This window comes from Solea solea, chromosome 1 (genome assembly GCF_958295425.1).
Source record: "Solea solea chromosome 1, fSolSol10.1, whole genome shotgun sequence".
NCBI lineage: Eukaryota > Metazoa > Chordata > Actinopteri > Pleuronectiformes > Soleidae > Solea > Solea solea.
The window spans coordinates 42,501,166-42,635,487 of record NC_081134.1 but is presented as its reverse complement, the minus strand read 5'-3'; the positions used below and the strand labels follow the sequence as shown (position 1 = coordinate 42,635,487).

Here is a 134,322-nt window from a genome sequence, read left to right as displayed (position 1 = left end):
TTTTCCAACAGGAAGACTTTGTCCATTTTTTTTATACAAGTATGACACAGAAATACCTGAAAAAGCTTTATATACACATAATCCTGGGCTGTTGTATCTGCAAAGCTCAGGTCTCATCTGCATTCAGCTTGTTTAAAGTGGCGCTTGCTTATACCACCTTCTCATAGCATGCCACCTTTACTGAAAAAACAGTTCCTCAAGACGATCTGGGTCACTGACACAACAAAACAGGCCATCAGTCCACAATACATGCTGTGTGTTGTGTCAGTTTATATATATATATATATATATATATATATAAAAAACTTGCTGAAGCATCAGATGTTCCTGGTTCTCTGTCAAACTGCACTGAAAGCAGCGTCAGTGAAATCTTTAAGGTGGGTTAGCTCAGCTGCTGAAAAAAAGGCAGGTTTCAGCAAACGCTGTAAATCTCCTCACAGCATTTGTCCAGTCTGCTCCCTGAAAGTGCAGCAGTGTGTCATATTGTCACCTACACATAATAATAGCAACTAAAAACATGTCTTTGTTGCACAAATAACAACATGAGCAGGTAACACTGGAGTTAACAATTAGAAGACGGGATTTGACTGAAGATTCTCCAGGAAGTCGCTCTGACTTTTGTCTTGCTTACACGTAAAACACAAATCACAGGTGCAATATTTGCTATATTCATGTTCATTCCAAAGTGAGACAAAACTAAACAGAACAAACAATGAATAAAATGACAGAGGTCACAAGCCACCAGGTTGGAGCAAAATCCTGCTACTCAAATATCTCACTGAGTTTCAAAACATGTGGAAGATATTGGAATCCAATAGTCCAATACAATACACCTAGACTATATATAAGGAATCTAAATAAAAGTTTGCTGTAAAATGTATGTACCTACATGTTTAATGTATACACAAACAGAGCAGGAATAAACTAATGGAACAGAAACAAAACTTTTTCAAAAAGCGAAAAAGAGTGCAGCTCCCAGCATGTCACCCTCTCTATGGCACCATCAGTATATACTGTATAATTTTTTTAATTTTTTCCACCAATGCTGTGGAATTAATGTCCTTTTAGAAATAAAGAGAGAGAGTGGAATACATTTTAACACACACACAAACACACAAAAACATTAAATAAACTACAACACAAACAGAGAAGGAGACATACTTGCTTGGTTGGTGGGATATGGATACATGGGAGCAGTTAAACTATAAACGTTAACACACACAAACTCACACATACAAGGCAGTTGGTGATGACATTATGGCAAAAATGAATCATGACCCTCCTGAGGAAAGAGTAATAGTGTCATGTGCTATAAGCCTTTGGCAAAAGGTCATGAGAAGCGCAGTGCTTGTGCAAACCACAGGGTCAACTGAGGCCGCTAAAGAAGCACCACAGGGGCATTTGCACTTCATAGTGGTTTCATGTAAGATTTACACTTGAATCGTCCAGGTGCCTACTGACTGTGACTTGACACGGTATTCCTGTAGAGTACGTGCAACACATGAAAAACAGACGTTTATGTAGAAGCACTTCTGCTTCAGATGGAACTCATGTAAGACTCATCCTACACCTGACACACACATTACTCTCTCCCCTCACCACATATAGGAAAGAAAAGCAGGTGAATTGATGAACAGGTGAAAGTGTTGTCCCTAACCTTGACCCTTAGTGCTCACACAGCACAGATCAGTGCCGCAGATGCACCCTTGGTAAATTGCAGCGGGAATAATACACAGCATGTGTGTTTACAGGTCATATCTTCATGCTTTGCAAAATGCATTTTTTCGTCTTCCCATGTGTTTTTGAGTCAAAGTTAAACGAGAGTAGCGCTAATTGTTCATATTTTTGTTCATAGATTTGTCTATAGGTTGTGCTGGAAAAAAAGGATATAAGACAATCTAGATTGCACATTCTTATATTTTCTGTGTATATGTTTTAACATAGTAATGGAAAAAAGCAGCCTGTTCTAAGAGTTAACCATAACCAGGTAATGCCTAACATTAACTCTAATCTAACCACAAGTAAGAAATACTAGTAATGGCTCTAAGATAACAAATTGAAAACTACATTGGGGTATGAGATACTATATACAGTATATATTCAACAGCTGTTATCAATAATTTCCCTTCAGTCTGATACATTTTATGGTGAAACTTTATATTAACTGTATATTGCATAAGATACTGCATAATATTGATGTTGTGTTCAATGCCTGGTAAAAATAAAAATAAAAGCTCAGCTTTGCTTGTTGGAGAAATTATCTTTAGTTCACATACATTACAGTTTCTTAGAAACCTCATTTCCTCTTCTGTGGCTGCTGCTGCCACTGAAGACAGACCTACAATAGGTTGCCACGCATTATCTTCAAGAAATAGATATGCACGCATTTCATGTTTGTCCTGTCTGAACCTGGCATTGCATTACGCAGTATTCGGCTTTAATTAAAATTGTCGCCGCTCACTCCACTCCTCTCTTCTATTTAGCATTTTGTTCTTGAATTGCATTACTGCCCTTTTGCTCAAGTCATTTTCAAAAACCGTATGTACTGCTGCGGTTCTGTCCTCTGTCTGTCGTTTCCTTTGCTGCGTTATTCCTTTTTCATTCTCACCCTTGCTCTTTTCTGGCATTGGTTGCTCAGCAACATCGAGTGTTATTTTGTGGTAAAGGGAAAAACAGTGTGGAAGAAACAGAACATTCAGTTTGAGGGGGTCCTTTGTCACTTTGCCGAGCTCCTGTGTGTGAAAAACACATAAGTCTGTGAGACAACCTGTGTTTACACAGGTCTGCTGTTCATTATTCTGAACACGCATGTCACATTTTAAATGGTGCTTGGCAGTGGTCCTCTGTGGAGCTTGTGGTCACATGTATTGCTGCTGAGATTTATTATTTTTAATATTGAATTTATTTTGGTTGTCTCATGCACATCATGACACTCCATTATAGAGGAGTAGTACACATTTCTGGGGACTGCTGTCAGGAATAGGTATCCACAGCTGGTGGCAGCAATCTCTTATAAAAGGTTTTAAAGCATCATTAAAGTGAAGAGGACGAAGATTATTGGGCTGGTGCCTTCAAAAAGTCACTTGAAAACATTCAAGGATGGTTGAGTGATGTAGTCATTATGTGTGTGAGGCCAGAAAGAACAAACACAAATTCAGACATTGTTCTTTCTGGCTCACAGGAGATGTTTTTTCAACATTAAAGGTTAACTAATGAGACAAAATTCAAGTGGCACAGTGCAGCTTTATGATGCTCAGGTGTGGAAGAGACAACTTGTGCATCTTCCAGCTGTGAGTCTTCCTATTCAACCGCTTCTCCGTCAACACTGGGGATTCCAGCTGACTTTAAACATGAAAAAGAAAATAACACAACAGCAAAAAGCAAACATGAGCTTTTCTTCGAAAGATAGTAGCGATATCTGTCTTTGTTGACATTAGAAACTGTAGATTTGTGAAATGAATGACGCATTGTCATGATTCTGAGAGATGTAAGTGTATGGTTTCCATTTATTACCACGTAAATCTGCAAACTAGTCTTTTATACAGTGTTACTGCTTCAAATGAAGCTCTAGAGCTTCCAACAGCATTGGTCCCAGTGTCCACAGCTAATTACAATGTACAGTGCACCAATTAGCTCTTATTTAATTGCCTCTTGAATGCTGGAAGTTGAGTGGCCCCAGGGAGCAACCTTTCCTTTGTCTGAACCAAATATAGATTGCTTTATCATCGCCCACAAAAATATGCACTAAAGTGCTAAATAGTCACTTTGATATCTAAGAAAGTGATTGGAGAGGGGAGTTGAATGCAGCCTGCCTTTATATCCAACACTTACAAATTATGCTAATTTAGCAAAAAGGTTAGAACAATTATTTAATAAAACAAACAAGCCTTCACTATTTTTTTTTTTTACTTTAAGCCACTACAATGCATTTCTCTGTGTCTGAGAGCAAATGGGAGTTGTTCCCTCAGGATTTCCCACAGATAATAAATCTGTACCATATTTCAATGCCCGTAAGTGAATGGATATATTCACTTCAACTCATTTCATTTTTATCTTTTTTTTGAATAGCGACGAATCATAACATACATTATCTCAAGGCACTGCACATAGACAACATTATTGAGAGCAGAGAAACTCAACGATTGACACAATGAGCAAGCACTAGGCTTCAGTGGAGAGGAAAAAACTCCCTTTTAACGGGAAAATCTCTGACAGAACCAGACTCACAGATGTGCGGCCATCTGCCTCGACTGGTTGGGGTGAAAGGAACAATGGGGGACAGAGGAGAGGTGGGGGAGAGATGGGGGGGGGGAGATAAAGGACAAGAGAGAGACCAGGAGCAGATGCACAACAATTGTATCAAGTTCTAAGTTTAGACAAGACAGTTCAGTGATGACATGTTTATAGATGTAATTTATATAAGCAGCAGCAGAGATTCTTGCTAATAATTTTACTGATATACTTTAATTATAGCATAATAATAATAATAATAATAATAATGGTGATGATGTGATATAAATGATAATAATAATATCTAGATATAAGATATATTGCACATTGTGCACATCATTGAGATAATGTTTAATTTAATTTAATAACTGTGGTTATTATTACTAAACAGTAACTAATTCTTCTATTCATAATGTTACAGGACAGATGGATACCAGCAAACAATAATTATGGCTAAAGTTGAACTGAAGTTTCTGGAAGTCTTCCAAGAACTTAAGTAATAACAATAATATACCTTTGCCCAAACTACACCATATATATTTCCAGCCTTGTTTGCCCTCCTGATTGAACAGATGAATTTTAAGGATGATACAGTACCTGTGAAGGATAAAGGAGAAGAGGGAGAGAGGAGCCAGTGAGGAAAGGAGAAAGCTAGCCGAGAGAAAGGGTGGAAACAAAATGATGACACCCCTCCAGAGGTTTGTGCACAAGCTCATATGGCCACACATAACAATATTTATTTCATATTTACTCTTGGTGTCTTGTGGCCTCATTTATTCTGACATTGTTTTGGTAGAAATTGTGCCTTTTTCTCACTCGTGTAACCAACAGAGAGTTGAGTTGCACTCAAAGAAACAGCAGAGCTCTGTAGCATCAGCAAACCAGGATCTCTTTCTACTACTTGATTAACCTGCCAGTATAATTCAACCTCATGCTACAGCTTCAAACGGAACAGAGCTGAATCAACACCCATGTGTCACCTGCTACATCTGTCACAAAGCTCAGCTCTGCTGATGGGTTCGGAGCAGTGGAGACACTTAAGGGAAAAGACACCTTTCCAACCAACACTTGTGTTGCTGCTGCTCTCCAGTCTGAACCAGGACTCATAAATCTAACATCATGAACACCCCGTACACTGATGATGATGATGATGATGAGAGTGAATTATTCTCACTAATTAATCCATCAGTGCAGCTGCCTGATTTATAATAGTGCTTGCAGCAAATAAAAGTCGACGTAAGTCTGTGCTTCCTACCTCAGGTCCATTTTCTCCCCATCCTCACAGTCTTTCTAATGTTTTTATATGAAATCCTGTGTTCTGCAGCTGAGGTGTGTGGACAAGCCCAACACTTGTGGAAAATGTTAAGATGCCAATGCTGAACTATACTCATAGTCAGCGTGAGGCTTGTTGTCTCGGACTCCTCCCCCTTTTGTAAATGTCGGAGCTGTCTCTTGGTTGTCTTTCTCTCTCCACCGCTTGATGCGTGGTGTGAGTTCGCACAGCTGCAACTCTGTGTCCTATTTCACTCCGGGGCAATGCCCCCCTACACTGGTCCCCACTCTCCCTCACTCAACTCTCAGCCCACTTCTTGGCATGTTTCTAAATCAGGCGAGTTAGCTTCAGAAGAGGGGACTTAGTTCCCTTTTAAGTACATGTTACTGGTGTGAGAGCATGTTGGACTGAATGTAAAGATGTACTGTATTTTGGGACGCACAAAATAACATTTATAAAACCTTTATTCTACAGAGTTAGGTCGTCAGTTGAGTTTCCCTTAAGTTTCCCCTGAACTGCTGACCAGCAGGCTGAAAATCTGGATGCCAACTTCAGTGATGTTACAAACTCCATTGCTAATTAACTTAAATATCTTGTTTATTTTACGCGGTTTTATCGCCATGTGTAAGCGTCCTCTGGAGCGATGTGTAAGCGTCCATCTTCAACAGAGAGTTGAAGATGTTGTAATGCTGTAGGTCTGAAATAATGTCTTTTCTGGCTGTTTCCATACTCGTAAAAGCACCCGAGGGTATCATGAGGATCAGATATATTCAGTCTGTCAGGTTCTGTGATATATTATTCGATCTCTGTGAATTTACAGTAAGAGTCACATGACGTCTGGGGCTCTAAAAAAGCCATTTTTTAGTCTATCACTCACCGACAGCGATTAATAGTTCAATCCTGGTGTCTTATAAAAGATGGTCACCTCCCATCTCATCTTGATCCTTTCAAGGCAGTAAGAAACAAAACCAGTTGTTGAAAACAGCAGCAGGACTCTTGTGCTCTCCACCTGCACTTTTAGTCAAAACCAGTAGAGACACGACTTCAGCTGTTGATCATCAAATTGTTATAAACAGTTACTCCGCATGTTGATCAAAACTTTCATTCAGTTGAATTATATGCTCTAATAATTATCGACTCGCCTGCGTGCACAAACTGTGGGGGAGTGATCAATGGTAATAACAATATCTAAAACTGTGTTTTCAATCATTTCTTAAACTCTTGGATGGTAAAAAAAAAAGAAATCCTACACACTGGTCCTTTAACTTAATATATAAACATATACTTACCTTAATTCTGTTGATGATGCCAAGTATTTTAGCACCATGACATATAGTCATCTGGTGCGAACATTTGTTGTACAGTATGAGGCGGCTGCATTAAAATAGAAGGCAGTTATTTCAGTTGACTCATGAACCCTAATGCAAACGACCACATCAAACTACAGCTTATAAAGGTATAAAGGAAAGAAATGAGAACCCTGTGTCCGTTTGATATCGGTAACATATTGATTGAGTCGTGAATCCGGCACAGGTGTTACATCAGGTTGTACATGTTGGATGGAGAGAGAAAGAAAGGCAAATAACAAACTAAATTTCTGATACTGTGGGGATAATATATATAAATATATATATATATATATATATATATATATATATATATATATATATATATATATAATCCCCACAGTATATGTATATGTGTTAAAGAAAGGAAAGAAAATCTTAATTTGTTTTGCTCCGTCTTCACACAACATGAGCTCAGCTCTGGAGGCAAGAGAGTGCAATATACATGTCATTTTTTCATTATTTTAACCCTGTGGGCACAACAAACATTTTTTTCAAAATCCAGTCCTGGCACTTTTCCACTACACAGTCCCGGCACGGCTCGACTCTACACGGTTTGGTATGGTTTTCCATTACTATAGTACCTCCCCAACGTGGGCAGGGTCATCAGCACGGCTGCATGAAACTGCCGCAACACACACAAACTAGTGACTAGTGACTTGTAGAGCAGTTATTTCCCATGCACTGAATCATTAGACTCAGATAATTAAAAAGTTTTGTTCACAGAATCGTTGAACACTTGCTGTATGACCGGAGTACAGACTCTGAACTGAAATACACCAGACTCCTGTGTTCAGTGGTCAATATTCTTGCTAAATGTTGGAGATTAAAGTATGTTTTCAAGATTGTTAACTCTTTTTAATTGAACTACAGTACAGCATTGTTGGCTTTCATTCTTGTTTCGGATGTCGGACTCGGCTCGCTTGGAACCTCGCAAGAGCAGGTGCTAAGAAAAAGTACCAGGCACTATCCCTGATGGAAAAGGACAAAAAAAACATGCCGAGTCGAGCCGTGCCGGGACTGTGTAGTGGAAAAGCGTGTGTATGTGTGACTGAGGTAAAAGCCCCATGGGGTGAGACGTGCTGTGACCCTTTTTGACCAGGCCACACATTAGTAAAATTCTCCCTGAAATGTGTCATTAAAATGTCAGCTTTGCTGGAGACTGTGAGTCAAACAGCTAAAAGCTTTCAGTTCAACATTCCACTTCATCCTTGATTGTTTTAATTTCCAGTCTCAAACAAAAAGAACTTCCACTCAGATCAAAATGCCGACATAACACCTTTATTTACTTGAATGTTTTATCCTATTGTTCCATTAAATCCAGAGACAGAGAGTGCTGCTGCCTCTTTCTAATCAACACGGGCTGAAGTGCTGAAATGTGATGAAATAAAACACAATGTGTGAAGAGGCTTAAATTTTGAACTTTGGATGGTTCTAAAATGCGAAGTGGTTTTCCCGACACTTCTCTCCTCATCACATCACACGAGGATAAATTACATACTGAGACATTTAGTGACGCTGAATGAAATTAGATGATATTCCATTGTCTCTGTGGCAGTGTACCAACCAACGCAGTAACATGGGACAAAAGCAGGGGTCTAAACTTACGCATATGCAGTTAAGCTCAAGTTATGCACAGCTAATGCAGAATGTTGATTATAACCAATTTCTGGCTAGATGTTCAACAGAGAACAGGAAGGGATCCACACATGTTAGAGGTGACATTAAAAAAGGATTATTTTTGTTTGTTGTTCTTCTCCTTATGAAAGATGCCATGTACAAAATCACTTCAATCCTACAATTTTTGTTTTCTTGTTAATGGAAAATCTTCATTTACTAACACAGCAACATTTTCACTCTCTTAATTGTGATGATTTGTGGTTGGAAGACTTGATGTGTTTTAAATTCGTACACAAAGTAAAACATGTCAGTTTTTTACTAAGAATGTGCTAAAATCACATCAAATCAAAAGAAAAGCAAACAATACCAAACAAACTAGTAGTCATAATAAAACTAAAAAGTGGGAACGGTGCTGGTTGCGGAAGTCCAATATAAAGACAGGCAGTGTGGATTCCTTCAGGTCGTCTGTATATTGTCAAATAATGTCCATTTCTCTCATTTGCTGACACAGATGTTTTCCTTTAGTCTGAGAGTGTACATCATTTGTATTCATTATTCTATTGTAGATATTTAACCATAGTGCTATTGAAGGAGGATCAAACTGATACATTTTTCTTGTTCCTGCTTTTTTTTTTTTTTTTAATATAATAATATTATATCTTGGTCAAATATAAATCATTATGTTACGTATCAGTTTAGGACCCAAGAGCAGGCAGGTGAGGAGATGTGGCGGTTTTAACTGTTCATTCAAAAAGGTTTAACAAATGCGAGTGAAGTAGTTGAAGTGCTGGTAGTGGAGGCGGCAATCGGTTCCAAACAGTGAGGCTGAGCGTCAAAAAGCAGCATGCACACACTGAGTAGTCTGCTACGATGCGGCGATGAGTGACTGCAGGAGCAGGAAATATGTAGGCTGAGTTGATGAGTGAATTGGGAGCAGGTGTGCTCCCGCTGCAGGTGAGCTGATTGCATGCTGGAGGTGAAAGCAGGAGAGAAAGGAGGAGACGAAGGAAGGAGGCAAGGAGGGCCATGACACATTAGTCAAAACACATTTATTTATGCTTCCAAGATACTCGTTTTAAAGTAGAATAACTCAAAATGTTAGTTTTGAGTTATTCAAAAAAAAGCTGCAGTTGCAGCTTTTTTGGCACTCCCAAAACACATCCTTGTACATCCTTATCGCTCCTAGTTCCTTAAAACGCTTCTTAAATGGACTGAACTTGTATTGTTCTCTGTTTCTTGACAACATGGCTGAACGTTTTGGGACGTCCAACACTGACCTAGAATTCTTTATTCTCAAGAATTGGAAACATCCTTGTTTTTTTTTTTCTTGTCAAGGGTGTCTGGCCCATGGACTGAAAATGTGACATTCCCTTCACCATGTAGGCTCGACTACCTGCAGGGTTATGGGTAAATGCTTCTCCTTGCTTTGGCCACAACCCTGGGCCCAAGAAACTCAATTTTCATTGAATGCAAACACAGTGCCATTTTGCCCATGTGAGCTTTTGTTACCTTCAAGGAGTGCAGTCCTTCTGGGTTGGTGTCATTTGTACTCACTATCCTTGCTGTTTGTGTCTGTTTTGCTCAGTTTCATCAAGATGGCTTTGGTGCTGATTCTTATTAATACTGTTTTATATTGTTTTACCTTTCCCCGTCTTACTTTTCATTTTCTTCCTCTTCTTGTTCTTCTTTTTTCCCCAGACATGACATTTGAAGTAAATGTTATGTCTCTCAGACTCATACAGACACACATCGCAGTGTTTTGTCAATTTTATATTCCAGTGTCAGCCAGGTGAAACATATTGACCAAGCAGCAATTTTCCATAAGTCTAAATTTGGCCTTGGTATGAATAATTCTTGGCTTAATGCTACATGAGGACATAATGTACAATAAGGCAGAGTTGGAAACAAACCACACTGTGGTGCCTCAGAGGGCTTTTTCAACAGGATTAGACCGCTGATGTGAAACATCATCAGTTTTCAGCTTAAATAATGGATTTAGCTCAAATTCATTGCCTGGTCAAAAAGAGGTGCACGACGACTGGCTCTAACCTCTCCTCTGACTCGTTTGTCAGAATTTATGGAATATAAAAAGATTTTTTTCTCATTTAAGTTCCATAAATGGGAGCTGGATTTAAACCTGCAGTGTACAAATGTGGTATTGATTTATCCTATGTTACTATCTTAGACTGGGACGCTAAGGTCACATCATGCAGATCCACACAATTTAAATAAATAAATTAAAAAAAAGATTCATGGGAAATGTAAATGCTAATCATTTTCAGTAGTGGAGAAAAAGAAACACTGTCTGGACCTAAAGGCGAGCACTTCAGAAATGATGACAGCACTTTGCTGGCGTATAGTTTGTTTCCAAATGAAAGTGCCAATCTTTCAGGTGGAATATTTCCATGTCTAAATGTGACAGCACTTCAAATGACTGTGATGTGAACAAGGCTGCAGAGGAGATGGCTAAATATCAAATCCATCAGGGGGAGGTCGATGGTTGTGACCTTGTACAGAACATTCTTCTGAATTTGTCTCGCAGGTGACACATTTCTCAAAAGTGTGACAGGGAAAGCTTTTTTTTCTTTTTGGTGTAAACAAGAATATATCAATCCCTACGGCCAAAGTAATTGTGTATTGTGTCTGTATAATGCGAGACGTTCAATCGGAAAAACAGATGAAACAGATGTGACAGTGACGTACAGTGACATGGTCGTGGATAGATGGTTCAATGTTAAACTAAATCAAATTGAATTAAGCTTGTGAATAGATTACAAAAAATGGAACAAATGGAAATGGCACACACACACACACACACACACACAGTGATAGCAGTAATTGCTTCACCAAGCAGCCGCAGCATTTTTGAAATAACGCACGATTCACACAATCAATTGTGAACACAGAGTCATGCAGAGGCCATAACAAGCTTCACTCGATATGTTTTCACTTTAAATACTCCCACACTACTCAGGTGCCACTTTATCCAAGGCACTCACCCCACATCATAATTATCACCATACCTTTTTTTTTGCAGCTATTTGCCACAGATTTGTATATTCATCTTAATTCCAACAGGATTCATTTAGCACAGATACAGATACAGATTCTCCTCCTCTGCCTCCATCTTGCCCAGGATCTGCTCTCACCCTTTCAAGTAAAGAAAAGGCTTTTGAAGAGTATACCTGTTAAATGTTTTAAGAGGGAGCTGCCAAGATCTCTTCTGAGCTGTCTGACCGTCCTGTGAGATTTGCCTCCGTCGTCCTTGGCTGGTAAACACAATCTCCACGCTTGTCCCTTACCTGCTATTTAAGAGCACGCCGGCTCACTACCTCCTGGTATAGCTGCACTTGAATTTATTGGTAGGGAGGTCAGGGAGCCTGCTGGCCTGCTCAGGATTCATTGCCGTGCGCAGCCACAATACCTCATGCACAGGAAGGCAGAGTGCAGAGCAGGGCTCATCTGAACTTATTCAAATGAGAGCAGGTCTTTGAAGCATTGCATGGGGCGGGCTTTGTTAAGGGTCCCAGCGGATTGTGCTGTTGACAGTCTCAGGTTTTCTAATGAGAGCAGCCGTGACATGTGCCTTAGGGCTTGTTCACAATCACTTGGTCTGCCTCTCTGATCACTCCCTCATGCGTTTTTTTTTTTTTTTTTTTGTATCTACCCATGTTAACGTGGCCTTGAAGTCCCCCTGAGAATTTTCAACAAGCAAACACAGAACATGGCTGTATACACGAGACTGTCCTGCTTTCACGACTTACACAGGAGCGACATTTCGTCCACTGAATCATTCATAGGACACTGAGATTCTTTCTCCAAGGATGATCTGAGATTGAATACCTGCGGCAGATTCACAAATGTCTTACATGCCTCACTGCTAACAGTCACGATGGGTCACATGATGACCCAGGGCTGAACAATTTCAGACAACACAGTTAGCAAATTGCAAATGCGTATGTTTAATTGATCTATTTTTGACTGCTAGGGCTGCAACAATTAATCAATTATTAATGAAATGCTAAATAATTTGCCATCTATTTTGATGCTGTGGTTTTCTTTTTTTTTAATAGAAAATCAAAATCACTCTTGGTTACAGTTTCCTAAATCTGATTTTGCTCTAGTCTCTTTGCTCCTGCACTGACAGTATTTTCTGCCGTTTAAGGGCAAAACCACTAATCGATAAACAGTCGAGTGGTTAAGTAGTTATCAGTCAATAAATGCAAAGAACATCTGTGTTAATCGCACAACTCCAATGGTAGGAAATGCAAGAGATATGGGTAGAAATGCGACAGGTACTGCACTATAGGAGGATATAGGAGGACGATATGCTGCACAGATGGCGTTATCAGCCATAGCAATCATGCGATTCCACTTGTTTTAATTCATAATTGTATAATAATTAAACCTGGGGAAAAAGTTTGGGATATGTTCTCTGTTTTATCAAAAGCTCCAACGGAAGATCAATATCGTTATTTTATATAAATATGAGCTGCAACCTGGAGGTATTAGCTTAGCTTAGCACAAAGCCTAAAAGAACGGCGGAAGCAATTATAGCCTGAGTCTGCCGGAGAGTCTCAATATCCACCTGCCAGCCTCTCTAAAGATCACTAATGAACACCTTGTGTCCATTCATTTAATCCGCTCAAAAGCCGACTAGAAATGAAAAGCTGTGGTTTTATGGAAGGTCACGTTCGAGAAGTCACTGTTCCCAAGAAGCAAAAAAATTGCCTGTCACATATAAAGCTGACAGCAGCTGGTCAGTTTAGCTCAGACTGCACAGATTGGAATATAGGAGATATTTATGTTGATTAGTGAAAAAAAATCTCCACGCTGTAGCTTTTAAATTGGTATTATTGTGAGATTGACACAGATTGAGTTTGCGCTTAAATGTTCTGCCTCCAGGAGACAGCCACAGGCGTCTCTTTAAACTCATGACATGACAAAACTCTCACCTTTTCTTGTCGACGCAGCATTTATTTGTCACCAAACGAACTGTCAGATATAGAGAAGGAAATATTACAACCTTAAATGGTGTCACAGAAGTTCAGCTTTAATCAGTGCAGGTGGGGAGTGCAGCTGCATGTCCTCACTGCTGAGAAACTCCAATAAACCTGTAAATACTGGGATGTTGGGGGGAGTTTTTTCACTTGATTTCAATCGATCATGTTAGAATGTCCTATGAAAGGTGTAAAACAACCAGTACTGTATATTCTGCTACATTTAGAGGTCTGCACACAGTATTATATGTGTAACTTGCAACTTAGTATCAAGTGCAGACACGACAAGACATCATCGCTGCTGTCTACAATTGTAATTTACACACTTGTCGGTTAACAATGACCTCTCTGTAAACTCATAAACACAAGCAAATCTAATCTTCTCTTCATATCTTTAATCATTCTGCATCATTTTGCTGCACTACTCCCTTTGAGTTCTATTCTGAGGAAATATGGCATTTCATTGCAATGCAGAACTGAGGTATCCCTTAAGTGAAATGATTCACACTCTGTCAACATTAAGGTATGGATAATGTAAAACTTCTTGAGATCAATGATACAAAGAACTAAATGGAGTAAAATCGGTAGTAGGTAGGATTGCTTGTTAAATAAATGATTGAATCTCATCCTCAGGTCATTAGATAAAACATTATGGGATGGTGGCTCTTGGTCCTAAGCCCCTCCCATCAAATGAATAGATGCAAGTGCATCATACCCAAGGCAATCTCTGTATCTCAGTATTTTATCGCAGTTATTATCAGATTCTCTTTATGCCTCGTTTTCCTTTTTTAGGTTGCGTTGCAGCAAAGTTAGTTGCTGCTATAATAGTGACCTTTGCATTGTAGGGACATGAACAGGGACAGGGTGAGAACCCATGGGTCACTGAAAGGTTCACTGAATAAATGTGTGGATTTATTAAATAAGTCATGTCTGAAAATAAGTTTTAAATGAAATTTCAAACATAATTTAGAAATATTTGAAGTTTTGGTGGCATAGAAATGGCAGTAAAATAATAAAATATCTTTATGGATTTTAAATTTGCTCTTGACATATTGTGAATTGGTGAAAAAATTGGGTCCCTAAATGAAAAGTTTGTGAAACACCACTCTGGATGATTTGATTTACATTATGCTGAAAAACGATATCTCTATCACGACCAATAAAAATGTGTCCTAACCCAGCTTTAAGATCAATTTAAAACGAAACCTCACCATGATTCATATCAGATTGCTGATTTTACCTCAAAGGGAAATACAGGAAAACCATTATATCTGCTTAAATCCTTTTCCAGCTAATGTCCCCAGAATGTAAAGAGAATATTTAGGTGGCAAAAGCAGTGTTTTTGACACACACTGTGTCTCAGATGTTTGTCCTCCCTCAGCAGGACTTTTTTTTTTAACTTGCTTGGAACATTTTCAATCATGTATGGAAAAGGAAATAACTGCAATGTCTGCTTTTCAGTCGCTTAATCACAGCCCAGCTTGACTCAGAACAAAGGATGGTGAATGACAGATACAGCAGTCCCACAGTAGAGACATGTCAGTGACACACATGGAATAGTGAGTTGTTATGGAAGTCATTTCAGCTCTCTGGCTCCCTACAGTAGCCGATCAGCCCCTTTATCTCCTCCACAGAGAATACAGCAACATCAGGCTGCAGGGGTTGCTAATTAACTCAACCTCAGAAATAGCTTACTGCATTATTACATTCACGGTTTTCACTAAGTATGGATGTGAATGGTGACAGAGTTGAGCTCCAGAAGCAAGACTCCCCTTTGTTTCCAAGCCAGAAAGTACAGTGAGCAGATTTCCCAGGCTCCCTTTCCGAGAACTGCATGGAGCTGAGCTGTATCCTGCTTTAAAAATGATTGCCGCTTGGTCCTGATTTGTGCCGACCAAGCTCTTTGCCTGCATGTTTAATGTACTGCTTTTACAGGAATAGTAAAAATGACAGATGGTGATAAGCCATCTGTCATGTGAGAGATGCTTCCTGCTGTTTATGTACAGCTAAGGTTCATCTAAAAAGTATATGCCCAGTACAGGGAGATGGATACTGTACATCAGTGCATATGTGCAGAGGTTTATTTTGCTTTTTTGTGGAGATTGCAGAGTCAAACTGGATGGGGTTGCATAATACAGTAGGAGTTCAAACTCTCCTGTGTTCTGCTGTTATAGAAATACACAGATTTTTCTCTTTTCAGGCTCCAGTCAGAAGCATCACAATCCAGCACAAGAGAATTTGGATTAGATTAAAGCGGCAGAGCTGCCTTTCAGGTGCTACACAAGCTGCTGTAGCCATCAGCTGATCAGAGCCCACTGTTGTGACTATACTGTATATTTTCAATATAAACCATTTAACTACATCACATGGAGACACAATATCATTATTATCATTACTCTACTTTATATAATTGAGCATCACAAAACATTAAATTCATTTTCCATTGTTCAGTGAGACATCATGCTCCTGGCATGTGCACCGTATTTGCTTCTGACATTTTTTGTCTTTTTATGTCTTTTCTTCTCTTTATCACTGATTGCAGGAAGTCTCGAAGCTTCTCTCTCGCGCGAAGTTGACTTTAGAATAATAAAATAATAAAAAGTGGTGATAACATGATAGACAATACAGTTTGATTCACGCTGGAGCTGCAGGTGGCAGTTGGTATCAGATCGCTTTGTCAACACTGCCCGTGCAATCAGTGACAGTGGCTAAAAAAACCAAAAAATAGACCAAAAAGGGAAAAAAAAACCTACAAAAGCCAAGAAAAACCTCCTGCTGCAGACTGTGAATAATTAACTTGTTTTATTTCACTAACAAAAGCACCAACACTTACCCAGCAAAAACCTTTGAAAGTGCACTGACGATAAGAAAGCAAGATGCTGACAGTTAGAAAGCGTTCATGAATACAAAATCATGAACAAAACCCTGACCTGAAACTTACTGTGATGCAGGATTTTCTGTTCTATACAGAAAAGAATAGTACAATATATGAATAAGTAAACCAATACACCCAAGTCACTTTATATTTAACTCCATGTCACAGTGACAGACAGTTTTGACCAATATGTTCCATCAGCTTTGACCTGAGAAACTTGTGGAAAATCTTGTTTAACCCACAACAGGTCGAGGTGATTTCAGGTGAGTTTAAATGTTCTTTGGTGGCTCCCAATGGAAGATTGCTTCTCTCTTGTCTCAGATGAGTATCTTTGCGTCTTTAAAAGGCCAATGTGTGGCTCTGATGCCACTGTGTGATCCCTGGGCTGCTGTGTAATCTTTTCACATCCTCTGATCCAGAGGAATCAAAGAGCAATTTGGACCTTTCTTTCTTTTATTGTCAGGCAACGGGGAGTGTTTCAGTAGCCTTAATGCTCCCCGGTCGTAATTATGTACATACTGTACACAGAAAACAGCAGGAACAGAGCTTTACAAGGCTAGTGCAAATTGGAGAAGTGCATAAAGTGTGTTTTGTTTTGTATCTGTGACCTGAATGGTGGCCTCAAAGCGACATTGAGGTAATCTCACATGGTATCTTCACATGGGATTTCCTTTTGAGATCTCAGCATGTTTTTTTTATGCTACATGACGTTCCTCTTTGTTGCTAACAGGCTGTTGCATTTCCACATCACTCTTCTCTGCAGTCATCTGTTACAAAAGACAGTCTGACAACATGTTTCCATCGATCTCCTCGGACTAAAGAATGACTTTCTGTTGATAGTAGCATCAGTTTCTTCCTCTCCTACCAGACAGTGATTACAACAGCTAACATACATACTGTAGATAACACTGACATAAATTAAGTGAGTGAAATGCCACAAATAAAAGGTTTTAAAATATATGTAACATGCATAGCATTTATGTTTTAAAGTAAAAATGCTGTAAAAATTCAATGCTTTTTTTTAACCACACTGGTACATTTCCTTTTTTTCTGATTCCAAAATAAAAGCCTGTGTTAATTGCTCTTAAAGTGAAGGTGCAAAACTGAAATGTTTGGTCAGTTTCTCACCATATCTTTTTGAACCGACCTATGTGAAAAACTATTTACATAATAACAACAGCAATAATAATAATACTAATAATAATAAACTGTATTTGTATAGCAACAACAAAAGATGCAAATACAACAGTAAAATACAACACAGGGTGGATTAAAATAGGAAAAAAGAGGTTAAAAACCTGTTTTAACTTTAAAATAAACAAAAAAAATGGATGGAATAAAAAGGAGCTAGTTGAAGGCTAGAGTAAAAAAGATAAGATTTAGAGGCAGGTTTTCTCTTTCTGAGGCTATTTTTCATCTTGGCTCCAATTCTGTCATCACAACTGCTGATATCACAATGTTGATCTGTCACTTAAGCTGAGCAAGAGTCATTGCCGGCCAGATAAAACTGATTTTTAGGGCCATATGCGGCCCCAGCCCCCGGCTGTATGTTGTCCATGTATGTTGTAGATGCTCCTAAAGGTGAAGACAGTTTAAAACAATTTTGCATTCATATGCATCAAGGTGAATAGTGAAGCCCACTGTGTAGAATGGAATTAGAAAAAAAAAATGTATTTGACTTCTCTCTTGAATTATAACGTCAGTAAACAAATTCTGAGGAGTTAAATGTGAAGAAAATTGATAATAAAGCACGCCAGTGTGATTGACAGCTGCTTGGTCGCATTTGTCTGTGAACATCTGGACACAAAATCTTTGACAACGCTCTAGTCAAAATGTGAATGTTGAGGCTTCAAAACAGCACTTTGTTTTCCACAAAAAACTATGTCCATGTATGTATCCTTTGTCACTTAGTGACCAGGACCAACCAAAGGGTCCTTGTTATATGATAATGTAGATTTGCTCATGTACATTTGATTGCTTCATTTAAAAGTGTCTGTAATATGTAAAAAAAGAAAAAGAAGGACCCATTCATAAAGAGAGTTATCTTCTAAGACAAAGACAGTGTTTGCCAAAGGTCTCAGAAGCCTGTTAAAAATGAGACGAGTGTGGAGGAGCGGAGTTCTTCTCTGAAGCCGTGGGGAGCATTTCTTGATGTTTTCCCCATGTGTGGTTCCACATGTCTATTCTCTTTGGTTGCTTCTCCACAAAGACCTCCTCCCCAAAGAAAGCGAGATAAAAAAAGAAAATGCATTTGCTCCTCTGCAAAGGCATGTCAGTAGTTATTATGAGGACTTCTTTTGTGCTCCACTGGGAGAAAATAAAAGGTTGCGCGATGGTCAGTCCTTTGAAGTGACAGGCCATTGCTAACATTGTTTCAAGGAGACACAGAAGGACAAAATACTGAATACATTTGACTGTTCTTGTTCAATTGCAGAAGATTATATGGCTGCAAAATTCGAAACGGAAGTAAAAACAGCATACATTAGATTAAAAAAGAAAGACATTTTTTTGTATGGTTTTCCATTACTATGGTTTAGGGCTCATTTTTGTTCAGGGGCCACATACAGGGCAATTTGATCTCAAGTGGGCCGGACCAGTAAGATAATAGCATAATAACCTATAAACAACAAGGACTCCATTACATTGCTTCGCATTGAATGAAGTAACTTTTTTACAAACAACAACCAGGAATTTCAAGAAAAATTCAAGAAAAATAAGTATTTATGAATAATATTATGTCTGAATTTACCATTTACACAAATGCATTACAACTTACAGATCCCAGTGGATCTACAAAGGCTGGAACTGGAACTGAACAATATAGTGATTAGATTGAAATCATAATGTGACATTTTCACAAATTCATCTTGCAGGCCGGATTGGACCCTCTGGTGAGCCGTATGTTTGACACCCCTGCTATAGTACCTCCTCAATGTGGGCGGAGTCATCATAGCACGGCTGCATGAAACTGCCGTAACGTAGTCGGATATTAACCCATGTTTTGAGGATTTTTAAGTCTCTTCAACTGATCTACAGGACGTCGCACAGCAGGTACTAAAAAAAAGGTACCAGGTACTTTAAAGCCAAGGAAAAGTGCAGAGTCGAGCCGTGCCGTGCCGGAACTGTGTCGTGGAAAAGGGGCCATTAGTTTAAGAAAACATCTGATGCCATTAAGCAAACTTTAATAACAATGTGGTCTTTGACACAACACCTTTTGAAACAGGAGGAAGTTTGTCTACCTGTTTGGGCCAAGAACATTATTCCCCTGTTAAAAGGAAAACAAAAACTTTGCACAATTTAGTTGAATAAAGAGGATATACTGTAATTAGTTATCTAACCAGATTTTCTGGTAAAGACTATAAAGATTTTCTTTACAGTCCCTGGACAATGTTGTAACGTAACAATGGCAACAGTCTAATCAACTTCTGTACAATCTTGCAATTTTATCTTATCACAAAACAAATGATTTAGTGGTGAAATGTTTTAGTGTCACGGGCCTTTTTGTTCACACAAAGAAACACATTGGAAACACATGAACAAGTGGAAATGATCAAGTTTGATTGAATATATGTAGAAATCACACACTGATAGACATGCTGTCTGTGTGTGTGTGAGTGTGTGTGTGTGAAAATGAAACTATGCTTTTTTTTTTATCTGTTTAAATTTTAAGGAAGATGATTTCTGATTAATATTCAGTCCCACTAAGCTCATGTATGTTGTGCTGTTTTGTTTGCGTTTATTCATGATTAACTCTCTCCAGAAGCCTTGTTGAGTTCTCACTCAAATAGTAAAGACTTTTTTTGCCCTTTTCCCTTCAGTTCCCACCATTTGAATTTAATAGTATTGTGCATGACATGAGCACTGCCTTGACTTGTCACCAGCCACTTGCAAACCTTAATCCTGAAACCAGTTTTGTACAGATTTTACGAGTAATGTGCAAATTAGTGACTTTTCAAAGGTGCCCGGTAGGTGGATTTCTTCTTTGGTCTCGAAACAGAAGCCCTGTTTCCAGACTTTATGCTACGCTACGCTAATTGGGCACCAGTTTCAGCTCCATCTGTGCAGATATGAGAGTATCACATGTGCATGAAATGCCTTCAACATGGATAACTGCACTCGTCCTGCTGTTTTTTTTTTGTTTTTTTTTAAATGTGAGAGCCCAGTCAAACAAAACATGCATTTTAAATTTCACAGCGCTCCCACTCTCACATTAAATGAGGTGCTTTGTACTTTGTGCTCTACAGAGTCCCATTAAGTTTTACATTCACTACTGCAATTCAGACTTAAGAAAAAAAGACTTTTTTGTCATTGAAAATGATTCACCGTCATCATTACATGAGGCTCTGTCACATACGAGCAGAGATTACTTTGCTCTAGTGAAGCCTTTACACGCCTTTTCCCTTTCTATGAATTCAAAAAGGACACTTATGTGGTTTATATGTGAATGTGAAATATAGTAGACCCTATTGTTTTTTCAGATTCACATGGAATTTTACGCGGCAAATGATGAAGCAAAGTGGTTTTTGTTTTCCTGTCTATTACAAACAAAGAGAGTGATTTCCCCTCACGTTTCCAGTCATATAGTCAGAATGAAAGGAAAGTATTGTAAGATGGTTCTTTATTGGTTTCAAGAGAGATGGAATAGCACCAGCCAGGTGAAATTAACATATCCTCGATTTAAATATTAAAGCTATAGTCCAAAGTCATCTTTCACAAACCATTGAGACTTTAAGTTCACTGAATCCAGTTTTTAATATTTAAATGAACTATAAAAAGCACATTAAAACATTTTCTCTTTTTAGTTACAAAAATGGGTCACCTACAGGGCTTCTCATTGCATTCACAGAAGGATTTGAACAGTGGATGTTTAACAGTTAATGTATTTCTCTCTTTTAAAAAAATCCCCACCCAAAATATATAAACTTAATTGCTTAACCAAGGTATATACAGGGCATAACATCCTTGCATCTTAAAGGTTATCAAGAAAGTTTGAGGTATACAACCAAAATAAAAAGCCTGTCAGAAAACAAAACAGAAAAAAAACAACAAATAGAATTAAATAAAGGAAAAATGAATGCCATGGTTGCTTCCTACGAGCACAGGATCACAGCATTAGTGGGAGATGTTGCCATACACGTGCTGGTGTGATACTTCTGGTTGTTTCACCTACGGTTACAAGGTTGAAACAGCAAATATCCTCAAGCTTTGGACTGTCAATATATACAAAGGGCATACAGTCTAATTTAGCAGTGGGGGATTGTTTGAACGCTCACTTTATTTCCTTTGAGACAAATAAACACAGTATGTTTTGAACAAAAAAAAAATCCCAGAATTAGAAATTTATTGAATTGAATGACGTCAACTTACACTGTATATGTTGGAATTTAAGAGCCAGAAGCAAAATCTGATACACATGCAAGTTTTGAAAGTGGATTCAGAAATAACAGTTATTGTACAAAATAATAATTACAGTTTTTATAATTATCAAAATACACCTTCTTTCTTAGCACCTCTTTATACTTTTTGTGTGTTTAGAACAAGCACCATTGTAGTCGTTTTCATACAGCACCGGGAGAATCCAGAGAGGCGGTCTGTGTCCCCTTATGTCTCCTGACCCCCTCTCTTAGTTATCTCTGTTTCACCCTCCTCTGCCACGTGTTTCTATGTCCTTCACCTTTGCTCTGTAACTCGGTTAAGTCATGTGGTTCAAGCCCTACAAGGGCAACAAGTATTTTCCTGGATTACATGTACAGACATGGAAAGACATGTTTGCTACACCATCTCTTATTCAAAACTTGCATGTGGCATAGAAAAGGGTGTGGGTGGGGGGGGGGGGCTAGAAATGGGTGGTATCCAAAACGTCTCAACTCGACTTGCTTTGCTGGCCCCATCAAGTCCTTTTTTTTTTCTTTTCTTTTTTCGTTTTTATTTCTTTTAGCCAAGGAAGCAGACGGGCCCAACTTCAAACCCAAACTTCTGGTTAGGGTCCCCAAAGTCAGTCAACATGATATCAATGATCGGAACCTGATCGATTTTGGGAGTATTAATCTCCATCACAGTCTTTCCGTAGCCCTTCCTCGTCTGCAACAAGAAAGAGAGAGAGATTGAAACAGAGGAACCAATCAGACAAGTAAATCCAGCAAAAATACATCTCACGTCACATTTCAAAACATCTGTGGTCACACAGCTATAGTCGTTGGTCAGTTGCTGTGATTACAGGAGCTGTGCTGTGATCCATCTGTAGTAATTGGAAGACATATTTACGACTGTTCTTTTATTTGACGCACCACAGGAGACAACTGTGTCTCGGCACGCTGCTACAATATGCCTAGGGCGTGCTATAGTTAGCATATTTATTTATAAACAAAGAAATATGTAAAGGTTAATAACAAACCACCCAAACCACTTACTGGCTGTATACTTGCTGCACCACATGTGTGTGTGAGCTGGGTGGTGACTGGTGTGTGTCCTTGTGCACATAATGCTGTGATGGATCAATGGCTCTGCCTCAAATCTTCTCTCTGAGGAGACTATCATTATAAATATGTTACTAAAAGGCCTTTTATTTATTGACAGACTGTGTCTGCCCAGTGGTTGGAACTACACTGATGTTGTCAGCCTACAGGTATTCCTGCGCTATAAATATAACGCCAGGATTTTTATGATAGACACTTTGTTTTACAAGTGTGTGTGTCCGTGTGTGTGTGTGTGTAAAGAATTGACAGCCAGGCTTAGATTAAATGAGATGCACTTTTAATTTAATTTCAAGGACATTTAATTTCTGATAATGGTTGTTATGATAGCCATTGTGAAACATTACTACCAATGTCTGATTATGCATAATGGCATCAATGCACTGCAGAAGCGTTCAAGGGAAGGATGTTTTTCTTATTGCTCTGTGGAGACTTGTATTCAGCTATTCTCTGGCAAATTTGATTCAAAACTGCATTTGCTATGTACAATATCTGCTTTTATTAGAAAATGTTACATATATATGTATATATATATATATATATATATATATATATATATATATATATATATATATATATATATATGTACATATATATATATATATATATATATATATATATATATATATATATATATATATATATATATATATATATATATATACATATATATATTTAACTCTAAAGTCAGCACAATTTCCTATTTTCTTAGCATCATTACATACTGGTCAAGCTGTAGCAACTGTCAAGAAAAATCCTGACTCCTGTAAGGAATGTGTCACAAATTGTACTTTGGTTGATTTTTGCTGGACTAAGTAATCTCAAATCTATTTATTTATTTTTTCACAGCTCCAACTAGCAATGGTAACAAATATCAAAACAGTAAAATCCCTTTTGAATGATGCCAGTGGCAGACTCAGCAACTCAGCTGCTCTGCTCACTCTGACAAAAAGGATCTATAGACAGGACTCACCGCGCATTCATCTGAGAGGGCCTTGATGTAAGGGTTATTGTCGTAGGACATCTCCTCATCGTTGGCGCCCAGGAAGCGCAGTGCCCTGTCGTAGCTGTCGGTGGAGGCGTCGTGCCACGCCACAGACTGGTGGCAGCTGTAGGTGAAGTTTTGCCTGGCTGAGGCCGTCAGTAGTCTGAGGAAGGTCATCTGTACCATGTTTATTGAGTTTCCATCGGTGTCAGTGTAGGATAGCTGTGGGGGACACACAGTGTAATGAACTCATTCAGTTGTTTGGGTAAAATACAAATTTGACAAACATGAAAACACACACAAAAAAAACACAACCTAACATTTGTCCTGGAACATAATACAAACGTATTTAATATGTTTGACTGACATCTGTGTGTGTGTGTGTCCTTTTATTTGTTGCCTCCTTAGGACCTTTTTTGGCATAAACACTGACCTTGTCAGGACCAGTAGTCCTCATGTAGACCAAAACCTGATCCTAATGAGGTAGAACCTCATTGCTAAAGAACAGGTTAAGTTTAGGGCTAAAATTTGGAATGTAGTTAGTTGAGCTGAAACAATTACTTGATTAGTCGACTACCGTCAACTATTTTGATAATCGATTAATCAGTTTGAAGCTTTGGTCATCATTAAAACAAGATTTCTGATTGTTTCAGCTTTTTAAATGTGAATATTTTCTTTGTTTCTTTGCTCCATATAAGAAAGAAATCATTAAAACTGAATCATTTTGGTTTGTGGACAAAACAAGACATTGGAGAACATTATCAGTTCAGCATATCAACGTTTTCTGACATTTTATGGACCAAACGATTACTCGATTAATTGTGAGAATAATCGACAGATGAATCCATTGTAATCGTTAGTTGCAGCTCTAGTGGTTAGACTCAGGTTAGGGTAAGTTATTAACTGGTTGTCCGAATGTGTGTGTGCGTGTGTGTGTGTTTCAGTGAGTACGTGAAATATAACTTGTACTTCACCGTATTTATGTAAAAAAAAAACTAAATTTGAGTTTTATCAATTTCATCTTTTGCCCGTTTCATTCTCTTACAAATATTCAATCTGCATGAACTGGGTGTGAACCTCGTGCGAACATGTGCACTGAGTGCACTCTCAGTTCAAGTGCAAGGACAAGTACTGTACTGTTAATCCCACAAAGCTGTATGATGTCCTCTCTGTTCTCTGTAAACACACATCAGCGTGACACCAGGCTGATCGAGCAGGACAGGCATGTGTCTTTCATCTCCAACAACAAGAAACAACAGAGGATCTTTGCTTAGAAGCTGTTCGGGGGCAGAGGGAGGACGTGCTGGAAAACCAACACCTCTGAATTATTCTGCTCCAATCCTCTGCAATGTTTTATTTAATGCTTTAGTTAGTACAGCCTAACAATTGCAATCATCCCAATGGCAGAAAATGGCGAATTAGTTTAAAAAGATCATTTTAACCTCCATTCCAGATATTATCACGGTGCTGCAATTTGCATGTATAGTATTTGCTTGTCATTGTGCACAGGTCCATAGCAGAAAGTAGTAGCAGTTTGACTGGTAGTAGGTGAAGGAGTTTCTGCATTTTACAGTAAGTTTGAGTCTAAGTGGATGAAACAGGAAATGAAAAAGAAAAAGACTTACTATTTTTCCACGTTTGAATTCACTGAACCATGTCCCAGGGGCTTCTTTGGGCCATGAGGATATTCTGACCTTTGGAGAACAAGAGTGGAAAGAGTATATAAGTGGCAGACAGAATCTATTCATTTTTTTGTAATGAATCTTGTAGTAAACATGAGGAAAACTAGCTGTATAAAGCACAGCCTCATGGGCGCCATCAATATTTGCCTTCAACAAAGTGAATATCTAATCTGTACAAGCTCAGCCCTGGAGCAAAGCAAACAGTTTCTTTTGACAACCTCAACTGAGAGCTGTGCTGGCTCATGATGTGCTGTTTTATTTAACGGCTTAATATTTGGTGAGAAATCATAATTAAAAATTCGAAGGGTACAAATCCAGTCACTTACTCCATTCGACTTCTTATCTGGATAGATGCAGGTTTCGCCCCCAGCAGTGAAATTACAGTAGACTTTGAAGGAATCCCCTGAGCAGCCTTGGTTTGGATCAATCCAGTATTCACCTGAGAAGAACCAAGCACACGCTCACATCTGTTCAACCGATGTCACAGTAAAGTGGATTACAGCTCCATGTCGAGGTTTAACATACCCCGTTACTTGATCCTGTGTGAATATTCTGTTTAAAAGTAATTCACCATTTATTTTCATGACTGACACTGACACTGAAAAAAAACTGTTGCCATTAAACCTCTCCATAGGTGAATTACCCCAAAAAGAGAGTGCTTTTATACAAACACTTCTTTCAAAGTAAGTTCTCTTGCGTTGAATCAACATACCATCAGGGAACTCTGGGTGACACAGCTGCAGATCTTTGCATGTCCTTGCGGGGTTGTTTTGTGTGCCCATGGGGTATTTCATACGTTCAATATCCTGTTTGAGGTTGTTGAGTGAGCCGAAGATGCCCTCCATGCCCTCCATGCCATCGCCATAGTCCATACTGGCTGCGTCCGACTGCATGTTGCTGGAGCGCTTTGTCTTCTTAGGTGACTGGTAGGGCAGTGGCTGAATGACCTCACCAGGTGGACCCTACAGGCGGTGATGGCATGTTTTAGATTCTATTGTGCGACTATAATCATTTTAACTCAACGGTGTTGATCTTAAATACTCACAGGAGCACCTGGAGGACCAATTGAACCAGTGTCTCCTTTTGCACCAGCAGGACCCTGGTGTCAGACATAAATTAAATGATTATCTATGCTGGGTTTTACATGCACTCTGAGGAAAATACACCTATAAGACGACGGATTCTACTCACAGAGGAACCCTTGGATCCCTTGGGGCCTTGAGGACCCTGCATTAGAAAAGAGAAAAGCACAGCAATCATTCAATCTGCAGTGTAAAATCTAAATGAGTGACTGGGTAAAAAAATAACAAACTTACAGGCAGACCAGGGGGACCTGGAGGACCCAGAGGACCAGAAGATCCAGAAATACCCTATATTACAATTAGATGAAAGAGAAAGTCTGATAAATATGGAAGAAACAACAGAAACAAAAGTATAACTGTGAGGCTTGAAAAAAAAGTAAATGAGTTGGACTAATGTATGAAGTTATCTTTATAAAGTCATTAAGAAAAGGCCAACAATTCCACTTGTGTTTAGTCTCACAGCTGCATTTTGACAGAAAATAAAAGCAAACTAGAATCATCGCCTTGTGGTTATTCGCCCGTCAACTGGTCAAGTAGTAGTTTACATTCTTGTGTGTTCAGTCTTATATTGCTGTGAAACGTACAGATACAATGACCAGTTATAACAAGCTTAATTTCTATAGCACACCTAATGTTGCAAAGCAAAACCAGACGAGACAGATTAAAGTAGAATAAGACATAGTAACATGAGCAGAGAAATAAATAAATAGGATTAGTCAGTGCAAATTAAAGCCATAAGCCATTTCCATAAGCTCCCGCAAAGAGAGAGCCACAGACTGTGTCTAACTTCAGTGTGGGCAGAGTTCCATAGTGTGTGGGCTCTGATGGCAAAGGCCCGGTCACCATTAATCACATGCCATGACCTCAGAGCAACAGGCCGCTCTCTGTCCACAGATCTCCGTGGTTGAGTGAGCACAAACCAGGTTAATAAATCTCAGTGGTATTCAGGAGTGAGGTCATTTAATATAACACAATATATATCTTTTCTTTTTTTAAATCAATACAAAATGTAACAGTGAGTCGGAGAGTCGCGAGGCAAACACAAGAGGGATGTGCTCATACTTTTTCATCTGGCTAATAAGTTGAGCCACAGTATTTGGTATCAGCTGGAGCCTTTGAGGGCGGGCATGTATTTTTAATAAGCATTATGAATTCTTGAGTTATGGTAATGTGTTGTGAGGTCACAGTGACCTTGAACTTCAACCACCAAAATCTGATAAATGAATATTTTATTTGATGAAGTTCCTTCATGGAGTGCCTGAGATTTCACATTGAGGACATAGAGACAGATGGACAACGGCTTCTTTCAAGTCCTAAAATAGAAATGGTAAACTGTGAAAACTTTTTTTAAATCCCTGCGCTCTGACAAAAGGGGACATTACAGATTCATTTGGCTTAATCTCCAGATACTTAATGCAGCCCATCACCTTAAATCATGCAGTCGACACAGGCTTGGGGACACAGCAGGACAGATATTCAGTCACTCGGCAGTGTTTGTTTAAAAATGGATGAGGGCTGTCATCAGGCCTTTATCGAGACCAGCGTTTAACCTTCTTTCAGTACAGTTGCCTTTTTAAGAGGACTCAGTGGGTGAGAAAGGTAAATCTGACAGTGTTCAGGCTACTTAGTGGGCAACAGGGAATTCATGAAGCATAATGACTGGACACCTGCTTGCATCCACTTAGACTTAAGTTTCATACTAAAAAAACTATTATTAAATCATAAATCAGTAAGAAAGAAGGAAATAAAGATTTCAGAAAGTTTAAAATAATCTTATCTGTCAAAGGCTAGAACCAATGCTGTGACTATGCTGAGTGAGGAGTGCAATGCAGTGCAGCGCAGGAGTCAGTTGCACTGCACAGGTTTTAGTTGACGACAAATGGCAAGAGGTGTTAAGGTCAGCATGAGAAGGGAGTCATCAATCACTTACGCCGTCACCCTTGTTACCAGGTGAACCCTGGGGCCCGGGCAAACCGCGGTCGCCTTTCTCTCCTTGCTCCCCTGGAGGTCCAATCAAACCAATCAAACCTGGGTGACCCTGTAGGACGAAAACAAGTGAGCACACACATAGAGCAAAAGTGACGGCTTTGTCCCTCTGTGCAGGCTACTGCAGAGCAGTCCGACAAGGTCATAACTGGAAATGAAACGGAACATGTAAACGTTTTATTGGATTACAATTTCAATACAAAATGTCTCTCTTGCAAAACACACACACAAAACTTTTTCTCAAAACTCAGCAGGCGACCAAGGCCAATTAAACTGAATAGAAACTAAATGCACGATATTTGTCGCAGCTTTTTACCTTCTTTTCACACACACACACACACACAGGGCAGCTTGGGGTTTGGTGTCCTTGGACACTTTGGCACAGGGAGAGGAGAGGGCACGGTTTGAGACACCATCTCACTCCACCATGGTCACCTCAAACACAAGGTCGCCCAAATGATTTAACAGCATTAAGAACATGCACTCTCTCTCTCTTGCTTATGCCACCATGTCTGTGTGTGGGAGCCATACTCAAGTCATGTGTGCTGTCGTTTACTGTTATATTTATAGCAGCTACAGCAAAATTGTTTCATTTCTTTGATGTTAACATAAGCCTGCATTGGTATTAACACGGCACTGGCTCCTCTTGTGCCTTAAATAAAGTTTGAACTGTGTCCTCGATAGATTTCGTAAATGACCAAAGGCTCCTTTCATGGTTTTTAGGTTAATCCTCAAGCCTATTTGGAAGCCAGTTCATGAAAAAAAAGGAAAAGGGGCCAGGCTTACCTTTTCACCCTTAGTTCCAAGGTCGCCTTTCAGACCTGGAAGACCAGGAGGACCCTGAACAACAAGAACAATGGTAAAAGTTAAATCATTGCTGCAGAGGAAGAAACTTTTACACAGTGAATAAGACAATATAGACGCAGTAAGGAGAGGACAACAAAGAAAAAAGAGACTGAACAAAAGAATAGTGATGCAAAAAATATTAAATTAATGTTAAATTAAAACATTTACACTACAAACACTCCAGTTAAACAGATAGTATTGAGGGAGGGAGTATGCATACTAACCATGGGACCAGGTGGCCCATCTTGTCCTGGAGAGCCTGGAAGTCCTTGTTCACCCTGTAAAAAGCCATTCAGGTGTAGTGAGCATTATAGCCTGCTGTATTTCCTCTGGCCTCCAATTGATTTTCTGCACTCAGCACAGTGATTAATAGCCCAAACTGAGGAAAAAAGTGTGCTGGAATAAACAAGCGAAACTAAATTATAACTTAAATGGGAGTATCGATTATTCCATGAAGTCCATCATCATGGACTTTTCTCTGTGCGCACACTGTGGTTGGGTGTTTTAGATGCAGCATGTTTGAGTGTGCAGATCTCAACGTGCATGCACTGTTGTTGTTGTAGCGCAGACTTACAACAGGACCGGGGATTCCACGTAGACCTTCTGGACCAGGCTTTCCTGCAGGTCCCTGGGGTCCAACTGGTCCTGTTTTGCCTGCTGGTCCCTCTGCACCAGCTTCACCCTGTGTAAGGATACAAGTATGTCAGCAAATGACCCACAATACAGCATGATCCAGGAAAAGTGTGTCACAAATTCATGTCTATGTAATATTCAGTTTCTCTTTTGAAGTGGTGGCAAAAATGTGTATATATATATATTCATAGCTTATTAAACCATTAAAAATATGGATGACTTTAAAATACTGTAAATAGCAATCTATTTTTTTGCAGTGAGCTGTTTTTAGCTTTAAATTATGCTGAGGCAGTTTGCAGTATGTAGATTGGGTAACTGGGGAGAGGCAAACACGAGTCAAATGAGGCAAAAATGCTCCTCCATGTTAGATTTAAAACATGAGATGGAGCCATGTTATTATTTGAAGTTCAAGAAAAAAGTAGTAAGTCATAGGTAGCCAATATTCATGATAATACATGAATATTCAGACTACAAAGAGAAATAAGAACATCCTGTTTGAGCTGGATCACAGGTTACGTGCTTCCTGTTAGCATTATTATTTTTTTTTACTGTGTTAATGTCTGTAATGTCTATTACAGTTTATAGTCTTATATCCTTTTTCTCACAACACCCTAGGCAATATCACCAACTATAAAAACACACCTGAGCAAAACTACTATTGTACAAAATGTTTGTTTTAATGCCTTAAATGCACCAGCTGACATGACAGATTTTTTCAGCCTGTGCATAAAAAACAACAGAATAAGCTGAAGAAAACTGGAGACTGGTGTTAAACAAGAATGAACTGAAGAGAAATTTCATCGAGCTCTGATTGAAAGCAAAATAACAAACACAGGGACTCAGAATGCCTGAGGGCTGTAGACATAAAGCCCATCAGCTCATTTTGTCGGCCTTGAAATTAATTCACATCACTACATGAGAAACAAGAGAATTTTAATTTTAGTCAGATAGGCTACGTCCATATATTCCCATCAAATCAATGGCGGGAACTAAATGACTTCTGTTTTTTTGCTTTTAATTATAGATGAGGAACAATGTAGGTACATTATTGTGTGTGTGTGTGTGTGTGTGTGTGTGTGTGTGTGTGTTGCTGAGATGCCTTTAACTGTGCAAAGGAGGAATTGATTTTTTTTACCTTGGCGCCCTTCTCTCCTTGCCTGCCCTCTGCACCAGCAGTCCCTGGAGGTCCCTGAGCAGGATGACATGACACTGCTTTAGCATTTCAGCACAGCAAAAAAAAAAATTAAACAGCTCATCTTAACAGTATAACTCCAACACAGACTCATGTGAGTTTTATAAATACTCCAGTCTTAAACAAAGAGGGATCATGACCACCAGAGATGTTGCCTGTCCATCTTCCTGCCATTTCACTTCACTTGTATTAGATTTCATTCCAAACAACTGTCTCATCAGATGAATACTTGGTGAGTGGTGTCTTTGAGACCAGGAAGATAATCTATCGTCCTTGAATGCGCACTTCACTCATGTCGAGATCTATTTGGATGACGTGGATATGCACTTCATCAGTCATGTGTTGGGGTGGCAGGTCATCTTTTCTCTCTGGTCGGGATCTTTCAGGCCCATAGTAAATAGCTTTCAACTCCACTTCTAGTCGCCCCTCTTCAAAAGCACTCTCCATCCAAATTCCATTGTGATGGGGCCGGCTGCAGCCTGTCTGCTGCCTACTGAAAGCCTATAATGTGGGCTCACCTCCTGTCTTGGAGCTTCCATCTTTTCCTGATACATACAGGTGGTGAAATTGCAGGCCCTTTATCAACACACTTGTGGTACAATAAACAACAGCAAATGTAAATGTGGAGATGTTTTCTTCTTCTTGGAAACATCACAGTACGAGCCATGCAGTGTGCTGGATGATTCTTTTTTATATCGGAGCTGCCAACCCATATTTCCCTTTATTATTGTTAAATTGCAGCCAGGTTATTGAGAAAAGATAAACAGGCCAAACAAAATAAGGAGTGACTTGATCCCAAATTAATAAAAAAAAGAATTACGGCAAAACAAGACTAATAAACTATTCCATATTCCTGTTTTTCAAAAAAGCAATGATGAATACATTTCCAGTATTAAGGCAATTTTAAATCAGATTAAAATTTAATTTGCTGCTACACTAAATGGACTGGTTTAGAATCAGGGTCTAAGCATGAGAGTGGTTTACGGAGTGTTACTAATTTCTCAGGCAAAATGCTGAAAGGGCACAAGAGCCAGGAGATCCTTAACAATCCAAAATGTGTCATTGGGAATTCAGAGGAGCAACCTGTGATCATCGCAGGTCCCATTTTGTTTCTAAGTGGGTAAGGAGCCATGTGTGATAAAATAGCCCTTTTCCTCACCATAATCCCTAGGGCCATTTAGGTGGAGCATTTGCTGATACCACACTAAATGCTCAGAATGTAAATTTCGTTGGGCACATTAGAAAAGCAATGAAGCCTTCTTTTAAAAAATGCATGACATGTTTCCTTCCAGTTGGACTGAGCTAAGGAGTCTTCCTTTTTAAATGCAGCCACTCTCTTCATATTGTGATGTTTCTTTCAAATTCAGGAGAATAGCTCCAATATATTGGAGAAACATTTCATCTCAGATGGGCATTCAAAAAGCATTACGCTTTGATATCTCACAAAGATGCAGTGTCTCAGCTTCATGAAGCATTTAAAGAAGACACCTAAAAAAAAAATTTGATTTTGTTTTAGCTCAGATATGAAACAGATTCTGGTCCCCCACAGTAGGACCAGAATCAGTAAAATCCTAATCATCATAATCGACAAAGAGTTCAAGCTTTTATTTTTGAATCATTGTTTTGTTTCAATCCAAAGGCCAGCTGTTGTCTTCTCATAACCCCTTAACAACTTCATCACGTCCATGTTATGCCTTTGTTTTGCTCCAGCTGTCAGTCAGACAGCCGTGGATCGATACTGTGTCAGACTTGCTATATCTCACTTGCTTTCTTCCCGCTACTGAGGACATAAATGAGTTTGCACCATATGGCTCATTTTTCCATCTCGTTTTTAGTAAGTCTTTTCAATTTCTTGCTAAGAACAAAAAAAAAATAGAAGAGGATTCATGACTTTTCCATCCTGACGTTCATCTGCCAGTAGGCTTTGAGACTTAACCTTCAAAATCTCACACTTTGTTTTCCCTGCTCTGTTTTTAACAAAAAATAAATCTCATCTACTTCACTGCAAAGATTGAGTGGTTGAGGAGGAGCTTGTTTTGATGCAAGATGTTGGTCCAGTAGCTAAAGGGCCAGCGTGCAAGTGATATGTGTAGGCTGACAAAAACTTTAATACTTACTCTCTTGCCTGGTGGTCCAGGTGGGCCAGCTTCTCCTGATGGACCTGGAGGTCCCTAAAAACAAGCAAGAAATAAGAGGAGCTATAAAATCAATGTATTATGAGTTTGTACTGACATGTACATTAAACCTCTTGTCTGGCAAAAGGACAGTAACACAGAGACTGTATTAATATTTAGGGCATATTCAGCCCATGGATAGTCCAGAACTGTTGAGCCCAAACTTAAGATGGAATGTACACTGCACTGCCTGGAAAAAATACCACACTGTGCTCTCTGAGACACCGTGTCATCCAACTTTCTTAAAACAAATTGCAAGCAATTACAGACTTCTTTTTATCATTTGCATTAGTGAATATTCCCTGAACTAAGCAGAGCAATGTTCTCCAGCTGATTTACAGGCTGCATGTAAATGTGAACAACACAAGGACATTAACAGTGATTTTCAATCAAAGAGTCATGAGTCAAAGAAAACTAATCATAGTTTAATATATATTCTAAGCATACATAGTTCACAAATTCAAATGTGTCAAATGTATGGAGTAAACATGATTTTTTTTTTCTCATTTAAATTCATAAATGTTAATAGGACTCCCTAATTTAGATTCCCTTTAGTTTCTGCAACAGCAGTTTCTAATCTTCATAAGGTGCCCGAGTTGGGATTTGTTGCACTTTACATGGGGTCAGCACATTACGGTCAGCTATTATTTCTAATCATACTTAATGAATCTGCAAAGCAGGTGGTAAAAGTCCATTTACTCAACACCCATGAGTATGAGGTAAATATTATAAATTAAGAAAATACTGCAGCGTTAATTATTTACTTACTGAATATAATTACTTTTACTGTAGTCGTGGTGGATGACTACATTAAGAAATAAACAGGAGATATTCATATGCATATCATATACAGATACCTCATAACTGATTCTTAAGATAATTAGATCACATTATGTGCTCGTAAAAAACCATAGATAGTATATGTTATAACTGTGACTCACCGGCTGACCGCTCTCACCGTCCTCTCCCTTCTCTCCTGATTCCCCATCAGTGCCCTGCAACAGACAGATGTGTAGGTTATATTATGTCTGAAAAATATCTCAACTGTTATTTCAAATAAGGGCATTTGTGAGATAATTATTGCTTAAAGATTTCATACTCACAGCAACACCTGCCTCTCCAGGAGGGCCAGGGTCTCCTGGGAAACCAACAGGACCCTTTTTTGGAAAGAAATGAGATGCATGAGTGAAAGAGAAGTTGGACTGCCACTGCTTAGAAATAATCTCCCTGAGTTCAAGCATGGTTAGTAATTTAGACAGTGATTTAGTCCTGGTGTACCTGGTTACACCCACTGAAGGCAATTTCATGAACTTAATAACAATGTTGCAAATCCATGGGAAAAGGCTTCACTGAATTCCATTACCATGCAGCCATAAAATATAATCTCCTGCAATAAAAAGGCTTTTTAGTTCTCAAATATATTCCAGGATAAAAATGCCTGTCTGCAGCGTGTAGAGGTGCATTTTTGAAGCTAATTATTCTAAAGAAGGTTAGAATTTGTGTGAATTTGAGTGCAAATTTGGCAAACTTACAGGGTTGCCCTTTGGACCGTCGTCTCCAGGGGGGCCTTTGGCTCCAGCAGGTCCAGCAGCTCCAGGTGGACCAGCTTCTCCTTTGTCTCCTCTCTCCCCTTTGGGTCCCTGTAGTCGTAGAGGGGCATATATCAGTTAGAGTACAGCCTCTTTTTTTTTTTAAAGATCCTCACACTCAACTAACATGCAGTCAGTTCTCAGGGTGTGTAGAGAAGAACAACCCTGGATGGTGAAACCTTACAGGTGTTTTTCAGCCTCATAAGCTTGTTCATATGTTCATATACAGTGCGTTCACAGAGCTAATATAAACACATTGCTTAATGTCACTAACAACATTAAACTGAACACTATTTATCTGCAGTACATATCTGACTGCAATCTCTCCATCTCTCTAATTTTATTGTTTGGACCAACTGTACATGATACTGTACAGCTGATGCTGTAAATGAAACACTGTGACTCCCATTTCATAATTTAGAAGCCATACGTTGTTTACAAATAATCTAAAAAATATAATTAAATAAGATATCATGTTGGATTACATCCGTGGCTATGGCTCATGGTGTGAAATGTTGACATGACATCCCAAGTGTAACTGAGAACTTTTTTTTTTTTTAGCTATGTAAAAACAATATAACTGTAACAATTGTTTTCAATTCAAATTAACTTAAAATGACTACATTTTGTGTATTAGCACCATACATTTAGACTCAGTCAGCTGCACACTGATTTGAAAATGTCAAAGACACCAGCAGTTTGATTGGAAACAAGCAGGGGGCATTATAAAGGCCTGTAATCAGACTCCACTGCTACTCAGCCATCTTTCAATCTACTGTTCGACCTTGGTAATTATAAATGAGTCAGCAGCACTAATAGAGACTTCAGTGATGGGTGTTTAGTACAAAAAAACATCCCTTAAAAAACGTGAAGAAAAATGTAATGGTCATATATTTCTCTCTGGCAATCAATAAATACATTTAAATGAATGGTTTTTAACTATCACTTCAAAACAAAGGTTTAGAAGTCTTTTACTCCAGCCTGGTCGGATCTATCAAACATGGTAAATCACAGCTTAAAGCTGTGCTCAGCAAAGAGAGCGTCTGACGTGTTGATGCCAACTTGCTTCATGGTGGCACCAATCATTGTTCGCTAAACACAAGCACCAGGCACTCCGTCTTGCTAATTATTTCTTTAGAGTCTGGGAAGACACTCAACTTGGCAGGCCATGTGAACATGGGGTGCTAAGGAGAAGAGCCAAGCTGAAATGATCTAGTCTTAATGTGAGAAACCATGACTTCCATTGTAATGAACACACAGTGTCACCTTCTCCTTCAGTTGTTGTTTTTTTGTTCTCTATTTGCATAAAAGTGTCCATTAAACAACATGAGGATACTCTGCTGCTGCACACCTGGCTGTAGCAGACACACATTCTGAGAATGTTTAAAGCGAGAGCTCAGACGCTACATAAGGACAAAACATTTCTGTCATAAATAAATTAATGTTCATACAAACAAAACCAGAGCTGACTTACCCCAGTTCCGTGCTCTCCAGGTGGTCCTGGGTTTCCAGCCTCACCTTGTTCACCCTGTGGTCAGACAAATGTCAGTGTCTGGACAGATAAACCATCACCCTCCCTCACAAACAGCTTTCAAACACAAGCACGGCATTTTTTAAAATGCTACAAAATTGTTCTTACGTGCTCCTATAGAAGACATAACTAAGTCTATAACTGGAGTTGATTACAAGGTTGTTAAAAGTTACAGTAACTCCAAGTACCCTCTTAAAATGTTGGGAGCTCTTCATGTTTCATATTCCACAGTCATTTTAACAGCATTAAATATTTATAGCGCAGCAGTCTGCCAAATGGCAGTAAAATAAAGAAATCTTGGTGGAAGTGTAGTAAAACAGACATTAATAGTGTCAATGTACTAACTCAGACAAAAAGCCTGGACATATAAAATGAAAAGACTGTAGGTGGGATATTTGGAAGAGGTTGGCAAGCAGAAATACAGACCGACTAATGCATTAGATCAAGACACTAAATGGCTTTGATGTGTCATCAGAGACTGAGAAAACATTGAGTTTTAAATTGAAAACTGGCTGTATTAATAACAATGGCACAACGAGTATATACATAAAAACAACGAGTATATACATAAAAAACAACTGCCGTAAACTGTGTTTATGTTTGGTGTTGGTCTGTTGTGCCACCCACTGCCACCCACCCAATAATGTAGCTTGTAGCAGCCTACCTAAAAAGCCTCGGTACCCCTCTTAAAAACATCTAAACCACAGCTAAAGCAAAATTAGACACTCTCTCTCTCTAGATTCTAGGAAATTCTGGCAGCCCACAGCCCTCAATTGGGATCGCAGTAACCACTTTAAATGCTAAAAGTGTGCTGTTGTACATATTTTACATAGTTAATGCTAGGTGGGAAGAACACTCCCAGGAGTAAAATGTGTTGCAGTTAACGCTTACCTTCTCACCCACACCTCCCATGGGTCCTACACCACCAGGAGGACCTTGTGGACCCTGCAGCAGGACATGAACAGAGAGAAGTTATCATCTGGTAGAGTACCCAAGCTTTTTGACAGGTCAGGATAACCCATCACGTTACAGTACGTTCATTTCAGCAAAAACATTATCAGTTTGTCATACATACATCAGCTCCGCTAGGACCCTGAGGACCTCTGGGACCAGGGGGACCAGGAGGACCCTGCAGAAAAGACAGACAGTGTTGTTAACGTGCATTTGATCTTTATTAGAGAACTTTGAAGAAGCAGATGTGTCTCATACCATGGGGCCAACATCACCCATCTCTCCCTTCTCACCAGGGGGTCCAGGAAGCCCCTGAGGACAAGAAAAACAAATAGACTGTTATCAGAAAAAGAATATAATCATGTTACAAGCACGAGGTGCCGTAGCATGAATAAGCAATGGTGTTTTTAATGAACTAAATTTGTTTGTGCTGTTAAGTGCATTCACAGCAGCTGCTCCTGGTTCAGATTTAATTGGAGATTGGATGTGATTGCTGGAATACATTGTGCTGATGTACCGAAACATTAAATATTGTATATCTGTGGGCCAGAATCTATGTTTTAATTGCAGTGCAGTTCTAATATCTGTTCAGCCAAAATATTCATTGAGCCTGCGCTGATCAAAGTCAACAAGTCAGCGTATTAGCAGAAGCAGAGACCTTCATAATCATAGTCACTCTTGAGTGTATGAATAACAGAACAAAACAAGAGGGGTATCAAAGCAGAGCAGCTTAGAAACTGTATTTCAGTGCTAATAGCAAATATGTTAAATACTACAAGAAAATATATGATTTAGCTAGACTTTCTGTCATATGTGATTTAAGTGTTGCACACTGGGGGGTTTAACCTTCTGAATAAATACTCAAAGCAAGGTGAGATGATTTTATTCTGTACTCTCTGCAAACATTTAGCACATACACCTTGTCTGTTTGCTCTCCTTTTTGCAGTCAGTGATTTGTACAGATGTTGCACAGATCCTGCTCACTGATGCATGTTAAAGAAGCAGAGTGGTCAAGGCCTCATATGCGTGCGTTTGATCCCTGACATTTCTGCTGGTAATTGCTGTGATTAAATTGCCGTAGCGTGCTTTGCCCTCTCTGTGTGTGTCTGTTTTTGATTCAGAGGCACTTTGTCATTAGTGTAAGGTGGTAAGGTTGTGAGGAAGGAGATCAGAATCAATTCATTCCTCAACACCAACTTCAAACACCCAGGAGGGGAAAAAAAATGTACGTGCATCACACTAACTCTAAAGCACATGTTTGTGCTAATGCCCGTGTCTGCAGATGCTAAAAGTGTGTGTTAGTTCATGCTGATTCCTCCCGTGCTGAGAAATCTCATCTGTGTAAAGGTCACCTCTAGTCTGAGATCGTTAGCTGTGCTACTAATTATGCAGCACGGTAAATGTGTTCGATGAGGAACTGACTATCAGAGCAGGTCAGTCCAAGCAATTAATGGAATAGCAATGGGAAGTGTATTACTTCCAATTAAAAGTCCATTGAACACAACTCTGCAGTGATAGGATGGAGCTTTGGAATGATGAGCTGTGGTCGCTGTGTAATTTCATCACGATCTAAGGTTCTACAGTAAACTCTTAACATGTTTGGCTAAAGAGGCTGATCACTAATGAACAGATGATTACTAACAAACAGAGGTTCTGACCTCATCAGATTATAGTTACTGTTCAACAAAATGTCATTTGTTGCAGGTATGTGTTTGTTTGTATCCGTGCCTTTCAAACCTATATTATAGGTTGAGTCACAGCACACATCACTCAGTCCAAAAAGGTTCATACTGTCTTCTTGGTAATATCAGTCAGACAGAAAAATAAGGTTGACATGTTTGGACCACTTAATCAAACATGAAGCAAGACACGTCACATGTAACATCATGTGACCCTTCTAAAGGAAGACCACAGGAAGTGGTCAAAACATGTCAAAGTAAAAAAAAAAACTGATGGAATGTGTATGTGTGTGTGTGTGTGTGTGTGTGTGTGTGTGTGTGTGTGTGTGTGTTTGTGTGTGTTTGCCCATGCACATGACGTGTGTTTTGTCTGTGACACCACTACTATGTATTGATGAAACCTAGCCTTGACTTGGGATGTGATGAAGGAAGGATGATGCTTGTGAACTGAGGTGAGAGATGTAATCACTGCAGGCCCAGTCCAGGTCACCAAGCAGTACACATCTCACTTTCTATTAAAGCGGTGTGTACGACTACCCAATCAGCCATAACATAACACGAGTTATCTGTTCAAAGGTTGTGGCTGTACATTTACAGCATATAAATACATGCACATGCCACAGCAAACGTATCCACCAGGTGCAAACTATTCTACATATGAAATGAGATTGGAAATGTATGTAGAAATTACCAGAAACAATTTTGCTCTGAGAGAAATATTACCCAACATTAAAACTGGTTTCAGTGTTATGGTTGATCCGTATACTGCATAGGCAACTGCATAGTGTTTTATTGCACTATAACATGGTGTGAGATTTCATCACAAGGCGAGTGGGTATACTGTAAAACTGAGTACATGTAACAGTAAAATATGATCAATAAAATAGCAATTACAGCAAAAAGGCTAGAAAATTAGTTAAATATTGCATGATTGTATTTCTTTTACATTTGATGTATTAAATACCACTATATTTTTCAGCGCTACATTTTCTACCAATAAGTGTTTGTTTCATATTGCGTAGAGTAAGTAGCAGCTCTCTTATGTCTTCTGAAAATACAACTATGAGTCAGGTTACCTACTACTCAACAATAACAAATAACAAAAAAAACAGATGATAATCAGAATTCCTCTTACTGCTGTGTGTTATCTTCCCCTAGAGTCAATCTCACCAGCTACATGTGGCTACACAGAAAATGTCTCTTTTATTACTATATTTATGAAGGCAAGACCGCAGGCTCATACAGAGTGGGTATAGTTTATATCTCAGTGATGAGTCGCTCATCTCAAGTGTCTGCTACAGGACCACAGAAGAAAACATGCTATCACCCAGACCAGTGACAGAATAAGAGGAGAACAGCGGGAGCTGTCTGTCTGAGAAATGTACTCAGAAACCAAGTTGAGAATATGATGGTGGCAGATTTGGTTACGCGGCGTGGGCTATATTTCGGTTAAACCAATTTGTCTTTAGTCATGTTAATGAAAAATAAATGATCTAACCCCACTAACTAACACTGTCATGTTAGAGAATTACCTGTGAAGTGACGATGAACACGTAGGGTAGTTGCTCGTCATTTAGCGTTTTCGCACTTATACACAGTGCTGTCATGCATGTTCTTAACATGGACTTAATGTCTTTAGATAATAGGCAATATATGACCTGAACACTTTTGAGATTATTTACAAAGCCAACACTTCAGTAGTAGCTTTACAAATATATAAACGATGGCTTTCATAAGAACACTCAACATTTATAATCATAAAAAATGTAGACTGCTTATACTGTATAACATGTGTATATCTGTATGTATGTGAGCAGCACGAACCTGCAGACCGATGGGACCAGGAGGACCAGGGAAACCTCTGGAACCTTCATCTCCCTTCTGTCCAAACATTCCTTGCTGACCTCTGGGACCAGGCTCTCCATCAGCTCCCTGAGGAAAAGCATAAGTATGTTATCTTATCTCTGAAAGCAAGTGGCTGTTCCACCTGTTCATTTTTTTCTTTCCACAAACTCATAAGGGAAAAAACACTGTCATGGCCACTGATATTTTCATTTAGTTTGTAATGCTTGGTGATATAAACCAAGATATCCTACATAAAAAAATCCTGTGACTCATAGAATACTAAGTGAAATTTAAGTAAAAATAAATACATAAATACATCCCTCTTGCATGATGCTGTTCATTGTCTTTCTGTCTGCTTCAATACAGGAAGACAGAGCACTTGTTCAGTACTTACAGCAGGACCTGGGGCACCAATGGGACCTTGGAGACCAGCTGGGCCAGGAGGACCCTAAAAAACAAACAAAGACAAAGTTGCTACCACAACAGGTATAGGAGCATTTGTGTTTTCCTTTGTGATATGTAAGCAAAACAGGAAAAAAAAGGTAGAATGTGAATTATGCAACATCAACACTGTAATTACTACTGCAAAGGCGGTGAATGTGAGTGCAATCAAGTTCCAAATACACAATGCTGCCCATAACGCACCTGTTCTCCCTTGTCAGCTTTGCTTCCTTTCTGACCAGGCTCTCCAACCTCTCCCTGGGAAAGAGAAACACGTACATTCAACCATTTCACATCACCAACAACAGCTTTTTCATTGTATAATACATGTATAGCAAACGTTTGGTAGCTCAACCTGTCTGACAAAAATGCCTGACAGAAACCTGAAGGATTAAGGTGGCAGGAGATGTAACGAGCAACATTATTTTACTCTTCTCTCTTCTCAAAAAATGGATATGAAACAGTTAGGGAAAGAGAGACATATTTCCATACAGATGGTCTGAATGAGGAGATGAAGACAAAGACTGAGTGGCAAAGTGGTTCAAAAACACATTAAAGTTTGGGAATTAAGATAGACTTGTAACTGGTCTGACAGAATTGGGTGGTGGTAAAACAAACTTTTTTCTGACATAAGAAGCTGTTTCAAGATGTCACCTTCATGAATACACAAGTGGGACAAATGACAGCATTTTATGTTTCTTTATATTTTAAAATGTGTATATTTAAATTAAAACAGCACTTCTTTGTTTGGCCTTATCCACACGGAAACCGGACTTTCTCTAATTCTCACAATCTCAGAGATGATTCTTTCCTTTTAATTTTCTAATTTTCCTTTTAATTTTTCCTTTTTGTTTTGAACATGGTTGACTGACCTTGTCTCCATCCTCTCCAGGTGGACCCTGTGGTCCGGGAGGCCCAGGCAGACCAACAGGACCCTGGACACCATCACGACCAGCTGGACCTTGAGGCCCTTTCTCACCCTAGACAAACAACAACATCAACTGTAAGTTATATTTTGAAATCAAAAAGGTGAAGTCCAAAGAAAGGAAAATAAAAATAAAAGCTGTGTAGGGACGAATAAAAAAATACTTACAGGTGCTCCTTTTTCACCAGCAGGTCCTGGAGGACCCTGAGGACCAGGTCTACCACTCAAACCAATGGGCCCACCTGGACCAGCTTGACCTCTCTCACCAGGAGAACCCTATGTGAGGAAGAGAAAGACACACATCAAGGAACATTCATAAAAGGGAAAGGTTTGTTTATGGTGGTGACATGCTGGATTTCACAGTTTTTAAAAAGATGTAGATAAATACAACCCTGTTTGGAGAATAAGAACCATTAGACCTCTACAAAACCAGGCCCTGCTTGGTTATGTCACTAATGGATCAACACAGACAAACCACTACCAGAAGAAATAATTAGAAAGCAGCAAGAGCCACAGACAGTAGACAAACAGGTGGCTTTTGAGGTCTAATAAAGCAATGCTGCTCTTTGAAAGCAGACAGCATTATCTGCTGTCGGGGAACTGATGTCTTGCTTTCTGTCTGAGCAGCTCACTTTACCTGCTGCAAATGCATCTCGACATTAAATAGGCTCCTAATGTGTATCAGGTAACAGAAACAGAAACTTCAGCTAAATGCATTAAAAATTACATGTTCTCACTCACTGTGCTCACTTTCCCAGGATGAAACAATCTTACCAGCAAACTATTAATACAAAACCAAAACACAAGTGTTTAAATCTGCTTGTTAATTTGTAATGTAAAATAGTATGATAGGCACTCTGTCTTTAAGGTCCAGTTTAATATTTAAGGGGATATAGTCGCAGAAATTAATTGACTTTATTATCCATAAATCTGTCTTGGCAAACCAAAAACATGCCTTTCACAGATTAAAATGGAAGCTTATCAAGCAAACAATGAAGATTGGCTCTGTGGGCAAAGACATTAAGCCATAAAAAGTGTCAAAAAGTGTGCTGCTTGGGGCTAACTCTGAGAATTAGTAGCCTACTGCACATTTACTAATTGTTGCATTAAATGGTATTATAGACAATAAAATATCTGTCTTTAGTCATCAAATGTCAACGTTAGAGCATTTTATTCTGAAAACCCACAGTTGGGTCATCTTAAGTCTCACCATTTGACATCACTAATTTTAGACATTGGATATTAGCAGTAATGTTTTTTTTTTTTTTTACGCTGGTAAGAATGAATCACCATTCGACATCGGCAACAGCACCAACAACCTCTCAGTGACAAATCTTAAGTGCCAGGATGTGAACTTCAGGACAGATGAGAGAAGTTTTGGAGCTACGCCTGGTATGACTAGACACTGTGACTCGCCATATGGACGCTCTCCTGGCTGTGAGGATTTGTTTTGTGCAGCGAACAGTGTTGATACCCAGCTTCAATCGCTTCAGAGTTGCCAAGTGCAGTGAGACGAGATTAAAAATTGTGATGTGATGAATAAAAATGTATAAATTGATCACAGAATACGTGACCTTAATGCGTCATGAGTTAATAAGTTTCACACATGTTGAATGTTGAAATAACATTAATGTTCTTATGGATCAACACACTTAATCTACTCATGTCTGTATCATTATTTTCAGCAGCTTCTCATCAGCAGCTTCATCAGATCGGATTCCTGCTAGACTCTGCTTTTGTTGTTGGGCTGCAGTTAAGATGCTGCAGTGGGATTTAAACTGGAGACCTTATGAATATGCCAGTGAGTATAAATTCATGAATTAGCAACACTGTCCATCTGACAGAGAGCAAACGTCTAAACCGGCCTTGTCTCAGGGAATAAAGCTTGAATCAAATAAATAATAGCAACTTTCCATTTGTTGTGCTGCTTAAAAAAAAATACAAGCCTCCCTGCAAATATAAAGATGACTGTGCAACTAAGCATGTTTTTCTCCTTTTCCTGATTACAGACCAAAACGTATCCTTTGGGGAAATTTTAGTAATTTTAAAAAGTATTTTTTAAAGCTCCCTCAGGTGCTTGGCACATGCAGACATCAGTAAAGCATGAAATACACTGTACAAACATCTACAATAATCAATAGCGTATATCACACTGAAAATGTCATTTAATAAAATCCAATACGTTGAGGAAAGAAAGCGTTTTACGGGAAAATTTCCCGAGGGTAGTTTAATCTCAGGTAACAGTGTACTTACAACGGGACCAGATGGACCTTGCGGACCTTCTCCTCCCTTCAGACCTGCTGGACCCTGAGGGAAAAATTTACAAAGAAACATGAGGATTTTTTATATATATAATTGCACTTTACAAACATTATGTATCTGCGTTAAGCTTGTTATTTCTACAGCCCCATTATCACCACCAATCTATGTCTTTGTTTACTGGTTTATCCACATGTAAGCTCTACCCATGGAAAGGCATTGCTTGGACATTTGAATCCTAATGGAGTATGAATCAGTATGAATCATCAAAATCTAATTTCAATTGGATGTAATTCAGCATCTCATGGTATATCTGCAACACATTAACTTCACACACGAGCATGAAAGGTGTTTATTACATGTACATATATGGCTGCATAAGTAGAAAGCACATATGACGGTGTATATGTGGATTTATACGGCGGTTATGTTGTTCTACACATGCCAAAGAATGTGCACGTGTGTATGTGTGTTTGTGTATGGCTCCCTTGTGGCACATGACAGTATGGGTAATGAGTCTCTGCTGGTCGGGGCTTTGTGCCGGAGTAAATTACAATGGCAGGAAACAATCAGTGGTGCTGCCGGCCTGCCTGACTTTAAAGATGCACATCACAACAGTGCAAACGCTACACTTTAATTGGCAAAATGTCGCACTTAATAATTCATTAAGTGAATAATAAAGAGGGAAACAAATAGCTTAGCGTGCCCCAAAAATAATAGCGCTAAAAATATGAAAATCAATCTGAGTCCTTGTGTACCAGCACCAGGGTAAGATTTTTTAACTACATAACTGCGTACTTCAATGCATGATGCATCACTGCGGTTGAAAGAGTAGTGTGGGCTGTGGTGGAGCGATGCACAGGCACGCCCCATTCATTTGAAAGATGTCACTTTGGATTTCTCCTGTACCAGAGTGAGTTTAACGAGTGAATTCAAAAGCTGGTCTCTCTAATGAAGTGAATGGCTCGAGATAGTTACTACAGCATTCGTAATGTAGCTGTGTTCTATCCATTTCTATTAGCAAACACATGTAAAGCACATAATAAAGAGGTGCAGGTGGAGACGCGCTCTTACCAGGGCACCAGGTAGACCTCTCTCTCCAGGGAAGCCTCGAAGACCAGGGGGCCCGTCTTTACCACTGGGTCCCTGTGGTCCAAAATCTCCCTGTGCACACAATCACACGTTGCATTAGTGTAGTTCATAATGTGGTAGTTATTCATCATAGCATTTTTAATATAATAAGTCTGGAAAAACAAACAAAAAACAACACATCCAGTCTATGAACAACAATTAAGCTAAATTGGCTGTACTGTATGAGCAATGTGACAGTATTTATGTTGTTTTTCCAGTTTTTCCAATTGTTTTGATGCAATGGCCCAACAAACACAACCATTGCATTCATCAAATCACATGGAGAGTGATTGGTTGTGTAACTTATTCTGTTGCCTCCATGAAAGCATTCACATCCAAGCAAAATATCAGCTGTATTTAAAACTTAAAAATGGAAATGCAAGACAACTATGATAAAAATATGAAAATAAAATTGTTCCCCAGGTGTGTGGGTACACTTATAGACTGAACATAAAATAATCCTCCAGTTTCCAATGTGAAGTCAATCAGGAAATAACAATACACTGAATAGCCACCAGGGGGCGAAAGTAAGTTTGCTTGAATGTGAAGTTTATGGGAAAATTTGCCTATTTCTCATTTGATTTGTAACCATTTTCCTGAGGCTTTAATGGTCCAAATCACTAGTTACATTTTCATAAATGATGTTCCTGTTTAGAGGAACAGATGCTAGTATGGCGCATAATGTAAGTACACACCAGTGTGACTGACTTTCATTTGCTTTGAGTCAGTTATTGCAATATGACGTTGTATTAAAAGAAAAATTCAAAATTCAGACAGAGGAAATGTACTGTTTTTTGGCTTGCTTTTGTTATTCAAAACTGATTCATCCACATCCTGAATTTAATGTGACATTATTACTTGAGATGATAAATAGGTTTTGACATGGTATCGGTAAAACACATTAAGGCTAAATCTTGTCTTCAAGTCTGAACAACAACACATTTCAAGATTAAATGTAAGTCTAACCATAGACGATAGAAGAAATAGAAATAGACTACTGGCTTTTTTCATGGCACCAGTAAATGAAGTGTAGTTGTTTTGTTGCAGACATCCATCTTAATGGTCCACTGGCTGCAATTAGTTTGAAGCATGTATGTTTTCTGTGTTATCATTAGCAACGTCACCATGCAGTCAATACATTAGCCTCAACTCTAATCAAAACCAGTGTAATTACCCACAACACAAAGCAGAGAGATGATGGGCTTTTTACACTGCCTGCATTTTGTGTAGATTTTGTTGTTGTCGTTGAAAAAGGTTGAAAAAGAAAAGGAATCAAAATTTAAAAATGAAGTGCTGCCTGACTGCTAAAATATCAACAACGAGGGTCAACAAAGGAGTCTAAAAGTTCCTTTGCATTCTATCTTCACAAAGAAATAGTGTTAATGACTTTCAGAATGGTGAACTTTTCCCTGCTCTCATTTTCTACCACACATTTCTAAAAGCAATACATTTAACTTCAGAAAAAGTTACTTTTGCCTTGTTTCTCTTTTCTTTTCTATTGGCAAGCTGACTTTATCTGTAAACAGGGAGGCACAGAAGAGTTGGCTTGAGAGGTATAAGAGGATTTGGGCACGGCTGCCAAGACCTCCACAAAGTGTCCCTGGCATACTGATGTAGAGCAGGGAGGGAAGTGGGTCTGTGAGTGGCGGTGGGTTTGGAGCTAGCCGATGGACTTGATTAAACTGTCTGCTTGGGGAAGATGGGGAGAAAATGAGGGTTTGAGGGAAGGGATGGGGAGCAAGGCATGCTGAGAGCTCCTGGGAGTCAGAGGGTTGCTTTGGAGCAACCCATACTTCTGCAAAATGGCTGCTGTCTGCTCCTAATGGGCACTCAATCGGTGGGCAGCGAGAACCAAGGTGTAGCCAGATGCTCCACAAATCTCATCTACTGTATTTTGTGCAGCCATTTGCCAGAGCCTGGTGCAGCTCAGTGAGTGATGGTGAGACTCTGTGCTCTGGCATTTCCAGCTGAACATATTGCTACAGATTTCTTCCAGTTTTATTTAAGCAATCCAGTAGTAAATGGCGCTCTGCGTGCCCTCAAGAAACATAACTGCTTATGAACGCAGCAGGCTCAGTCTGCAAAATCAAAATCATGTATTATAATTGCAATTGTATGAGTTGAATATTCAGCTTCCTCACTTCTGTGTAACTAACACCAATTTATTACAGCCCATAAGAAACACAGAGTTATCTCGTTTTATGTGTGTTAGCCCGTGGAAGACAGGCCAACAGCAAAATCTAAAAAGGGCAGCGAAAGGACATTTCTTGTATGATGTAACACTACAGAGAAGTGTGAGCATTTATTGCAGATACAGGATAATGTTACACATCTAACCACTGGCCTCCATCAACACAGGAATTCAATTCAATTTATCAGCAAAAAAGTTTGCCTTTTTAAGCGTTTCCTACCTTTGCTCCCTCTTTTCCAGCTGAACCGGGAAGACCCTGTTCTCCAGGTGGACCTGGGGGTCCAGGGTGGCCTCTCTCACCAACGGGACCAGTCTCTCCAGTGGGTCCCTGAAATGTGATCACAAAAGGTCATGTAATTTACCCATCAACCTGGCACGAACAAAACATGACCCACACATCAAATCTTCTCTGTAGAGATATAAAATCATAAGACACTCAATAATAGATCATCAATTGATAAATCATTTGATTCAAGATAAATTTTTTAGTCTGTCAGCTTACAAATGTAGCAGTTACTGAGAAGAATCTAAATAAATATTCACATTACCTGCGGTCCGACAACACCTCCTGGACCTGGTGGACCAGTTTTACCTTGGAAACCCTGGAAATGAAAACAAAAGTCTTACTCATGTGGATTATAACAGCAGAAACATAACACCGAAGTAAAGTGTGTAAACAGGGATTTCTGTTGAGTTTGTTTGAGCTGAGAAGCCGGGATTTAGGTTTGATGCATTTCTCTGATGTAGGATAAAGAGGTTTTATTCACAAATCAAGGACAGATTATATTTCATTACAATGCTGGCTCGTGAACAGCTGCAGGTAGATATTGTTTATTATAATACACTGCACTGGAAACATGGATCTTCTTCTTATTGGGATGATGTTCAGATTATAAGATTTCACGGCTGCTGAAATTAGACAGAAAAGGGAAACGCAGACACCAGACAAAAACATTCTCGGGTGGAATCAAACCAGGCAATCAGGCAACACACATTCATCTCGCTTATTGAACCTTACCAGAGACAACGCTGCAATATATTACCCACATGGATCATTTGCTTTCTGGATCCAGCACTTTAAATAAACGCCTGACAACACAGACAGGCCCAATAACTTGGTTAATGTGAATGCAAATCACAGCATGCTTTCCTTATCATTGCTCGTGGTGTATGAGTCGTGTCATTTCTCCTGTACTGTATACACTGTGGACAAAGTACTGGAGGAAACATTGTACTGAACTTTCTGCTGAAATTAGTAATAATTTAAGAATATTTGTGTAGATCAACTATCACACCAGGATGCTGCAAGTACACGAAGAGCACTAGAAATGTCACGGGACAGCACATTTTATCTCTCTTTAGATGTGCAGTGAGCAAGGTCTTTAAACCATAATGTTGGGTAATTAAAATAAGTTGTTGAGTTATTTATCTTATTGGGTTTGAATGTTGTCTATACACCAATTGTCTGACTTTGTATCATTCCCAATAACATTTTTTTTCAATCTGTATAAACTTTAGGTCAAATTACCTTAAATAATGCATTTTTGAAACAATAATAAGAAAAAGAGTAAGTATAAAAATACGCTCTCCGGGGGAACACAGACCAAAAAGTTAGATGTAAACTTGTGCTAACAGTTCTGTGACTTGCTCTGCAGCACTTCCTATGGATACTCTGTGTGTCGGAAGAAACTACAAAAGCGATAGTTCAACACCTATTGAGTCAACACTGTAGCACAAATCAGATGAACGCCGCTCTTCTAGGAGAGGAACAATCCAATCTCCATTGGCTCAAGTATTAACAGTCCAAGCACAGAACAGTTTATTCCCCAAATATTAATCCAACATGATGCTTGAAACGTAGTCCATAGTGTAATAGAGCCGTCTGCCACGAGTTGATAATACTTGGTGTATTTCTGGATGTGTATCAACACAGAGCTGATGCACCCACATTTCCAACTAGTCTTTGAATCCCTCAAACACAACCAGGCGGCTTTTATGACTCATTTCCTTTGTAAGTTGTTATCCAACAACCAATCAAAGTTTTCAAATCCACGCCCATGGATAGCTGATCCCGGCATGTTGATCATCGGTACGTCGGGATTTTACGGTGATGTTCTGTTACAGCATCGACCCTGACTCTGAGACACCAATTCAAATCTTTATTTGCCGATGTGTGTTGCCAGGGCTGGCCACCTTTGAACGTCTTTATTGCTGTGATCCATTTTGGTATTGGACGCTTGTGACGTCTGCTCATCAGAGCATAAATCTACACCGTGATGAGGACTCCTCTGTTGTCACTTGAATAGCAGTGAAGGCAGAGAGGCACTCGTGTGTGGCGTATTTTGTTATCTATAGGAAAGAGGCAGGCGGGAAGGGATGCTTTAATGATAGAGGCGATGATGTGTCAAGCTTTTAGGAGAATTTATTTCCCTCTGAGCCTCATCAAACCAAGGTGCACTGATGCATACCAAGTAGGAGGGAAATCGAATTCAAGAGCAGTGGGATTGCAACAAGGTGTGATCAAATCAAACTTGTCTTTGTTTATTCTTTTGTTGTTGGTGGATTTTGTGTCTTTTGGGATATGCCATCTATGCATCATCGGGGCACATTTAGTGCGGCCATTCCTCATTAAGCTCATAAAAATGCCTCTTGAGAAAACCGCATCAACCGCTGTTCCGTTCTGTTTCAACAATTATCATACTTTGTTTTGCTTTTGCTTTTTTATTTATTTATATTTATGTAATTTGAATTTATTTTAGAGATGATAGTATCTTACAATGGTTTGGCAAATGTAAGATGATCATCCTGTTTTTTTTGGGGGGAGGGATATTTGCAAACATGCCAAACTAGCAATAAGACAGACGTTTCCCCCAGCTCTCTGTTGTCAATCTGTCTGAAATCGGAGTCTAAGCCATTTGGATTAACTCAAACAGAATGCTGTGTGTGTGTGTGTATCTGTGTGTGTGTGTGAGAGAGAGAGGGAGGAGGAACAAGTAGCGTAGATGATCTTAAACAATGTGCAGGGGTTGTAGGTTTTGTTTTAGGAGACATGTCTGCCTCTTTAGCATCCGGAGATGCTGGGTCCCTGATTATAATCTCCTGCATACTGACTCAAGACTAAGATGAGATAAATGGTGGCGGAGGATGAAGTGTGTGTGTGTGTGTGTGTGTGTGCACGGTTGCGTGAGACAGTGAAAGAAAAGTCTGGTTGCCAGCTTTTACTGCAACAGACAGCCAACCTTAAATCCTGGAATTCTTGTCATTTGTACACAATACTTAATGGCTACATGGAATTTAATTCATTTGCCATTAAGATAGAAAAAAAATCTCCTGTATTTTCAGATCTGTCAATGTGTGAACAATGTAGACACACCAAGTGAAGTTTTGTTTGTGGACTTAATAAGATGTTAAACACTGACGCCATGCAGGATACAAAAAAAAACCTCACCGTTTCTCCTCGCTGGCCAGGATGTCCGGGCAGTCCATCTTTTCCAGGTGGTCCCTGTTTTGTGGGAATTAAAACACTCCAGCTGAGTAAGCCAGTACATTTATCATCATCGCAAATCATTATGTGGTGTGAAAAGATGGAGCTACAAGACAGGTTCTATCCCTATGAGATTGTATTATTGCAATTCAGTGCAAATGCTTTCTGGGCACAATATACCCTACAAACACAATTATAGTTAGACTACCGGAACACTAATGGGAAAATAAAGGGTTCTGTTTTTGTTTTTTTGACTGAGAGCCAGCTATGAATCCAAACCTGAATCGATAGGTGGAAATTACCACTTGTCTCCCGCCTCGATTGGAGAGCAGGAAAGGAGAGCAGGAAAATGGCTTCTGCTTCAATAACAGCTAGATTAATGATCCCCCCACAGAATTATGGATATTGCCATATATTACTGCACCCGATGAACTCCTCAAATTGAATCAACTGTGACTTATAATGTTTGCAAATTAAGGATAATTTGCTACAGAGACAGTGGGGGGAGGACAGGAAGTAATAGTAAAGACACTGCACCCGAAGGAATGAGCTTCACGCCACATGATCTTACTGTGGGGGGTTTACATTGAGCTGTCAAGTGCTTATCGTGGATGAGGAGGAATACTTACAGGGGGGCCCTTTGGTCCAGAGAAGCCAACAGGTCCCTGGGGTCCTTGAGGTCCCTGCAATCAGTGCAGAGAGTCAAAGTGATGAGAGATGCACAAAGAGAAAAATCACGAAACATAAAACATAAAAAAACAAGACAGGAGACAAAGTAATTAAATGCCGATGGTGATGCACCATCTTTGAGGTGCTGATTCACTGTTCATCAGCTGTGCTGGTGACGACGTGAAGTCATTACAGTGGACACAGTGGAGAGGCACAGTGGATTAAAAAAAAGTTTCATCTACTTTCCCGGTACAGACAAAAATGTGGACTCCTGAGGTCTCGCTGGATTTTTATTAGCTGGAGTTTCCCTAATCTCGAAAGGTTATCAAATGCCTGAAGGGTTATATTTTGTGAAAGGGAATATTTCAAGCCTTGTTAACTTAGAGAGACTTCAGAGGAGGCGAATAAACTGCCTGTAAAATAAGGTCAGCCCCCATTCGAATCCAAAGGTCAATATAACGGGGCAAAGGGCTGTAATAAAGCAATATATAAGCCAGCGAATGTGGAATTACTTGACATGTTTTCCTTGTGTTTAGTATCAAAAGCCCCAGGAACCTTTTATCATATTCTAATATATTATCTCCCTTATTGGAAAAAGTCAAGTAAGTTCCTCAACCAAAACAAAACTGGTTGGTACTTTAAAGTTTAAAGACTGTACTGAGATTTTTAGAACACAAGTGAAAAATAAGGTGATGAAAGAGGGAAACACAAACAATGAGAGTCTAGAACACAGGGAAAAACTGTTCAGGGTCCATATCAAAACTAGAATGAGTTTTTGTTGTGCAGTGACATTGTGGTTTGGGATTTAGTGAGATTTAAAATAAATCATGTGATATACGGAGCGCTGTGGAAAAGGTAGAGAAAACTTAAGCCCTGACATTACATTTTTTTCAAAATCAAGATTTAGGAGCAACTAATGAAACAGTAGTGCTTTGCAAATGTCAGTAAGAATCATGGAGTTAAACTTTGCTAAATAAAGACTTATAAGGACATGGTTGCCTTTTTTAATGACTGAGTTGACCTGAGTGTGTAGCCCATGAGAAAAGCAAGAGGTGCTGTCTCACACAGCCTTTGTTAACACTCTTTTATTCTTGTTATGTGTTCTTTCTAACAGAGGACAGGAACTGCAGCCTGACAGGTTCCCCATCAAGCTCTGTCCACTTCTCTTCCTTCTGAGTACATGCTGCAGCTGCCTGTTTTGTTTCATGACTTTATTTTATTTTTTATTTTTTATTTTTTAATGAAATTGAAATCTAAGATCTAAAGGGTTTCAAATAAGGTGCCACTGCTGGAAGGCTTGTGCTGTGACGAGGCGACAGTGTTCATTTTGCCACTGAGTAAGCCACCCTATATACTATACATCTAATTGTGGATGATGTCCCTCGTTTGTATTCACATGCATAGCAATCAGTGTGAGTCTCAGTTGTGTTATGGACTTACTCTCTCACCAGGTGGGCCTGGAGGACCATCGTTGCCTGATGTGCCCTGAAACAAACAACAACAACATATCATCAGTTGATTTTATTCTATACATGTTTGGAAAGGGCATGGATGTAGCAGCGGAAGTTGAGAAGTCCTGAATAATTTTGCCTGATGAAGGTGCGAGTCAGTGAGGAGACTAAAACAATTGCTAAGGTTGTATTTTAGTACCTTGGGACCTGGTTTTCCTGTTGGACCTCTGGCTCCTCTGCCACCACGAGGACCCTACAAAAAAACCAACATAAAACAGACACAAAACAGTCAGACACAAAACCTACAGATGCATGGATTATAAAAGGTTATTTCATTTAATAATACATACCGTCGGGCCTCTTTGCCCTCTTGGACCAGCTTTACCTGCGATGCCCTGTTTGATAAACGAGGCAAAATATGTCAGACACAAACACAAACAGCTGCCACGCTTCCCCCTATGGCATTACTATTCAGTACAACACATCTAATTTGAATCCGTCTAAAGATAAAATGTATCTGACTGCTGAACTCCAATCAATATGAATCAATAACAGTTTAACAGCTTAACGAGTACCAAAGTTCACATATACAGTAAAATATGCTCTCTTTAAGTCAGTCATGTCTAAAGCAGAGACAAACTGCCAGTAAATACACTCAGAGAAGTTATCTGGTTATGATTATGATATGAGACAATATTGGATTTGATGACAAAAGAGTTTGATTTAGGCAGGGAGCATTATCTAGTAAAGTAACATTATCTTCTATTAACAATGCAATTAACTCAATAAAGTAAACGACTTGTTCATTCCTCCCACTTTGTACATTTTTAATCATTTCAATTCAATATCAGTTCCTACATAAATTAACAACTTTAGCTGAAACTGCACTTGTTTTGTCCCTTATAATAGAAATGCATTTTTCTTTTGTTGGGTAATGTGATTGTGTGGTGACAGACACTGTGTGTGTGTGTGTGTGTGTGCATTTTGTTTCTTACCCTGGCTCCTTTCTCTCCGTTGGCTCCGGGGAACCCATTGAAACCACGTGAGCCCTGTCAATAGAAAGAGGGCGATATGGAGGGAATTGAGCGGCTGAGTGGGTCAGAGTGTGCATGATAATGACCGTTCATCCCAGTGATTATCTACACCGTTGTGATATGGACGAGTGTCACCCCCAGCTACTTCCACACAGTAAACACCATATGTAAACATCATACAATTAAGCATTAGTGCTGTCATTTAATCCCAACCATAACACTTATTTTACACTGTTTAATTCCGCAAATGTTTAGAGGTTGTATAACACATCACATAATGTGTCTGTGAAGTTTTCATATTGAAATAACAACCCCTTTTAAATTAAAATGTCAAGCACAACATTCCTGCAAACACAAAACTAAATGATATCAGCCAAACTCTGATGAAACAAAACAAAACCACTTACCTACAGCACAGCACTTCAACACATGTTGCATTAACGACATCAAGTAAGATTTAAATCAGATGTATCACGATAATTATTTCAAAAATCTAATATCTCCTATGAACTTAGAAGCCTTTGTGTAAATTGTGCCCAAATTGGTAACTGCTAACAGTTTTTCAGAAATATTTTTATTCTGTTCTGTTCAGAGAAGAGAAGAGTACACATTTACTCACCTTTGGTCCTTGTCTTCCTGGATATCCTGGCAATCCTGGGACACCAAGTTTACCCTGTGAAACACAAACAAAGTACATGTCAGAAAATCCATGGAGAAACCATTGTAGTGAAAAAAAAAAGAATGTTGGTTTTCAAACATCCTTGATGGTTTTATGGCCTTTTCCCATTAAAACACAAACATGTGAGGGACGATAAGAGCAGGAGTGTTGCGGGCTGATAAAAGTAGCTCAAATTAATCAGGATGAAACAACTAAAGCCCAAACTTTTCCTGCAGGAAGTGGCAGAAATGCTGACCGCTGACCGTCTATTTACATTATTTTAAGACGTTTCAGGAGCTGCAATCTTAATCTTGTACTCGTGCAATACAACTTAAGACATTCTATTCTATTAGGGTTGTATTTCTTTTTGTTTTGTAATAATCAGTCTGGTGTGTGTGATTGTCCAGTTAAATTCACACCATCTACACTTTCACCTGTGCTTCAGTGCTCGTAAAGCTTTATAAACATGCTCGTATAGCATATTAATACAGTTATGTGCAGATAACTACAATTTTTTATTGATTAGACAAATGCCTGAGTTAAGAAGAAGGGCATTGAGGTTGGTGTTTTGGAGGGAAAATTATCTTTTATTAGATAAAATATCGTTTACCATCGTGACATGAATGCCATGTGGAGGTGGAAACACTGGGAAATCAAATTAGGATTGATGAGTATCATGACTATAACTAGTACAAGCCTTATTATTAGCAAATAATTTCACTACTAATGTTCAATTCTCTCTTGAATCATGTTGAATGTCAGACTGTATCATTGGAAACTTGACTGTAGTCTAACAGTAAAGGATATAGATCAGAGTCTTTGTTTAGAATGAATTTGTCAAAACAGATTTGAAAACATTTCTCTTGTTTTGAATGTATTATTGTATTATCTTTGAATTCACATCAAAGCTTTAAATAGACTTGGCGTTATTGCACAAAACTGACAAATATTAGTGTTTCCTAAATCTGGGATAAACCAGACAGGAGTGTCCCCTTATTGCCTTTATTTATACACTACAAGCCACTGAGCCTCAGCGGTGTCTATGGTCATAAACATTGTATATCTTTGTACAAAAAACATAATTTTAATACAATATTCCCCAGTTAATGGCTTCAATCAACACTTATCTCAGGGTGCGAAACAACTCCACATCAGCATGACTGTGTTTGAAAAAAGATGAAATATTGCAAACCACAGCACACACCATTCACTATCACTGAGGGAGGTTTTACTTCCACCTGGTGTGTGAAATAGCCTGGAGGTTAAACAAATGCTTTCTATAAATGATTAGCTAATGACAGTCACAGTCAAGAAGACACTCCAACAGCCCTGTATTTGTGCCTGCATGGGCCTTTTTTCCCATGAAAGATATTTAAATAAAGCACCGGCGTCATTAATCAAATTAATGTATGATTTCTCTGTGATGGCCTTCAATGGATATCAACATATCACATAGAAAATAATTCACATTTCTTAAAAAGAAAAACAGTGTGACAGTTGCTCTATACCCAGAAAAAATTATAAATTTAAGTTGTAGTTTCACAACGACGTGAGGGGGGACATCTTTATGTGTAGATGGCAATTTGTTGCAATGTATAGAGATGAGCAAGAACGGTGATGTCCAAGGAAAAAACTTGTCTTACTTACAACGGAGAAATATCCAACAGACATTTAATTAAGAAGTGTTATAAAACAGACACTGTCCCTGAAGTGGAATGCTTTAAGTGCAGTCTATCAATACCACATTGACAAACTGTTAATGCAAAGTTAAACTTTTCAAGTAGCTATTTCTGTAAATGCTATACAGGAAATGGTTTTATCAACCTATTTATTAACCATTGTGGGACTTTCATAAAAAAAACTATTAGGCAAACACCTGAAAGAAAATTGTACATGCCTTTACAACTCTAAGGAACAGTAATATGCCCTGAAGACAACATTACTCTGCAGCAGTTGCTGCTCATTGACTCCACTGTAATGACAGCAGATGGACAAGAACTTTACCTATGTATATACAAAAATAATGGTTACCTTTTCCCCAGCAGGTCCAAGGGGCCCTGCTTCTCCGTTGGGTCCTGATCGACCTTTAGGACCTTCAGGACCATCTTCTCCTCGGGACCCAATCAGGCCAAGCTCTCCCTGTTGCACGAGTAGAAAGAACCAACACAGTGAGTAAGTGTTGCCATGCACATTTACGTGACATCTGATGTTATTTCAGTGAGGAGACTCACCCGGTCTCCTTTGATTCCCATGTCTCCCTTGAAACCTGGGAAACCGTCCTCACCCTAAAATGAGACAAAGATTGTTTGTGCATTTCTTTATTGTGTCTTTTAAATGATGTGTTACTCTTAACAAACTGTCACTGGGTGACATCAAGTGTTGAATCCCACTTCTTGTATTTAGTGAACATCTTAAAAAAAAATCTGACTGCCACTGTGGAGCACAGGACCAATGCTGCTCTCTGCTGGTCAAAAAGTGGAACAGCATGTGTAGCATACTTGGGTTAAAGGGTTGCTCTCTTGCTGTACCACTGTTCACACTCTCTACATTAAGCACCAGCAAGTTTTGTGAGGAAATATTATGATGCAGAAACTAAAAAACTAAAAAAAAAGCATCCAATGCAAGGATTTCTTTCTTTCTTTTTTACAAATATAATAACGACACACTGAATTCAGATCCATAAAAGTGACACCAAAGAACACTTATGTGAAACTTGTATGTAAATTCAAACGTATAGCTCTGGTAAACACAATCATGAGAATGCTGAAAGCCACTGTGCACTTCCGCCTAGGATTCCTCTTTTTTCCTCTTTGACACTTTGTGTTTCCAGGCCGTCACCTGTCCATGTTTTCAACAAAATCTGATGCATAATGCAACAGTGTGTGTGTCTGTTTCTAGTAAGTTGAAACACACACACACACACAGCCACATTCACACGACACCTGAGGTAAAGCGCATCCTTTATTCATAACAAGCCCTTTCTCCTCAAGGTTTTGGCTTTTGAACCTCTTTCTATAAATAATTCAATAAAAAACTGATATGAATACCTGTCACTGCAGAAAGAACAATGCACCTCAGACTCATAATTGATTTTATGAAGCAGTATACGTGTATTGGTCATCTTAAATAAACGTCAGGCATACTAAGAAGCAGCTTGGATTAAATCCTACACGGTGACACACACCAACACTTCAAAAGCACTTGAGATCAAGTGCAGTGTTCTTTGAAACCAGGCTTGATCATCGCAGCTTTACAAACTTCAAAAACGCATAGAGGGTCACTCCAAGTCTCAGCCTCCACTGAAGATTACTATCGGGTGACCTCTGCATGGTGCTTCCTGTCGGTCTCTTCAGCTCAAAAGATTTTAAAACAAAGATCGAGAGCCACAGAGACAGACAGAACAACTGAGACATGAATACATTTCAAGTATACACAAACTTTATTTTGCCCTCTTCACCTTCTTGATAAAACTGAGTTTCAACCACAAAACACAAAGTGTGGCTTGGTTATATAGCCAATCTTTTCCTACATCTGCTAAATCTACTGCATTAATACACTATATAATATCATTTCTTTCCAGTGTTTGATTCACTATCTCATTTGGCTGCTCACTTGCTCACACTACATGGTGGTAAGTTAAGAAATGACGTGTGTACCTTCTCTCCCTTTGACCCCTTCAGACCACGGACACCATCAGCTCCCTGTTGAACAGGAGACATTACAGCCATGAGATAAATACAGCACAGTTATGTACGGCAGAGTGAAAGGAAAGAGTCTGAACTCCCCAAAACTGGTAAAAACAACAAGGGAGTCGATCAAACGTCAGCACAAGTCAAACACAAACCGTACCTTCACGCCACGAGGGCCAGGATAACCGATAGGACCCTGTGGGCCTGATGAACCCTGTAGAAAAGAAACCACAGTTTGTTTATTCAATCACCAACTGCATGTCATTAATAGCTATTTACTGTAAACACTGGTATTCATTAGTTATTTTAGTGCAGGCAGCTGTAGAGTAGATTTGTGTCTCCATGACATTTGCAACTTGCAAGTATGTACAAAAATGCTCATTAATCCAAATGTTCTGTCAAATATTGACACTCATATAATAAATTAACAGCAATATTACTAAATATTTATACACTTTAGACACAATGAAAACATGTACTTGAATTCTCCATTTGTGAGCACCTATTAATTACTACTACTATTATTCTTACAATAAATAAGTGCTATGATTTCTGCTGCCCGCTGTTGTTTTCTAAATGTACTTGTTTCCCCAGAAGCAAAAATAAATAAATACGTAAATAAAAAATACAAGTACAATCATAAATCTTCAGAAGAATAGTTCTAAAAGTAGTTTAGGAACTGCACAACCATATACTCGTGTTCTCTTTTCACCACAGTACACATTAAAAACACCTACTTGTGCTCCTTTCTCTCCAGCCGGCCCCTCTTTACCAGGATGACCCTGTAAAATAACAGTTGGTAAAGTGGTTAATGGTGGTTGTTGCATTTAAAATGAAAATAGTGAATGCAAAATAAACTACTGGACATAACAATGTTGTGTTATTGTGTATAGAATATAGAGAAAAAGAGGCTTATTTGCTGTTCTTTTTAGACGTGATTAAAAGGGGTGACTTGATGGTTTGGTTACCAGAAAAGGAAATACTGAACCTAATGAGGGTGGTGTTTTTAAAATTCACACTGTTGTTTCTTAGCAAGGGTTTGTACTTTTATGTTGTTATTTCTGAGGAAAAACCACAGAAGGAAAAGTGAAAACTATATTCATTTGTTCATCGTTTGAACTTCCTCTGTGCAGCACACTGACCATTGTGACTTGAGGCTGGAGCCTGTAGTAGTTGAGCTGGAGAAGAAGTCTGACATTTACCTTTAGAGATCCTTAACTGTGCAGCTGCCTTGTATTTTTGTTTTGTCTTCTTCCAAATCTCTGCAGCCTTTTCTAAACTAGCTTTTTTAAGTGATCCAAAAACATTGAATCAGCAGGAACTGGACTTGTAGTTTGCTTGAATATACTTGAAAAGAAGAGAATACAATTTGTAGTTTTCAAGTCCAGTTGCTACTGATTTAATGATTTTTGGATAGCTATGACTTTGATAAATGATACTACTACGATATTAATATTTATTGACACTGTAAGTTATTTTTTGATAGTAATGTTTTGATGGTCTGTACAAAGCTCACATCTACTGTATACACTGGGATGCTCGGGGATCTGCATGCTGGTCTCAACCTGCTTCGGTGTCAATAGCTTGATGGGGATATAACAGCATATTACAATGAATCTGAAAGATGTTATATCATATACTGCACACGTGTGGGAACCTTTGTGTTTTGCATTCATTTAAAAGCCTAAGAAACAACAATGGTCCAAGGTTTGGATGTTACAGAAGTGAAGTGGTGTAATTTGTGATTCATGTCAAACTGATACACTATATGTATGTATATATATATACAGGTAATAAGAGCACGCACAGGAGGCCCATCAGCTCCAGGTAATCCCGCCAACCCCGACCTGCCCAGAGGTCCCTGCATGAGACAAAGAAGACAACACACAAGGTCAAACATCAGAGGGCACAAACAAGATGCCAGCAGTGCAACATAAAGCACCTTTTGACCTTTACTGTATCACTCGTTCATGGCTAATAAAGTGCTTTCAATCAAACACAATTCCAACGGCAGAACTCCACCATGCACGTTTGTGTAAATTCAAATAACAGACAAAGGAAAAGTGACGTACTTTTTCTCCAGGTGGTCCAATAGGGCCTTGAGGTCCAGGAAGACCCTGTGAGGAGGAGACGCACAAATATACATTAGAGCTCAATGCTCAAACACACGTTTTGTTGCTGTATATATACTGCATATATATATATGTATATATATATATATACATATATATATATAAACACACACATTTATGTGTATGTATGTGTATATATATACGGTATATACACATATAGCTGGTGATGAATGTTAAATTTGTACGTGTTGAGTTGGTTCAGATGACATATTATCACCTGGAATGCTTGTGGAAATGCATACACTAAAATATGTGTGCACATTTTCTGTGTATTCATGTCCCTGTGGCTATCTAATGTGTGCATATGTGTATGTGTATGTGTGTGTGTGTTGCAGTGTAATTTGAGGCACTGAAACTTGCTCCAACACGTGTGGCAGCTTCGCAGGAATTCCACCAACATGAATAAGATGCTTTCAAATGGATCAACCCCAAAAAAATTCCCCTCTCCTCCCAAGGTAAACCCCTGATGTGTGTGCACACACACACACGCTTGTGTATTTTGTGTCCAGTGAGCGCTAAATGGGCAAGCGAGAGAAAGGCGGGCACTGAGCAAAAAGCACATTTTAAAAATGCCGAATGAAGACAATATGTTTCAACAGTTCAACATTTTTTTTTTGCTGCCTTCAAATGTAATTTTAAAAACACAGCGCTGTCTTTTACACGCGGCAGTAAATGGCTTTGCACCCTGCTGTGAAAATAAAGCCGTCCAAATGAGCATCTCATTCCTCAAATGAACCGTTGCTCACAAACAGTGGGTGAAAACTAAATCTGCTTTTCTGTGTGTGTGTGTGTGTGTGTTTGTGTGTGGAGCTTGTTTTATATCATGTGCATCTTTACTGCACGCTCTGTGTTCATCGTGGTGGGTGGGACTGTGTACGATTGCCTTTATTTACCTGTGTTCCTGGGGTTCCTTGCTGCCCAGGTGGGCCTGGTTCTCCTTGTGGTCCCTGAAAAAACAAGCAGGCTGTCAAAGACTAGACACCAAACCCTAGTCCCAGAGTAATCCTCTGTCCCAAATATCCCCAACCCCCAAACTGCACACATCAGTGTCACTGTGAACAGCCAGGTGGACTCTATCCAGCTGTCTGCCCAGCAACAGTGTTAATTACTGTGGCACTTAAATGTGCTTTTTATCTGCATGGCACTGAAATGTAAGAGGATAAGTAATGCATTTATAAATAATAATGTAAAGCAGACTGTAACCCTCTTTAGCATCAGTTAGAGTTAGAAAGTTAAAGATTAATTCATCCCTGGATTGTTTAAGTGGTTATAGTAACAAGTTAGCATGCACCCTTGTGCTTTCTCGACTTTCTCCAAATCGGCTGAGCTTTGTGTTGGGTTTCATTACACAGTGACGTGTCTGTAGTTGCTTTCTATTGAAGAAAGATAACTGCTTGTGAAGAGATTAATGGGTCTGTCTCTTGCAAGTCGGATTTCTGAGGATGTAACATCAGGCCAAAAAAAAAAAGAAGCGCTGTGAAAAATCCTGTGAGGGACATTTAAAAAAAGTCACGTTCATCCTTTTCTGGGATGAAGAGCTGTGGTGGGAAGACCTTGATTGTAACAGATGGATACATGCCGAGGAGAATGTGGCCTTTTTCTGAAGCTCTTGTGTTTTTTAGGGCAGACACAATTCGATCAATCGCTTATTAAATTACTAAATTAATCACATTAATCATATAACAGACATTTCTGTCTAATTGTATGTCTAATTGAGATAAGAACTGACAGAAGAATCAATTATGAGCTAATGATTAGATTCTGCCCTGAAGTTTTTTTTTTTGGTTTCGTTTAACTTCAACCAGTGAAAATAATACGTCCCACTCTGTCCCGCCTGCTCTCCCGTCAAAGCTTCAGCAAATGCTATATTATTAAATCATGTTTGAATCACCTGTAGGAAAACACTTTGGGATTGAAAAGAGGATTACAAATTAGATAAAACGACAAATAGGCATTAAATGTGAGGCTGTGGGTAAATATGTGCCCCTAAGTCAATATTTTGCCTTTAACAATATTCATCTTGTGTGACTCTTATAAGTTGGCAGCAAAAAACCAACAACAAACTTTAGCTCTTAATCCTCGGCCATATTTCTTCTCACCTCCTCTGAACCGAGGAGTGACCTTTAATCTCACAGCTGTGCCTCCTAAATGGGTCTGAACAATGTAAACTACACCAATGTAAACTGTGTGTGTCCAAGTGTACACACACACAGCTGCGCACAACTCAGTTCGTACCATGTTTCCTTTAGGACCATGAGGCCCGTCAATTCCAGCAACACCCTGAGAGAGAGAGAGAGGGAGAGAGATCAGATAAGACACATGTATACCATAGAAATTACAGGAAGTGATGTCAAAAAAGGGGATGGCAAAGACGACGGTACATACAGGAGATCCAGGGGGTCCTGGAGAACCACGAGGTCCCAGCAAACCTCTAGGACCCTGTTAAAAGGAAGAAGCAATGACTTAAAATGCACTTCGTTCATTTTATTCATGACAATGTGGCAATTTTAGTCGGGCAGTCCTGCCCCTTTCTTCTAGTGGTCACTTATGTCAAAGAGAGATCAAAGCACATATGAATGGAAAAGCATGATGAAATAACACCAACAACAAACAAGACTTACACTCTCTCCAGATAATCCTCGGGGCCCGATCTCTCCGTCTTCGCCCTGAGGGAGCCACAAGATAACAATCAGAGAAAAATCTCCTGAATTGGACACTGAGATGTTACGTTATGCTCTCTAGTTTAAACCAAACAAATTCACCATTAATCATAGGCTCTTAAAAGTGCTTATTGTTTGGGGCCTAATGTCCACCAAAAAGAAACAAACAAAACATTTTTGAAATATAGTCACAGCCATGTTGTGGATATGGGGGCGGGGGTTAGTTGCAGGGGGAGGAAAGGTTAAAGACAAACTCTCCTCCTCCTCAGATCCACCCAGCTGCTGCAGCCTGAGGGCCTGAGCTGTTTGACCACAGCTCATGTCAAGGAATATATTAGCGGGTCACTTCAGCTAAGTGATATAAAAAAATAATAATAATAATAATAATAATACTAATTAAATGTCAAGTAAAAAGAGGAAGTTCTCACTCTCTGTCCATCCTCTCCTGGAGATCCTGTGGGTCCCATTGGCCCTGACTCCCCCTGAGATGAGAAATGGGAATAAAAGAGACACGATGAGAAGAAGTGAAAAAGATTCAGGATCATTTATAACATAACCGACTATAAGGATTTACATTGTGGACATTGGACTGTGTGCTTCTACAGCTGCGTCAGAAAATGTGTTTCATTCTACAAACATGGCTTCAGTGCAACTACATCACATCTGTCTGATTATTGCAGGTGAATTAACAGAATTAGACAAACTTCATTCACTATTTAATTATTATTGACTCATCTCACTGGAGTTTAACAGGTCACTCAGCGTTGTGTTCTTACACAGCTAAAACATAAGAATCTGTTGCCAGCAAAAAAGACAACCAAAGAGGACAAATCCTCAATAACTAGGACGGTTTGTTTTGATGCCAGTTCTGTGACTTACTACTGACATAAACTGTTTTTACGCAGTGAAACAACAACGTTGTTGTTCTAGAAGCTGGATTCTGACAAATTGAACTGGTGACTTCCACCACACTGTGCTCACCCTGTGACCCTTTTCACCAGGCAGGCCGGGGAGTCCATCGAAGCCTCGGTCCCCCTGTGACAATGCAGAGCAGAGTAAGTCACCAGACAACACAGCATCACAGTAAGTTAGTCATCACAGTCTGCAAACAACAACACCCGATCTTTGCAAATAGGGATATTGACATAAAAGCTAGCGTGCTGGCATTTAGTACCTTAGAGCCTGACTCTCCAGGCATCCCCCGGGCACCGTCGGCTCCAGAGCGACCCTTAAAAACAAACAAAACATTTGAACATGATAGGATGACAAATTGTAAGAAATTTGAAATTTAATACATTATGTTTTTTGCAGTTTTTTTTTTATTTGCTTTCTGCTGCATACGTTGTTGTCCACCACGCTACTTTAGATGTGACAGTTTTATCAAATAGTGACATTCTAATGCATTGCTGTACCCCACTGCGGGATTTTATTGATTTGGAAGAAAGCCGCTCTTGCTGGGGTCCAGCTGGTTTGTTAGATTGTGCAAAGGCTTATCAGTAATAAAAAGGAATTAAATAAACATATGCAGCGTAAAGCGGCAAACATTGTGGAACAGTGGAGCAGATAGTATTGCTGTAGCACAAGTCACTGATGGACGTCACAGGGTGAGGTGTTGGAGGATTAGGAACAGGCAAACTAAAACATAAATATGTTTATTAATCTGATATGACTCTTGCAGCTATAGATAAGTACATTTTTGTGATTTCCTTTTCTTGGCTGCTATATAAGGATTATATGAAATGACAATTTGATTCTTATGCAGCAGCAGATGAGTATGCTACAAATTAACGTTCATATAATTAGAGTTGATCACATTTGCATTTGGATGACTTGTTCGTGTTTATTACTTGCAGTGTGGTAGTATGGCCCTGTAAAGTGACACTAATTGGCATTTTCAGACAGATTAACAGTGCGGCTATTGATCCGAGGACTGGAGACAGCGCAGGTCCTTTAAGCACATTTCACTCTATTGTTAGTTTAACCTGGAAATAAGCCTCTCAGCTTTTGAGCAGTGGCCACAAGTGCAAACAACCACACAACAACAAACACAGAGGCATGTGAGTACACACGCTGCACAGGTCACTGAGTTCACTCACCCTCTTGCCAGCTTTGCCGAGTTGTCCTGGAGGCCCCTGGATGCCACGAGGACCCTGCACGGACACAAAATCCACTTACTGATTGACAGACTAATAACCTGGGATGTGGCCTAAAGAAGCAGATGAATAACATTGTTGTGTGTATCAGTAGTAGCATCAGTCGTTTCTCACCTGAGGGCCATGGTCTCCGCCTTCACCTTTTAGTCCAGGACTACCAGGTAGACCCTAAAGAGCGAGAGATACACAATTCAGGTTCCTTCACTTTGTGACAAATGCAGTTGCTACAAAACAGATGAGTAAAAGTGGAGAGAAGAAAACAGCAGATGGCGATGTTCAGCTAATTATGCACATTCCTGATGCATGTTCATCTGAGGAAAATGATTCCCCACATTCCCAAGGTAGAAAATTGACAGTTTGATCACCTTTAACATCTTATAAATTCTACACCTCTGTGTGTTTTTCTTCTAAAACGATCCTCAAAGGCAAGAACACATCCGGACTTTGTTGTCTTTTAGCATATATTTAAGTCTAAAACTGCAATCCCAAATTGTTGGTACAGGCCAGGATGTTGGGAATACTCTGTACTGTAATCTGTCTGCAGACGAGCCTGGATTGAAACCTCGTAATTTGCCTTTTACACATAGATGTTTAGTGTCGTAAAATAGCCTTAGTGTCTGAAAAGCTGCCTTTTAAACATCTACATTTGTGGCAAAACACAAAAGCCGCAACTTCCCTTCCACAGTTCTCTGCATCTGATGATTGCCATGTCATTTCAGATCAATATTCTTGGCCCTGTAGGCTACAAATGGCAAATCTGAAACTGAGTCGTGCTTTGTGCCTTTTCCTGCAGCAGATAAATAGGAGATCATGTATCAACAAGCCCAAGAGAGGAGAGGGATGGGGGGGCAAAAGGAAATTTTCTTGGCAGCTGATAGCACCTACCAGGCAGGCAGTGTGGTCACTGAGCCACCAGGTGCTGATGTAACAGTGTTACAAGACAAATAATGTGTTCTCTGCTCTTTCTCCCGAAAAACTAATAAAATATACAAACATATAGCTGCACAAGAAATGTAGAAATGATAATAGTATGAATGCACGGTTTGTGATTGCAGAAAACTAGTTTTTTATATTTATATATCACAGGAAAAGGAGCTTAAATTCACTTTGAAGCGTCAAAATAATGAATAATGTCAGTGTATGGCAACTTTTTCTAATTATTAAATGCAAACAAAGTTGATGTGACAACACACATAAGTGGGGAAAATGACAAAGCAGAGACTCACCACTGGTCCTGATCTTCCTGTCAAACCCATCGGCCCAGGGGATCCCCTCATAGCCAGCTGCAGGTCAGACACACAGACACAGGCAAGGACAAGGTCAGGTTCCATTCAGTTTCAAATAAAATGCCCTTTTTGTTGGCCTTTCTCTTTGCATTTCCATATCATCTGTCTACTTTTTGTCCTTGATTTGTGAGTGAAGAATATTTGAGCAGGAGTACGTGAAAGACATAAATCAGTCTTTGGTGTCATCACTTTCACTGCACATGCATGATTATTCAGGATCATTATTCATCCTAACTGTTATGTACTGTGTATCTGATTACATAATAATACCATATAAGGAAATTGTGTATTTAAATGTCTTTATGGTCAAAACAAACATTGGCATTTGTAAAACACATTTATCTGTTGCTCTCAAAGTATATTTGCACAAAGCATAAACATTATATCATTATATACTGGACCTTTGAATTAATTAATATTGAAGAAAATTATATAGTAAATATATTGTCATTTAATTATTTCCCAGTCCCTAACATATATGATGCTTATAGTTCATTCCTACACTGTGTACATTCTCTACCTGCTGTTCTGTTGTGTTGTCTGTCTTGTGATTTAATGAGCCCACATCTCTTGGTTCACTGTGGTGTTTGGGGCTGCAGAATCCAACAGGTTCTTTAAATACTCCACATTTTCTCTCTTTTTTTTTGTTCCTTCCTCGCTCATCTCACACATGCCCAAAGACACTTCCTCCACCTGTCAGTTCAGGCCACCCACAGGTCAAAAGCCCCTGGAGTATTTTTAACAGTCTCTCCTGTCCATCTGTTCAAAGTGGACTTTTTTTTTTTATGCCGCTGCTCTTCAGCCTGCTCGGCATGTCTCATTTTAGCCTCAAAAGGCCAAATAAACACAGTGTGGCCCCCTCCCCTCTACACTAAAATGCTTATCCTTCCTCTCCTTTCACCGTACAGCTGTGTGTGTAGGCAGCTGAGCAGGGGCGGGGGGTTTGTTTAATGTCCTTGTCTACTTACTCTGGCCTGGGAGAGGATGGCCTGGGCTTGGGCTTCCTGGGCTGACACCACTGGACCCTTCTCACCATCTCCGCCAAAACGGAACTGTTGAAGGCACACAAACAAATAGATTGTTATCTCGAGTAAATACTCAGGACATTCGCCTGGTTTGGAAAGTACCTCTATTATAGTATTATAGTATATTCTATTCTGAACACTTACTGGTAACATTAGCATGGTACCAGGAGGCCCTGGTAAACCATCAGCACCAGGGAGTCCAGAACGGCCGGGAGGGCCCTGCAACCCAAAGAGACACAGAGTCATTCAATGAGCATCACATTTAAGATGAACTCTGACACAGGGAAGAAAAGGAAAAAAATAAATAGTAATGTATGTCATTTATGTTTCATCATATCTACATTTTGGGATTTCACTAGACCAGAGAGCCAAATAAATAACATATGTGGCTTTCTGTTGGCTTTGTAACACATCCAGCATGTGCACTTTCAAGATAAGATTCAACCCAGATGTAAATAGTGTCACAGTATCACAATGTTGTGGATTTTATTTTGGAAATCAGTGATGCCTCCAGATGCAGTGAAAGGTGAACTTGTTCCTGTACTAAGCTCCTATGGTGTGAAAAGTGGCAGTAATGTGGAAGGAAACACAAACACAACCCCCCCACACACACACATTCACATATAGTACAAACCACACAGCTGGGACACTAAATGCTGGAGGTGTGCTGTTCGTTTGAGTCATTAATATGTTCTGCTCCTCCTCCAGCACACATAGACTGAGCCTGTTCATCTGTAATCCACGCTATGTCTACAGTCCAAAACCAACATCCCTTTCCATGAATTCTAGTGTGTGTGTGTGTGTGTGTGTGTGTGTGTGTAGAAAGAGATGGAGAAAGAGAGTTGCAGAAAGTAAAGTGTTAAAAAACATCCTACTTACTATCTATCAAATGAATCTCACGTTGGTCTAATATTTATTTATCTACATTATGTCATGGTTAGTTCAGTCTCACTGTATCATTTAAAGCATACATCGTGTTGCACAATTATCTGTCGTGGTGGTTCAGCTGTTGGGCTCTTAACAGTGACAGTGTAGGATTTAATGTGATTCATATAGTAGATCACCGTTGTATTTATTAAATAATGTTATTTAAAAATGTTAGCATGCGCCTTATTTATCTGACAAAAACACAAACACTGAATTACTGGCTGTGATGCAGCATGTTAGCACAAAAGTATAATCGAATGGTATGATTTCATTTGAATTAACACTGAAATGGCTAATCAAACGTTATTGAAACACAACAAAAAAGTGGAGTTCCCTCCACAGCTTAGACATGATGCAACATAACATTTTAATATTACATATTACTTTAGTAAACTCTAACCTACGAGGCTTTTCACTGAGCAGCAGAGACAAGTTCCACTTTGGTTCAACTTGACAGGTAAACTGACTGACCAGTGCATACCTTACATGTTCATTCATACTTAGTTACTCTACTATGCATAGCATTTCCTGCTATGAAGTAAACAAAAGTATAGTTACAGTGTGATCGTACTAATACCTACTATAATAGCCACACTATTACTGCTTATAGAGGTACTATTAAGTACTAATATGACTCACTAATATTCATGTAGGAATATGACATCTCTTCACCAAATGGTCCAGTTTAAGTCATAAATGATAACTCACCCTGTCACCGGGATCTCCAGCAGTGCCTGGAGGTCCGTGTAGGCCAGATGGACCTGGGAGACCCTGCAAAGACGAGGCTGAGTCAGTACACAACTGTCAGCAGCAGCAGCAGCAGCAGCAGCAGCATGGCGGCTTGTTTATTTCTGAGTACAATGGTTTACTACACTGTGGGAGTTAAACCAGTATACTCACAGCTGGGCCGTGAGGTCCTGGTGGTCCTTCAATCAGCATGCCCTTTAAAAAACAAACACATTGGGTCACACCATGAATACTGACCTGTGCAGCAGAAGCTCTGGAGGAGTCGACAACAAATATGGCTTTTTGTGTGTGTGTGTGTGTGTGTGTGTGTTTGCCCACCAGGCGTTTTGATATGTAAGCGGAGAAAAAGCACAGGTGTGATGCATACAATTAATTACACTGGCTATTGTTAATGATATCAGTAACACCTGGGCCCCTTTTTGTTTACCTGTAATTAAAAATGGCAAAAATGGCTGCTATTTTGACAGTTCATAATAAGAAAAATAAAGTACATGTGTAAATAATTAAATGATTTATGGCTCAGTGCCATTTAGCTGCTTCACAGTCACAATAAATGTGATCAGGAACACCTGTGCTTTTCCACATAAAACATTCAAAAAAATACTCAATACTTTAAATGTAAATTAATGACTGGGATTAGTTTTAAGGATGCATGCTGGCTCACTGCAACAATGAATGTGATCAATAACACATGTCATTTTTCAATGATCAACAATCATAAGAAGAGAAAAAAGTTTGAACAAACATAATTAAGAACAGGAACAACAATAATAATATCAGAATAATCTTTTTTGGTCCTTACTGGTTCAATCACAGCCGGCTCACCCTTCTCTCCCTTCTGGCCGAGGGCTCCTCCGACTCCAGCAATCTGCAGTTACAAGGGAAGTACAGAGGTGGCATTCTTCACACAGCAGTTCTAGTTCACAGTTCAGTGAATGGCAGTGATGAGTAATGGTGACAGGGCGGGGGGGGGGAGGCAGTTCAGCCAGGTGCTTCAAACACATTTTACTCAATCAATCAGTGAATATCAAATACTGCAGCTATGTCAGAGGCAGAAAGACAGTGAGAGAGATACACGATGTGTGAGTCAGCATCACAAAACAAAACAGGCAAAAATGTTAGTGACATTGAGCAGGAATGGGACCTGCGCTCTATGTGCTTGAAATGGAGCAGCGCTGTCATAATACTGTCATTGTGCAGGGGGGCTAAAGGTGACACATCGACCGACTATTACAGTCAGCTAGATAACTTTATGAAGAGAAGGATAATGAGAATTGTTGCCTTGTAACGGACACTTTCTCTATTGCTCGTGCAAAACTGCGAACGATAACATATTAAAGGAAATAGCTAAGCACACCTGTGGTTTCATTAGCGGCAGTGAATGAGTTCATCTGTCTCGTGTGTGGATGTGCACTTCGGGAGAGGAGGATGTGGGGTGAGGTGGGATGGATTCGTTCACAGAGGGGCACTTAAATGTAACAATTCCCAAAGGCGCACGGACACAAAAAAAGGGGTTTGATGATGTTTAGACAGATGGGTCAATTTACACAGCAGTGACGCCAAATGTTTAGAAGATAAAAACAAAGTCGTTCTGAGATGTTACATTTTAAAGTTTGAATATAAAAGACGGGGTGTAGATATACTGTAGGTGCCCTTGAGTTAGAGGATAACTGTTTTGCATAAAGGGAGGGTTATGTCATGTAGTTAAAATGGCTGAGAGATGAAGTTACAAGGGAAATTGTTTTGTACTTGTGCACACACAGAATAAATAAATACTAATGCAAGAAGTAATCTGTTTACACCAAGAAGCATGCAATAATCCCTTATCACAACTGACAGTCATTACATCCCCAATCACAGACAATGCATTTACTGACGACACATGTGTCCCATGACAAGCAACAAACTACCCAAGTCGTGCACTGGAAGATAGAGTGAGTCTCTGATTTGGAGCTTTTCATGCACACACCCTCCGTCGGCAGGTCCGGGTGCGATACTTACGGCGCTCTCAGAAACGTCAGTTTCAGCAGCGACCCCGGGCCCCACCTCATCCTCGTAGGCCGCCGTGGGCTTGGACGAGGCCGTGCCATACTCATCATCATACGCCCCGTAATCATACAACTTGTTGTCAACCTCGCCCAAGTCATACTCCTTTAGGTCATATTCCTTAAAGTCATATGCTTCCGCACCAGTGTCCGAGATGTCCACTGTTTCTGGGAGAGCGGAGGGCTCCGGGGCAACGGGAGCAGCATCGGTGACATAAGCACCGACAGCATCCTCCTCCGCAGCCTTTCAGGAGTTACCCAAGCAAAGTTGGGGGAAGCATTGGTGAGCAACCGAGGAGATAAAGAAGTTAGTCAAGCAATTGAGGTGAACAGTGTAAAGTCAATAAAGCAGGCTGCAAATGAATTTGGCTTATTTTTCAGAACATAACATGGTAACGCTTTATTTACTCAAAGAAATGGATAAAAATGGATCTATGAAGATGGTGTTTGACACAAATTATGCACCGAAGACAAACGAATAAATCAAGTGTTACCATGTGACTGATTCTGAAAATGTAAAGTTTGTAATTTATATATATTAGCACAGACGTGATGTTATTTCAGCCTTTATTTACTGCGCTACTGTAGACTAACACACACCGCAAAGAAAGGCTGAAATACACGTCTAAAATAGCAGCAGCTTCAATGTGCAAAAACATCAAATCACTTAGTAGTAGCTGTGCAGATATACAGAGTGCATCATGATGAGGAAGAGGAAGTCAAATTGAAATTTGTTAGTGGGCAAATTCATTTCAATGGGACATGTTTGTGAGTTTCCTTGGTGCACTCTGTATATTGCACAGGTGCTTATTATTTAACTCCCTGTAGATTTTGCATAATAGAGCAACAGAATGGATGCAATTATATTGTAATCACTGACAGCATTCCCCTTCAAATGTCACAACATTCTTCATTTAAAGCTGCCTGTATAATTACATCCACTCTGTCAAACACTGCAGTAGGCGACGCATGTTCATAGCTGGCTGTGAGAAGATCATTGATCATAGTTCTTTTAGAGGCATTTTGGTAGAACTAGTGATCAGAACCAAGCTCATGTGATGGACAACAGGATGTATATAGTGATAAACTACTAATCGCCGTTATCATTTACGATAAGTGGCCTTGACTGAGTGACGCTCTGTCATCATCAGCGTCTTTTAATCCTGGATAAAGCTGCAAGTCTTGCCAACGCCACACTCTGTGTGTGGGAAATAAAAGCAGACAAGCTGTTGTTGTGACTGAGGCAACAATTCTGGCCAAACATATTTTTGGCTCCTCGAAAGAGACACTAGCTACGTCACTAAAAGCCTGAGTGGTGGCTTGTATTAGTTGAAGTGTCACAGCATATGTCAAAGCCACATGTTTCTTTTCTTATTTTCTTTTCAATTTGTAGTATACAGAACAGAATAGAACAGAATGCATGGCAGAAACAGTTCATCTCTCATTGCTTGCATGATCCTCCCTGACAGCCTCATAGTGTTTAAAGTAACTGCTGTTGTTTCAGCTGAATAATCAAACACTAATATTTACTTGTTCACATGCTGGAAACTAACAGAAACAGAGTGAATGTTAACATTAGGCTGCAAGTGACCTCCAGTGTCCACCACATTGCTTTCTAAGCATGCATGCATGTGCCATAGGCCAAGAGGCCAAGTGGGTTGTAGCTTTCAAATTTATCAAATTCTCAGCAAGTCAAAAGACACAGCGATTCACTAGAATGGTTGTGTCTTTGTCATTTCATACCAGATGCTTCCTTGGGAAAACCTTCCTTGATCACATTTCCCAAAACACCCACACTGCTTGTTTAAAGTAGATGAGAATGAAAATGAAAAATTACCTCGTAGGGTCCACTCGTGGCAAAGGGGGACTGAGTGTGAGTATCATCTATAGTTTCGTAGTCAATGTCTGTATTGTAATCTTCTACATTGTTTAGCTGAGTCATGTTGAAAAAAGGAAAGAAGAATAAAGCAAGGGTTAAAACAAAGGCTCAAACCAAGGTTATTTGCCGGGGCTCCTGTCAACTACAGACTGAACTACTTCTACACAAAAGAGGTAAGGGATTTTTAGGTCGGCCATCAAAGATTTTCCCTTCAGAATTCAGCAAAGGAAGATCTTGATGGGATTTGGTCTTGTCTGATCATGGACGTTTACCCTAAAATTGCCTCTGTGTCGTGCCGGCGCTGTGGCCTGGTAGCCAGGCATCTGCCGTTTCTTCTTAGCGGGAAACTTTTTAGCTGGTGATTTTTTGGCAGCCAAGAACCTTAATGGCTTGGACTTAGTTTTACTGAGGGACTTTCTGGTCCTCTTCTTTTTCATGGAGACACTACGTTTCTTTCTCTGGAAGAGCTTGTGGCGACAAGGAACACCAAGACAAACATGGAACATTCAAAACGATGGAAACGATTTTCAAGGCACAGTCTACAACTTTTGCACAGAGTCTTTACCATCCCAACTGTCAGAGCACGTGTGCTCCACTTTCCTGTAGCAGCCCATGTGCAGTAGTCGACATGCATGGTGTCCTTTCACATGGTCACCATGTTCACCAACTACATAGGCTGCAACTGGAATGCTGGCCATATTAATGCATGCCTTTAGATTACGTGACCGTTGGGGAGGAAAGGGTGTTGTACAAGAGTCGAGGACTGGGCTTTTCATATGACACAGGAGCTGTTTTGGGACAGACTGTTATATACTTAATTAATCTGGGATATAAATACAATAATGCATTTTTCCAAAATGTGAAATACAATAATGCTGTGCTAAGACATGCTAAAATGCAAAAACACACACACGAAAGCAGCAGCCTCATAAAACAGACACGAAGAGGACTGACACACTGAGTATGTTTGTATGCACACCGACACTCTGCTGTGTGTCCCTGCCTTTATGTAACGTCACTATCAGAGAAAGCATAATCAGCTTTTTCCAGAATCTATGATACATTTGAAGAAAGAAATGGACATTTTGGTAGGATATATTATCATCAGGCAGTAACTGGAGTATTAGCGTGCACATAAACATAACACTGAGACACTGACAACACACGGAACAAACTGAGAGACACGGTGGACAAACGGAGACATCACACGTCTTTTTTCTTGGGCCCTTTTTCATTTACCTGTGGTTCAGAATACTCATCAGTTGGAATGGTGTCTATGGCTCCCTCAGAGTAATCATAGAGGTCAGAGTAATTTAAATCATCAGTTAAGTACTGCAGAGGTTCAGAGAGAGAGAGAGAGAGGAGGGTGGGGGTGAAGAGAGGTATCAGTGTTAGCATTAGCATCAAGGATGCAGAAGAAGATGATATATAATGTATATCATCCTTCAATCAGCTTAAGTTTGAGGGCAAAGCTTGAGGTTTAACAATCTATTAAAAATAACATAGCATCATATGGAATGCTACACTATGCACAGAGTGATGTTATGATCATGTATTAAAAGCTCTAATTTATACATACAGTATATATATATATATACATATATACTGTATATATACATATTATATATTATATTAAACATTAGCAAGTTATGGTTCATTGGCAATAATTACAAATCTTTTACCTTTTTTGAAATAATTCAAACCAAGTGCAACAAATTTAGACAATGGTCTGAACACAGCGAACAAACGAGTAAACACATGCTGAAACAAGACATGTGGGTCCTCGCCCACAAACAGTTCAACAGATGGGAAGTTTGAAAGCTCATAAAACAAAGGAAAACAACAGGGAAACCGCAAAGACAAAATTACCAGCTGCATTTCAGGGATATTGTAATGGAACTTTCTCACTGCAAGCATGCAAATTATACACTTCAGGGACTACACATTCAGCCAGATTACAGGTTTCTGATGTGCAGCGCCTTCTTCTAATATTGTTTACATCCGTATGTGAATATTTTTTTTTTTTACTAACATTTAAAAACTAAATGATACAATATAAAAATAACGGATGCTGTGCAGAGAGGAATCATGACGTCTAATTAAACATATTAAGTTGACATAGTTGTATATTAGTTAACCTAAATAAAGCATAAAGCAGGCTGGATTATTTTACACCTGGTCAGTGTCCACGGTGGTCACCTTGTCCATCATAATCATGCAAATGAACCAAAGATAAATATAAGAAGTATTAACTTTATAGCACTTAACTCTAATGCAGAAATCTATACTAAAATGAATGTTTCCGTGAATGCTGCTTCAGCGCAGTGTTAAGAATTAAGGGTTAATAGGCATTTATGTGGCATCTTTTAGAGAGAAAACTTGGGGTCAGAGGAAGACGTGAGACAGACAGAATAGGTCACTCTCTCGCCTACTTTCAATGCAACTTCAATGCAAAATGTACTGCTGGCAAACAGCAGCTGTGCTGCTCTCTGTGCACATCTGGCCAAACCTTCAGTTCAGGACAATACTGCAGGCATTTTAACTCCACCCACCTACCTGATGGAAAACACCTGATATGGCATCAGTGACTGGGGTGTGGCCAGATGTGGACCATAAAAACTATCAATTTAGTGTGTACTTCCCCTTTAGAGGTATACCGCTGCTGGTGCAATATAGGAATATATGAAAATAGTTGGTTTTTTTTTGGTTGGTGGATGATTGCACCAAATGCATCCGTTCAAATCAATATACTCAGTACCTGAATGACCTGTGTCTTGTTAAAATATCTCATATCTACACCCGTCGCTGCTGAAACATGCACAGTTGTGCCAGAACCGTACAGATTTCCTAAAATGTGAAACCTAAAGAGGACAAAAGCACCAAAACACCTCTTTAAAAAACATCACTTCTCCCTGAAACAAACATCCCCAAAATCTAATATCTGACAAACCCAAAAGGCTACGGCCACATCACTCTCAAACCGTTATCTGATGAAATGTATCTGAATTTGAGCTAAAATCTTCTTCAAAGAGAATTTGATCTAATCAGGACCCTTTATAATGGTATAACCCCCCCCAATCACACCCTCCCAGGATGGCTGACCTCTACCTCTGGTTCCTGGGCCTGCAGCGATTCACCATGGGGAGTGTCACAGTCTGGGCTGTAGTGTTCACAGTAGTCATATGCTGCTTTGGAATCAGCCACGATCAGAAGTTGCTGGATGTCACCCTGCAGAAAAGAGAAAAGGGAACTTTGAATCGCTGTCTCTGTGTAGAAACTGCTCTCTCCCACACATATTCTTCCACACCAGTTCAAAAGATCAGACATCAGTGGTTTCAGTGTGAATTATTTACATGCACATTACAATGACTAACAGCCCCTTTAGTTGATAAGGGCGGATGAAACCAGATTATCAGCAACAGACAAGACAAGGCTATACAAACATATTAACAAGAGGGTCATGTCTCATCCAGCTCACACATGCAAGGCAAAGAGGCATAAATATAAATCTTAAATTACAGATGCGATCCCTCCAGCCCCATACACTTATGAAGTCTGGCAGAGTAAATTCCCCCACTTGAATGATTAAACAGCTCACACTGAGTCCACACTCACATGGTGCAGGGAGGGAACCGAGCCCAGACACTGAGAAAATTATTATTATCAGTGCAAAGGTTTACCTCAGGACAACAAATAAACGTGACACAATTTCATTCTAACTAGCAACCATTGGTAAGACCACACTATGGGCTTATATTTCTTATCACAAATATACAGTATCATATCAGTGACTCACTTATAGAAGAAGAAACCTTGGCATATACCTGGAGTAGACCAGGAAAAATGACAATACATGAGAATGAATTGCAGTTTCCATGTAAATAATGTTCTCCTTACCTAATTCACACATTGCTAATTTGCTATCTTAACAATTAGTGACAATTAGTTCAACTATATCTATCCATTACAGTGCTTATCCTTTGTGGGGGAGCTGGAGCCATTTCAGATGGCAGTAGATGAGAGGCAAGGAGATAGAAACTTTTATTTACAGTCAAATGAAATGAGTGTCAACGTGGGATTGTTCTAAAAATCAAGCCATCTTTGAAAATGTTAACAACACACTGTGGTTTTGTCTGAGAACCATTAAAATAGCACACAGTAAATTGAAGACATGGTTTGAGAAAAGTCACAGACCACAGTTTTCTCTCTATGGTTGTGACAGTTGTCGCCACAGTGCTCTACACCGTTCCAGCTCTGTCTCGCTTCAGCCAAAACACACAGCTTGCTGCACGACAGCGAATGCATTGGAGAAAGCATTTAGATGTTTCTCTGGAGTCTGTATCTGCTCACCATGTTCCTGCAGGCTGATTTTTGAGCCTTTATACACGTTGCATAGACAGCTGGGAAGGGGTAGTTGAACAGGCATGTCTCTGGTGAGGCTGTGTGGCAGAGGAGCACACAGAGATGCCTCAGCCCAGAGGTAAAAATCCTGATGCACTCGTTTCTGCGGGGGCACCATACGTTGACTGGCAGTGAACCAGGAGAGAAATGAAGCAGGCTATAACTTGTCAAGAGAATGTGTGTATGTGTGTGTGAGAGAGAGAGACAGAGACAGACAGACAGACAGACGGACAGACAGACAGACAGAGGGAGGGAGTGGACCAATTGATCCTTAACATGTACCTTAGTATTAACATGCACATGTGTACATGTGCGTGTTACATGGGAAACTTTCTCCGTGTAACCATCTGTCAACATCTCACTGCACAGCTTCAGCTATGTGACTCAGGGTGGGTGGATACTGTCTTCAAGAGAAGCTGATTTCTTTCAACGTCTGTTTGCTTTGCTTACCATAACACAAATGAGACACGGTGCATTTTTCACTGACAAAACAGTATCATAAAAACACTAATCTACCACCAAATTGCCCAGATTTTGGCCTGCTTCTGCTAATTACCTGATCTCATTGTGTTGTTTTGCCCACTAGCAGCTGTAAGCCAGTCAGTAAGTTCTTATAACTACACTATCTCTACAGTCGTGAATACTGTAGCATACAAAAAGGCCCATAAGTCACTCCTACTTCTCAGCAGCAGGGCTACAAGTAAGTATCAATTAAGTGTAAACCACAAAAATACACAACATTAAGTGAAGCACTTAAGGAGGTCTAGGCTATCAGAGAAATGTACATTATCCATTAGAAATCGATCATGAAAAAGCAAAGCTGATCAAACAAGCAAGGGACATCATAAATGCCAAGTTAGGAAAGGCCCCATGTGTTTGAGTGTGACAGAGATCAAACCTTGCACTGACTCAAGTTGACATGTATTATGTCACCCAAAGACCAACACTGTACTCTTGAACCCTGCCTAAAGTCAGCTCTAATTAGTCCACATCTGAAAGCCACCCGTCTGCACACAAAGAGCCTGTGGAGACTTAGTGTTCGACCCCCAGATCACATCAGATCAACACAAGCAGGAAACTACTGACCATTTCATAGCAGGACTTGAGAAACATGTTGGATTGATTCACAACAGACACAACAATGGGTGTCTGCTAAGCGCTAATGCGCAACAAAACGACAACAAAGGACACTTTAAAGAAAACAACTTTGACACAGTGTTAACTAGATGACGTCTCTATCTACTGGCCAGGATATTTAATGGTATCTGCAACATGAACCCGTTGTTATAATATGATTTCAGCCAAGATGCCAATCAATTAACAGCCCATTCACAAGATCATTACAAGGCGAGTGAGAAACTGTTGGCAGAGAGCGCTAAGGTAGCATCCAGCGACAGACAGGCAGGGCTTTAGCGAGAGCAGCTGGGATGGTAAAAGGTGTTTTGTGCAAGGGAAACACCTGGGGAGAGTTACACTGAGGCTCTGAACCTGTCTTCCATTATGGACAGCCGAGATAAAAGCCTCTAGCAATTTAGAGAAAAGCCAGAGATCCAAAGTAATGGCTCCTCCTACTTACAGCACAGCACAGCGCAGAAACAAGCTCTCAACCTTGTGTGTTTATGACTGTGGGGTCAAAGGTTAAGGCTGAAAGAGAGAAGCTGGGTCAAGACCAAACAGCTGAGACTTGTAGAAATCTATTTACTGTTCTATACCTGTTCTGTTATTCTTGGCGGTGCTCGACTCTGATTAAATGCATCATTTGGAAAAACATGCAAGCACATGTCCTTTATTAACGTACCACGGATTTTGTGGTTGTGTAAAACAAACATAAAGCAAACAAAATACACAAATCCTATGCTTAAGTTTCTTAAGTTGAGAAGTATTATCTACTCCTGACTAATCTGTGATACTGTTCAAACTGAAAAAGGAATTGTCAGAAACATCTACAACATATTTAAATATTCAGTAGATATGTTGTTTTCAGTATTGATGTGAGTGCGATACTGGCCAAACTCACTGTATCTAATATTGGTAAGAATCAAGTTAAATCCGGTACAATAATTAAACCCTAAATACAGTATGATGCAAATGCTTGACTTAATGCAAGCAACATGCTGTTAAGGGAGACTATCTAACTATCTTAAGTTTGTAATTGTATATACTTAAGGTTGTAATATCTGGTATCATATCAGATACAGGGAGATGTCACACACATACACTCTATGAGAGGTCAAAAGAGGTCAAAGATAAATAATCAAATGCTAAAAGAGTTTCTTTTCCACAAATGCAGTAGCTCCATGAAGGTAATATCCATGCTTTGGAAGTTTTGATTGATCTTTTGTTTGTCTAAAATCCTATTGCATGGTTTAATAACAGGGCGAGCGCAGGGCATCACCGACCAAATCAAATCACAACTAGTCGTCACCGTGGATCCTTTGACATACCTTTGCCTGAGGGGGCATGCCTTTAGTCCAGCCATAGCTAACTGTAATTAGACAGCCCCACACAACAATTAGCCACTCCCCCAATGTCTGTACATTAGACGGAGGAGAACTCAGAAAAGGCAAAAGGGGCTTGAACCTCACACAGCTGGAGCAGTATGTGACATTAAAGGAGAAGGACACAAAAAATGTAAAGGTTCTCTAGGCCCCAGCTCTACAGAACAACATGAGATTAACAAAACTGTAAGTGCAAAAGAAACGAACATATTAATAAGCACTATATTACATCTCAAAGATTCTTTTTTTTTTAGTAATGCCAGGTCAAATTATTTCATAAACAGTAACTTTTAAACAGAAAAGTTAACCTAACGTCCTCAATGTATTTACCATGATGAATCAAATCCACTAAACGATACCAACCATTCTAATATGGCACAGACACCTCAGCACTATCTCCTCTTCACCTGAGATCTAATGAGTAACTAATGTGTTTTTTTACACATATACATGTACTGTATATATGTGGGTGTAGTTGATTCAGACAGGTAATGTTGGCCAGGCATGAATAGACAGTCTCATGGCTTTGACACGGCAGGGAGGCCTCAGGATGGGGAAAGGGTGGAGAAGGAGGAGGAGGAGGAGGTGGTGGTGGTGGTGGTGGTGGTGGGCAGGGGAGCAAATGCAGGGAGGGGAGGAGATGAGGAAATGAGGAAGGCCTGACGGGGCAATGAAAGACTCCCATTCATCCAAACCAGATCCCTTTGCGGCGGTGGTCGCCTCCAACCTGGGGCAGGTACGGCATGAATAGACTTTTATGAAAATGCAGGTCAACCAGTGAAAACAAACGTCAAAATGTGGATGCTGGAGAAAAAGGCGCTTACATTTATTTTCAATGTACGCCTGCAAATGAAAACCCCACCTACCAAATTAACACTCGCTACTAAGACAGTCAAGCAAGGATTATTTACAGTATTCCGTGCATTCCTCTACTTCCTTATAGGCTGGCTGCTTAAACCAAATATAGTGACAATTTAAAATAACAACAGAAGGTCTGACAAGGTCCCTTTAGCTGTCAGCAAAACTGACATAACGGATACATTTATTTTCTCATTCTAACCACTGACTTGGTTGCTGACTGACTGAATGCACAGGGTTGAGGTATTTCCCTCCCCTGTATATCCCAGCATGCATCGGCCCCTGTGGATCTCTGAGGAGAGCAAGGACAGAGAACAGACAGGAGACCTGTTCCAGAAACCACACAGTGAAGACCCTGTTAGCTGGTTTATGGCTCCTATTTTCAGCATTTCCACGAGCCGATCTCTGACTGGACACACTGTGGTTTTGAACCAGGAGATATTCAAAACTAATCTGTTTATAACTCTGTGCAGCTCAATCACAATAGTCCCCCAGATTTCCATTCATCATTGAGTATTATGACACAACAAGCATTTTTCAGACTTCAGCCAGCAACATCAAGACATCGGCTCATTCATTTCATATTAAGATAACAAAATAAAAAGCAAAACTCAACTGGAGACAGAGAATAAAATATTATACGTTTAATAAAACCGAGAGAAATTGAACGCCCAGAATGGTCTCAAGAGAAAACTACGTTAGTACTTTTCTCTAATTGGCATTTCCTTCATGACGATAATAATGGTTTTATACTATTCATCAGCAAATGTTTACATGTCATAAACCAAACTGCCACAGTGTAGCCGGAGGTGAGAGAGGGCAAATAATGCCAGACAGGAAACCAAAGACACATGTGTGGACACACAAAACAGCCTCAAATATGCAGGATGCTCCTTAGTGAAGTCAATGCGTGCAAAACAAATACACACATCCATATATATGTATACATTTCTTTAAAACACGAGCAGCAGCATCAGTCATTCAGAATAATGACTCGTCATTCACACTGTTCATAAATGAAACAAGCAAACACTGCTCACAGCCTCTCTATGACCTTTACCTCTCACACCACACAAGTGTCATGACAATGTAACCATTGTGTGACATTGTTTATATACATCCGAGCCTGAGCCCATGCCAGCGTGCACCTCTGGATGACCTGTGCCGCTGCCTCACAGCCTTTCGTCTAAATCACAAGCAAAGGAGGTGGTAACACCAAAAAATCCCACTGAGCTGCTCTCACAAACTGAAACTCTGAGGCTGAGAGATGCAGATTTGTGTCAGTTCAAAATAACTAATAGGAACTCAAGTACCAAAGTGTTACAGTATGGCCAATGTCACAACATGCAGCCACCAGGTAAGGACGGCACTAATTCACATCCCAATTATCCTTAAATTATCATATGCTTCCCCTAAACCTTTAAACCATGACTTCATTTTTTTAGAAACCAGTTACAAAAAGTCTCTTTGAGAATCATGCAATTGAGATAAGCTGTGGAGTCACTCTTCAATTTTCCATCTGCAGTCCTGGCTTTCAATCTTCTTTAACTGTAATATTGACAAAGGCTTATAAAAACCAGTGGCTCTGAACTACAATGTGTGTCTGTTTGACCTCCAGCGATACTGTGAGCTTCTCACACATGTGGGCCACGTTAGTCTGGGGGCTCCAAAACAATAAGAGCTGAGACATTGAAGTCTTTCTGTGTTGTCATCCAACTACACACCAGTAACTTATATGTGATATATCTACAAAATCAAAAAAACTAAAGCGCTCCAGATCCTCCCTGGTTTCTATCATTTCCACATTCCTTTAAGGCGGCTTCAAAGGAGACGAGGGCTGCCTCCATGAGAATCAAACTGAAACTTCACAAGTCAAAGAATTTTCAGTTGGCAGTGAGTGAAATCTGGACATGTACACAACATGTCAACTTGTACTTGTTGGAAAAAGGTTTTAGATGAAGATGGATCTGATAAACGTGGTAACGAGGCAAAATATGCAGCCACAATCAGCCCAAGTGAAATCTCTACCTGGAAGACCTCCTCGTCCAGGATCCTGGTGCCGAACACGGTGACGCCAGTGGTGTCGATAGACGCATGGTCACTCCTGAGGAGAGGCTTGGTGATCGTCGTCTTACAGTCAACAATGATAGTGACCGTCTTCTTCTCTACACTGATGGCGACACGGTGCCACCTGATCGAGGAGGAGGAGGCAGAGAGGAGAGAAGAGGTGAGCAATTAAAGAGGCCACTGGGTCACTCAGTACTTCCACTGTAAGACTCCACAAGAGCGGAGCTGGAAGAGTTAATCCTGTTTGAGACAGTTTTCAGGAGTTCACACACACACTTACAGCAAAGTACCACATGAGCTTACATTTAATAATCCTGAAAGACAACCAAAGCAAGAGGAAGAAGAATCATCTGCACAGCAAGTCAATAATTTGAATCGAAGCACTTTTAATAGGATTATCATTAGCTTTTTTTTTATAAAAGAGAAAAGCTGCTACATGGATAATAATCTCTGCCATATGATGGAATTCATGACATGAAGAAATGCTCTGAGAAACACAGATACATTTCTATCAGCAACACCCACGGACGTAAAGGGTTAATCAGGGTCACACGTGAGTGTGACACCACCCTCGCCACTGGACCGTTTGCCACTGCATTTAAGGAAGGACCATTGCATACCAATCAGCAGTGGACCACATTCTTGCCCTCACACTTTGGCCCTGTTTAACACAGGATTACACTCATTAAACTCCAAACTTAATCCTCCTTCTGGGTTACTCGGCATGACAGACGTGGTGAACATTGTAGAAAGTGTGTGTCAGGATCCAGGAAGGCCTGTCTTGCCAGAGCACGAGACACACAGTCAAAACATTGTTCTAAGGTGGAAGATGAGAACCTGGCACCGCTGTAGCCCAAGATGGCAGTATGGGGAGTCTGTAACGGAGGCACAGATCTAATATCAAATTCATTTCTCTATGGTGGTACGTGTTGTGAGCAGAGGAGGGAAAATGCCCAATCCCCCTTGAAGGGAGCAAGATCATAGCGAAACATTCCAGCACAGGCAGTGAAGCTTAAGAGGAAAACAGGCATGAAACACTCTTTGGGCTTTACGGTGCGGCAGAAGGATTACTTGTCACTTTATACTGTAAGGCAGAAGAGCAAAAGCAGACTTCAATAAGTTTAAAGAATATCTTAACCTTTTGTTGTGCATTATAAGCAGAAAAAGAGCAACACTGTGTTTGAAAGGGAGACTTATCTTTCAAAAAACAGCTTAGACGTGTGACAGTGTGCAGTGTAACAGCTCACTAGAAACCCTCCCAGTCCCTTTAAAGAGAAGGATAATGCTCTTTTTCACCTCATCACTGTCATCATTGTGCCTCTCTTTTCAGGTTTGGTGGGTGCTTCTTAATAACAATGCATCCGCCGGGACTGTCAACTGTACAAAGCCCGAACTGAAGATTTAAAACAAGTCCTGGAGCTGGAATTCATCCAGACCAAGAAGTGCATGAAATCCTTGCTCCTCAGAGAGTGGGTCACAAGAAGACGACACTCAACACAAAACACAAAACAGCCCAGATGAACACAATCTCTTCTCTTTGTTGCAGAGTTACTGCAGAGAAGAGATTTTGGAAAGAATGACCAAGTTAACTATCATCTCATAGTATGGTCAGCAAGTGGAAACAAAAATAATGCTGCAAAATGTCATTAAAGAATATATATAATTATTCTCCTGCGCACCGATCATGTCAGCTAATCTGTCAGCGAAGCTCTGCGTGAGAATTTGGGGTTTCTGATCCAGGGAGCAGATTATCAGGTTTATGCTAAAAGGAGAACAGTTTCTGGTTGGGTGAGGTAATCCAAGGGGGTAAAAAGCAGAGGCAGTGAGTTCATGGATAAGGTCAGGCTGCCCATAGCAGTCCCTGCTGTGCCCCAACAACCCAGTGTCCTCCTGTCTCTGACCTGTCTCTGTGCTTACGATCTCCTGATGAGATGGATAATCCGGGAACGAGCACCTGTGGTGCAGCAACGGGAAGATCTAGGTTGTTTTCTCACTTTTAATAAAGAAGAACAAGACAGTGAAAATAAGAAAATAGCGGATTGTTTGAATTTTTTAGTTAATATAAAAATGGCCTAACCCTAACCCAACACAGGTCATTCATACTTTCAAATTACATGACCTGGTTTTTAGTCCACAAAGATTAAAATTGAAAGGCTCCTTCTTATATAGAATTTTAAGGATTTGACACGCTGCATGCTACAACACCCTTTCCTTCTAAATCAGCTTCAGCCCTGAGCATGAGGATGTGAGGGCGTGTTTGAGTACACGAGTGCACATTTGAGTTCTGACGTACTTTCCATCAGCAAGGTTGAGACTGCTGAACAGTGGGTAGTCCTCCGGGGCTGGTTTGCCAGTCTGATCCTCATACAGGAAGACAGGTGAGCGTCCCACTTCCACGCCCAGCTGCTGCACCCTCTCGCTGTTGTAAATGGACAGCAAGAAAGACTGGAGGCCAGACTTGGGACGCACTGTGGTCAGGATGGAGAAGTCCTCAGGAAAAACATTTCCTGCAAAGACAAAAGAGGAGAGGGTTTTGTGTTGTATTAAAGATGCTTCTTATTTCATGATAGAGCAGCCATCAATAGCAAAGACATGCAATGTGAAACACACTCACACCACAAGACGGTTGAACCGTGAGAATAACTGTCTTACCTGGGAATAACTGCGTGGTGGGGGCACTGATCTGGACCTGCTTGGCAACTCTGTAAGCTGAGTCCGGCTGTGATGCTCTTCGGTTTGTGCAAAATCCTGACGTTTTTGTCACTCCTTCGGGGTAATTTTGAAAATCTAATACTTTTAGGACGTCCACTGGTTCAGCTGTACAGGGAGCAAATAAAAGTGTAGTTAGGTCACAGTATACTTATTCAATATTTGGCATAAGGTGGTTTTGGTTTTTGGACATTTGAGCAATATCATCATTTCATGGTTTGGGAAAGAACAATCAACATTTTCTGACAATTTATGAACCAAACAAATACTCGATTAAATCGGGAAAATAATCATTGGTTGCAGCCCTATTAGTCAGTTTGATGTCATGTCATCATTTTACATGCATTTATGACTCTTCACCTACAACCACTACCACTGCCCACACAAGGTGATTGTATATCCAGTACTTCACAAGTCCAATGCTCTAGCTATACACCTTTATTATGATTTACTTATGTCTTACAGGAGGTCACTGTTGTATCAAATCACACATAGCGTAACATAAACTGATCAACATTCCCTCATTGAGCAACTCCTGTCTTAAGGCAGGAAACGCTGCCTTGCTGTGGCACTACAAGCTCACACAGCAGGAAATGTCTCCATTGACCCCAATCGAAGAACATAATGGACAAACAGAGGTCTAGATCTACAACACCTGGATAGGTTTACCTTGATAAGGCTCACCAGAGGCTCTCTGGGTTTCCACTCTCTTCAGTCTGATAATCTTTATATAAAAGAGACCCATGGGAAAGCATTTTAATGATGCCTCCTCATCAAAACATCCTCTCAGTATCAAAAATGGCAAACATGATCGGGCCATTTGGACTCGGAACACGATATGTGGAAATAAAAATAGCCGCTCACTTCACTGCACAGAGGATGCAGACCAATGTCTGACTAATGATGGAATTACACTGGCACAATGTTAAATGTCATAAAATAGAACATAAATATTGTTTATTTAAAAGTCTAAGTGGAGGGGATTTGTGTTGTAACACTGTAACAATGTAATATTTTTTGTATCCTTCATCTGAAAACAGGCTCTGTCAAGCAATACTATCAGATCTGACTGAGGGAGCCGTTTGTCTACACTGGGAGAGCAGGGGCAGCCAGGGGCAAGAGGCATTTTTCCCATCATACCAGTGAACAATGGTGTTTTTGAGTAGTAGAATTCACTTCTAAAACTTTTTTGTGGGCACTTCTTTGTGCTTTCAGCTGATTGCAGCCATAGTCCGTCAGGTTTGACATAAAACAAATAACTTCCTCTCTCCAGAGATAGAATTTTTGCCCGGCAACACTAAATCTAAACACTGCTATACTAAGAAATAAGAGACCTTTGGACTGCTGGTTTACACTGGTTTAAACACCATAGGCATTTGTTGATATTAACAAGTTGTATAAGTTTATAACTAAGTACCTTATCATGTGTATCTTAGGTCACTGTGTTGATGAGCATAGAGGTCAAATCACTCTCAAACTTTCACTTTTACGTACTTTGAAGTGCTACATGATACTAATACCTTAAAATTGTCTGCTGTCAGTGCTCAACATGAGCGCTGTGTCAAAGAAAAGCATATGAACAGCATGTTTCACTCCGTTCAGAGAAGCATTTGGTTAGGGGACATGTCCCTGTTCCAACATGAATCTATGCTGCTGGAGTATGACGTTGCTGCAAGCACTTATACAAATAGTTGTATAGGAATCACCCGAAAGTCAGCGCTGCTAATGCTGCTGTTTAGAATGCACAGAGCACACAGAGGAAACGAAGACAAGCAAATCATGCAAAGCAAATTGTTGCACTGCGGGGATGGGGAAGGTCAACTTGGCCTTTTTTGAAGCTTGCGAGGATGAACCAGCTACTTATTTTGGAGCGTGAACTGAGAAGCTCATTGTGAGTTCCTGCGGAGCTGCTTTCAATTCAAACTCCAGGACTCATCGGTTCCAGATGTGGCAATTTGGCCAAGCAGTGACCCTCACACAGAGGTGCTGAGAAAACGTCAACACTGGCCAATCCATTAAGGTGGCCAAATGAGTGTGCACAGGTTTTAAAGAGTGCATCTGATGAGCTGGTGTGAGTTTGCCCTCAGGGCTGAGCAAACAGGCCACATACAGTAGCTACCAGAAGAACTCAATCTGGTATGGAAGGATGGACCCTCCTAATTCTAGAAAAGAGAGAAAAACTCCAGCAAACCCTTCAATCAGACGAGACCGTCTCTATTTCCCAGTCACATCCAAATGTCTTTGTGTCTTACAAGACACGGAGGGGTATGTATGATTCATTACCATAATTCATGAATCTCTGCCATGTTCACAGGGTGATGTAACCAAGAGATAGCATAACACTACTGTTAGGACGGAGTCCAAAAACAGCCTCAGCTCAACACTCATTGCCCAGTACATAAGATGTGAGCATAGAGTTGTCATCACATCATCTGACTGTCATCTTTACACAGAGGTAAACCTGACTGGTAAATGGAGTAGGACCTTTTCACCTGCAGCTCCCTGAGACTCTAATAATATCTTCAGTCAGAGTGTCTCTCTCTCTCTATATATGTGTATATTTACACTCAGACCCACCCACTCTGTTTCCCTCTCTCCTTTAACCTTCCACCATGCTGCCTGCTACAACAAGACAGCTTTATGCTGCTGTCATTCCTAGGAAACCTCACGGAGACCTACCCATGTTTTTCAAAGCATTTTTTTCTTTGACTCTTTACCTCTCTTTATATTTACACTCATTAACTCTCTTTACCGTAGCCCTCATATGAGGAAATCAGAGCACTGCTTTTTTTCTTAGTGTTATAGAGAAAGTGGTATCTGAAAAAGTTTTTTTTTTTTCCTTTAATTTGCAGTCACTATACAACTTTGATGTGAGTCACACAAGCTATGGCTTTGTGTGCAAGTGATCCAGCAGCGAGTGAATATGTGACAGCTTCAGGTCCAGTGAGGGAGCTGATTAGCTGATATTCCCGGTGGAGCACATTGGGGAGAGAGGACTCTGAAAATGCTAGCTTTGTCTGCTGGAATGCACATCTGAGTCTGCGCCCGGGGGGGGCTGAGAAAACGTGTCTGTACACTGCTAGATGGAGAGGGCACCCTGCAGAAACAGCTTCGGCTGCCATAAAGAGCTCAGGAGAATCTGACCCTGGAAAACAGAGCCTGCAGCACAATGCTTGAGATTAAAAATAGAGACAAGATTGGAGTGGTTTGGAAAGGTAATGATTCTATCTGATGTACAAATCCAGGCTGGTATAAAATGAATAAAAAGTGACACAAACTATTTTTTTGCATTTAAATTATGCAGCCGAAACATTTGGAATACCTTGATTTAATGTTACAAAACATTTGACTAAAAAGTTGAGATATTCAATCACCAAAGTGCTTAGAAAACATTTTCAAACCCAACAACATAAACAAGCTTTTAAAAAATAATTCACATCCTGCCATCATTGTGGACATAAAATATGCTTCCTAAATTTCCACCTGTGACTATAGGTGTGACAGTAAATCCCCACATGTTTGTCTATAGCATACAGTGAGGAGGCCTGTGTAATCTCAAGCCCTGTGACTGGTGGCCATTATGGCTGCAGGCTAGACTCATATGCAGGCCGGCTCTTTGAAGGCTGTGAAATCATAGGGAAGTGCGACAAGGACCATCATCAAATAACTGCTCAGTACTTAAGAGAGGAAGCATTCCCACCGCTCACACAACACAGCGCCGTGCTGCAGTTGTTATCAAACAAGTGCAAAGTTGAGGGGAAGAGCTGGGCACTAGTAAGGTGGGATGGGGGTGGGGGGTTGACTGGAGTGGAGTGGAGTGGAGTGGCGTGGGTGAGGGGGGCAGCTTGTGGGCTTCAGTGTGGACCAGGGCAGTGTGGAGATAGGGTGAACCTGTTTGACCACACAGATTCCTGTAGATGGCTGTGCACTCTGCACAGAGAGGCCTTTATATAAACATGTCTATCTATCTATCTATCTATCTATCTATCTATCTATCTATCTATCTATCTATTTATTTAATGCCATTTAATTATAAAGAGACTGCTGCTTTCTCTGAGTTTTGACAACCAGATCAGCATTAAATAAAAATGTAGCAGCCATCATCTCTTCACCCTGACAGAGGAATACAAGAAACACTTAGAGTTTCAATGTCCAGTGTCATCTGGCTGAGGTAATCCACCCTGCTAGCCGTGTCCACATCCACCCAGCGGACCACAGTACAAACAAAGAGCTTCTTCTGAGTGTCTAAAGTGAATCATTACCACGCAGGGATCAGTTACCTGCTCTTCTGTCCTGATATGAGTGAGCACATACCGGCGGTTTAGGATGAATTTAATTATGCGGAGTGATTCATCTCCGGCAACGACGCGTTCCCTTCGTGCGTAAAAGTAACCCGCGGTAAACTGCGTGTGAATGAATGCGGTGTGTTTACCGGATAATTATGTGCACCTCACGCAGTTATCTACTCAGTGTGTGGGCTGACTAACTTGGCTCTGGACCAGTGCACTTCACTATAGTAGTAGTGTGAGCAGGGAAAACTTTTACGCTTTTCCACACAGTGCGCAAACCTACATGTATTCAGTCTCGCCTCAATGAATCTACTGAGGTTGTATAACCGAGAAAAAAATACTTGTATGTTTAAATAAAAAAGCAAGCATGACGGTGTTGTGTCCAAGTCAGTCCCCAATCTCCATCATCAGACCAACCGGTGTCAGCTCCGTCCTTTTTGGAGCAAATAAAGGTCATTACAGGAGTTTGCTCCCTAGTATTCTTACCTGCTGTGACACAAGCAGCCTGTAGAACCAGGGTTAAAGTGATGAATGCTGTTACAGTGGAATCCATAAGCCACCGTTTCGTTTTCCACCTTGTGGACCACCTTTGCATCTCCATGGCCCACAAGTGAATCAAACTTCTGGGCAACTTCAGGTGATTTTCAACAGCGTCCCTTCTACAATCCCAAATGATGATGGAAACGGTCCTAGAAAAAAGCCATAAGTGGTGAGTTTTCAGCCTCTTCTCTTAGCCACGAGGCCCCCGATCCTCCTTCCCAGTGCCCAGCCTTCACAGTGAAGGTAATCGGGCTTTAACCAAAACGCACAGGGTGCAGTCTGTACACTTGGTGCGTCCACAGACAGGAGGGCTGGGCGAGCTCCACAAACCAGAGCCACGATTACAGAGGAAGGACTCGGGAACCAGCCCCCGATTAGCAAATCACGGGGCTGGAAATTCTCCTCCGGGTCCACCCATTAGCTCTGTAATGCGCCCCCACGCAGGTCTCTGCCGGTGCGTCTCAGGAAAGAGGAGCAAAAATGAAAGAGGAACGATGAGATGACAGAAAGCACATGAGCAGAATTGTAGTTCAATTAATATTCATTTCACTAAACCTACAGCTGATCACAGAGAAGATCCATGTCAACAATGTATACAAGTTATGAAACCTACACTTTGGGTTTTTGAATAGGAGGTAATATAATCTACTGTCTTGAACAATGACTACCAAAGACTGGCTCGGGACCCACATGTGGGTCACAGTAGATTTGTTTGTGGTCCCCTAACAAATGTGCACATGTTCAACCTTTTTGTTGAGATTTCTGTGCATCTGCTTTAAATAACATAATGAAGTTGTAATTATTTTATATCACGTGATCTGGGTCATGATATTTAGTCCTTTTTAAAAAGTGAAATCACAAACATCCCTATTCATTTAGGGAAATTACAACCTAGTGGAGTTGTATTATCTTATCTTTCAAATGAAACAGCTACTCAGGTGTTATTTGAAAACTTTATTTATAATTTTACAGTTGTTAGTCAGTCAGTCTGTTAATTAGTAAGTTAGTTCATAAACACACAAGAGAACAAAAATAAAACTCTTCAATAATAACAACAACAACAATAATCAGACATCAAAAGGTACTGTTATATTAATTCCATATAAAATACATGACAGATAATTGCAGGAGTACTTGTCCCAAATGAAATATTTGATATTTACAACTGACTACACGTTATAGTTTCTCATCTAAACCTATTTATTTCAACACAAAATGCAATGTTCTTATCACTGAAGAGTTCTACAGAGTGACTGTGCATTTAAAAGCGATACCTGCACTGAGAACAAATGAAATCATCTGCCAACAGTGTGAGATAACTCCACTTGTACTCAGTGGTTTCCCCTGTTCTCTGCCAGATATCCTGGAACAGAATGCACACGCTCAAAAAAAAGAAGAGGGAAAAAAAGACAATTGAGTTTGATGGCAGGTGGATGAAGGATTCCAAGGCTTCTCATCTAATGGCTTTTAGAGGACAGTCAGGTCCTTGTATCTTTGTCTCACTCCCGTGAAAGCATGGATCTGGCTCCGTCTGTCAGATGGCTCATCCTTCCCAGTTAGCCGGCCAGACTCAGCCTGTTTCCAGGCAAACCGTATCCGATGCTCCGTGTGGATGCCCATTGGCAAAGTAAAGACAAAGTTCATGTTAAATCTCAATCTCATGGCTCAGAAACCTTCGCTCACCTTGGCTCCATTTCTCGCTGAAGTAGTACCAAGTAAAATAAATAAAAGCAGACTTTATATTGTGACTCGGGGGAAATTCTTCCAGTTAAAGAATTAAAAAGTGTTTTGGCATTACACATAATAATCGCCACACTTATCTTCAAAGGAGATATGAGTAATGGCAGCGCAGACTGTATTCAATGATGCAATTGAAAGATGGCATGCAACGACAGATGGTAGCCTCGGGGAAATCCAATTAGAGGTTTGCCTTTTGATTTCCTGTCAGATGGAGAAAATCTGGACAATGAGCAAACCACATTCCTCTCCTTCAAGAAACGCTGACGATACACTTGCCTTCCTCTCCGTGTGAGAGGTGCGTAGGTGATTATGTGACCCGGTGGCTGAAAAGTCATCGAGAGATTCTGCCGAGTCGGCTGAATCTGCAGTACTTTCAGTGGCATGACTCAAATGACTCAAAAAAAGCTGCAGCTACAGTTTAATATCACAGTAATAGTCACAATAAAGAACTGCACAGGTTTATTTATGAAGCTCAGTGATAAACAGTCATTTTATAACAGCTAATTGCTGATGATGAGTAGTTATTAACAACATCGACAAAACACATTGTGACAGCCATTAAATCACCAGACACGCAAGGCAAGAGATGAGTAATCTTTGAGTGATGCAGCAGCAATTATGAGTGATTCTGTAAAGAGGAACAGGCATTAAAACACGAGATGACGAGACAGATACTACATACTAGGAACTTCAACGGCAACATAATGCTGCAGGTAGTTTACCTGTGAAAGCCTAATATGCTGATATATACAGTACATACAGTATTAAATCTTAGGCCACCATTAGATTTATTGTTTTAGCAATGCTATAATGACCACATGGTGTAATTATTTCTCCATCACATCATTGGACCACGTCCAGAAAATATGTGAAAAGTATATGCAGTTTCAAAAAAACATATCATTATTTTTCCTTCCACATCCAGACTCCCTTCAGATGACCTTTATTTTTAAATATTAGGTTAGACATTCCTATTTGAAAGTCTCTCAGATGGTTACTGTTTCAAAACCTATTGCTCATATTTCTGTAATTTAGTTCTTTGTCATATAGCAAGAGCATCTGCACAGTGGACATTATCAGCCTAGCACATTTATCCACCATGCTTTTCTTCAAACTTCTTTTGTGAATAAAAACTGAAGGAAATCAGAATAGAATAGCCTGAGGGATATCCTACTTTTAATATTAGTATCAGTAACAATTAAAGGGAGAAGAAGGGGTTTCTAAGCAAAACAACTCAAAAGATTTTAAGTTTGCCAGCTGTTTCTGTATTTTTTTCTTCTCTTTTTTATTTAGTAAAGCAGAGGAAACATTACAGGGAGACATTTAAAAGCAGCCAAACACAGGACCTGTAGTGTGCGCCACAGACAGACAAGTGGTTTCATAGTCTGGTCGTAGGGTATCATATGAACAGAAATTATAAAATGAGAATTGTTCAGTGCTATGAGTTTCACCTGACAAGGTATTGAAACACAAGCGCTTTTCACAGGCACACTCGAGTCAGCCACCAGCCACTGTCTGTCAGTGTTTACACACTACACAGGAGCGCATAAAGAGCTCTTTCTTCATGCTCACTCTAGTCCTTTTTCTACCACAAGCAAGAAAATGCTGCCTCTTTTCACTAACATTATTTTTGGCTCCTGTGGCTTTTCATTTTTTTTTTTTTCCACGAGAATGAATTCATTTTATAATCTTGTATCAGTATAGGTAAGTGTAGTCACTGTGGGACTGAAATGCCTTTAATAGAAGACTAACCAGGTTTGGTGTAATTTGGGGTAACGAAACCAGGGCTTCATCAAGGTTTCTGTGACGGTGGAAATATATTTTTTGCCATTAAAATTACTATTTATATACTTTTTACTGCACCCTGCCAGTGAAAGTCATGTATTTTCACAGTGGGTTACTCTGTGGCACACCAGAATCAGCATCTGGCTAAATACTGTCTTTATTTTCTAAAAGCTCTTGCAGGAGAAATATGACATCAATAGAATTGTGCGTCAGCTGACCTGATATCTGCAACATCTGCTTTATTTATAGAACAACCTCCATTTATGAGTTACACATCCTGTACAGCGTTCACTGGTTTGGTTTCGGAGGACAATTTCACCCATGCATTTCATCTGTTGCTAATTTTTATGGTTGCACATGTCCTTAATCAAAAAAACAGTAAAAGCACACCGACTTGTAATTGTGGTGGCTGTGGTCAAAGGTCTTCAACAATCATAAGTTAAAAAATAATTTGTTTGTTCGTGTCAAAGCTTCTCTGAGCAGGTTTCTGTTCTCCACACTCACTGAAACCTACAGGTCTGACTCAAAAAAAAAGAAAGTCATGAATTACAGCCTCGCCTGTGCCACAGGTGTTTGAAATGGGAAACAGCCCGATGCTCCAGAGCATTAGAGAAAGGAAACAGCAGTCTTGCAGCCAGACATGCGACAAGACATTTAAATGTCTTCGAAGGTCAGGAATGTCTTTCTGTCTGAGCACATTGTAGCTTGGAGGCATCTGAAGTGATGGTTGCAGCTGATCATTTCAAGGCCACTCTGATTTTCCTATGTGAGGTGACTTGGTGATAACTCTTTTATTGATGCTGCATGAGACACTGTGTGCCACATGGTGGAATAATAACATTTGGCATCCAGATCCCTTGGCTTAGAGAGCGATTTTGTTGATGTGTCACATTTCAAAATAAATAAAATCCCTCGTCAGCCTTGTTTCATGTGCTCAAATGCAACAGTGAGATTGTTCATAAGGCAGCTGTAACATAAAACCCAGTACATTTGGAATAGTATGACAAATACTTGCTTATATTCCAAGGACGTGTGAGCAGAGTGGAGCAGAAGTCACCTCGCCTTATCTCTTGTGCTGTCTCGCTCCATTTTTGCTCACACCAGCATCTGAAACGTGTGTGAGGAAGAGTCCGATGATGAGGCATCTGCTTTCTCACAGGCCCAAGCTGCAGTGGTGTCCGCAATTCTCTGCTCTCATGTATTGGTAGCCACTGTCACAGTATCTGAGCATTGTGAGGAAGAGTTCAAGGACAAGCTTGCTAAACTATATCTTATTAGGGATGTGTCTACCTGAATTTGGTAGGCCTGTTTATGCCACTGATATTGACATTGACCATAATGGTGGTACACCAAGTGCTCAAGGGGTTATAAAGTCTAAAAAGTTTGAGAACCACTAGGATATGACATTTGAAAGTTTGTAAAACTGCTGTGTTGCATGGCTCAATAACTCGTATGTAATAGCTCCTTGGACAGCTTCACTGCCACAACAATTTCCCTCCAATAATCACACAATTTATCACCAGCTATGCTTTTTAGCCAGTCATGACAGAGCTGAAGGTAAAGCTGTGGGTCTGCACCACCTGGCTGGGGTGGATCTCCAGGGAGCCCTCAGGACAAAAATGTAAAGTTATAGGAGACATGACCTTGGTATGCAAACCTGCAGCTGTTAAAAAGACGGCAGACGTAATCTGCAGCAAATACAGTGTATGAACTGTGCAGCATCCTAATCACAGGTGCCAGGGTGAAAGTTACAGCTCCACATTTCCACATTGAGAGTGTGGGGAAAGTTTACTGAAGGTGCACTCAGGTGGCTGCAGCACGGGAGAAGAATGAGGGGACCACCTCAGATATATGGGAGGATAGAGAGGCCACTGTGAGGTGAGGGCGTGTGGCCTCCTATTAGCTCTCTCTCTCTCTCTCTCTCTCTCTCTCTCTCTCTCTCTCTCAAGCAGCAGAGCTGGTGATGGGTCAATAACAGAGCCATTCATCAAGGCTCCTGCAGAGGCAGATTTATGATTCAGCCAGAAAATGGCCTGACGTTTCCACTCCAGCAAAAAGTCACAAACTGTCACTCATTGAAGTCAAAGCCTGCTACAACATGAACACTGCGAGCAAAGTGCACTCAAAAATCAATCTCAGTCGCACCAGTGAAAACATCAAGCTTGAACTCCTCTGACAATAAATGATCAGGAATGTGTGCAAGATTTTACTTATAGCTGGAGGGAATTTTGGCAATTTCACATTAAGACTTAATGTATACATGCGTTCTTTAAATACTGCATATGTATACAAATTTAAATGATTGCTTAAACTCCCTAATGTGGAGTTCAGCCACATTCAATGCTGAGCCACAAAAATAAAACAGCACGTACAGTGTTATTTGCAATATTTTCATAAAATGAATCATTGTTTGAGTGTCGTTTCTGGACTGCTCGTCGGACAGTGAGAGTCAGGCTCCTTCACAGAGCTTCTTTTCATACACTACGTGTCTGTGTCCCCCTTCCACCCTGTGAGTAAGTTGTTGAGAACTGTCCTGGAACAGCATGCAGGCAGCGTGCACCCACATGGGCAGTAATGAACACATGTAAGTCACTATTCATATTGCCAAATGACAGGGTGTGTTTGCTACTGGAGGCATCTGATGTGGTGGCGCTTGGATGCATGTCTGATGAAAGTCTACATGTCTATGATTGTGAGGGAGTCGATTACTAAGGGTTTTTGTTGCGCTGCCTCTAAATGACAGCTCCGCTCCAGTCGTGACTGCTGTTTTAGCTCATGTCTTACATGGCATCCCCACACAACTCCCAAATACTCCAAACTAGTCTGCCACTGCCAGACACTGTCATGTGTGTGAATGGGGACCTCCTCTGTGAGAGGGAATAAATCCAAGCGCGTTGATTGTTCTGGTTTCAAACTAAAATAAACTGCAGTTATACGAAAGGCCAAATGCAGTGTTTAATTCTAGGTTACCGCTTTCCATTTAAGCAAAGCCATTTGCTGTGTCTTTGATCAGTTATTTCAGTCAGTTCATGTGAACACAATACAACGTTGTCTCAACTCAAACAAGGCCACTATATCTGCTGCTCACCTTACTTAAAAGGTTTCACGTCCCTGTGTGTGCCTCGGCATAAAATAGTGCTATGCACATTACATTTGTGTAGTGCATGATGTTCACTTTCAGCTCTAATAAGAGTAAATCACAAAACTGTGACGTTAACTGAGAGCTACCTGGAAAAAAAGATGTTTTTATGCCGTTATACACCAAACTTTTCCATGCAATTATTACACATTTTTGACATGAAGTAAAAGTGACTGATGGATTATCTAGTGTATGTCGAGCAGCTTTTACATTTCAGCGAGTTGAAGCTTGCACCACACACTTAAGTTTGCACTGAAGATATCATTGCTTCAGCCATTATTTGTTATAATAAAGTTTTCTCCCTTCAAAGTGGAAACTACTTGACAACTCATAAGACAATTTGGAGGTCATTAAACAGTCTTTTATCATTTTGACTTAGTTAACAAACCACAAACGTTGGGTGGTTCATAGGGAAGCTGTGCACGATGCTTTGCTATAACTAACTTTCACAGAGTTTCATCAGTTCTGCTTTGGGGCAAAATCATTAACTCACCGTCAGGGGACTGATTAAAAAAGAGAGGTGACACTGCTCCATTTGACTTTTCACCTCCTTAGGAAGTTTGGTGAGGAGGTCATCACAACGCTCAAGCCGAGTCATGTTGGCACTCACCTGCTGCCTGTTCTGTTCTTCTTTTAACCCGTCAGGCTGAAGCAAGTACTCCTGCACAGCTCAAGGCCAGCGCCCATTACAGAGCCTTGTTGTTCAGGTATGCTGCGGAAAAGCATGTCGGAAGAATTCAGCTGTTCACTTCACCCGTCACCGGCGGACGTTGTAAAGATGTAAGCTGAAGATAGTTTTCCACCACCATGTTTACCTTTTACCTTGACAGTGCATTAAAATTCATGAAAAACATTATGATGACTTTGTGTCCATTTGGACCAGTCTGTTCCAGGACTGTCAAGTCATTTTTAAAGCAGACATGTACAGTACATTGCCAAAAAGGAGCAGCAGAAATCAATGATGGCAATTGTGTCTTTGTGATTATTGTTTTCTTGTGCATGTAGCAGGTTAAAACTGTCTCAAAGTACAGTTCTACTGTACATGATAGCTTAGGAAAAGTCAAGTACCGCGTAACAGCGAGAGTAATACAAGAAATGATCACATCAGGACAACAGATGATCATTGAAGCACAAGCGGAAGTGAATCAATGCATTCTATAGACCCAGTTTATTAGGTAATCATAGCTTAAACTAATGCATGCCAATACGACAGTACTGTAATAATAAATCTCTGTCCTGAAGGTAATAATCAGTGTTTATTTGCAAGAGTGTGAGCAAAACTCTGTCTGGATTCACTTAGAGACGTGAATGTTCTCCGGATGTGTGTTCTTTTGGTATTGATGGCATTTCACTCTCGGAGGGTATGTTTTGTGGCTCTCTTATATGACGTCAGAGCAATATAGAGCTGATTAAAACTCTATTCTGGAGATGTCTTGTCTTGCTGATTAACATTATAGCAGTCAGTTTCCCTGTGTGATCCAGATGGCGAAATGATTTGAATGCATGGGAAATGCTGTGAAGCTCTAATTTTGGCTGGTTCTAGGTGTCGACAACTTTGAAGCATGTTTAAAAGGAGACATATTGTGCCAATAAAACTATGATTAATGACACGCATGAGCTCTCACACAGAGCCAAAACAACAGTTGTGGCCTCATCAACAAAAAGCTGAACTCTTATATTCATACATCCACTGCTGTTAAACCTCCTCTAAAGTAAAAAAAAAAAAAAAAAAAAAACCTTCAAAGGATCTATAATGTTGCCAGAAAATATAATGTTTCTGAAAGAATAAAGTGGAAGATTTAGTCCATGTGTGTGCCTCCATTCACCATGTGGTCAGGGAGGTGCCTGCGCATCAGAGTGGTAACTAGCAGTTTGGAGAGGACAGTCTGGCTGAACCAGTGGATTGAGATGACAGGGAGAAATGAAACATCAAATTAGGACAAGAACATAATGATAAAAGTAAAATTGTGATTAAAGGACTTTTGCATAGAGCAGCATACACTGTAGTTGTGTCATGGGCTGTAAGCACAGATCCCGCTTGCAAAGCTTACATGTTGGAAGCTGCAGCAGTTTCAAGAATGGGCGTGTTTAGTGCATACTTTCACTGACAGGAAACAAAATGACATCCGTTATTGGTCGACTATATATCCAAGAAGCATCAGCCATTTGTTGTTGCCTCTCAACAGAGGATATACAGCGTTTAAAATGGATTCACTTTTCAGCCACACTACCAGCACAACTGTAGGACTGATAATATCAAGCTGTCATTTACATCAACAACAACAAAAAACAGTACACTCAACAATTATTGTGTGGATTGTGATGACATTTGGTATAGATGCTTTTCAGATTGATCCTCTTGTAAAATTATTTCAACAATCGTTGAATGGGTTCTTATAAAATGTGTGTTTCTCTCACAATAAATAGTAGTAATTCTGATGATGCTCATTCTAATTTCTCTTATACTTTAACTGATGACCAAAAACCAACAGTAAGCTTCAGCTTGACGTTGCATTTGGTGCAGATCACTGTAAACTGTTAGCAATTAGCCTTAAACAGTGTTGTGCCTTGGGAATATATGCTATCATTGCTGCAATCACTTAGTCTTAATTCTATAATAATTCAGGCTTCAAGGTAAATTTGTGTGATGATATAAAAGTTCTGTCTTGGTTTTTCTTTTCATATACTCAATGTGGTTGTTTTGAGTTCAGTCATATTCCAGGCTAAATGAGAGAGTTAATCATTTTGATGAATTGATAGTGATTGTACGAGACCACGCGGTCTTTATAGCTCTCAGAGTAAACTTGAGCACCAGCTGTTGAGAGGAAGGAAATGTTTGAAGTGACACCGGACTGTGCATGTGATTTAAGTTACGTGTTACACTGCGGAGCAATACTTTGCTGAGTCTTGTCTTGGATAATGAAAATCATCTGCTATGTTCACCATTTTGTTTTCAGTGTGAATCTTCCTGAGAGCATGAATTCACTTTCATATCCGGACTCTCACTAATGTCACCCATCATGTATACTTTGACCCTGAGTCATTACTCTGCAGATCCTTAGATGGTATCTCTCTGTGGTCACTGGGTTCTACTGTTGAGGTCTGCAGGCAACATTCCTCAAATTCTGCCTCAACTTGGGATTCCTGACCTCTCCTCACCCTCAGCAGTCTTCTTCCACAGTAGGTGACAGGGGGGTTTTTAGCCATGCACACTCCCTACCTTTCTCCTCCAAGCTCAGCTTTTATGTGGACAGACATGCAAACTGTCTGATATACATCAATCATAGAGACCAGATACATCCTCACATGGTTTCAGGATGTGGTAGAAAACAGGCGACATGGATGGGTGTTGTACTTGTACTTGTGTGTTATCTTTTGCATTTGAACAAATACAGAGATGATTCTTGCAGAAATCATCTGATGTTGATCATATGGTGTCTGTTCAGGCCGGACTTGGCCATTTCCTGGACATCACCCTCTATCAATTGCTTTTTTGGGTAAGTGCTGATTAAATGGAGACAACCACAGTTGGTGTTATTCCAGACTTAGCCTGCACTCTGATCAGCTGAATTACAGGTTACTTCAGTATCTGAATGCGCCACATGCCATGATTATCAGCCTCTGTCATATCCACAATACGCAGCTTTAATTTGCACATCACATCTCCCTTTTCTAAACATTGTTTAGGTTTAAGTGCAAAACAAGAATTATCTTTTATTCCCCGTAGGTCTCTCAGTCAGCTCATGTAAAGAAAAATGACTCAGCAAATATAAATGAGGACATTAAAACATTATCGTTAAAAATGTTTTTATTAGAAACAGAATCAGAAAATAATGGCAATTGCATGGCAATAAAAGGATCATACAAATATTCATACAAACAATGTGAAACAGCTGCAGGCCACATGAGTGTTCATGGCTTCATACAGTTGGCTGTCACCCACTCATTCTAAATCTGACTCTAAATTTAACAAAGTGCAAACAACATGGTGTGTCTGGTTCTGTTTGAACTATTACAATCAGAGTGGGACTTTGTGAATGCAACTGTGGTTCTTATCAATGTGGGGCCATTTTTACCTGGTCCCCTAAAGACTATCTGTCTTCTACATCGAAAAGACATCAACACAATTAGTGGATTGTAACATATTTCTTTGTAGTTGCTTTTTAATTGCTTCATTAGCACTGGGTGTCCTCGTGTTATTTGTCTCGCTAATCGTTTTTTCCAGGTTAAATGAGCTGAACTCTGGAGGGAGACGGTAAAAAAGAAAAAAAGATGAAATAAAGGAGAGAGAAGGTTGATTTATCCCACAAACATTAAGTTACATATTCATTCTTTCACCTGTCTACATGCAAATGGGTGAAACGAGATAAGAATAAGATATATAAGTTTTCGTTTACAGTGTGATGATTAGGAAAGTCTCTGAATTTGTAGAAGTCGCGATAAAAGTAACATTCTGCTGTTCAAACATATAAATCAGCTCTTAAATCAAGTAGTTTGGCTTTTATATGTCTTTAATCATAAACACTCAGCGGTCATGGTCTGGCTCTGAGATAGAGAAGAACACAGACTAGAAACTCAAGTCACGATGTACCAGCATTCCACACCAATCTGAGAGAAGGACTTTGTCAAACACTCACACATGCACAGTGTTCAACCGACAGACAGGTAGAGGACGCGATGCTGCTCCTAATTCTGTCAAACAAATCGGGGACATAAAATGAAGCTGGGGTCATCTGCTTAGCTTAGTTAGCACCCCACACCACTACCTGGATTATTCATTTATAAAATGAAATTTTTTGCATGTCATATGTTGTGGGTGATGATGAAAAAAAAGCTTAATCTACTAAATAACACTAATAAAACAATGTACCAATTTCGTAAAATGAATTAAAGTGTAACTACAACGTGTAAGCGGATACAATAATTAAATAAATTATGAGTAGATTATATCAAATGGTAAAGCAAAGTTAAAAAAAAAAAAAGGTTCAATGTGGTGTACACACTTTTTTTACCAAAGAGGCTCATTGTGCCGCTCAGTTTTCATGAAAGAGTCAATTCTAAACCTCAGCAGTTGGACATGACCAAGGTTTACTGTCCAGGGTGTATCAGCCCTCCCTCTGTGTCCAATCAGTGAAGGTGCATGGCCATGATGAGGTGTAAGCATAGTGTCATGGAGCTTCTCTTAACCACTCACTATGAACATAAACACAAAACTGTTCAATATTTACTGGCTGCTCATGACAATAACTGTCTAATGTTGTTCCAATATATAATATATTGAAACCATATATATATATATAATATGGACAGGCACTTTTATTAGTAAATCCAATACATTTACAAACAGGAATGCATGTGTGCTGTTGCCAGTTTTTCACCACAAAAACGTAAACAGGGGAGAGGCATGAGCAGAAATGTGAGTGTTGACTGAATTTCTTAGGCAGCCATTTTGAACAAACAGGTTGGAAGTTGTGGCTGGAAACTTATAAAATTAGCATTTCTTCCCCACATCCAAAAGCAAAATATATTTATAAGCGAGATTGAATGTCAATGCATACAGGTCCACTTAAAAAAAACAAGTTATTTCTCCTGGTAGACACAACACAAGCAGTGTTTCATACTATTGCTTTCTAATCCCTCTTTTAGTTCTGGTCACCCTTCCAGCCAGCTAGTGATGGTACACTAAAGGTGCAAATGTTTATTTTAGAAAAATTCAACACAATATTTTGTGTATCCTACAATTAATTCTGCTTTAATCACAGGGATGAAACATCTACATGTAATAATAAAGTCATATTATGAATTTGTAGCTGCTAAAGTTAAACAAAAATAAAAGAACAAATACCATATATACAGTACATGATGTATTTAAAGAAAATAAAAGAAGAGCTTAACAATTTGCCATTTATTGCAGGTTGATACATTAAATACAAAAGTGAAGAAAGAAATTAAGCACTTGAAAGCACTTGGGTTTACTGTATACTCATATATTAGAGTTATAAATGAAACCATAGCTTCTATTCTGTACTTGTTGGTTTGACTATCATAATACCCCCGCAAATAATAACACTGGTTAATCTAATAACCCCTCTGGCTGAGAGAACAAGCAGATATCAATACAAAAAGGTCACTGTGCACATGTTTAAGTGTCTCACATTCCTCACATAAATGAAAGACACTTTATATTGTTGTACATTGTTGTTGACCTTTCTCCACAAAGTCAGTTTGTTTTTCTTTTATCTCTCTATTTAAATGATCGTATCATGACTTTTATATATTTGATGTCGCTGCCACTGTATGTATTTATTTTTTAAAGCAAAGCATTTTGAAATGCCTTGCATGATGAATTATCAAAAGAATTATCAAAGCAGAGAGCATCAGTATTGGTCATGTGTATTTTATAATGTCTTGCTGACAGATGCAAAGGCCTTTCTCTTCGCTATCTTCTTGCCACTGCCAATGGAGTCGGTATTAATCTCTTGTCCACCATAATCCAACTTCTCCTTCTTCAGCTCCTCTGTCTGACTGAGACGTGAGCTGGGACTGGTATTTCATTAAGAATCAGACCTGGTGTTGACAAAGGAGTCAAATCTGAATGTTTTACAGGTAACAAATATCAGCTGACAACTGCTTCATCCCCTGAAACACTACTATCGGCTCATCTAATTGAAACTGAGCCACTCCTCCATTCATACTCAGCTCATTTCTACCCTCTCTCTTTTCAAACAGCATCTCTCTCCCTTTTACTCTCCTTGGGTCTGATATGTTACGTCGGAGGGAGGGAGAGAGGAGGATCGAGTGTCCAGCGTTCCTCCCATCACCTGTGAAATTTCAGAGCCAGTCCACGGTGAAAGGGGGTATTGTGTCCCCCTCAGGAGGAATGCCCTTGCATCGCTCCTCAAAGAAAAGGCTTCATTTGGCCAGGAATTTGGAGGCATCTCGAGAAGTATAGGGGGATTTTCTTGGGGGTGGGGATGGGAAACTGAAGGCCTTCTTAAGGCTGAACAGACGACAGACAGCAGGCCTTCTCAAAGTCCCTCTCACTCCCTGCACATTTGATAGATTATTCAACAATTAAATCACCTTAGTGCACACCAACCAGATTTTCTGTTTCTGGTCCCTTTAAATTGATCACTGACTGATCTAAGTAACCTTTTTCATGTCATTACACAAGTGAATTATGGGAGACACTCTTAATGGGTCTTTACACATAATGATATAGTAGCACATTACTTTTCTTTTTAGTAATAAGTATATTGAGACTACATACACTTGAAATGTTGCAACTGCAGTATTCATGTGAGGACACTGACACCTGCTGGTGGCAAACAACAACTACAATGCGTGTAAGGCTTGAACACTGGTGCACAATTTCCTGATGGCAAAATGTGCATTATAAATGCTGTTGATTAGGTAATGATTAGGTTAACAAATACCTTAATCATGTTGTAATTACATTACACAGTAACTGCATTATTACTCATGTACGCTGTAGCAAAAATCATTATTGCAGTCATTACTATATTCGTGTTCTTTGTAACATCTAATAAACAGGTTTGATTGTAACTTTGATTGGACTGTAAATAATTATAAAACCAAGGTTAATATCCTCCAATCCAAGAGGGGGCACTAAATCTAAAGCTCAATGATGTCTAGAACCGTAACCGGAAAAGGCGAAGAAGAACAGCCGGAAAGGGAAGAAGAAGACAAAACACCGGCGGTGTGTTTTTAGCTGCTTCTACAGCAGGTCGGTCTACTGCTAAATATTTTATTTGGACCATAAATTATATTTCGTCGATAGTCATTTATTGCATATGACAACTTTTCCTCAGTCCAGTCTAGCGCTTGCACCAGGGCTTGAAGAAGTCGTGTCCTGACGTGTTAGATTAGCCCGAAGCTAAAGTTGGAGCTAGCCTCGTGAAGTGTTCTACTATTGTTCATTTGGAAAACATTGGGATTTAACCACTTATTCGCCAGTCGGAAAACATAGAAACGGTTGAGACAATAACTGTAGTTATTTTAAGAATGTACAGGTATCATTCATAAATTCGGCGGCTCTTGTTTTAAAAATACGCTTCGTCTAAATTACTTAACAATCCTAGCTAATGGCTCGGTTGTCACATCTCAAATGGTCGTGTTATAAATAGTAATACTGCAAATTATATGTAGTATATATTAGAGATATTAGATATTGGCCAGAATATATCTGAAGCTATCTAAAGCGACTAACATTATACAGTATATTGCATTATATCTATATGTGCAATGATGCGGCTGTAAAAATGTCACTTACCTGAGTTTCTCATGTTCTCATCGCCCTGCACCATGTAAAGCTAACAATAATGATATTTAATGCTTGTTGTCCCTGTCCACAGTAAAATGGACACCAATGATGAGGTGGTACAATCACAAAGCAGTAAAACATTGCTCATCCGCCACTTACCAGCTGAACTCAATGGGGATGAGAAAGAGGATCTGCTTAAGTATTTTGGGGCTGATTCAGTCCAAGTCTTCTCTAACAGGGGTCGTATGGTAGGTTGCATTTCACTGACACCTTGTGAGTGTTTTTCTTATTGTGAAATACAATTCATTGATAGTAACTTCATCACAAATAATTTGTCACTTCCCACAGAAACATACAGCCTTTGCAACATTTAAAAGTGAGAGGTCGGCAGCAAATGTGAGTTGATTATGGTAGTTGCAATTAAGTCAGATATGTACAATTTGACACAAACCTTTAGTCATCAGATTTTATCTTAATCTGTGTGTCTGGTGTTTCGTCTCCTTCAGGCTCTTACCAGGCTGCATCAGTTAGAGATCCTTGGTCAAAAACTTGTTGCAGAGTTTGCTAAAGGTCAAGATAATTTGACAGTTTTAAAGGATCCACCGGTGTCAGTCAGGTATGTTATTTGGATAATATAACGTGAGGAAAAGAAACAAAAACAATTCAGGCTATGTTAAACCTGTGAATTGGAGTCAGACTCTGGTGTGTGTATCAGCGGTGTAAGGATTTTTGTGTTGTCTTTCTACAGTGGAAAAAGACTTAAAGAAGAGAAGAAGAAACAGGAGACCCAGAACCCAAAAATCACCCTTATAGAGACTGGTGTTGCACCAAGTCTTGGGTATGTGTGTATATTATCTATTATGTAGCCTTTGGCATTCATTTTCTATTTTGTTAATTTTCCAAGTGTTGTATCTTGTAAAACATTGTGCTGATGACTGATCTTTAGACTCTTGAATGCATCAACTTTACACTACCAGTGAATTACTGTTTCCTCATCTCATTGCTCTTTTGCAGGAGTGTTTAGTCATTGTATTCATGTTTGTGCCATTCCCTTCGGTACAAGGTGTTCAGTACGTTCAGAGTACACCGTCGAAGTGTGAAGCAAATAGAAGATGTAAAATCCTCACTGCTTTGTAGATAGTACTGAAGCACTGCAGGAGCACTGCTGCTGAATCCGCCTGCTGAGGTACCCAGCTTTTCCAGCAGAGCCGCAGACATAATTAGTCGACATTTTTAAAATCGCTCAGTCTATTGCAGAAAGAAGAACTTTTTCAGGAATTAAATGTTCAGGAGTAGAATGAAGTGACTCCAGTACATGCACTGTATATTTTTATCATCTTTGTTCGATTATTTTCATAATCGATTAATCTGTCGATTATTTTCTGGATTAATCGATGAATCGTTTGGTCCATAAAATATCAGAAAACCTTAAAAAATGTTGATCGGTGTTCGTCAAACCTGGAAATGATGATGTTCTCAAATGTCTTGTATTAACTTTTAATGATTTCTTTGTTATCCAGAGCAAAGAAATGAAGAAAATACTCACATTTATGAAGCCTAAACTATTGAAAATCTAGTTTCAATCATGAAAAAAGCTTTGAACCGATTAATCGATTAGCCAAATAGTTGTCGATTAATTTAGTAATCGATTAATAATCGAATAATTGTTTCAGCTCTAATCATAATTTACAACATTGACATCATTCTCTGTCAGAGAAGACCTAAAACTTGTGTTTTTGGCCATTAACTCCCCAGTAAAATGTTTACTTCCGATAGATTTCCATTAAAATCGAGTTGCCACCTGGGCTTCTTTTTCAAACCAGGTGACAACGTATTATATGTATACTCTGTATTTAGTGATTTAAAAAAACTGAATAGTATGACAAAAATGTCTAATCTTGGTAACAAACCATTCCTCAAATCTTAAGAAGGCACTGAAGATTGGACAAACAAAATAGACAAGATATCTGACTGATATACAGTAAACTATTTCTGCACCACGCAATGACCAGAGCATTAAATGAAATGCAGTTTGGAGCTGTTACTGCAGCTGAGACAATTATTCAAAGCTTCAATATTCTATATCATTGTAGTTAAATGCAATTTGTTTTTGTTTTAAACGTGGTTTTTTTTATGTATATGTTGTATATGTTGTTGCAAAGATGTTACAGTTAGGTACCATTAGATTAAAAAAAAAACTTGCTTGTTTGGTCCATAAAAGTTACAAAATGTTGATCAGTGTTTCCCAACCCTAGAAAATTATGATGTTCTTAAATGGCTTGTTTTGTCCACTAACCAAAATTATTCAGTTTTAATGATTTCTTTGTTATATGGAGCAAAGAAACCAGAAAATATTAATATTTAAGAAGCTGAAAAATCATTTTGCTTTCTTGTTATTATTATTTAAAAAAAAAAACCAAGTCAAACTGATTAATTGATTAATAAAATAGTTGACGATTCATATAGTAATCGTTGCAGGGTTAGGGTTTACAAAATAAAATCAGTGAGACAACATGTAGTACATTCTTACTTATGTCTCTGATTGTTGTTTTCTGCTCCAGCAGAACTGGCAGCTAACAACACCCACCCACACATACACACACACACTCACACTGCCCTTTCCTTTGCTTATTAGGCTGCAGTATTAAGATTTATCCTCTCATGCAGTGCCCATTCCTGCCCGATAAAAGTTACTGTAACGTGTGGACAAGCCTCAGTGCTGACATTGCAAGCTGGTCCCAATGTCCCTTAATGGCTGGATTTTACATTTTGTTGCCTGAGTGCTTGTCATAGAGTATAAGTCACCTTGCTTAAGCACATACTCTGTCTGTCTGGTTTACCTTAACTTATTTTGTGAGTTAAGTGAAGGGGCGATTGTGTTCGGAAGCAACTTTTTAAAAGTAATTCTGTCTTTTCTGTCTCACTTTCTCCCTATCTCCTACAGGTTGAAATTTCAATCCAATCCCACTTTGAAATATTTATACCCACCACCCTCGAACAGCATTCTGACAAACATAACACACGCCCTAATAAGTGTGCCAAAGTTTTATGTTCAAGTGAGTGATTGCAGATTCTCTCTCGTCATATTTTTGTTGTTATCTTTATATGTCGTTGTATTTTCATATCTTTTTGTGTAGTGTGTAGTTTATACAGAAAAATGCATATTTGACAGCATGCTTGACCTTCAGATTAATAGTGTAAAATGAAAATACGCTTTTGTACTAAGTGTTCTTAAGATTTTTGAACCGTATCCAACCTTTTAAAGATCAAAAAGCAAACATTTGCCTTTTAAATTTCAATTTAGGTAGCAAGTATTAATAATAAACTATATGTGGGAGGCATGAGTTATGGGTTTAACATTTCCTTGGTGAAATCGGGCTGCCTTGGTATTTTCTTTCCACTGCTGCTACTTCCAGTGTTGACATCTTGGTGGTGCTATTGTGTCACAGAGAAGCAATCACTGCCAGGATCTCACTTCAGTCTCAATCTCACTTTGATCCTTCTATTTTAAATGGAAATGCAGGAAGCATGCAATCAGTTTCGTATGGAAGCCTGAGTTGCAGGCTTTCTGTTTTAGAGCAGCAATATATTCATATTAACAGCCCCCCCCCCCCCCCAACTCTTGGTATGAGTCTTGATATAGAACTGTCACTGTTTTGTAATATATTTTACATATTTTCAATCATACAGGTACTTCATCTAATGAACAAGATGAATTTACCATGTCCATTTGGTCCAGTCACTGCCAGACCCCCCATGGTAAGCTTAACACATGAATGTTGGATGAAGAATAGGCTGATGGCTTAACATTTGTAGATGCTTTCAATAATAAGTATTTGATATTACACATGAAGAACTGTGTTGTTATAAGGGGTCACTATTCAAAATTGTCAGAATATATTTAAATTCAAAAACACTCAAAAAATCAATGCTTATTGATTTCAACCCCGAGTTTTAATATGTGACATGAGTATTAAAGCTATGTTAAAGTAAATGGACTTCATAATGTAGCCCAAATGTGTTAACATGTGTAGCCTTAAACATCAAGGCTACACATGTTGATAGGATTTTTCCATTAAAATCAATCAATTCATCACTTATGTCTTGTCATTGAAAAGTTCAAGACTTTTTTTGCTTGACATAAGATGTATCTTACTTTTTTTTTTTTTTTTTTTTTTAAAGAAGCAAAAAACATTGTTACACTGTTGTGTTGCATGTCAGATCATAATTGGTTTCCAAACAAGTGGTAGTGTCGCATCTTTGTCACTTGAGTGAAAACACGAGCTGAGAAACCTTCCACTTTCAGCAGGTTTCTAATATTAAACTGTGTAAATGCGTCATTCTGTACTGTGAAGTTCACAACAAGGAAACAAGATAATTGTCACAATTTGTAAAATATTTGCTTCATGAATTAATATGTCCATCAATGTCTCTAGTAATCTTGTAATCTTAGTTTTGTGTTACATGAAATGGAGAAGAATTACAATGTCCTCAAATGTCTTGTTCTGTCCACAAACCAAATGTATCCTTTTTTACGGCCAGAGAGGAGCAAAGAAACCAGAAAATGAGTGATCCACTTAAGGGTTACTAAACTTAGCAAACTTTAAATTAAATATAAAATGTTTTCTTATCCACACGTTTAGAACTGAAATGAAACATATTTCATAATTCTTGGGCAGAAATGAATTATGCAAAAATCCACTAATTGTTATTGTTAAGTTTGAGTAAGGTGACCATTTGCAGTTTTTCAACATTACAATTAAATATTTGCATTAAGCTTCCCCCGAGTTAAGTATTTTTTGTTGGTGCAATAGGAACCATTTGAGTCAGTCTCAGAATATTGTGATTTTAATTTAATCCCAATATCGACCACCCCCCACACTATGATCATAAATGAATCCTGGTGTCGACCAGTGCTCACCGGGGACCTTAGCAAAGATGCACATGGAATCATTTGAGTGCTGAGGTATTTGAAAAGTAATCCATCTTGTGTTGTCTGCTGCAGTTTCAGCTCCTGCCTCCTGCACCACCTATCCCCATGCCCCCTCCCTTCCCTCCTGACTACCCTCCTTTACCAGAGGAGGAGATGGAGCTGTCCAGTGAAGAAGAGTCGGAGTACGAGAGTGGAGACGATGAAGACAAGGAGAGGTGAGGTGCAGATTACCAACACAGATTACCAACACAGAGTTCTGCCATTCGGCAGCCACCTTGACATTGCCCGGGGCCTTTGTTTCAGACTAACACCAGGCTCTGTTATCTACATGAATGGGGAGATGGACACAATTGCACATTCTTTGTTTACTAGTACATAAACTGCATGTAAACTCAGGCATTTGCAGGGTTTCTCAACAATAAACTCTTTTTTTTGTCAAGAGCACTTTGAGACACTTAAGCTACATCCATACTACTCAAAAAAAAAAAAGAAAAAGGCACATATTCTGCTGTCTATATGCCACTTGTCCACACTACCAGGGCATTTTAGAGCCCAGAAAACTGAAGTATGAAAACGCTGCTGGCTCTGTTTTAGTTTCATAACACTGAGGCTGTGTTTCAGTAATAGATGGGCAACAACAGACAACTTTAGAAACAATGATCAGTTCTGTTTGTTATCAGCAGCAACTCGACTATCTAAGAAAAAGCTCAGTTTAATCACTTACTTTCTGTTTCACCTTGTTTTTGGTCTACTAAAACAAATACCCTTGTTCTATTTTTCCACCATTGTTGTTTATCATATGCAGTACTCTCTAAAACAAACTGCAGAGGACAGAATCAGTGTCACGTTTTATTCATTTTTTGGTTTGTTCTGAACACAGATTACTCTTGAAACGGAGCTAAAACTCTAATTGCGATGCAGTAAATTCAAGTTGCGTTACTTGTTTTTGTTTTTAACATCCGCTTCTTCCGTCCTAAACTAGTCCAATTTCACAAGGTGCCATCATCAGTGGCAGAAACTGAAAGAATCCTCAACTGTGTGTGTGATAATACGAGGGACTGGTATGAAGGGCAGGATGTGTCATACATCTGCCATCTTTAAGTCATTGACTTTTCTATTCAGGGATCTTTAAGGGTTTTTTCTCCTTTCTTACAACAACTCATCTCTGATTTCTTTAGTCCGTGGAACTGATTGTGATATTGTTTGCATCATACAGCCACTATCATTCATTCACAATTATTAATATTAATATTATTATTAATAATAATAAGGCTGGTAACACAAGTGGCTTGAAGGAAAATGTCTATAATTGTTTTACTCTTTTTATTTTCTGCCCAAGGTAGGTATTTTTCTCATATTCTTTATGGTTGCTTTATTTCAGGATTGCTCGTCTGATGGGCCTGGTCAACCAAGCATGCAAGAGACCCATGAGACCAAAAACTGTTGCAAAGAGAAAGAAGCCCAAAATCAAGGATCTACTCTATGTTCCCAAACCAGACACTCAAAGGTACAGCAAAGGCACTCATGCATGTCACAGACCTCACGCAAAGCTGTGCTCCAGACCGTATTCATAGGCAGCAAAAAAAAAGGACAAAAACCTCCAGACAATAAGTCTTCCTCATGATGACAGCCTTGTGTGGCTTTGAGACTTATTGTCTCTGTACCACACACACACACACTCCTTTAATGACAGACCACAAAGTCGATTTCTAAACTATAAATATACACACACACACACCTCGGTGTCTCCTGGCTTCGTGTTTGTGGACTGGGAAATATCTTCCCCTGACCGGAGCAAAATATCCCAACCCTTAAGCCGCTCAGGTGCCAGCTTTATTGAGGGTACATTTTAGAGGCAGGCTGCTGTTGAGCGGAGTGCTGATTGTCTCTGCTGTCCCCAGTGCTCCGACGCTGCAGCCCTGTGATGTGTTTGAGCAGCCCCACCCCGCCGGGCTGAAGAAAATTGAATTCCACATTTCAGTTCCAGAGGTAGCCTCCTTAGTGGAAGGAAGTGGGCCAGGTCAAGAGGCGCCAGCTGATGAAGGCCGGGGTAAGTGTTCCCACTGACGCACTTCATGCTGTTAACAATTAGTCTAGACTCGGTGATTAAACAGTTGATTCATTAAAAGTATTAATTCAAAACTAACCTTGGGTAATGTTTACAGTGTATGACCCCAGTGAAGCAGAGAAAACAACAGGAAATGCAAAACCATAAATATGGACCCAGAGTGGCCACTCTGTGGGAAAAGAGACATTTATGTGTTCAGACATACAAAGACGATGCATTTTAAATGATTTATTATCTTATGAAATCATACTTTGCTTGCCTTTGTTTACTTACAATGCAAACGGCTCGTTTTCTTGCATGTTGAATTTCATTATTATTTAATACTCCAAAGGGCAATTGTTAAAAACATGATGAGCATACACATCATCATAATTTCTACTGTGCAGCTGAGAGTGAGGGTAAAACGGGGACATCACTCTGTTTCCTAGGAGCAGTCTTGCGATTCTGATGCACCAGCCCTCATCAGGATCTGTCATTATAAATATGGACCCTGAACTTGTCAGCGGAATCTTGTGTTGTGTCACACTATGTTTATTTTTCTGACACACCCTAACCAAGTCAAAGAGAAAACCAACATAGTTTGGTGATACAGTTAATCTAAGCTCCATTGGGTTTGTGTTATCCTGTCCCTGATTGTTACCATGGTTTTATCCTTATTACAGACATGTGTTATGTACGTACTGTTAGTATACACATGATATAATGTTTAAAAAAGTACTGTATATGTTTTGATTATCTATGGAGCTACGCACATACTCAGCCTAGTGCTAGGCTAGTCAATATTGATAATTATACTAGCTTGAGGCTAGCTATGTTGCCGTTGTCGTAGATGGTAGATGTCTCCCGCCGCTGATGTGTCCTTATTTTTTATGACACCACCTACTGTTTCATGCGCCCTGCACCGCTTGATGTACATAGACTAGACGTACACAAGACAAACCTTGAGTCGTCTCTCTCTGCGGTTGATGTGCGATTCCGTGCAGAACAATGACATTAAGCAAAAGCGAACAAATTATGTGATGCCTGGGAAATGTAAATTCCAAGATCTCTGGCTAACCAAAGAAAATTACAAGGACTGACTTGCCCAAGATCCCAAGAACAATCATTTGGCCATATGCAGAGCGTGCTGCAAATCAATTAATGTGCTCTCTCATCTTAAGCTATGTCAGCACATTTTGTCCTTGATATTGCAGGAATTGGTCCGGGAAAGTCCTTGAAAAGTCTTTGAATTTGATGTGATCCAAGGTGTGTGTGCACCATCTATTGAACCTTAGTTATACTGATATTGAAGGAGATGATATTGTATTATCTATTGTTGAGTAAAATCAGTCAAACCAGAACCTCAATATCATTTAAAAATGTTGTTACGGTTGGGTTTCTACATGCAAATATTTTCTTTTTAAGATGAATGTAAAAAGAAAGTGATTGACATAGTGGTGGTCACATATTGCAGTCGTTCTTTATGGTTGTTTATATGTTACGCTGTATGTGAATGAACTGACTGATACATACCTACTCAATTACATTTAAAAGATCTCCCTCTCAGCATAACACTGGTCATCTCCTCTTTAGCCATGTGTGGTCATGCAGTCATATAGGATGAAAGCGTGCCGCGTCGGCGTGTGCCATGACTGAGCCCACTAATCACCCCCAGCACATCCACCCACCCCGAGGGCAGCTACTGCCACAGATGGATTGTAATTGTGTGGGAAACTCTGTGATACTAATACTCACCATCTCCAAACATGTCAGCTTCAAATGAAGTGCTTCTTTGGAACAAATTTTAGTTGTTTGTGTAACACTGTGACTTTCACCAACTGGCCAGTCAAATAAATCAGGCCAATAACACAATCTACAAATACACTGAGGGGGCTCTGTATGAAAAAGTGTTCTGCTGACTGTCATTTGTGGAGGAGGAGCACTGTACGAATTTGGTTGTTACCATACATCATGTTTATCACATTGAAGCAGGAGGTGCCTTGATACTACTATTGACATAAGTTAAAGCCCTTACCATGGGTGAAGTCAGAGCAGAGTGTTACACAGCACTATATCACAGCAGAAACTAGCACCAAAAAGGTTTTACCATTATCTCTATGAGGAAATGTCACAGGGAGCGCGGTCCGTGTTACTTGTCAGCTGTGCAGTTCCCTGTTTGCCTTATCTCCCTTCTCTCTAACTACAACTTCACTCCCTGGCAAAACCCCTGAGAAGTAAAATAGATCTCAAAGTCAAACACAAAAGATTTCCTAAAGGCAGGGGGAAGATAAACCATGACAGGTGGCTTTTTGGATTAGTCTAGTTTTGGGGGAGTTGGGGTGTGGGATCCGATAAACAAGCTATTTAAATGAAAAGGGGAGGTGGGGGACAGATAAGGAGGAGGATAATTTTGAAAGCAGTGGTCTAGTTCTCTGCAGAGTGTATCAGAAAAGCTCCCCAACACTTCTTGCTCCAGTGCTTACATGCACACAAACACACAGATGCACACACGCCTTGCTCCTCTTGGATTTATACAGGCTCACTGCTCTTAGTAATTCCATCTACACTGTGTGTGTGTTTGTGTTTGTGTATGCATGCACTCCCCTCAAAAGTCTGTTGGAGTTATCTCTCCACTCAAACGTGTGTTTGCCAAACAGGAGTGCATTTTAATTTGATTAGTCGTCTGTATTTGACGTCGACTCTGTTTGCTTGTGGCTCACACTTAGAGATTCCATTCAGCACTTTAAAGTTACATCGTTCTGAATGTATTTACCATATTAAGCTCAGCTGAGAAACTTAAAACATCACTATGATGGACTAGGAATTATCAACATAATTTGCTTCCACAAAACGTTCCCGAGCTAGTTTTGTTTCAGGTAAACATTGAGGAGTCTGTATTTGTGCTGGAGGTGGACAGTTCTCATACTGTTGGCATGAGCAGTCCGCCAAGTCCAGCTCAGCTGCACTTAAAATGGAATGCAATATTTTTTCCTGTAACTGTTCCTTCTACTTTTGTGACTCCTCAGACGTGGACGAGCTGGAGAAAGCTGCACCTCACAGTGAGGAGAAGGAGGTCACTGAAGGTTTTGGGAAGCTCTACCCTAGCAACCAGGAGTCTCAACAGCAAGAGGAGAACAGTGACAATGAGCTGGATCTCTCCTCAGGTGTCATCTCCCGGAGGGAGCTGGAGAAAGGACGGCTGTCAAGAGATGGTAAATGTAACTTGAACTGAGCTGAAGCCCCCACATTTTGAAACATTTAAATCTAGATGTCAGGTTGCACTATCAACGTGACATTGTAATAAATTGCTTACTAAACATGATATTGATGGGGTATTTATACTCATTAACATTTTGTCCTTTCAATCTGTGCCAGAGTAGAGGTTGTATCATAGAACTGCAATCAGTCACTGAGTGGAAATGTTTGTAGTGTGTGAACAGACCAGCAGCTCAGTGGTCAGTCAACTTTCAGCATCAACATTAAAGGAATACTTCACAGATTTAGTGTCACTGGTGGGCACTTAACTAAGAAAATAAGAAATGCCGGTTCCATATGGATTAAAAAAGACGATATGAGAAAACTGGCACATCTCTTGTGTTAATCATTTAACATGAATATTATCAGGATCTTCTTAACAGAAATGGATTCTATGTGTTCTTGATCTAGACTAAAAATGAATCTTTACATCTTCAGTCAGTCAAAATGTTGTTACTGTAAGACTTTGCCAAATGACTACATATAATAATGCATTTAAGGAACATCTACAGTAGCAAATGAGGTAATGATAACACTGGAATTCTAAGCTGTTACTAAAAATATTAGGAGGAAGAACTGGTTCGCTGTGTTTATGTAGTGAAAAATCTAAATTCATGAACATGTCTCAACGTCAAACCTCCATGTGTAGTGTTTTACAATACAGTGCACACCGGCTGAGCTGAGGATAAGTCCTAGTCATATCTAGAATAACTGTTCTTCTGAGAGTGTCTTTATTCTGTTATGGCTCCTCCATTGAATTACAATGGCTCTTAGTTTCCCTTTGTGAACTGTAGCTGCATAAGCAGCTCTGTGAGCCCTTTGTACCTGTTTTTGAAGTGGAACTAATATCGTTTTTTTTCCCCCTTTCTCTTTTAAAACAGAGATGAAAAAGATGTCTGTGTTTAAAAATTATGAATCGGGTGAGCCCACCTGCAGACTGTACGTGAAGAACATTGCAAAGCAAGTGGAGGAGAAAGTAGGTGCATTGATAGTGTGGTTTTGTTTGGCCCTGTGTCCAATGTCTGTGTTTTTTTAAATGTGGGTTATATTTTAATCTGTAGCATCAACACTGCACTTAAGTGTCGTCACATATTCACTATTTCTCTTCATTTGTGTCGTTTTGCTTTTCAGGACCTGAAGTACATTTATGGGCGATACATCAACCTTTCATCAGAAGCAGAAAAGAATATGTATGTGATCTTTTTTTTTTTTTTTTTAATGTAACAACATGGTTCGTGTGTTTCCTCACTCCATTTTGTCTTCCCGAGCTATTTCTGACTGCGGCAATCTGTCACCTTCTCCTGAGACATGTTAGCAATTCATGCTGACTGAGTGTTGTGTTATTAATAAGTATCTAACCTGACGTTGGGAACATGTGGGACATTTTCTGTTTGTGCATCAGCAGTAATTCAAATAAATTGTCCACCTGACTCATCAAATGGAGCTTATGTTGGTCGAAGGCCGGACTCTGAGCTCAGACGGAGGTGATGAGCAGGAGGGTGGAGCTCTGCCAGAGGGAACAGCTTGTCCTCGGATTTTAAAAAAGCACGATTTTTATGATTGACGGTTACTACAATATATATTTTCATTGTCTATTCAAGTAATTATAGAGATCTTACCCTCTGCAATATCTGATTGGTACTTGACCTAAAAATCTGCAGGTTTTTGTCACTTCATAAAAGATATACTGATATGCAAAATTCATGATTCAATAGGTTTTTCTGCCAAAGGTTTGTAGTTTTTTTTTGTGCAGTGTGGAAAACAAACATCAAGGAATATTATAATTGATCTTAACCCACTTTGTGCACATGCTTCACACCCCTGTTTTCCACACCTGAGTGTCTCATATCTGTAGCCAAAAAACAAACCTGCTGTATTTTCGTTATTGCTCTGGCTTCTTCCACCAGTAATAGACACACCTGATTTAACCCGAAGAGCATCTAAGCTTTGACTCCTTTCTTCATGACATTCACAATAACCCTGTTAAAGTTGGAAAATGTATATTTTTCCTGCGTTCCAGAGTTTTTTTTTTTCCCCCTCACTTAACTCTCTGGTCTCTGGTGTGGATAAACCTGAAAACGCTGTCTTGCTGTTTCAGTGAAGAACGATGATGAAAGCCGCCTCAGCAGGGGGCAGGGGGGGCGTCGCGGTAGCAGAGTTAACGAGGACTTTCTGTCATGTCTAACCTTGGTTGTGTTGTCTCTTTATATACGTTCAGGTGACATTACAATTATAAAATGAGGGTTTTACTCTTCTGCTGCAGAGAGGCACAGGTTTGAGTTGAAGTGCCTTCACATTTGTTACATTCTAACAATGCAGAAACGTGTGAATGACACGTGTGCTGTGCGTTGTCTGGAAATGTTTGTTGTTATGCACAGTTTTGTTGTTTTCCAACTGGGATGGGAGGGACTGGGAGATTTACCAGGGAAAACTAGTAAAAATACGCACGTATCTGTTACCCAACACACTGCCCAGGCTTTCTGGGTGAGAACTATACTTCTGTATTTAGGTTGTTTTTTTGTTTGTTTGATCTGGCACTTTGGTTCATAGTTTGCACCAAACAGCCACTGAATCTGTGACGACGACGATGATGATGATGATGGAGCCCCCGCTTTCCCTTTTTTCTCCTCAGGTTTGACGTTGTGTTAATGAAGGAGGGGAGGATGAAAGGACAGGCCTTCGTTGGACTCCCCAGTGAGTGGAGCGCGGAGAAAGCGCTGCGGGAAACCAACGGCTACATTCTTTACGACAAACCCCTCGTGGTGGTATCCTTATATTCCCTCCTTTAACATGAACCCGGGACGCGGCTTAAGTCTTTCTATTTATTTTTTTTTGCATATTGATTTCAGGTAATGCGTTTACATATACTGTACATTTCAGGTCTGTTTATTGGTGACTCGTTTATATTTCTCTTCTCAATATATCGAGGATACGTTTGGTCCATAAAACGTCAGAAAATGTTTTTAAACCTCAAAAATATTGATGTCTTTGTTGTAAAATATTCTTATTTAAGGAGCAGGGAGCTTGTTTAATTATAAAAAAAAACACACAATAGTTGATCATTCATTGTTTCACTCGTAATTATACATGATTAATTTCCTGTGAACAGACAAAAGTCTTTATTTTCTAGCTTTTGATGAACTTAAAACAGAAACCTGCTCCTGTGGCTTAAAAGCTGTTCCATGGTTACAATGTGAATTCATATGAGAATAAATAATTCATCTGTAAACCTGTGCCGACAGCTCAAACTGGCCTTTTAGTGAGGTAGGTCGGTGGGTGTTAAATTTCCGCGCTACTTCTGGCATATAGTGTTACTTTAGTAGAAAGAAAGGTAAAAACAAATAAATGAGATCAAATACAATTTTTAAAAGAAACCTTATACCTTCGCCCGAAAAAAGAACGTGTCATATCGAGCGTCAGTGAACTGTAAGCTGTTAAATGTTTGTGCGAACAGACCTTAACTGTTAATTCACAGCAGTTTGCCAGATCCGCAAGACCAAAACAAGACGGCGCGGATACGAAGAGAGGGACGAAACAGCGGTGAGCTCAGCAGGTGAGTCCATGACTGTAAATGATGATACAAATGTGTCAAAAGAGTGAGTTTTTGTTTACTGTTTCATAGTGTGTAAAGCAAGCCTAATTATCGTTGTAATGGTGTTTTCTTTCACATTTTGTGTTTACACTTGTATGTATTCAAGATACCAAGACTTGATATTGTGACCCAGCAGAACCATGTGTATCCTTATTCTGGTATATCCTTTGGAAACAGACAAAAGGAAATGGTGTCCGTAGTGAATTTCAAACAACAGCACTAAAGTCTAAATTTAAATGGACTCACGCTTTGCTCCTGAGTTTCATATTGTATTTTTGTATTCTTGTTTGTTTTTTTTGGGAGTCTGTTAAACGTCTCTTTACATTGTCCTCTACCTTGTTTGACTGAATTGCAGGGTGATGGTCGTCAGGTGTCATCGTCTTCTTTGATTATGAAATAAAGTATTTTTTATTTAAAATACAGTTTGTCATGTTTTCTTCCTGTCACATAGTCCTGTACCTATAATATATTCTATTATAGGTACAGTGCAAACATTATCATAACTGATGAATCTGAAATCCCAAAGTCCAAACAGGCAAACGACTGCAGACTCGGGGAAGGTATACGAGGGGCAGATTGGCTCGGCAGCAGATGGTGGGCTGTCAACACAATAGTAAACCTAAAGTCCTGAAGAGACGGCAAACAGAGCAAACAGACTGCAGACTCTGGGAAATTGCTGGGACCGGTTTAGTTTGCCTTTAAAATCCCAGACTGGCCCCATCTGTGTGATTATAGAGAGTAAACCTTGGAAGGTGGACTCTTTCAGCACCCAATCATTTCTGGAGATTTTGGATGTTTTTTTGTTTTTTTGTCCTTGTTAGGCGTGAGGATTCGTGAACATGTACCAGCTGCATATCTGTCAGAGCGCTGTCGTGTGTCACTTCTAGGACTCAGAACGAGGTGCCTGCTCAGACGAGGTCTGCTGTGATTCCCTACGGTACAATAAATGTAATTTCCACTAATGCATCACAACTTTACAATGACACGATTTAGCCAGAGAAGGTGAGGACTATTCACCTGTGTATGAACTCCAAGAGCTCATACACAATGACAATGTTGTGTGTGAAAGTATTGAGCTTTTTTTGTTTACTGTGATCGTTGTCCATCTGTAGAGAATGAAAGATTAGTTTCATAGCAGTTTTATTCTTTATTCTCTAAGTTCTTTAAGTGGCAGGCGACCAAGGATGGAGATTTCTTCTTCGTTTTAAACTTTATTGTTTGCAAATCCTGTTGTGTTGGCTGGTACGGACCATTATAAAAGCTGGAGTCAAATCTATTTTCAGCACATTTTATATTGATGTTGTTTTCAGCAAATAGGAAACACTAATGAAAAAATTAGTAGCAGTTCCACTCCTGAATCTTTAAAAGTGCCCCATAAATAAAGTATATTCATTTTGCGGATACTGAATTTACAACCACAGTGCAACTTCGATCCATACGATCTTAACGCCGCGCTCACTAAATCTACTTGGAATTTTCCAGTGGAATATTGTTAGTATCACAATTTCCGAGGAAGTTAAGGTGGTGAGCTGCAGAGGCTTTGACAAAATTAGATTTTGGAAAAACCCATTTTAGTTCAAATTACAAAGAGTCGTAATCTTCAGATTTCACATTTAAATTACCCTCTCATTATGCATCCGGCGGTTAAGCCTCTCTGAAACACAAACCCCCTTTTTTTTTTATTATTATTTTGAACAAATTCCATTCAATTTTCAGCTGAGACACCCCTGTGGCTGCAAACCCAAATTAACATCTAGTTTTAAAGACTCAGACGAGAGCTGCTGCACACTGGGCCCCATACAGAGAACTGTACGTGTAAGTGAATGATGCTGCTGGCCTGAAATTATGTCAGAAAGCAGCCTTGACACCACAGGCCATTTCATTCACTGATAAACCAAGAGCATTAAGCCAATGTGTTCTGCTCAGATCTGACTCTTGTAGAAGAGGAGCTTAATTTTGAAGAAGGCATGTAACTGATTTAATGTAGACACCGTAGCATCGCCTTTATCACTGCTCTATAATGAAGATCATTCAGTGCAAAGCCCATTTCCACACCGACTGCTATCACTGAGCCACGGTGAATTGAAGCCGTGAAATCTGTGGGGATGGAACCCCTCCCATATTTGCATCACAAAGTCCTTCTTTCATCTCGTCCACCCTGTAATGTAGCAAAGGATGCAATGATTTCACAAAGCTATGATCTGCAAATGCAAAAAAAAACAAAAAACGACAGGTTAACAGGATGTGATTGACCTCGCAAACTGCCAGAGGGGAAAATCACCATTATTAAACAATTACCCGAATCTTCTTTAAATGCAATTTTAAGTGCTGAAAGTGTGTCGCTGTGTGTTTTGTTCTCATAAACCTTGTCATTAACCTGCTATTAAGCTGTTTACATGCAACTTTCATCTACTGCAGTGGCTGATTAACATTTCAGGTTGTGCTTTTCCTGCAAAGTGTGAACTCCCTGTGATTTTTATTTTTGTGTGTAGTTCATTAAGTCCCATGCAGACCCGCTCACAAGCTCAGCCGCTCTCTGGTTACAATCCAGGCACACGGGGGTTATTAATCACATGTGCTCGTCTGCTTCGACCTGCAGCTCATACGTCAACGCCAGTGGAAGGGAGGAGTTCCCATCTGTGCCCCACTCTGCCCGCCACCTCAACGATGACAAATGTGCCACCCGCAGTGGAAATATTGAGAGTTACCAGGACATTTATCAGGTAACATTTGAGCAATATGAAAGATAACCTTTTGTAAGTGGACATAGATAAAGATGTATGTTCTGCCTTTTCTCTGCACCGGCTCCATCTCTGTATAATAGTGCAAATACCTAGAAGTTATACCATGGAAATGTGTTTTGTTATTCAGAGTTCAAGCAGGTGTGTCGACTGTTTGCTGGATGGAGCCTGTGGGTTGTCAGGTGCACATAGCAGATGTTATTTCTGACCACTCGGTACCATTCGCTCAGTCTGCTCGTACAAATCAAGGGCAGCATTTACTCATTATCTCGTTAAAACTTAAAAAAAATGCCAGAAACACTCAGGGCAACATCAACACGCCTGAGGCCATGAGGTGCAGTATCTCCAGACACCTCCAGTGACAACATTTATGTTGGAATTTGCCTGTGGGCGATATGGAAACAGAATTTTGCTTCGACAAGCTGATGTAAAACACTGCCAGTCAGGCCGTCATTCCACTCCCCGTGGAACTCGAGACACACTTACTGTGAGTCTGTGTGCTGCACAGTGGGGGACAAAGGTTTTGTTGTAGACCTGACTGATGGACCGATTTATTTCTGTGTAGATTCTCATTCATTTAGGTCATAGTTATCTATAAGTATCATAATATCATCATCGTATCATATAATCAGTAACTGGACTTGTAATCGTTCAGCTCTCATCCATGATGTTTCTTCAGTTCTGAGAGTCTGTGGTAAAACCCAGGAATTGAACGTCCGCGTGTCGGCCGATGAGCATGATTTGTCCGACCAAGACTCCGCCTCCGTAGGTGGCGCTGTATCTCTCTATAAGCTCGTGCGTATACCTCGATTTTAGTTGGACTAACATGACATTAAGAAAACCGGATTATTGTCTTAGTCCGACTAAAATCAGACTTTTAACATGCATGTAAATGCACTGACTTTGACTCGTTGGGTCGCTCCGACATTTCATCGCAACTACAGTTCTCCAGGAGGGAGCTCCAGGTTGTTAATGATGGTCGTTGGTGTGTCACCGGAGGTCACATGGCACATGGTGGTTGTCACTTAGGCGTCGTCTTCCGCTTTATCCCAGCTGACAAGGTCTGATCAGCGTGTAGTAGCGTGAGTCACAGGACAAATACTGGTCCATGAGGGCTCCCGTCTTCTTCCATGTGAACATGTGACCTATTTATTTTTGAGTTATTCAAGCCCTAAAGATGTGAAGAATAACTGAAAACACAGTTTCACATCATATTATTGATGATTTTTTTGTGTAAATGTGATTCGATGTTCTAAGTCTGCTGTGAATTAGCCGGTGACTGTGATGCATGAATGAAAGCAGTCAATGTCAATGGGATCATTTGTGAGTGACTTCAGTCCTCATCTCACAGTGTTTCATTTCCATTCCTTGTCAAATGAGTCACAATTTATCAGTAGTGACTTATTAGCCCAAGTTTTATTTAATTCATGAACGATCATACTGTGCAGGTCGGTGGTCGTTAACAAAATAAAAAGTGCTTTAAGCTTTTTATCTAATGTAGTAAAACACATGTATTTACTGTTCACAGCTGCCTGTAGTGATTCATTTATCCTCATTGCTTGTGCTTGATAGAGCAGATAACATTCAATGCAAAATGTGTGTTTCTAAACGGCTTAATGACATCACACGTTCATATTTCACATATTTGTTGTTTGGCTGAGACAGGGTTAGGGGCAGAGGACACTGCATTTACTTGATGTTTGTGTCCAAATGTAATATATAAACATCTAATCGTTTCTTCATCATTTCATTTCTTTTTCATTTGTCAGATGTAGATCAATTTGAAATTTGAAAACGGGCCATGAAAGCGTTGCTTTTCAACCTTGATCATTTTATTACCATACATCAAGAGCATATTAAACTAAATACAGTCGTTATGGAAAGGAAGCATCTCGAAAGTGTTGGTTAAAAGTTAAACCGGTGCCTCACAGCGAATTCTCCCCTCCACGTGTTTGTGCAACTTTTCTCTGAGCACAATGGCTGCAAATGAGTGGTATAGATAATGGATGGATGAACACAGGGTTCAAAGTGACAAAGCAAAAATGTAAAAAATGATCATTTTGGTAATACGGCCAGCCGAATGTTAAAGACGAAAAAGTAAACTCACACCGAAGGACGCCAAAGTCAAACTGATCACTGCGGTTTCAACAGTTAATGAATGGGGAACAGATGTACAAAGAAAAATACAAGTCACCCTCTGCACTCTGCATCATGTGGTGCATTCTCTTAAGATGCTTTAAATCTCCCCAGCTGACATCAATAAACAGAGAGCCTTTGTAAATGTTCACCTTTAAATGATGAATCTCCTGAGGGGAGTGGTTTCCTACCAATTGATCATGGCTGCAGCGACGCAGGTCACTGACAGCTCGTGTTGTATTCAGTGCATGTCATCAGCGGGTCAGTCTCAAAACAAACGCTCAAGAATCAGCCTCGCGAGAGGAAACTGACCAGCGGGTAAAGTTGCACCTACGCTGGTGCAGACGAGCCGTGGTGCCGTGCAGCTGCTTTGCCGCCATGCTGAGACATTTTATCGATGTTATTTTTTTTCAATTCATCAGAGGCCAAATGAAATTTCTGGAAAACACAAGCCGTCTGTCAAGACAAATCAGATCATGGCGTAAACAGGACACGAGCTCTTTCTGAAACAGTGACAAATTTGACCCCCGTTTGAACCCGAGGCCATGTATCAACAATTAATGTCCCTGATTGAATTCTCTTCCTGCCTGGATCAACTTAACTCTGAGATTTTGCTGAGTTTGAGCGAGCAGACAGTGGGACACGGCACCGCGTGCTTCGTCAACTCCAGAGTGTTTGTGTGGCCGTCAGTCTTGCGAGTCCGTCCGAGAGCAAATGTGTCAATTCGAATTATTAATTATTCATTATAAAGAAGGTGATGGGCGCCAACATTCATTTTTCATGCGCTTAAATCCTGCAAGTTTCATGAAGTTGTCCAGATGAGTAGCATTTAAAACTGAAGTGAAGGAATATACTTAAATCTTTTATGTGTCTTTGATGAGAAATGTGACCAAGGTCATAACTTTTATTGAAGCCAAGAAGGTGATTTATTAATCTTAACTTGCATATTTGGCGTATTTAAGTCTGGAGCTGTGTGGATGAAATGTATTTGGTCTAAAAGTAATCCAGCCCTCCCGTTAGAGTTGTTAATACCTAAACAATCATACCAGCAAGCCTCTTGTCAGGGTTGTGCAGTGGATATTGTAAACACAAGATCTCTGTCACATATCAGTATGTTAAAGAACTTTGCTGTAAAGTGCTCATCCTCCACTTCCTCCCTCTTACGCCTCTTTCCTCATTCCTCCGCCCTGCGCCGGCCGAGGTGCCAACTAAATCTCAGCCTCATCTTGTCCGCCGTAACCTTGTTTATTCCCAACAGTGGCATTAGCAAAGCTGTAAAAGTATTTATGGGGGTACAAATGTGGGACAGCCAATCTAAGGTAAATCTATAAATCCTGGCTGCTGATTTCTCAGGGCCAGGAGGTGCAGGCCGGTGATCAGTAGCGGTAGAAAGTATTCCCCGGGTGACTCTATGTGACTAACGCACAGAGGCCGTGCAGCATGCCAAAGAGTGCTATGGTGACACTGTTGTGCTTTTAATATGGCCAAGCTGGCCTTCGCCTCTGAAGTGAGACGCTGCCTGGCTATCCATCTACCACGAGTTGGTATCATTAGCCAACACCCAGGAGGGACCTGACTCAGCAGTTGGTGGGTGTTTGTGTTTGTGTGTGCATCACATTTAGCACCCTGTCCTTGGCTTGTTTGAAAATTGTTCTTACAAAGGCATATAACTATTAAAAAAATAAATAAATAAAAAGTCTGCTGCAGCAGAGCACAAATGTGCAACACACTGCTGGGACTTTGTGCGACTTACATCTCCAGCTGAAGAGAAACGGCAAAATGTGTCGCCTGCAAAGTCCAGCTGTCACAAATCAGTGGTCTGTGGACGTGTTTTGGGTGGACGTGTCGTGTGACATTGACATTGGCGATCAGCTCTTGAGTAAAACCTGCCTCAGTTGCACTCACGCACGCTACACCAACAGCTGACGAACAAGAGGACTTTACCAACCGATGACAGTCATTGAAGAAGCAAGTGACACTCTATCCTTGTACATCGAGGGAGGAAAAAACTCCACAAAAACCTCAGGAAGAGCCACAGAAGAGGGCTTCACATTGTACGGAAACATTTTCCAGCGGATTACAAACAAAACATCACATTTTCAACGAGTGGAAACAGGCAGATGGTCATAATAGCAGTAACATCAACTGATATTAATATTAATATCAATATTAGTATTAATGAAGATGGCATGAACACAGAGCTGTGGGTGGTTCACAGTTACAGGTCCATCTTAGAGAAATGGAAATTGCCAGATTTTGGTCACATCTGAAGGATTTGGCAACCCACGACGCTGCCAAACAGAAGGAAGCCCTCGACCACCGTGGAAGTCTGGAAGAGGACAGACCATAAAGGAAATTAAACCAATACAATTTGGAAAATTGCAGAATATTAAATAATCATAAGAAGGGAGGGGCATCTGGATCTATGAAGGAGGAGTCTGAAACTTCATGGCTTCAAAGCAGTCACCAGATAACGGCCACACAACTCTTACATTACAGCAATAATATGTCAGTATATACCGAACTTTTGTTTTATTGCTTTTAAAGAACGTGTGCCTGAACCCCCGAGCTTCTTCATCGCTGATGTAGAGGTTCGGTTAGCCTTAATTCAAAAAGACTATATCAATTTTCCCTGTAAGTGTCATACTTGTTTGCAGCCACAGTGTACGAGCACTGATCCGTCACATGGCAGAAGCGAGTTGAAGATTTCATCTCTTCAACTTCACTCAGACCTCGTCTCCTCTTTCAACTCCGTGCCCTTCTCCGTATCGTGCAGAGAGGCAGCTTCTATCAGCTTCCATCTCTAATAAGATTTACACAGAGTGAAGCAGAGAGAGCAGGGTGATATGTCTTGGGAGCTCTACCCTCAATATTGGCAAGGAAATCAATGCAGTGAGTAAACCTACCAGCACAGTTTGCAATCAGCTGCTGGGCCAAAAGTAATCACTGAATTGAAATAATCCTGAAGGGTTTCCCCACTGTAGCAAACTTAATAACAAAAGAGTCATCCAAGCCTGCACCTTGAATCAGATATTAATCCTTGTATCAAGAATAATTACCACAAAGGGTTAGAAATTGTGACCTTGCAGACTGACTCTCTTCTGAGTCTGACTCATTTCAAAACGTACTCAGTGACAATGTAGTTTTTCAATGCTTAATTATTTCACCGCACTCACTGTAAGGGAACAGTCCCTTGGCAGCCAGGAACCTCATCATCAACAATTTCTCACTTGTTTACATTAATCCCATCCAGATATCCTCTCATTCCCATGGCAGCTCTTTGTAATTCTGCTCTATTGTCCCGCTTTTTGATAGACAGTCGGCCAACACTGGCTAATTAGCTGTGAATATGAGCTGTGTGTGGATCCCTTTTCTAATGCTCCTTAATTGGAGTCAGGTCTTTTGTTAACACTACCATGGCAGATTGAAAGGCCTAATCTGTACACGCTCCCCGCTAAGCTTTCACACGAGTCCTGCTTCTTTGCCGTTCCATTATTTAGGAGCTATTACTTGCAAAGGAGGACACTCCGTGTGGAAGGACCAGTCGCGCGTCACTTCGGGGATGCCGTGAACCACCTGCTACTGTTCTTGAGTCTGTCTCAGTTTAGGGAGATAAAGAACACTCACCAGTCCAGTCTTTCTGCCAGTCAACTTCCAGACAGCTAGGTCGGGTCCTTGTCAATGCCTCAGTTATTTGAGTTTATGTGAGCTGAGCTGGAGCTGTGAGACCCTCTTGTCTGCCTACGTTCATTTTTCTGTTTCTAAGAGACAACCTTCACGAGAGGGAGCCTGTCTGATATTACGTGGTTTTATATTAGATGTCTAGAACTTACTGCAAGTATGGTCTTCGTTGCTAGTTTCAGCTCTTCCTCACACAATGTCAATTTTATAAATGATGTTCCCATTTACAGGGGAATAGATGATAAAGCAGAGCACATATGAGTGGCATTGAAATGATTAATAGCTGGTGTCATACAACAGGTGTCCGGCTGCAGGTCACCGCGACTCTCATGTGGAGGATAAAGCGGTAGAAAATGGGTGGATGGATGCAGGTTTAGGTCTTTGGGACAGAAGAAGTGTCAGGATATGTCAAACTGTCAAAATATCAAGGCTTCAAAACGGGTGCAGGAGGCTGCGTCCGTTTTTTATGTACCGTCTATACATTTTAAAGATTTGCCACCTAGTGTGTGTATAACAATAGTGAATAAATTGAAAAACAGTGAGTGGTGTGCCAACTGCTCCTCTTTGTTCAACGTGTAACAAATACAGCACTTACTGCGCGTGTGGGAGCTGCTGAATACTCAGCAGGTGTTAAAATAACATGAAACGCGCTGTATGCCGAATGGCTAAATACCATTCTGTCTTTGTGAGCATTCACTTGGTCCTCTCCTGGTAAATGTAAAGAGACACTGTGGTATATCAGCTGACTCTGTGTGTATGTGTCACTTAGAGGTGATATAGTTTGACATTTTCCAGTCAGCAGTGCTCAACCACAAAAGGTGACAGCGTGTTTTCTGACAGCTTTCATATGTTGAGAAATCCGATAAAAAGGGAAGTGGCCACCCAGTGAGTAGAAGTTTAGAGTCTGCTTGAACAAATGTGTCCAACAAAATAAATCTGACCTACACCTCCTGTTTTATTATATCCAAAATGATGTTGTACCTAAAGCTGCAGTGCGTAACTTTTGTGTGATCTTTGTTTATTACTCTGCCTCTGAAAATGCGCTCTGTCAAGCAATACTATCCTCACTGAGGGAGCAGAAGTGTTTACCTGTCAAACCGCCGAACAACCAGGTGTTTCTGAGCAGTAGAATTAACTTCTGAAACTCCTGTTGTCTCCGTCTGTCTCGACATGAAAAGAATCGTTGTAAAACTTACCGTACAAAGAGACACAAAGAGAGCAGCATGGAGCTGGAGCTTGTGTGAACTAATTTGACAATGGTTCTCAGTGTAACAAGCATTTGTTTACATTTAAACTTTAAACACCATGAGTTACAGATACACTATATTTGTGGGACTTTGCATTTATACAGTTACTAGCAATACTTGGCTCGACTCAATTCTAATGGGTCTTGTTTTGCTTTTCCATTAGGGATCTAATCTGGAACCTGGTGCTGTTTTTTGGTACCTGCGCCGGTCGAGGTTCCAAGTGTGTTGAGCTGATACTAAAATGTGGGCCACTGATTGATAGAGAGTGTCGTCACTGGAAGAGTCATGAGAGCAACGTCCGACACAGGAATCAAACCGAACAATGCCGAACTGTAGATTCAGTTAAAGAGAACATGCGTTAATATCCAACATTTAGCAAGGACATTTCTAAAATCTCCTATTTCATGTCAAGAAATATCTCCTCTATTGTGGCGTATTTATTCAAGGCATGCTTGAGCTTTACTTACAGCTTACTAATACATAAGACCAACTTTCAGTCACATCATTCCAGTCCAAATGCCAATGATCACAGAATTCGACTTTTGCACAGTACTGTACAATCTTAAAACTTCCCTTTCAGTTGGAAAGGCTGTTCTTGTCTTGTCTTGTCAGTATGCTCGTGTTGTGTATCCGAGCTCCAGCAAGGCGAGATCTTGAACTAGCAGCACATCAGACAAGTGGGCGTTCCCTCCGCCCCGTTTGCTGTGTGTTTGATGGCGTATGTATGTTTGTGTGCAGAGGCTGCTGTGCGGAGCTGCGGATGCATGGCGGGGCTTCACTACATGGTGCTCCCCGCAGTAGGTCCCAGTGTGATGTACAATAATGACCTGTCAGAAATGCAGGCCTTTGAAAACAGGGATAATCCACAGAGGTTATCAGACTAAATGAATTCTAACAGGAGCCAAGTCGACCTGCTGAGACCCCGGAACATTATCTATTCCACTGGCCTCTTATCACAACGGACACAGAGGCACAAGCACACCGAAATAGCACAAGCATGGCTCGAGGTGGAGGTTTTCTGCTGTAGATAGTACATGTTTATTCCTTTTCAATGAGGCTGTTTGATTTCTTTTGTTTTGACGATCCTAATTCTGTACTAATGACATTTCTGTTAAAAGTCAATTAATATTTATATCTGCGTTGTTACCTCAGCTGGCACTGTTTAAATAAAAAACAATCCATCACACAGATGAATGTGCATCTACATGGTATCGCCTTGTTTTCACTGCATAAAGATATTTGCTGTCAGCAGAGCATTCTTCAGGATGCTGTTTACGATTTAAAAAAACAAAAAAACGAAACCCTAAAAATACATCTTCATAATTCCCAACTGCAACGGCGAAAAGAAATGACTCTTTCTGAAACAGCATTCCATGTCAGCTGCACAAAAGTGTTGAGAAATATCTCCTCTTTGTCACCGCAGAGGAAAATGTGTTTGTAATCACTTTCCCAAATTAGAAGGATTAAAAAAAGTTGCTAAGTGATTAAAAATCTTCTTTCTCTGGAGGAGCCAAACACACACACACACACACACACATGCTTTAGTGTGGACCAAAGCAGGTGACCATTGCGGTTTATCAGTGTTTGTAAAGAATACAAATGTAAACGCCGCAGTATCAAACCACTTGTTTAACAAAGAGAGGCAACTTTTTCACCATTTTGGTCACAATTTACATCACAGAGCTGGTTTAGCTACAATCCTGCTGCTGTGGTACCTGCAGCCTCACAGCAAGAGGCTGCTCTTCTTCTCTACTTCATTTCCTCATCTATAGGAATTTTAAACTAAAGTGTCAGAGTTGTTTGCGTGTGCTTCTGCATCGAGGTAAGACACACTTTGAGGACAAATCTCGCTGAGGGTTTTTCTATCAATGCAGCTTTTGAGGAGGAGTTATGCCGTAGCTCTACGTTACTGAGCCATATTTTAAGACAGGTTCAAAAAACACTAAACAGATGACAGGAGGGAAACTATTTTCAGTCTTAATTCTTGACTCCACATTTGTCACATGTTCTCAGCCACTATCTTCTATCATATACTTTAAGCTGGTGTCAGTGGGACAAATGTATCGTCAGTTATTGCCATTGTGATACATAAGGCTCCATGCTCACACACACACTTTATACTATATATAACTATATCTGAATATACAACACATTTTGCCCTTAACACAGGTGAGAGGAAAATTGTCATAAATGTAGAATTAGATTAAGATTAGCATCCAAATCAGTCTCTTCTCCTGCTGCATAAACAAGAAAGAAGAGCCGGGTTTGTGACGTGTTCGGAACAAGGGTCTTTCTGCATGGAGTTTGCATGTTCCCCCCGTGTGTGCGTTGGTTTTCTGCGTGTTTTCTGGTTTCCTCCCCACACTTTAAAAACATGCATTTTGGGGATTAGGCGAACTGGACACTCTAAATTGACCATAGGTGTGAGTGAGAGAGTGAATGGTTGTTTGTCTCTATGTGATGGACTGGCAAACTGTCCAGGTTGTACCCCACTTTTCGCCCTACGTCAGCTGAGATTGGCACATTACCCCCGAGAACCTCATGTGAAGGATAAAGCGGTAGAAAATGGATGGATGGATGCTGCATAAACAGGTTTAGGTCTTTGGGACAGAAGAAGTGGACATTGTACTGACCAAATATTCCATGATTTCTGCCCAGCAGTCACTGTTACTCTGTAGTGCCAGTGATTTGGACCCATGCAAAGGCTCCTGTGAAGTAGATCGTACCCCTAAGATGTTGCTGTCAGTTGTGTCCAAAGGTGCTCTCCTGTCAGATGTAAGTGATGTGAATCTGAGCCCCTCAGTCTGCCAAAATGACTTTCTGATGGAATCATCGCCCCGTAATATTCCCATTCAGTCAAATAATCAGTCTGCATGCAGCTCCGAGTGGGAGGGAGCCCAAACTGTCACCATTCAATTAGGCACAGATTCTGATCTCCCCGTGGCACAGCTTGATATATAGCCGTCACCCCTGAAGGTGAAAAGCGTCCGCTGCGTGGATCCAGACCTATTGTCTGGAGGAGTGACAGGGGTTGATGCAACAGGCTGAAGTGAGTTAAGGCCTACACACACACACACACACACACACTCTATCCTCACCACTCGTCCTCCTTCCATCCCCAGAGAGAGTATTTTTCATGCTTTCAAACCACCCAGCAGTGACAAGCCTCTGACAACCCCTGCTTATACTCTGACACCTTTGTGGGTCCAGAGGAGGCTTCCACCGCAGCGCCTCCTTTGATGGCCATTCTTGAGCGATAACGCACATTATACTGCCATAACGCCAAATTTGATTGACTGGCACCGACAGATTTTTTGTAGTAAAAGTTGCCACAGAAGAGTTATAAATCTTTTAAGTAGTCCCATTGAAACTTTTTTTCAGAGGCTGGATGTTTATCCCTGCATCTCACTCCAAAAATGTTATTATTGATATATAATTTACCATCATGTGCAATAACACACATAATGTATTTCTTTTATTTTCAATCCCAAGTGTTTCCAAATGTCATTTCAGGGAAAGATTTAAGTGTTAATGATGACAAACGCTGCAAATGGCAGCACTGACATCACATGAAACAGGAGAGATTGCCATATTCACTGATAACAATGGCGCAACCACTTTGCAATCTCGAGTCTCTGAGGAGGGTGTTGGGGGGGGGGGGGGGGGAGGGGCAATAATTTTAATGTTTTTAATTTTGGAAGCAGATGCATGTCTTACATAATAACCCTTTTACACGGAGATGTCAAACTGGCGACTCCAAAATTGACTACAGACATAATATAATACTAAATAAATTTGCTAGCAATATTTACATAAATATTATAATAATAACAATAATAATAATAATAATTATAATAAGTAAAATTACAATTAAAATGTTTCATTACAATCAACATAACATTATTATTGACTTAATTTTAGATTTATTTCCCAATTTTGCATCATACGTGTCTTATTATTGTGAAGTGTGCATCATTCCACATCACAACAAGCCCTTTTATTTTGAAATTCTGTGAAATATCCTCTTGATTGCAATGTCATGATGGAATATTGTATCATAATTTTAAGCTCATATTCTCCACCCACGACTGAACAGTTGTTTTTTCCCAATTTTTTTTTCTTTGAAACAGATAGTACTTAGTAATTAGTTTGCAATATAAATATACAGGAAAACAGCTTTAATGGGATTGCATGGGACTGAAACAATATCAGTTTTCTTATTGTTTTCTCCATCTTGACATTTGGGGACTCTCTTTGTGCTCGTGGACCTTTTAACTAATGTCCTGTCCACAGAGGAACCTGAGGCGTACGCCGGAGTGTTGTAGTGTGTGTCAAAGGGCAGCACCCTGCTCTCACAGAGAGGCCACATCAGTTTCAGCTGACTGCAGCTGTGGCACTCGCTCCGTGTGACACGGAGACGGGAAACCTGCTACACACAAACAGCACCTCGCTCACTGAATCCAACCCCCGCCCCCTTAAACCCTGCACAGGGACAGGGGCTCAAGGTCATCCAGCAAACACACACACACACACACACACCCACTTCCCCACCTCCGACATCCCTTGCCATGAAATCGGGAATTATTATGGCCGTGAAGTTCT

The 134,322-nt window shown here is 39.9% G+C and overlaps 2 protein-coding genes across 10 annotated transcripts; one reads left to right on the top strand and one right to left on the bottom strand.

The window, feature by feature from the left end:
• Window positions 1-21,077: 21,077 nt before the first annotated feature.
• On the bottom strand, window positions 21,078-91,465 carry col11a1a (collagen, type XI, alpha 1a). Of its 7 annotated transcripts, none has more exons than XM_058623004.1 (67): window positions 91,087-91,465; window positions 86,255-86,419; window positions 85,896-86,109; window positions 83,564-83,726; window positions 76,881-77,006; window positions 75,018-75,110; window positions 74,075-74,236; window positions 73,027-73,035; window positions 70,657-70,722; window positions 70,008-70,049; window positions 69,816-69,878; window positions 68,325-68,399; window positions 68,124-68,207; window positions 67,096-67,152; window positions 65,984-66,037; window positions 65,813-65,866; window positions 64,891-64,944; window positions 64,698-64,751; window positions 64,145-64,198; window positions 63,678-63,722; window positions 63,442-63,495; window positions 63,292-63,336; window positions 61,950-62,003; window positions 60,997-61,041; window positions 60,732-60,785; window positions 59,662-59,706; window positions 59,085-59,138; window positions 58,892-58,936; window positions 57,467-57,520; window positions 57,267-57,374; window positions 55,197-55,250; window positions 54,539-54,592; window positions 53,894-53,938; window positions 53,743-53,796; window positions 53,533-53,577; window positions 52,053-52,106; window positions 51,388-51,441; window positions 48,488-48,541; window positions 48,160-48,267; window positions 45,692-45,781; window positions 44,612-44,665; window positions 42,527-42,634; window positions 42,306-42,413; window positions 41,638-41,691; window positions 41,387-41,440; window positions 40,972-41,079; window positions 37,727-37,780; window positions 37,593-37,646; window positions 37,409-37,462; window positions 36,461-36,514; window positions 34,930-35,037; window positions 34,501-34,554; window positions 34,339-34,392; window positions 33,341-33,394; window positions 31,167-31,220; window positions 29,973-30,080; window positions 29,623-29,676; window positions 29,339-29,392; window positions 28,497-28,604; window positions 26,801-26,854; window positions 26,676-26,711; window positions 26,530-26,583; window positions 26,197-26,446; window positions 25,811-25,923; window positions 25,428-25,496; window positions 23,791-24,024; window positions 21,078-22,425 (listed from the first exon to the last, which is right to left on the bottom strand). In XM_058623004.1, exons 1-67 carry the CDS (start codon window positions 91,199-91,201, stop codon window positions 22,279-22,281), a joined length of 5,226 nt encoding a protein of 1,741 aa, XP_058478987.1. In that variant the 5' UTR covers window positions 91,202-91,465; the 3' UTR covers window positions 21,078-22,278. The 7 variants fall into 7 exon arrangements, with proteins under 7 accessions (XP_058478987.1, XP_058478937.1, XP_058478944.1 ...); XM_058622954.1 differs by lacking the exons at window positions 73,027-73,035; window positions 74,075-74,236 and adding exons at window positions 71,856-72,143; window positions 73,737-73,832 and having other exon boundaries at window positions 91,087-91,464; XM_058622961.1 differs by lacking the exons at window positions 73,027-73,035; window positions 74,075-74,236 and adding exons at window positions 71,856-72,143; window positions 73,737-73,832 and having other exon boundaries at window positions 76,887-77,006; window positions 91,087-91,464.
• Window positions 91,466-105,465: 14,000 nt separating this feature from the next.
• rnpc3 (RNA-binding region (RNP1, RRM) containing 3) lies at window positions 105,466-122,537 on the top strand. Of its 3 annotated transcripts, none has more exons than XM_058626372.1 (16): window positions 105,466-105,551; window positions 106,180-106,336; window positions 106,437-106,484; window positions 106,595-106,704; window positions 106,837-106,926; window positions 109,033-109,144; window positions 109,779-109,847; window positions 111,094-111,236; window positions 112,403-112,528; window positions 112,923-113,071; window positions 116,095-116,280; window positions 117,205-117,299; window positions 117,455-117,513; window positions 118,956-119,088; window positions 119,799-119,876; window positions 122,515-122,537. In XM_058626372.1, the coding sequence occupies exons 2-15, from the start codon at window positions 106,184-106,186 to the stop codon at window positions 119,865-119,867; spliced, it is 1,542 nt and encodes a 513-aa protein (XP_058482355.1). In that variant the 5' UTR covers window positions 105,466-105,551; window positions 106,180-106,183; the 3' UTR covers window positions 119,868-119,876; window positions 122,515-122,537. The 3 variants fall into 3 exon arrangements, with proteins under 3 accessions (XP_058482355.1, XP_058482346.1, XP_058482327.1); XM_058626363.1 differs by lacking the exon at window positions 122,515-122,537 and adding an exon at window positions 120,271-120,333; XM_058626344.1 differs by lacking the exon at window positions 122,515-122,537 and adding an exon at window positions 120,022-120,333.
• The last annotated feature ends 11,785 nt before the right edge of the window (window positions 122,538-134,322 follow it).

Coding starts and splice junctions, on each gene's coding strand:
- rnpc3 (XM_058626372.1), top strand. CDS start 106,184: ATGGACACCAATGATGAGGTGGTACAATCACAAAGCAGTAAAACATTG. Junction 106,337..106,436: donor TCTCTAACAGGGGTCGTATG/GTAGGTTGCATT, acceptor CACTTCCCACAG/AAACATACAGCCTTTGCAAC. Junction 111,237..112,402: donor GACGATGAAGACAAGGAGAG/GTGAGGTGCAGA, acceptor GCTTTATTTCAG/GATTGCTCGTCTGATGGGCC.
- col11a1a (XM_058622954.1), bottom strand. CDS start 91,201: ATGGAGATGCAAAGGTGGTCCACAAGGTGGAAAACGAAACGGTGGCTT. Junction 69,879..70,007: donor CAGGACCTCACGGCCCAGCT/GTGAGTATACTG, acceptor TCGTCTTTGCAG/GGTCTCCCAGGTCCATCTGG. Junction 48,268..48,487: donor GAGGTGTTGTCGGACCGCAG/GTAATGTGAATA, acceptor ATCACATTTCAG/GGACCCACTGGAGAGACTGG.